Here is a 110,234-nt window from a genome sequence, read left to right as displayed (position 1 = left end):
TGTGGTCCTGCAAGAGACATTGAACTGCATGAGCACAAGCAAATGCAGCTTTAGGACCCTGAACTATTGCTCTTGTGCTTCTGCACAACCACAGTGCTTTGCTGTAGGTGGTACCAGATCTTCATGTTTGCTTCCCTGCATGTGGAATGACTCTACCAACCCATTTGAGACTCCTGTATGCATCATGGGTGTCCTCATGCCTGGATGATGGAAAGCTGGTCAGAGGCAACCACTAGCCCAATTAGGACGGGTGAAAAAAAGGGCAGGTTGGGAGGCAACAGCATCCAGTGGGATGTTCTGTGAGCATCCATCTGAGGCCTATCTTATTTTGGGAGAGGTGGCAGGGCTCGCTGCTGCATCACCCGGGAACTGAGTGAAAGTCATGCCAACAAACAAGGCTCTATTTTAATCACAGCCCTGACAACTGTCCCTCCTCTTCGGGGGTTTGAAATGTCACCTTAAAGACAGGGGGCTTGGTACATGCTGTACAGTTTAATGAAAGAAGCCACGTGGAGCCTCGTGGACGGAAGTTTGTTGGGTTATACCCGGAAAGTTAAACACGAGTCATGCCCCAGCTGGGTTTTATACCACCTCATTTATCACATTGAAGTCATTTTTCATGTGATGGTAGTGAAAGGCCAAATTCTGTCTTTGCATAGCCAAGCACATGTGCTGTTGTTGAACCAGGGCTGAGGACACCATGGACGGGTTCATTTACCTCTGCAGGAATCGCTGCTCCTCAGTTGCAGAGCACAGTTCTTTAAAACAAGCTGGATGTGCCCCACTGTGGAGCAGATTTTGGTCAGTGTCCCTTGCAGTTTTCTGTGGGTACTTTTAAATCTGGACATACTTAGCCTCCTAATTTCTCATGGAAATGGTGAATGTCTCAGTGGGTCTCATTATAGTCCTGATTTACAAGCCAGTCTTGGAAAAAACATTGTATTTAACAGGAAAAATTCCAGGTAGGATTACTGGTAGGAAACGTGCAATTCAGAGAGGCAATGAAGAGTTTTAAAACTCTTAAAGCATTTTAAAACTTGAATTCCTCTTGGTGTGCAGGTTTTTTCCTTGCATTATACCACATAGTGATAGGACAAGGGGTAACGGATTCAAACTTAAACAGGGGAAGTTTAGATTGGATATAAGGAAGTAATTCTTTACTGTGAGGGTGATGAGGCACTGGAATGGGTTGCCCAGGGAGGTTGTGAATGCTCCATCCCTGGCTGTGTTCAAGGCCAGGTTGGACAGAGCCTTGGGTGATATGGTTTAGTGTGAGGTGTCCCTGCCCATGGCAGGGGGGTTGGAACTTGATGGTCTTAAGGTCTTTTCCAACCCTAACTATTCTATGATTCTATATAACCCTTAGATAGCAAATGTTCACAGACAGAATTCAGTATAAAGTATTTACTTGTATAGGACACAGGTTCAGTCCAAGTAGTTGCTCATCAGAGTAAAGCTGCTTGCTTATACCCTCTTTTGGAGAACTAAGAAATGAAATCTCTTTAACTGAATAGCTCTGGCAATCTGATTTTCATTTCTCTGTAGCAAGACTTCACAAAAAGTTGACAACTGCTGAATATCAAAAGAACAATATATAGTAAGAATTAATGACATACAGCTACCATCTGCTCCCAGTAAAGCATTCGGAGAACAGGCAACTGGATAAAACAGGAGGACAGGGATTGCAGATAAGAATAGCACTTCTTAACAACTGACGACAATAGATGCTCTGTCTCCTGTAGTAGGAAAATGTACCAGTGTTTTGTTGCCATGTTTATTATTTAACCACAGGACAACTCACAGCCACTGAAAATATTCCACTGAAGTCCTAGCATGCTGCTGAGTCCAACAAAGATGTGTTTTAAAGGGAAGTAAAGCACAGAATCAGCTTCTCCTCCCCATCTGAAAGGGGTACAAGAAGGCCAACACCACTGGAGCCGGTGGGACCAGGATGGGGAACAGCTCAGTAACCCTCCCCTGTCTCTCCGCAGCAGTGAGCAATGAAAAGCGCACTCAGCGTGCACTGCTATCAATGCAGGGATTGTAATGTGACATTCCCTCCCTTCCCAAGGTCTGTCTGCTGCCTTCCCGGCACAGAACTGCCTTTTCAAATAGCCCCTGCTATTTTTGGTGCCTTTTAACCATCTTGTCGTGTGATCAGCTTTGCCTCAAAATGCCACAGGGGACATGGCCAGGACCTGCTCCAGGAGAGCAAAATGGGAGCTCTGGATCAACCTGGAAGACATGGGAAGCTTTGCACAAGGAATTACAAGCCATTACCTTATTATATGCTTGAAAAAAGGCACAGAGGAGTTGAGCTAGCCAGAACTCCCCCCCAGAGCACATACAGGAAAGATTTAATGGGAGCAGTGCACCGCTAAACTCCTACCTAGCCCACTTTTCTAACAGCGGGGCATTAACTTCTCTTCCCACCAAGCATTACTGCCTTGTCCAGCATTTAGCTCTTAAGCATCCCATTCGCCTGCAAAGGCTGCTTTCCCATGTGCACACCCTGAGCTAATTTATGCTTGGTGTTTATGCTGAAACATTAATTTGCTTAGCAACCACAGGCATTTTTTCCATGCTGGTTTACTGTTATTTATGTGTGTTCGCAGTGGCAGCTCTGTTATAGACATGGTTTATTAGGGCAGTTTTTGCTTGTTTTCCTCCATTCTGGCTCCTCTTGGGCAGCTCAGCCGAGTTCTGGTGCACTTATGGGAGCAGATGCAAATGTACAAACGAGCCAGAGAGAAAACTGCCTCTTTGCTCACTTTGCTTCTGCTCCACTTGGCACTTGCAGGTGAGTATTTTTAAAGCACGTTTCTCTCTCTATTGAATCATAGAATGATTTGGGTTTGAAAGGACATTGAGATCACCCAGTTCCAATCCCTCTGCCATGGGCAGGAACACCTTCCACTAGACCACATTGCCCAAGGCTCTGTCCAACCTGGCCTTGAACACTGCCAGGGATGGAGCATTTACCATTTCTTTGGGCTGGTCAGGTCTGCCTTTGTCTTTAGGTGCATCCCACAAAGGCACCAGAGACCTCTTCTGCAAGCAAGGTGTCCATTCAGTCACCTCTTTGCCCATCACAGAGCTAGGAGAGGTGTTAAGGAATGGTTTGGGACAGGACTGGTTGGCTTGGCCAAAACTGTTGGGGCTGTGCCAATGATTTACCCACAGGGGTGGTCAAGACCTTGCACTAGGAAAGGTGCCTGGGCCTCCCTGGCCATCTGTTCTGTGTATGTTAGTACATGCTAGTGTAAAAGCAGGCTGGGAGCCGAGGCTAGGGGCTTTGGACTTTTTACTTCTGGTATTTTGGGTCCAGAGTGGACTGACAGATGCTGGACCCAGACTCTATCTGCAATAAATCTGTGTTTCCTCCTGCAAACACAATTTGTTGCTGGGGGATCTGGCAGCCTACATCTCATCCCCTTGGGAAACATGAAGCTGCTGGAATATTTCTGTGGCTCTTTTTCTTAAGGCTTTTGTTAGACACAGCTTCTCAATCACCCTGTCCAAGCTGGGAACATGCATTTGAGGGGGGTTTTGGTAAAAGGAGCCAATTGGCAAAGAGCAGGTTGTAACCACACTCTTAAAGTCTCTTACCCAGAAGGATGCATGGAGACCTCATAGTAACCTTCCAGTATCTGAAGGGAGCCTATAGGATGCTGGGGAGGAACTCCTCATTAGGGACTGTAGTGATAGGATAAGAGGTAATGGGTTAAAACTTAAACAGGGGAAGTTTAGATTGGATATAAGGAAGAAGTTCTTTACTGTAAGGGTGGTGAGGCACTGGAATGGGTTGCCCAGGGAGGTTGTGAATGCTCCATCCCTGGTGGTGTTCAAGGCCAGGTTGGATGAAGCCTTGGGTGAGGTGTCCCTGCCCATGGCAGGGGGGTTGGAACTGGATGATCTTCAGGTCCTTTCCGACCCTAACCATTCTATGATTCCATGATTCTACCCTCAACCATGTCCAATCTGCCCAGGTCACCAGCCAAGCCATGGACTGGGAATGCTCTGTGATGAAATCACGGGTGATCCACACCCTGTGCTGCTGTCAGAATCATAGCAGAACTGCAGGATTTACAACTGGCAGATACAGCCCTGATAGTTTAACCACTGTTCACATGTTTTCTGGTTGCTAACCTGCTAGCTGTCTCTGGTTCTGATTTGGTGCAGAGGCTCCAAACCATCTCAGACTTCCTGAGCTCTGGAAGAGCTGGATCAGAAATAAGCAGGTAGGTCCTTATTTTGGGAGAAACCCCAAATCATGCTCTGAGGACCTCATGTGTGGATCTCAATTTGGATGGGAACTTTGCAGCTCTGGTGTTTATCTGACCTTGCAGCAGCAGTCTCTTGCACACTTCAGAGACTGATGTAGCTTCTGTCCTCTGTGTGGTGTAATCCATCAGCACAAGTACAACGGGGGAAGCTTTTCTGCTCTTCCCAAAAACACTGTGCTTCCCAGAGGACTGTAGCTGTGGCAAATATGGAGATCACAGCTCACACGCTGATGCACGAGGGCTGGCATTGAAACCCAAGCACGCTCCTGTTCATAGAGGAGCAGATCTGAGCTGGGGTCCAGCTCACCAGGGACAACCTTCACAGCAAGCTGCAGCATGTCTGGAAGTGCACCCTGCTCATGCTCCTAAGTGCTCCTCTTGCATCTGGGACAAGGGATGGGTGCAGGACTCTCTTCCTACTGGTCAAGATGAAGCAGAGAGGGAAGAGTCATTGCAGCTGAAAAGGATGGAGCTACCTGGGGGAAACAGAGAAGGAAAGAGAAGGAAAAAATATCATGGCAGAAGACAGTGGCTGGGGGAAAAGCAGTGGGAAATGTCTGCAGAGAGAAGTCCTAGAATGAAAGTGAGAGAACAGAGAAAGCAGGCAATGGCAAGTTACTGCAATGACCGCAGGAAGGTCTGTTCATGTGCTTTTTTTATATCAGCCATGATCAGGATGTGATCCAAAGTGTTTCAAGCTCCAGCTGTGCCAGTCTTTTGCCCCACTCTGCCTCCCTGTATCCTGGCACAGCATCTCCTCCAGATCAGACATTTAGACAGGTGAGGGCAGCAGGAAGGTTTCAGAACATGAAGAAGTCTTTATATCTTTTTACTTGTTTTAACATGAGATTGCAAGCCACGCAAACATGTGTTTTTCTTTATATCAGAAAATACTTGTATGCATACATACGCATATTTATTTATACACAAGCATCTCTTCCTCATGCAAAAAGAAGTTGCTTCTCAGTTCTTCATGCTACTTAACCCTAATTCCTCCTCAAAGAGGCATGGCAGCAATCCAAACTCCAGTTCCATTGATGGAGGGATCCATGCTGATCCCATCCCCTCCTCTAACACACTAGGTGTGAGGCTGCCACAGTGTTACCCCACAGCAAAACTTCCCATTGCAGGAGAAAGGTCCTTCCTAACATCTCTACTCTGCTGGTGATCAAAGGTGACCACAGAGGTTTTCTGCACTCCCCATTGCCCGAAGCGCTGGTGCTAGGGCAGGGCAGGATTCCTGGGCTGAAGGAGATGCAGTTGCAGCTTCCACCAGCCAGGGTCGAGCTGCTCTCCCGATACCGATACCACCAGCTGGACATACTGGTTTGGCTGGATTTTCATGTTCTTTCACATATCACAGATTACCTTTGAGCAGCAGCGCTGCCTCTGCACATGAGAGGGCTGATCTGCCCTGGGAAGTGAGTAGGAGGGAAACTGTAGTAGTTTGCCTTCTTTGTCTAAACTCCCCAGTGCTGGTACCCAGGACCCTGCAGAGCCTTCAGTGAATAGAGGTGTTGCTCCAGTGACTTCAGACCAATGACAATAGGCTGAGAAAGCTGGGGCTGTTGAGCCTGGAGAAGAGAAGGCTGCGTGGAGACCTCATAGCAGCCTTCCAGTATCTGAAGGAAGGCTATAATGATGCTGGTGAGGGACTATTCATTAGGGACTGTAGTGATAGGACAAGGGGTAATGGGTTCAAACTTAAACAGGGGAGGCTTAGATTGGATATAAGGAAGAAATTCTTTACTGTAAGGGTGGTGAGGCACTGGAATGGGTTATGCAGGGAAGTTGTGAATGCTTCATCCCTGGCAGTGTTCAAGGCCAGGCTGGACAGAGCCTTGGGTAACATGGTTTAGTGTGAGGTGTCCCTGCCCATGGCAGGGGGGTTGGAACTTGATGATCTTCAGGTCCTTTTCAACCTTAACTATTCTATGATTCCATGATTCTATGAGCTACCTCCCTCCCTCCCTGCCTGTCCCACAGGCTCAGGGAGCTGCTGGGGATGATGCGCCAAACTCACCAGCCCTTCCTGCATCATTTTACTCATGGGGAAACCTAACCCGCTGTCTGCACATATCTGCTGACTCAAAGCCATGATGGATGATGTTGTAATCCAAATGTCACTGCAGTGGTAACCTTACACCGGGTGACTGGGATCGCAGGTCTCATGACCATTGTCATATTTTTGGATCTGTGCTTAGGTCAGAGATAAGGCTTCCCCTTGCAACTTCCTTTCTATGCCAAGGTTACAGCCCTGTGTGTGGTCTTCCACCCTGGGATGCATCACTGGCAGCTTCTGGGAGGACCCTATTGATGGATATGGAGCAGCTGCCAGGCTGCTGAGCAGGCAGGGTCCTCTCTGGTTTGGGGAAGGTGGTTCTTCCCTGTTTGATGCAAGCACCTTGCTCCCAAATGGTCACCTCCAGGCTACAAGAACATGGTACATCCCTGGTGCTATTGGTTCAAAAGTTGTTCTATAGAGAATAGGCTGACATCTATTGCTTTGAGTTATTTTGAAACAACAAAGGAAGCTCTTTTCATTTCTCTGTATCATTAATACGGAAAAGTTGAGCTCTTCTCTTCAGGATTAAAAGGAGCTTAAAATGCACATAAAATTTAGGGAGCATCCAGCCATGGAAGTCCTGGCAGAATCGACCCAGAGAGGAGTTTTACTGACTTGTTAAGGTCTTATGATACCCCTAGAGGTACCCACAAATGGACTTGGCAAGTTTTTGTTCTGCTTTCATTGGATCAATACTAGTCATCTCTTTAGGTGATTGCCTGAATATATGTGTTTAATTTTTATCTGCTGTGAAAGACCTGACTCTCTGTGGCCAGAAAGATGCTTTCATCTCATCTGGGAGGAGATGGGGCCTTTGAGAGTCCCATCAGCCTCGGATGCTGGTGGTCTGTGATGCGTGCCGCTCTCTCCAAATGCAGACGGACTCATCCCATTTGCTCTAAGAGCACTTTACATCATCCAGGGGTATTTTAAGGCCAGGAGACAGCTTAGAGTGGCTTTTGTATTAAGGAGTATCAGGCCTAGAGATTTTATAACTCCACTTATTGCAGTCCTGATAATCAGCTTGAAGTCTGTAATTAGCTGCAGTAATGACTCAGCCCTGTAGACAAAGCCTGAAGGTGACATGCCAGATTTCCTCTCTTATCTGGGGAAAGGCTGAGAGGTGTTGTGCCTTTTTAAAACTGTTTTATAGGAGAGGCAAGCAGCAAAGAGGTTCCCCCCCCTCCCCAGGTTTCATTAGCGGCACTGAAAATCAATTTGATATGTCCAAAAGCCACATCCACCTCTCCTCTGACCAGATCAGGAGTCTCTCTAAATTAGCTTTAAAAGATCTAATTGCCAAGAGGCCAGGATCTCTGGATGCCACCTGTTACATCCCCCTTTGGGATGCTTCAGGTGAGACCTTGGTTTGCTGAGGATCGTGGCTTTCCCATAATCAGGGCCCAGTTGGTGATCCAGGCTCCCTGCCCAGCTGAACCCAGCTCCAGGCTGGTCCTTGGAGAAGTGGGAAGGAAAATATGCCCATCCTGGGCAAAGTGAATTAAAACCTGACAAGAGAAAGGAGGAAGTTCTTGACAAAGGGGACAATGCCATGAAGGGATGGCTGCTGTGCCAGCTCTCGTTGAGTGAATAACTACTGGAGTTTCTTGAGTCCCCATAAATGGCTATAATTTGCTTTTCAACAGCTTCTACTCATGGTTTTACAGAAGTATCTCATTAAATCTCATCAAAAAGGGGAGCTTCCAATCTTCTGGGCCTCTAAAAAAGGTGAAAGTTACCCTGTGCCTTCAGCTGAATTCATGAGCTGATCTCATCAGTTTCCTGTCTCCAGGAAAACAAGTCCTGTGCTTATTTCCTGACAAGCTGTTGTGTTCCCGGCTGTGTGAAGCTTTGTGTCCCCCCCTCCCAGCCACTTGGGTGAAATCTGCTGTTCCACAGGGCTGCAACCAACACATAGAGATGATGATGCTGGGAGAGACCCCAGAAGCTGGTAAAGTACAGCACAGTCCCCACGGTGTTGGTTGGTTGGGTATTTAGCATTTTAATGCCCATTGCAAGGTCCTCTGCTGCTGAGCCCTACAATAAGCAGGCAAAAAGTAGTTTGTTGCATCAAAGACATTGCTGTGCTCAGCCTTGCAGTGTGAACATTGCAGTGTTGGTCATGCAGCACCATGTAGAACATCCATGAGGGACTACACAGGGTTACAAGCTGCTTGTGGGTGCTGCGTGCTCTCACTTCTCATAAATAACATGCTTGCTGTAATAACTGCAGTCCTCATGGGTGAATTATAGAATCATATAATCACAGAATGGTTTGGGTTGGAAGGAACCTTAAAGATCATTCAGTTCCAGTCCCTCTGCACAGGCAGTGACCTCTTCCACTAGGCCAGGTTGCTCCAATCCCCTGTCAATCCCATTGGCCTTGAACACAGCCAGGGAAATGTTAGGAGACCAGTAAAAGAGGGACCCTGGCCAAACAGGAGCATGGGATAGTGCTCCAGAAGCCCTGCAGGCTGCTTTAGGAGGCTCTTGCTTTGCCCTGCTGGCTTATGGGACCTCTCTCCCCCAGGTGATGAGCTCTGACATGTGGATCCTTGTGTGGGGGGGACACCACAGCACCTCACTGCATTCCACATGGCTGGAGCTGGCAAAGGATAAACCCCCTGTGAGCAGGGAGCCAATGACTGTGACCAGGCAAAGTGATGGCTCTGCAGCCGGAGGCAGGGCTTGGCCATGCCATGGAGCTGCTGGAGCAGAGCAACCTTTGCAGTGCCATTGGGACAGAGGGCAAGGACAAGCTGGCACCTGCACTGGGCTGGGCAGAGGTGCCACCAGAAAGGTGCTGGTGGGTTGTGGAGCAGCGGCTGGAGCTCCAGGTTCAGAGGGAATAGCATCAAGCGCATCCTCTGGGGAGGCAGGGCCTGACAGTTTGATGTCTTGCATGGCCATGTGCCCTTCTGGTCTTGATTTTTTCCTGCCTATTTCCCCTTAAATTGATTTATTTTCTAATTCTTGTTTCCAGTCCCAAATTTCTCAAACAGTCAGAATGACAATGCCTGCCTTAGAGCCCAGTGTGGCAATGCAGGAGATGCCAAAGGTCAGGCTAGCTTGGTCATATACACATAGAGTCCATATAGAGCGCTTTCAGCTACTTCCTGGCCCAGCACCAGTCAAATCTGTGCTGCTGACAAAGACAACAGCACCATCCCCTCTCTGCTAACACAGAGATGTGGCCCAGAGCATTCACCATCACAGTAAATCAACTTGTTGCTTTCCTTATTTGAGGCTTCCAGCTGGCAGCCCCACAAGCCCTGTGGTTTGCCCTTCCTAACGAACTGGTTTCCAAGCTTTTTTAACTGAAAGCTGCAGGATTTGGCTCCTCTGTGCAATTTGCATTCAGTGGGAGCCCCTTGCTACTGCCGGCTCCTTGCTACCCTGTGATGCAGCGGTCCCATTGCAGTCTCTTGGTGGCACATAAGGTCATTTCCCACAGCTACAGATAAAGCCAGGAGGCTTAGGAGAGTGAAACTGCCTGTGTTATAAAGCTGGTCTTCCACTGGTATAGTCAAACTCCTGTAAAAGCTGCTTTACTTGAGCAGAGAACATTTATTGCCCTTCATAAGCTTGTAAAACATTTCTGGCTATTACTGGATTTCTCTGGTGAAGTCATGTAGTAGAAGATTAAACTTGCTCGTGTTTCACCCCATAGCTTAGGGAAATTAGGGAAAATACCAGGAAGTGCTCTTGGAGATATCAGATGTGGTTGAGGTGGGAAGCCTGGCTTTGAAGCTGCTGTTTTTGTATGACTAAAACCCAATTGCAGAATAGGAAATGCGGTTGGCTTCCAGCAGCTGTTGATGAGGCAACAGCTGTAACACATCCCACTATATGCTCCCAGTAATAAGCATAGCCCAAGGCAGCTTGAAGTCCTGTCCTTCAGGCTGCCTGGCCTCTCTGATGCCTGGCAGAGGTTGCTCACTCACACTCCTAACTAGCCCCATTTCATCCAGAAGTCACTCATTCAGAGACCTGCTTTGTCCCCTGCCCTCTATTTCTGAGGTGCCGAATGATGATACAATTGAGTTTGCTTGCTGGCCGCCCTGCAGCCCTTTCTGTGCTGGTGCTGTGTCCTACAGCCACTGCCTGCCCCACCAACACAGGCCATTCCTCAAGGAAGCCTCCAGGGTTGAAGAAATGGGTTGTGTTTTGGTCACCATCTCCTTGAAAATGGCTAAACCACAGGAATCATGATTTATCATCAACAGATTTATTGCCCAGCAAAGTTATCATCCAACATCTAAAGAACAATACTGTGGGCAAATCTTAACCCCCTCGACCGCAAGCTTGGGTGGAAAGGATGGTGGCTGGTGGTGTTCCAAGATGATTTGTGCTGGGACCAGCAAAGCCTGAGCAGCTCTGATGTGTCATCGAAATACAACTCTGGTTTTGCCACCAAAATGACATGGTAACAGTATGTGGTGGTGTGGGCACTGGAAATGAACGGTTTTCTGACATTTCTTCTGTCTTCTCCATGACTATTTAGTAGTGTTGAGAAAACATTTAAGCAGGGGTTCCAGCTGAAGTCTTTTGTCTCTCTGTAACTAAGGAAGGGAAGCAAACATGGCCTTAATTAAAAGGATTTACTAAGCGCTCATTTAAGGGAGAGTCTGTGAAAAAGAATTGTTTCAGCACAGCCAGAGCAGGGGAGTCCAGTGTGGACCAGGCAAGAACTCGAAGGACAAAATCCACTCATTTCCACTGGGGAAGGGGTAAAAGAGCACAGCAGGATTTGTAGGGAGTCACTGTCCTGCCACAAAAATCCTTGTGAGCATGTCCCAGGGGCTCCAGGGAGCTTGCCTGGCACTGGATGACTTAGCTAGAAATGAAAGACATGGCAGAGATGAGAAATATGCTCATATGCATCAATAAGTACGTTATTTCTATTACAGACTTAATCTTCAGAGAATGTGCCCAAAATGGGAAGATCTAAAATTAAACCAAAATGAAAGCAATGTCAACAATAACAATCCCATTATTAGAGATGGGTTAGCAGCTGGCGTTTCTTGCCTTCCTCCTACATCTCCTTAAACATAAGCACCTGAACCGACACTGAGGGCCCAAAGGGACCACAAGTTCTGTGCAGATCTCTCCCAGGGGCAGGACATCCTCACCGAGCCATGGCTGCAGGCTTGAGGCCACCCTGGCTCCTGCTCCAGCACAAGCCTGCCAGATTTCCATGGGGATGCCTCATTCCTCCTCCATGCAGTTACTGCAGTGTGACCTCACGAAGGTGGTATTTGCACCACGTGTTGTGTCTAGGAGAAGCAGCTGTGGAGAGGCATTGGGCTGTCGGGAAGCCTCACGTTGCCAATTAAGTTTTGGGATGCAGCAGCTTCGGTCATGTTGGATCTTCCCAATGCTGTCACTCCGACCTGCAGCCCACTGTATACAAAGCAAACCAGTGGGTCCAAAGGCAGCACCTGAGGACATGGCATGGCTGGTAACCCAGAGCTCGCCACTGGCCCTTTGTGCTGCTCCATCCCCTGGGTGCTTGGCAGCACTACCATCATGGGATATGCTTCCTCTAGTCAAATCACAGGGGCCCAGAAAAGATCAGGTGGTTTGGAGAATTTGTTATATGCTTGAGAATGGGTGATACTTGGTTCTTTGCCCCAGTAGTGGTATATGCAATCCTGCATATGCCAGGGAAGGAGTGATCTGTCAGTAAGGTACTGCTTGGCACAGCCAAGAAATAAAGAAATAAAATGCAAATTGATTTATTTTATGCAGTTCAGGGGAAAAAAGGGCCACTTGGGCACACTGGGGTTGGTCCTCTGGTTGGTTTTGCAGCACTGCAGGACTAGGAGTTGGCTGAAGAGCACCATTCCCTCACTGGGACAAACTCCATCATGCTGCTCCACATGGGCTTATGAACATGGCTTTGTTTTCCCTCAGAAACTTGGTGTTTGGGTAACCATGAAAAAAATTATAAATTTTAAAAATGTGCTGATTTGGAAAAAAAAGGTCACCTCTCTGGATGGGACATCTGGTGGGAAGCCAGTTGGTAGCACAGCTCTGTAATTTCCCATCCTGGATGAGTGCTGAGGTTTGTGCTTCTTGCTCCTGCACCCCTGGAATGGGTCTACTGGTGTGGAGGAAGAAGCTATAGCCATCAAGTGTGGACTCAGGGCAAAGAGGTTGCTGCCTCCTCTGCTCCTCCCCATCCTGATACTTGAAGGGATTGTGACATCCCTGTTTTGCTTCCCTGTCTTATCTGTCTTGCCAGCATGCAAATACCAACGGCCCAGTCATGGTGCCTCTTCAACAGAGCCTCCTCGCCTCGTGGCTTCACCTACAACCCTAAAGCAGGATGTTTTGATGTTAGCATCCCCAGACAACCTCAATGGGGCAGCTAGGGATCATTGGTGGGACTCACTGTGAAGCATTTTCCACCTGGGATCTGTAAGTGGACACACAGATGTACAACCACAGCCACCTTGTCTGAGCTAGGTCCTGGGTCCAGCCTCGAGCACACAGGGAAAAACAGGGAAGGCTCTCACCCTGCTGCGGCTGTAACAAGCTGTTTTCCTCCCATCTCCCCAGTGCTTGGCTTTCAGCCCTGAAAGGAAGAGCACCATGCCAGGAACTAATACGGCCGTGTCCAATGGGGTGAGCTGACACCTGATTTGCCCTTAATTACAGTGGTAGGAATAGAAGTGGGGCAAATGTGACAGGTTGATGACTGGGTGGTGGTGAGGACGAGATTCATCTGTCATTTGCCATACGGGCTTGTCCTTGATTCCTATGAAGAGTCAGAAGAAAGTCTTCTAGTGTGTGGAGAAGCAGCTCATGGGACAGGACATACAGAAACCCTGCCTTCTCCTCTGCCACACCAACATCTCCAGACCAGAAATGGCTTGGTTACTCCAAACAAAGCTCCCTCACTAGCTTTGCATCAGGAGTTATGTGCATGCTGTTTGCATGCCAACAGGCCATAAGGCACCAGGTAATACTGAATTACTCCAAGAAGGGAGTTAAAAATAGACGTTGAATTATTCCAGCCTGTTTGTGGACAAAATAACCCCCATTACCTTATGACTCCTGAGCAGCTCCAGCCATTCCCATCGCCACTAAACCCCCTCAAAACCAGGAGACCCTGCCCTTGCTGCCTCTGTTTCGTGCTGGTTTACTGCTTCACAAAAACGCTGTCCAAGAGTGCTCTGAGTGTCAGTGCCCAAAACCTCCAGACAGACCCTGCCAATACTAACAGGAGATTTTTGGGTGCAACCAGGCTTGTTTCTGATTCAGTGGCTTTCAGCTCTTGCCCCAAAGGTGTGCTGTGTGTCCTGGCTTTAAACATGTAAAAGAAAGAGAGACAAAGAATTTAAATATAAAATAGTATTTTATTTTATTTCATTTCATTACTTTTTATTTTATTTCATTTCATATAAAATTAAAAGGAAAAGCCTCCACAATGATCAGCTGAAGTGCTTCAACAGTTTTCACAGGATGCTCAGCCCTGTTTGCAGGCTTCTCCCTATCCACACCCTGCTCATACAGCTCTTGCTCAGCTCTATCTGCTTCACTGCTGGAGCAGCCTTACACTGCTGGCTGTAGATCATGGCTTTTTATGCCTTTTTAACCACTTGGGAAAGATTATGGAAGAATGTAGTTGCAGGTTCCTGTGCCCTGTGTTGGAGTCCTGAGGTACCACAGACTGCAGCCCAGGAAGGGTGTTTTATAATGATGTGATTCTAAAGCTTTGAACTGATTGGGCTATTAAATTTGTAATACAATTAAATTTGTAATACAATTAAATTTGTAATACAATTACATTTGTAATACAATGCTTTACATTGTATTACAAATTTGTAATTATTGGGAAAAAAATGGGAAGACCTGGGTTTGTGTTTTAACTTGCTGCTTCCCAGCCAGCATAGGCGGTTTGAAGGGGCAACTGGAGTGGGACCAGTGGTGCTCGCTGATGAGCCTCTTCTCATTTATGACACCCTGCAAATGGGTGTTGGCCACAGGAAACGATCCCAGGACATCCTGGAATCCATCAGGAGGTGTTTGTGCTCACTGGAGAGGCAGGAGGTGGTAGAGCTCAGGCCCAGAGTGCTCCATATGCAAGGGGGCCGGGAAGTGGGTTTTTCCTGTTTCACAGCCACTCACTGCCCCTTCTTGCCAAAAACCTGATTTAAAAGACTGCAAACAAACCAAACACTAAATATATATTAATATATTAACATACTAATATATTGCTATATATGACATGTATTCTATGCACCTCACAGGTATAGATATTAAATATGTGTTTATATACAGATATTTATATTGTACATATATTTATAGAATACACAAAATTATGCAAAATATATTGGACTATATACAATTATACATAGTAATATATGTTTATTTGATAATTATAAATATGTATGTTTATACAAATATGTATATATATATATACACACACGTCCTTGGGGATCCATGTGTGTAACATGTCTGCTTTGCTGGACACCTGGCTGCATCTCCTGAGATTATATGTATATAGTATAAATATACATTTATAATTAATTGGATTTATCTATCTACATTTATATTATATTAGAGATAAATATGTAAATATATATTTATATAACATAGAAAATATACCATACATATAATATATAGGTATGTATTTTTTATTATACACACATACCCATGGATATTAAAGGGTGCTTTACTAAGTGCAAGAGCTGGCAGGGCACAAAACTGGCAGTAGACCGTTTCAGAAGAAGGGCAGACCTATGAAATTAGGAAATATATTGAATTTTGCAAATTTCACCCCTATTTTCTTAGTCTCGGGTGCACATAAGGCCCTCACAAGGCAGCCAAGATACTCTCCTGGCAGAGCCAAACCCGCAGGCTATTCCAGCTCTACTCTTATACCATAAATTAGGCTCAAACCCCTGCTCTGAAATGGCCTTAGTGGGGGTCCTGGGGAGAAGGGCTTGGGCATGATGGGGAAAGGGTCTTCCCCCACCTGCTTGCTGGAGCTGGGGATACAGGGAAGAAAGAAACCTGGGACATCGCTGCTCAGCTTAAAGGAGATATGGCTGTAAAGCATCTGGTTGCTGTTGATCTGATTTGGAGAACCAAAAAACTAACTTTTTTCTATTATCCCTTGTCTTCACATCTTGGCTTTTTCCCAAGCACCTCCTGCCCGTGTTTCCCTGGCATTTGCTCTGTCTTTTCCCCCATAAACACTGATTTCCATTATCTGCTGATCCTGCTCAGCTCGGGTGAGCCAGTTAATTCACAATAAATGAAGTGGCTTAAAACCAGACAGACGATAGGGGAAAATAAATGTCCGTAGTGGGAAACTCAATAGGGAGAGATAAGGAAGAAATAAATGAGAGGGAGATGAAAGGAGAAAGCCAGAATGGCTTTTTTACCTCTCATGGCATCACCCACTTGCCTACCAGAAATGAGCCCATCCAAAAGCCAAAACCTGAGCCACAGGATGGGACCAGCTCTTCTGGCAGCATCTTGCATTGGTGTCAGCTTCCCTGTTGATGAAACCAAAGGAAATCACTATAATTGTATTTATTTTATTTATGAGGTGCATTTACAAAGCATTTTATTTATGAGGCACAAGAAACCAGGTGGTTGGTTTGTGTTCGGTGCCTGTCTCCCACTGCTGCTGTTACATTAGCGACATGTTCCAGCCCAATGTTCCTGTAAGATGCTGAACCCCTGGGTGAGACAGTGACATCAGGCCCAGGATTCATGGATTAAGCAAAAGCTTAATTTTTATTCGGGCCATTTCACCTCCTGTTGTTGTCATTTCTACGGCTGTTTAACCCAAAACGTCAGTAAAAATGAATGGGCTGCCAGCATGTCGCTCCCTGTGCATGCTGCGCTGGAGTTCTTGGGAGCAGTGACATCAGGAGGATGTATGCATCCGCTTGCATGTGTCCTTGAGAAAAGCCTCTCTCAGTTTATCTAGCTCTCAGGCAACTAGTTTATTAAACATAAGGCCATGGAACCATGCTGCACAGCCCAAGTGACCTGACCCACACCATTGTTTCTCACTCGTGATTTTTGCCTTACTTCCATAAATCTCGGTGAAGGAAGGAGGGTTTTTTTCTGGCTCCACCACACTGAGACAGGTTACTGGCATTAGTTCTATTGCAGGCAGATTAGAAGTTATCCCTGTTTATTACCCCGTAAGTTATGCCTGTAATTATCTTGTAAAAGGATGACTGTAAAAGAGTTGTTGCAGTGTGACTTGGAGATTATCTAGCTTGCATTTTTGACTTGCAGGTCCTGGTTGTGGGGCTGTTCATGCATTTAAAGTAACAGCAAGTTCCCACCATTGTCTGGAAAGAAAGATCAAGACTGTGCTGAAGTCCTGGATTGAATCAAAGACTTTCCCTGTGGTACATCTAGGGCAGAAGAGGAGCATCTTCCTTGACGGGAAGCATGCAGGGAGCTGCTGAACCTGTCCGACAGTGCAAAGTGCACAGGGATGCTCCCAGGTCAAGTGAATATAAAATTCATTCATCACTTTAAGTTTCTGGACTTTTTGTTTTGCTTTAAAGCTGAAAGAAATGGGCACATCCAGATGGGAACCATCATCCCAAACCAAACTGACTGCCTCAGCCGTCTCTTTGCCAGGCTGAACAACCCCAATCTCTCAGCCTGTCTTCACAGGAGAGGTGCTCCAGTCCCCTGATCATCTGGACTTGCTTCAACAGGTCCATGTACCTCTTGTGTTGGGGGCCCCAGAGCCAGATGCAGTACTGCAGCTGTGGTCTCATGTGGGCAGAGTAGAAGGGAAGAATCACCTCCACAACGTTAATCCACATAGAGCTGGCAGGAGGTAAGGAGCACCCCTGCATCCCCCAAAACACAGCAGAGCTGGGCATGCTGACCCACACCACCAGTGAAGGTGGGCTTGGACCAGGGTGTTGGGCTGCCGAGGAGCACCAGGGCACTTCCCTTGTGCAGGTGCTGCTGCAGGGCGATGCTCTGGCACTTGGACTTAGTGCACCTTAACCCTCATCAGCAAAGCTGCTGATCCCACATTCTCAGGTCCAGAGTTTGTATCTGCTCCCAGCCCTTTTGGACTCTGAACTCTGCTGTTGTTTAGTGTCCACTGATACAAAACCAGGGTGTTTCTATCTACCTGAGAGTGTTCATGGTGGGCAGGGGCACAGCTTTTCTGCCATCACTGGGTGTCAGAGCTTTGAAGGGCATCTTCAAGCAAAAATGGGCAAAACATTAAACCAAGAGGGAAATAACAGTGGGTCCAGAAGCAGTGCTTGGCCTCCAGCACCTTGCTCGCTACGGATGCTCCACCAGCGCGGTACCTCCATGCTGACAGCACCCAGAACTGAAAGCCCCAAGGCTTAACTTGATTAAATCAGAGCTATTACACATCGGGCACTACATTTCCTTTACTCTCGTCCACAAGCCCCATTTCTCGAAGCTCCCATCCCTGAACCGCAGATGTCGCGATAGAACAACCACCGCTATTCACATCCACGGGTCTCCCATGGGCTGGGAAGCCCCCGGAGGGTGGGGGGGAGCAGCACCGTGAAATACAACAGCACAGAACCGCGAACCGAGCCGAACCCGAACCGAGCCCGGGCCGAGCCAAAGCCGAGCCCGACCCGAGGCCGAACTGAGCCGAAACCAGCCGAACCCGAACCGAATCGAGCCCGAGCCGAGCCGAGCCGAGCCGAACCGAACCCGAACCCGAACCACCCCCTGCTCGGCCTTCCCCGCCACCGCCCCGCCCACTTCCGCCGCCGCGGCCGCGCGGGTCCCGCCGGGAAGGCTCCGGGACCCCGCCCTGGCCGGAGGGGGAGGGGGGAGGGAAAGGGGGGGTCTCCGCTCCGCCGCCCCGCCCCTCCCCGCCCCCGGTGCCGGCAGCGACGAGGTGGGTACAGGGGGACCGGCGCCCCCCCCCCCCCATCCCCATCTGCTCCCCGGTGTGCCGTGAGGGAGCGGCGGCGGCAGCGGCAGGCCCCTCATGGTCCCTCAGGGCCCTCCCGCTGCCTGAGGGAGAGGCGGGGCCGCCCTCAGGCCTAGCGGCCGCACGGGACACACGGCCCGGCCTGTCCCGTCCCGTCCCGTCTGGGAGCGGGGAGGAGCCGTGCGGGGAGCCCCGGGGAGGCGGGCGGCCCAGCCCGGCAGGGAGGAGAGAGGAGGGGAGGGTCGGGGGTGGTGAAACCCGGGGCGCGGCGGGTCCGCCTCTTTCATTGATGAAATTTAAATTCCTCGGGGGTTGCCTCCCGCCCGCCGGCCCGGGAGGGACAGCTCGGCGGAGGGGCAGTGCGGCGGGCGGGCTGCTGCCAGCACCGGGGATACCGTCTGTCCCGCTCCCCCGCCGGGCTCCGCAGGGAGGCAGCCCGCCCTCCCGCATCAGCCGTGGGGCAGCAGCCCCCTGAAACAGCACTCTGTATTTATAAGGGCAAAGTGTTTGTTTTACTAAAGAGCGAAAATGTCGGCTTTTGCGAAAGGTAAGCTGAGGCGCGTTGTGATGTATGTGTTTATTGACTCTTCAGCTGTGGGTACTTGGAGCTCTAGGTTTTTCCCCGCACTTATTTCCGTAGAGCTCAGGCAGCGATAGGTGTAGCGGCGCGATCGGCGGCCGAGCAGTGATGTGCAAGGGCTTGCTCCAAGTGTTATTTGCTGTTAGCAGCGGGGCCTCTGCTGGGCTCGGTTGGATGCCTGGCTCTCTGGTGCGGTAGAGGCACACGGTGCAACCGGGCGGTTGTAGCGGCGGGGCTGTTATCCAGTGCCGCTGCACCGGTGGGATCGGGGGCTGTCTTCCAAGCACAAATCGTCCCTCTCCACTAAGCGGTCTGTTAAACTTGAGGGTGAGAGAGTGCTGGGGTCGAACGGATTCACTTCTTTTCAGAGTGTATTTTGGCGTTTTCTGATCCCGGTGGGCTCCGGTGCTCTCCTTTACTCTGCCTGTGTGAGCGTGTGTGTACGTGGTCAGAGTTTCAGATTCCTTTATTGCGAAACGGGGAACCAGCCCACAGGAGGTCATTTTGGGAAGAAAACCGACTTTGGTGCATTGCTGTGGCAGTTTTCTTCCCCTGCTTTCCCGTGTTTCTGATGGTGCTTGTGTGCTTTTTGTAATGAAATCCGTGCCTGTAGGTTTCCCTAACAGAAATCCATGCAGGCCTATCAACAAATGTAAGTGTTGCCCATAGAAGGAACATGAGTAGGTCTTTTGCTATGCGAACTTGGACACTGCAGGCAACCAGGGGCCTTGGCAGGCTCTGGGAAATAGCTGTTTCTCTCCCAGTGGATGCCTAGGACAGTTCAGCACTGGTGTGTAAATGCATTGACTGTCTGCAAATGTCCTGTAGCACCTGGGCAAAATGCAGAGAGCCAAAGGGGGGAAGTGTTTGAGCCACGTTGCTCAACCGTCTGCTCTGAAAGTTACCAAGATAAGCCCCTTCTTGTAGTCAAACACATTAAGAAACTGCATTCTGACTTGTTCTTTCTAAATGGAGTTGGCTTATCTCAGCCTACTGCTGAAGGTGGCCATCTTGCAGGCAAGTGGTATCATTTATGAAACTGAAAGCTGGAGAGACCTATAAAAAGATCATCACTAGTTTTTAAAACATTGCCAGAGACGTGACAATCATAGAAGCTTTTTACGAAAGTGCTTGCCATTTAGATACTCTCTTTTCAGGCTCATGGTACTAAAACGTGTTGCCAGTGTCAAGTGATATATTTAGCATGAGGATCAGCTGCTAGACTGAGGAATCCAGCTGTGTCTGACTGCAGCACCTAAACTCTTCGTGTGTGCAGTTGGCAGGAGTGGCTTCCTAGGCTGTAGACTTCCAAGTTAGCCCAGGCTAACATGCTCATCTCTTAAGGAGAGAGCACGTTTAGGTTTTGTTTCATGTGTGCTTCAGTCCAACATATGTTGTCAAATGCTGCCTCTAGTAGTAGGAAAAGAAAAATGTTTGTAAAGGCTGAGTGGGTATGTTCAGTTCTACAAAATCAAACAAACTACTGTTTATCATTGCACATTATAGTGTGAGTAAGGAGATGTTTACTCTCATCAAGGATAAAAATTGCAATGGATTTTTCAGGGGAGTTGGAAGTGAAGGCATTCACTCTGTACCCTCAGCATGAAGTTCAGCTGAGTGTTATAATTTACTGGCCACCCTTCCTGATTTTTATACAAATAGTCTGGCTCCAAGGAGACCCAAGTCATATTCTGCTGCAGGGCTTTCTGTGTACTGACTTGGATTGCAAAAGTAATTATAATTGATAACCCTCAGTCCAAACGATTCCTGTTTTTTTCCATGAGAGAGGGGACTTCTTGCTTGACTTGTCCCATGACTCCCTCCTCTACTGGGTCTTTGTATACTGAGCACCAAGGCAGTGAACTTCTCTTCAGAGTGAATTAATGAACAAAACTAATGAATTTTAATGCATTCACTGCTTTTAATGTAGAATGAGAGGAGGAAATATGTGCAGGCCCTTAAGTAAGGGGTCACTTGCTTCTGTTCTTGTGCAGTTTTCCTGAGGACATCTGCCCCTTACTTTGTTTCTGACAGTGTACAAAGACTTCCTTTTTATTAGCTTGATCTGGTTTATCATATTTTGTCTTCTCGTATGTCAGTTCTGAAGTCCTGTATCATAAAGCATAAATCCTCAGCCATATGCTGTGAGGGCAGGGGCCAGGTTAGCAGTGAGAGCAGAGCACAAAAGCGGGCTAGAAATAACAGTGGGGGCAGGAGGGTTTGAGTGGAACTCTCCACGTGTCAGACACCGCTGTGAGCTTGGTGAAAGAGCTTCACTTTCTCTGCTACCCGAGGAAGCTGTTTCTACCAAAGACATTAAAATAAGATATCCTGGGTGGTCACTTCTGCACAGCTCAGTTTCTGAAGCATTGAGTATTCAGTTGTGCTCTTCTGTTCTGTGCTAATCACCTGCGTGGGCTGGTTCCCCAAGAGTCTTCCACTACCTTATCCCACCCTTTTCTTCCTTCTGATGAGTGTTCAAGAACACTGGTCCCTTAAAAGTGGGCTTAGGTTGAAATCTGAGGCATTGGTTGTGAAATATCTTGGAAGAATAATTTGTTTTTGAAAATAATTAGTGAGTTTGTTTGCATGTACCCTTGGAAATCTCTTCCTGCAATTACCCAACACTTCTGCCTCCCGCCTGACTTTTGGAGGCACAATAACTACTTTTCATTAAGCCTTAGGAAATTTTCCTTGCCTGTGGGAAATAACTGCTTTCAGATATGAGGTTGCACTGACCCTTCTACTTCCTCATTCCTGCTGGGGTGAATAGGGAAATCAACCTTTGCCCAGGCTGTTAAATTTAACAGTAGCTCATGTTGAAGGACAGAAGTTGTCATGCATAAATACCAGGTTCTTCCCAAAAAATCTGAGGGACAGCAACGTGGGAATAACCAGTACTGAGTTTGTTCATTTGGAGTGGATGTGCTAATGCTGCTGTTATGGTGTTGCTTTGTGGGGGCCTTTAGAGAGTGCCATAGATCACCATCCAGTCCAAATTTTGGTGGGCATCTCTTAAGGTAAATGCTGAAAATGCCTTGCAGAGGCACCTTAAAAGCAGAAACCTTTTGAGTTGCTGTTTCTCTTGGCTGCTTAGTTACAGTATCCAAATTCTTACTTAGGCAGAATAGATACTTTTCCTGCACCAGGCAAACACATGCTTTTATGGACTCCAGCCATGTATATACCTCTTTCTTTCTCCAAAATAATAATAATAGTACTCATAATGCTTTCCCCAAGCAACTGTGCTCTGGAATGTTGGATCTGGAGGAGATGAGTGGGTGCAGTAGTTGTTAAATGGTCAACATAAACCCTAAATATTCCCTGTTGTCAGTGCAGGGTGCAGCCGGCAGCTCTGGTAGCTTTGGCAGGCTGGGCTTTGGTAATAAATGTCTCATCTAGCAGGCTGCTCTGTTTGATGCTTGGAATGAGCAACAGGTTGGCTTTGCTTCTCTGAGGACATCAGTGATCAAATATGTTTAGCGTTTGCTCATTAAGCATATTTTATATATAAATAATATACATAAAAAGGCCCCAAGTGAACATTATCACACATTTACTTTTATGATCCTTTTTTCTTTTGATTTGTGATGTTACTTGATCTTTAAATGCTTTTATCTGGTAGATACAAGTCTTTTGGCAAATACAAGTGAACAGGATTTTCCTACTTGCCCAGGGAAGTTGCTAGCTGGCTCTGCCTTACTTAGCCTCAGTGTGTTTAACAGCATGAATGATGGTCCCTGTTGGATACTTGGTATTTGCAGAGTTTCTTTTGAGATGTGTTGCATCATACTGGGAGGTTCAGATGTTTTACAGACTGATGAACTGTGAGAAATGGCCACTGTTGTTGGTGTAGCAGAAACCATGTATTACAACATGTTGCCGGGAGGATTACAAACATATGAAAGCATCTCCTAGCAGTTATTTTTCTGGAAGTTTAAACCATGTTTCAGTGTGCATTAACCCAAAATGTGTGCATGAAAAGACCGTACTTGGAGCTGTTTGGTATGAACATACCAAGCTGGTGTAGACCTCCTAATTTTCCTGTAGGAGGAAGTGCTTCCTAATGAAGAGCTGTCCTGCCCCTGTTTTTACATGCTTGACCTGGAAAGATATGCCTAGCAGGCTTTCAACTATTACCTGCTTTTCTACTAAATGAATCATTTGAATAAAAAAAGAACCTATTGTTTGTTGCACTGTTCATCTTGAGCTGGTGTTTCCCCTGTGTTGCACCTCACACACTGTGTGCACTGCAGCACTTGTCTGTCTTTTTTTCTCCTCCCCTACCTGCAAAACAGTGCAGTCAGGAAAATGGCTTCTGTGGGCTTCAAAGCAAGGATTAGATACTGTCACTGAGGCTGAGGCTGTGGAATACTTTGCTTAAAAAAACCTAAAATAAAATCAAAATTGTAGTAAAATGATCTGCCTCTGGCTTCCTTACGTTCAACAGCCTTTTAATGCATGTTCTGAATCAGTAAACTTTAAATGCAGGTTCCCCTTCTAACAATATTTTCTGGCAGTATCGCTCTGATCACTTGCAAAGTTTCCTCCTGTCTCTTTTTGCACTAGTATTCAGGGTGTTTCTAAAATCCAGCTATATTCGGCAATACATGACTCTCCGTGTTGCCGAGAAGTGATTACTCAAGGGATTTGGCAGAAATTAAATTAACTGAGGTCTTTAGAGAACATACTCAGAATGTCTTTGGAGAACACGCTCACTTCAAACACTCTGTTGGAAAATAGTCATGTCCTCTCCCGTTTCTTTCTGTGATGTGGACTTCACCGTATAAAACATTTGTGTATTAACTCTTTTTCACTTCCATGGAGCTTATCACTTTCAAAAGCAAAACAAATGCTGAAGTGATAGACAGACTACTTTTCTGTGTTGCTTAGTAACTGAAACACACGCTGGAGTGTGAAAATGCTCACACGATAAAGTAACGGGGTTTTAGTGGAACAAACTGAAGATCGTGTGAAAGCGTGCTGTATAAATCATTAAAGCATATGTTTTTATTTGCTTGTGTGAGCAGAAGGATACTCTTGATCACAATGTTCTACATAAAAGAACTTTTTTAGTAAAAAGTTATTTCACACTTCTACTTGTTAAAGTGCGTTGAGGCAGTAGGATGTGAATTCCTTGCCTCTCTAGCAAAAAAAGTGCACTGCTATGGATTATGAACACTTCTTGAGATGGATCATCGGTCTTCCGAGAGTTTTTTGAGTTTTGAGACGAGAATTTTTGTTCTTTTGGCCCCAGTTTAAGGTCTGCTCTCAAAATTACCAAGAATAAAACCTAGATTGATGGAGTGCTAGCACAGTAATAAAATGAGGCTGGATTATACAAGTTTATTAATTTTTAAAAGAAAATTGAAGGCTGTTTGTAGTCTAAATAAGCTACTTTTAATCTTTTTCCCTTTAACCCTTTTATAATTTCTATTTAAGATTTCAGCAAAGCAATGTCTCAAGCTGGCACTTCACAGTTTCAGGAAGTCATTCGACAAGAGCTGGAGTATTCAATGAAAGTAGAACTTGATAAGATACTCGCAACTGCACCTTCAAATGAGCTAGAGGTAAGGAGCATGACATGGATACAGTTCAGAGCATGAGAAATTAGATGCAGGAGATAAAGGCAAACATTATGCAGGGAGACAAATCATAGAATATCATGATCCTTAATTTCAGAATGTAGTCTGGTCCTGTGTGGAAGAGTACCCTGGATGCAGTGTAAATAGACTTTAAGTTTTCATTAACTGGATGACAGTGTTACTAAGTGTTTAATTGCCTTTAGTTAGCAAAGGTTTTCTGTGTAATCTTTAATGGGTTACAGAAAGTGAGGGTAAAACTTTTACTGTGAAAATTGGGCCAAATTGTAGTGGTTATGATTTTACCTTGTCTTTTAGGTGTCCAGGTTGCTTCTGTACCTAGAGTCTTAGTGGAAATGAGCTTTTGGTACCTACTAGAATTTTTCTTAAATTTTAGCAAATCTGCTTCAGTGCTGATAAAATTACTCTTATGAACAGATTGTACATCAGGTTTATAGAAATGCTTCTGTGATTGAATAGATAAGCATCAAATACCAGCATTAACTAATGTATTTCTTCTTTGTAGCACACTAAAAACGACCTGGAAGGATTTAAGAAGCTGTTTCATAGATTCCTACAAGAAAAGGGACCATCTGTGGACTGGGGGAAGATTCAGAGACCTCCAGAAGATTCTGTAAGTTGCAATGAAGTGACAGTCTGTAAGGAACATAAAACTGATAATTGCTGCTTTAGTAAATTATGTAGTCACCCATAGAACGACTGTATCTGCCATGGTTCTGTAAAATCACATAGGACAACACTTTGGGTTCTAACTGAAAAATAATTACTTATTGGCATATGTTGTATGTGTTTATGAACATCAGGTTGTGCTTAACATATGTGTTGAGTACTTTGGTGTTATTTTGTTAGCTGTTCTTTGAGCAGAGGAACAAAATGGGATGGATGCCATCTTACCATTTGGTACTTTCTGTGGAGTAAATGGTAACTTGTGTTGGAAGGGAAGTAGGTAGGGCCCTGGTTGTTCCCTTCTCCCACCTGCCTGTGGAAGAAGGTTGAATGCCTTGGATGAAACTGTTTCCAGCAATCCATGCTGCTAAATAATTTGGATGGGACATATGGCAAGTGGGCTGGCTTATATAGCTCATTTAGCAACTGCTGTAACCTGCAGCAGCTCAGTAAAAGCGAGGAATCTGAAGCAAGCAGTTGACTGGGGCTTTCTGGAGTATAATTTTCTAATGTCATCTATGTTGTTATAACTTAAAACCTACCACTTGAGCTGCTGCTGAAAAAGCACTAAATAGTTGGGTTTTTTCCCAGCACTGTTTAGTACTGAAGTAAATACTTCCTATTAAACCTAACCATTTTATTGATTCATCTGCAGCCCTAAGGCTGTCTCTTGACTCTTGCATAGCTAATGGTGTAGTTGTGCTATGAATTCTTGCTTTTCCCAGTGTAGTGATCTTGGCATATTGCAGGACTTCTGTGTCCTCACACATTTGTGGTTTCTCTTAGCCTCTCTGTGGTGATTCAATTGAGGCTCTGTTTCCAACTGAAAGGCAGGCTGTCCAGTTACTTCCAGAACAGATGCAGTGCTGCTCTCTAAAGCGTTGAAGAATGATGCTGTTTTAGAGCAAGTCTAGGGTTTTTCCAAGGTTGAGTGTTTTCTCCTAACTTCAAAAACATGTGATGTCTCTGTCTTCTGTACTGTAACACTGAACCAAGTGTTACTTTGGGGAGAAAAATCCATCTTCAATGAAGAGGCCAAGGTGAGAAACTGGAGTTCTAGCTAATGTGACTTACAAGGAAGACTGAAGTAAAGGGGGTTACTTTTAGTCTAGAGAGGGTGAGAGACTGGGGTGTGATTAAGTCTCATATATGTAAAAAGGTAGTTGCAACAATGAAAGGAATAAACTGTTCCCTGGGTCAAGATAAGTCCTGGGATTAAATGACAGCAATTTGATGCGAGTGAATGGGCTGCTTTGTGAGAGGGAGAGCTATTGTCTATTTTAAAGCTTTGCACACCTTCAGTGGAAAAACTTTCAAGTTCTATAAAGGACTGAAAATTACTGGGTACAACACTGGGAGCAGATGTCAGACAGGAGGGTTATGATAAGATGCTGAAATAGACTGATAGGAGATTCCCAGGCATGGCAAGCTGCTTAAAAAAGAATTTAGACAAAGGTCTGAGGTCACAGAGGGCTGAAAGGAGGCAAGATTAGAAAAGAGTTATCTCTTTTCTCCTCTGTGGCCTGTACTGGCTCATTCTCAAATGTGTCCCTTAGCTGTTAGCAGCTTGTGACAGAGAGAAGGGTAAGAATCCTGCCAAATCAAGTCACTCTGGGTCAGGTGAGATGCACGTGTCATCTTAAATGAAATTTTGCTTCCTAGAATGACCTGCAGACCAAAGAGTCACACTTGGTAAATGTCACAGAAGAAAGCTAGGGAAAAATACCCACCAACAAACTTCCTTCTATGCATTCTTCACATTCATGATTTAGGATTACTTGGATAATATTTAGACTTCCTGATCTAACAGGATGTGGGTTGAGCACACTCAAAAAGTGAGAGCAAGCTTTTCTTTATTTGCTGACTACAGGAGTTCCATCTTCCTCCCTTCCTCAAACCCTGCATGGATTTATCCTGCCTCCACCTCCTTAACATGTCAGTCATGTAGGGAACATACTGTGAAAAGTGATAATGTGCCTTACATGAAACCCTTTTCAAGTGACCTGCAGCTTAACTTCTCTCAAATTATTCTTTGCTGAGGTGTGATGCCTTCTAGAATTAGATAAAAAGTGATTTCTGAGAGACCAGAATTCCAGAATTGTTAGCATACCTAGTAATGTAGCAGAACAGTAGTGTAATGTAGCTAAGAACAGTAATGTAATGTTCTTACTTATGTGGGTAAGAACAGTATATGAGCTTCTAAAAGGGATTAAGAGTGATTTAAGAGGGGCTTCAGAATTAAGACTGCAGTACTGCGTTCCTTGGGACATGTGAATCCATCTGTGAATATATGCAGATTTTCTCAGAGTGTTCAGTTCTACTTGAGGGTTTTTTTTCCCTAGCTATAAACCCTCACAGTTTGCTTTCCTTCTGGTCTTTCTAAAACAGCACAGAGACCGACAACAGCACACACAAGACTTTGCTTGGAAATTCATTGGTAATCTCACAAGTGATTTGTAATTGCCTGTATGGATGAGCTTGTTTTATGAGGTGATGTGTCAGGGTGCTGGCTGCTTTTGAGAATCTCTCACTAAAAGGATCAGGGCCCAGAAAGCATTGACATACTCTCCCCAGTGTGAATTTATTTGCCTGTGATTCATAGAATCATGGAATGTTTTGGATTGAAAAAGACATTAAGAATAATCAGTTAGAACTGCCCAAGGCTCTGTCCAGCCTGGCCAAGGGGTGGAGCATTTACCACTTCTTTGGGCAACTTGTTCCAGTGCCTCACCACTCTCACAGTAAAGAACTTCTTTATATCTGACCTGAATTTCCTGTGTTTTAGTTTGAACCCATTACCCTTTGTCTTATTACTACAGTCCCTGATGAAGAGTCCCTCTCTCCAGTATCCTTGTAGGCCCCCTTTGGATACTGGAAGGCTGTTATGAGGTTTCCACACAGCCTTTTCCAGGCTGAACAGCCCCAATTTTCTCAGCCTGTCTTCATATGGGAGGTGCTCCAGCCCCTTGATCATCCTCATGGCCCTCCTCTGCACTGGCTCCAAGAGTTCCATGTGTCTTTTATGTTGAGGATACCAGAAGATTGTTTTGGAGAATTGGTATGCTGCTTGAACAGTCCAAAGCACTGAGAATTCTGCTAAGTGCAGTCTTCAGCTGCTACCTAGTAGAGCTCAGAATATCTCTTTAGGCATATATGTGCATGTATGTGTGTATACATAGACATACATGTATGTGTATATAAAAAAATTAAAGCACCAAAAAATGTGCCGAAGTGTGGGGTTTGAGGGGGGTGAGGGGGAATTCGTGTTTATTTTTAACAGCGTAAGAAGTTCCTTAACAGTTGATTGCATTTATAGGCTTTGTCTTTTAATTTTCTGTGTTACATAAGTGACCTCTGACTTTCTGGTTAGCTTGGAAAGGTGTTTCAGGCTTTTTCCCAGTGCCAAAGGACTGTGCTATGCAGGGGCAGAATTTCTGATCAGACTTCCATGGGTCATGTAATGTGTTATCTGTTGTAATTTTTCTTTGAATGTAGCTCTCTGTTCTTTCCTGAAGCATCTGCTGATAAGTAAAGGCTCTTGCCAGTAAGTTGGAACAGAAGTGATTGTTTTGTAATATTCCTCCATTTTTACCTGCAATGGGAAATTTCATCCCTGACCTCCATGTTTTCCTTAATACTAAAGGACAAGCAACTTGTAAGCTCCACACAACAATAACAGAAGATTGAACCCGTTTCACACTGTATTGGTAAACGTGTGACTTGTTTTTTCCTTCCAGGTGCTTTGCTTCCATATGTCCAAATGCTTGGAGGGGTAGCTAGCATAGTTGAGACCCATTACTGTTGCAGTCTTCAGAGAAGTAGACTTGGTGAGAATGGCAGTTAACAAGGAGAAGGAGATAAAGAATGTGGACATGGCAAGTGTAATTTAATCCTGTTAAAGTAGATTGCAGCAATCTGTTTGTTTGAATTGGAAGCAATAGCAAAGTCCTGCTGGGAGGACTGAGAGCTGCAGTGATTGAGTAAACCTCAGAGTTGCAATGTAAAACATCATCTAGGATGTAAAGAGAGCATCCAAAGCAATGTGTGAAAGGAGCTTGTCTATCAGAGGCTTTTTTTTTCTAGCAGTTGGATTCTTGTCTGTAGGTTAAGTTGTCATCTCAATAAACTAAATTATCAAAGAAAAGAATGAATATCATGGTTTTACTCAAAACCTAAAGTATCTTCCTAATCTTAAACTCTGGAAACAGATTTTAAGGGTTCACTTGTTGCTATTTCTTAAACTGTCCGTTGGTGCTGAGTAAATACTTCCTTGTTGCTCTGTAAGTACATATTGACTAACATGGGTGTATTCCTTTCCAGTCTACCCACGAAGACAGCCCTGATGCTCATTTTGTCTGTCTCTGACAAACTCTTGCAAACCTCCTTGCAGTAGGAGTATGCTTCTGAAATCTGTTAGTCAAACTCCCAACGTTGTCTCATGCAAACTGTTCTGAAAATCACTTCTGTGACATTGTCTGGAAAACCAAAAGAAGCTACATATGTCATCTTAGAACAATCCCAAACCACAGTTTTGAGACATGTCTCAAATGAGTAATGCTGTAGTCACAGAATCAACTAGGTTGGAACCTAGGTTTAAGATCATCAGGTCCAACCATTACCCCAGGACTGCGAAGACCGGCACTAAACCATATCACTGATGCTATTGGCCTTTTTGGCTGACTGGGCACAAGCTGCTGATGTTCAGCTCTGTCAGTCAGCATCCCCAGGTCCTTTTCCATGAGCAGCTTTCCAGCCACTCTGCCCCAAGTCTGTAGCATTGCATGAGGTTGTTGTGGCCCAAATGCAGGACCTGGCACTTTCCTTTGTTGAACCTCATACCATTGGCTACAGGCTATCAACCCAGCTGGTCCTGATTGCCCTGCTGGGCTTCTGTACCCTGCAGCAGATCAACACTCCCACCCAACCTGGTATTGTCCACAAATTTACTGAGGGTGCACTTGATCCCCTCATCCAGACCACTGAAAAAGATACTAAAAAGCACTGGCCACATGCCCTGAGGCACACTACTAGTGACTGGTCACCAACTAGATATTTACCACCAGTTTACTACCAGTCTTTGGGCTTGGCCATCCAGCCAGTTTCCAACCCAGTGGAGGATACACCTTGTCCAGGCCATGAGCAGCTGATTTCTCCAGGGGAGTGCTGTGGAAAACTGTCAAATGCTTTACTGAAGTCCAAATAAACGATGTCCAGTCTTTCCCTCATCAACCAGCAGACATCTGGTAGATTGAAGTCCCCCACAAGAACAGGGGCAAATGATAGCGAAACTTCTCCCAGCTGTTTGAAGAACACTTCATGTGTAGCTTTGTCCTGGGTGGATGGTCTATAACAGATTCCTACTAGGATATCTATGTGGTTGGCCTTTGCCCTGATTGTCACCCACAAACATTCAGCCTTCTCACTCACAACATTGAGTTCAAAGCAGTCAATGCACTCCCTGACATACAACACAACCCCGCCACCTCTTTTTCCTTGCTTGTCCCTTCTGAAGTGCCTGTAGCCATCTGTTGCAGCACTCCAATCACGTGAATCATTCCACCACATTTGTGTGATGGTGGTTGTGTTGTGATTTCCCTGCTGCACAATGGCTTCCATGCTGTGGGCATTGGCATAGATGCATGTAAGTTGCCCTCAGTCTGGCTCCGACAGTGGTGTGCTACCCCATGGCTCCTGTCTGGCAAGCCTGGTGTTATACCCTTCCCCCTTCAAACCTAGTTTAAAGCTCTCTCTCTAAGCCCTGTTAGCTCCTGGGCGAGGATCCTTTTCCCCCTTTGGGACAGGCATAGCTTGTCTGCTGCCAGCAGACTTGGTGCTGCATGAACTTGACTGATGGTCAAAAACCCCAGAGTGCTGGCACTAATGCCAGTTACGGAGCCAGGAACGAGTGAGGTTTTTCTAATGTAACCATTGACATTGACTGAGACTGGCAGGAGGGATGAGAACACTGCCTGGGCTCCTGAACCCTGAAGTAGGCACTCCGAGGTGCTGAAGTCCTTCTTGAGTCCCCTTAGGCTTCCTGAAGAGATTTCCTCATTGCCTGTCTGAAAGACTAATAAAGCATTGTAGTCACAGGGCCATACCAGACGAGTGAGTTTTTTGGTGACGTCCCTTACCTTGGCACCAGGGAGCCAGCAGACTTCCCTATGAGTCTGATCAGGCTGACATATGGGCCCTCTGCTCCCCTTAGGGTGTAGTCAGCAGTCACCCCCACTCTTTCCTAGTAGAGGTGGTTGTAATATGAGATGTTCTGTGACTCTTCTATGGGAACTCTTCTGACCTGGATGATCCCTTATCTTCCTCACTTTTCTGATCGGGGTCTTGAATCTGTTTTAAAGGGAAATGCATGAGGCAAGTAAGATGTAAATAAGCCATGTCATTCCTGCCTGGTTTTGTTCCTGAAGTACTTCCCCATCAACACTTGCTTGGCAAGTCCACTGTTCCAGACCCTTAGAGCAAGAATTGATTTTCATTACTTCTTATCCTTGTGTATATACTAAGAGGTGATGAGTTAGTTCTGCATATTGGTGCCTACACATGACAGAAACAGCTAGGTCATGGCACTGGCATCCAGCAGTCCTGATACTGCAACAATCCTGCTTGAATAGGAGTTCTTGATGTTTGTTATTCTCTGAATTAAAGGCCCTTTAAGATCCAGGGCTTCTTTGCCAAGTTGTTATTTCCAATGCCTGTGCCAGAAGAACTGAAATATTTAGCAAGGCTGAGTTATAAATTGTGTGTTGTAGCTGATGCAATATCCAGTGAACTAAGTCCTTGATGGAGCCATTAACTTCATCAGGATTTTACTCTGAGCTTAATGCCTAAGTGATTTTCAGGCATGATAGCAAAGGCATGAAAAGGTAGTCGGTGCTTCAGCAAAGGCAGATGATTTGAGGCAGTCTGGCCCTGAACTGAGTGGCAGACTGCCTGCTTTTTGGAGAGCTATGTTGTGAATGTTGCAAGGAGAACGTAGTGAGACTTGAGATCATTTTTTTGGCTGTTCAGATGGTTTCTGAGCACTGTGGGTGTGACTCACATCCCACCCTGCAAAAGCTCAAACCACAGTGTTTTAAATGCAGTTGGAGTCTAATACGGAATGGTATTGGCCTTGGAGTGGATGGGAAATAGTAATCTTGAGTGTAAATGTCTGTAGGTCCTGCTGGTAAGGAGTTGTTCATTAAGCTTTCTAATGTTCCTTCAGTACATCAAAATCAATGTTCATCAGTACATTGAAATCAGTGTTTATCATCTTTTAGTGAGAAGAAAGGTTGTTTTGCAAGGTGTCTGCCCATCCTGAACACAGTCTCTCTTGTTGACAAAACACAGCAAAGTTCTGCTTTTTGCACACTTCTGTTCCTGAAAAGCTATAGGGGCTTTGGAAGGAAGCTCCTGCATGTGTCCTGTGTGAAATGGCAGTGGTTGTGTTGCTGCTTGCTGCCTGAGCTGTGCTAACTCCATTTGGAGTGATCTTATTTTTAAACATGCCATAAGCTTTCCAGATTCCATAAGGCAGAATTTCCCTAATGTGAGGGATCTGCTCTAATCTGCTGCCTGTGGCGTGCTGGAATGCTGGAATACACAAACTCTCCTCTCTACCCCCGCATATCCGGGTGAGAAATATGACTCTTGTTCCAGTGCAACATGATTTTCCATTCAAACCTCAGCCTGACTTGCCCAAAGCAAACAGTTCTGAAAGCTACTCTGTATGTATTTGTTTTTGGAAGTCAGTTGTGGATCTTACACACCCCTTACCAGAGCTAGAATAAATTCCTCGCTGCTAGAATACACACAGCACTGAAACACCAAGGCTTTTCTTCACAAGAAAATCTCTAGAAGGGCAGGCAGAAGGATAATTGTATTGATTTTGCTGTAACAGTTTTGGCACGATACTTATCACTGCATTGTTACCTTTGTTTCTTTGACTTAGGTGCTTTGGCTTAGGGGATAAAGAGTACCTAATACAAGGCAAACAGTCATTACAGACGTGATTTTGCTCTCCATTACTAGTCCCAAATGTAGCCCATACTCTGTAAATCTGTAGGACACAGCTGTCAGCAAGGTAGAAGACTTTCTGCAAGGTTTAATGTGACCTGGGTGATGTGGCCTGGGTGAACTCATCCTGAAAATAGCAGGATAAGAACTAGGAACTTTCTTCCACTTTGTAGCATACTGTTGGAAGAGATAAATTACTATATAGTACTAATAGTTGGAATAAAAATTGGTTTAAAGTGAGTCAAAGAGATAAATTACTATATAGTACTAATAGTTGGAATAAAAATTGGTTTAAAGTGAGTCGAAGAACCAACCTTTTGTCAAGAATATTGTCTTTGACAACCTCAAAGCAAAGTTTAAGCTGTTTGTGGAAGAAAAGTCTTATGTTCCGCATGCAAGGCCTGTGTTCCTGAATAGTGGCCTGACTGAAGGGGGTTGTCTTACGGGGGAAGTGAGTTAGATGGCTCACAGGAAGACCCCTCTCCTTCTGCAGGAGAAGAGGAGGGTTGTAAAAACTATAACTGACCTGACTTCTTCCTTACCCCTCTTCACTCTCAAGTCAGTCCCCTCTAGCTGGAAGAGCAGAGACATCGTTACATCTGGATGAAGCCCATTGTGACTGGTGTCACAAAATCTATGGAACCTCTCAAGAAGAGAGGTTATTGTAGCAACAGATCGGGTTATTTGTATTTTGTAACAAATCAGATTATTGCATACTCATTCTGCAAATATTCTTTAGTAAGTCCTGTAAATAAATGTGGATGTTATTGCCAAATCTGAAGTTCTGCAGGTTTTTAGCAGAAAGTAGTTCCCTTCCAAATACCTGACTGCTGAGGCTTGGTTGTTTGTTTTTACAGATCCAGCCCTATGAGAAGATAAAGGCCAGAGGACTGCCTGATAACATTGCTTCTGTCTTGAACAAGCTGGTGGTTGTGAAACTAAATGGAGGCTTGGGCACGAGCATGGGTTGTAAAGGCCCCAAAAGCCTCATTGGGGTGCGGAATGAGAACACCTTCTTGGATCTTACAGTTCAGCAGATTGAGGTAACTTCTGATGGGCTTTGCTTTCTGTGCTGGAGGAAGCAAGACACACTGAGCTTTGCTGCATGACCCTTGAAGAGAGATTGCAGTGGAGGCTTGCCAAAAGGAAGAGGAGAGGGACATTAGGTCTGGTCACAGTTGCTAGTGGTGAAGTGGGGAATTGCTTTAGAAAGAATAGGCATGAGAGGGACAGAGCAGCCAGCCATTGAACTCTGTTCACTCAATACATGTTAGCACAAGTGTAATTCAGCCTGTGCACACCAACCAGTGCTGATTGTCTCCAGAATCACCATTAATCAAACTGTAGAGCTGACCTGGTGTGGCTCACTCCTGTTTCTGACTCCTCCAGGTGCAAGTTTGAGTTTAGCGTTTTAAAAGCCTTTTTTATGTGTTAGAACAAAGCTCTTCAGAACAGCTCCAAGTTCCTTGTTGAATTAAAACTCTGGTGCTGGAAGAGATTGCTGGCATTTTTCTCTAAAGAAAGGGAAGTAAAAGAAAATAACAGCTGCTGGTGTTGAGAGGACATTTCAGCTTATGTTTTTAATGCAGAATATTCCTCACACAGCAGATGATTATGATGCTCATTAGAGTAGGAAATGGGACGTGCCTGTTCCATGGTTTCTGGAGCTCCACAGCTTTTGCCTCAGTGTGGTGTTTGTTTGGAGTGACTCTCCCATGTCTGTTAAGATGCTTCTACAGCAGACTTAAATTTATATCCAGCTAATGCAGCCCGAATCCTCTGCTGCTGCGGGTGCTTTCTCAAAAGGGTCCTGGTGGAAGCCTCTGACTGCACCAGAGGGTAATGATCCCAGCCACTCCCTAGCAGATGAGGACTGTCAGATAGATAAAGCTTCAAACTCACTGAAGTATCTGCTTTTCTCTGCACACTCTATTTTTGAGGAGTGCTGTTGTGTTTTTCGATTTTTGCCTGTGCGCATGGAAATGCTCTTCTGTATTTCAGCTCCATTCTATAGATTTCCAGGGTCATGTTCCATTATGGACTCTTGATACTCCTGTCCATCTCATAGCCTGCCAAGACAGCTCCAGAGTGAAACTTCACCCTGACGGATTGCAGTAATTGGAGGGAGAGAACATGCCTTTTGTAATCAACAGCAGCCTAAAATTTAAAATCATTCTTTTGTGGTTTTGTGCTTTTTGAATTTTAAATCTGAATGCAGATTTTAAACCAAAGATTAATTTTGTTAATTATTGCAGCCCTTATCTTTACTACTTACAAGGATTTGTTTTCCTTTACCTAATTTAGTATCCTTTCTGTCAGCATAAGCACATCTTGCTTTTATGTCATGCATTTATTATTTTCAGTCTGTTTTAAAAACCTTAGATGCCAGGAGTTAAAGCTAACAATACATGCTGAATTTACCATTTCTTTCCCATCTCAGCATTTAAACAAATCCTACAACACCGATGTTCCTCTTGTTCTCATGAATTCCTTCAACACTGATGATGACACGAAGAAAATCTTGCAGAAGTACAGTCACAGCCGGGTGAAGATCTATACTTTTAATCAGAGCAGGTATCACAAACCTTCTGCACTTGGGTTGAAAGGCAAAGCTGGTTTGCATTTCTTCACATTCCCAATGGTGTGGGGTTTTAGTTTGAGATGCTGAGGTAGCAAAATGTCTTCTGTACCCAGGTTTAATCTCCATTTTGGCCCTTTCTGAAAGACTGAAGCATCATGATGTTAAGGAGAGTTAAAGGCATTGTATTAAAATTAGGGAGGGGTGTGTGGGGATGACAGTTTCTAAGGAATGCATGGATAATGCTGCACTGGATGCTGGCCACTTGATTCCTGAACTTGCTTTTTTGGGTAGCTGGGCCCTGGAGGGAAAGAGAATATGGCTTCCGTATCAAGAACAACCTCTGATGTGAAGTGGCTGAGGATGTTAGAGGTGTGCTCAGCATGCTCTGTCAGAGGAAAGCTGTTCTAAAGCATGGTCTGGGAACCATGGCTTCAAATCCTTGAATAAGAGACTGAACTCTGCTGCTTCTCAGTGGCAGCCCAGTATTTGGATGGGTCTTTCAATCTGGTGTACTTAACACCCATCTAGAAACATGATACCTTCAAAAGCTGTATGGAAAAACCTATGTAATTGCACCTTTACTCTCCTATTTTGTTTTCTTTCATGTTAGTCTGATGTTGGTGAGAACTTAATACAGTCCATTGTCTCCCCAGGTATCCCAGAATTAACAAGGAAACTCTGCTGCCGATAGCCAAGGATGTATCTTACTCAGGAGAGAATACAGAGTGCTGGTATCCCCCAGGCCATGGGGATATCTATGCCAGTTTCTATAACTCTGGTCTGCTGGATAACCTCATTGCAGAGGGGAAGGAGTATATTTTTGTGTCCAATATAGATAACTTGGGTGCCACTGTGGACCTTTACATTCTTAACCATCTTATGAACCCACCCAATGGAAAACGCTGTGAATTTGTCATGGAGGTGACAAACAAAACCAGGGCGGATGTGAAGGTAAAGGGAGCTGGTTGTGCAAGTGTGTCTGAATGCTTGGCATGTTGGTGACAATCACAGCCTCTCTTCTCTTCTGTATGCATGAATTCAGACATATATTACATCTTCTTAGTGCTATTTCAGGCAGCATTTAACACATCAGCTGTGATCTAATTCAAGATGCACAAAATCAGCAAGTTTATGAAGTTCTCATCCATGCAACAAATTGGATCTAGGTTCTGGGCAGTAGCAGACAAGGACAAGCATGGACTTGGCTGATGCCTGAGAACACAAGTGACTTCTGCAGGGTGCTGGTCACAGCCTCCAGACTGTCAGATCCACAGGGGAGGAGTTTGAGGATGGTAAAAGCAGAGCACTGAGGGGTGGGATCCAGCAGTTTTATCTCCACTGACTCTAAACCACCTCAGCCACTTACCCAGCTGTCAGTGTGCATTGCACAGCTCTGCTTGGCTCTCAGCCTGCTACTGCCCAAACCCCTTGACTTTGTACAAAGTCAAGGTTTGACAGCTTGTGAGGTGTTTATGGCACATACCAAATACTTCCAGTGTGCAGTAGTTCATCCTGTAACTGTACTTTGCCTCTTTTTAAATGTGAGGATGGGGAGGAAACGTGATTTTCTCTGTATTCCTTAGAAATTAAAAAAGCTCTGGCTTAGTTCTGTGAAACCAGAGAAATGCACTGTAGGAATACAGTTCAGGTAACTGAAGTTGTTTCTCTGTAAGTTCCACAAGTACAGAACTGTTGCATTTCATTTAGCTTTTGCTCCATAATCTGGCAGAGGACTGCTCAAGGTGACTTTTTACAAGAGCAGCACTTGCAAATGATTCTCAGAAACTTCCCTTAGAAGAATTAACTGTCTTGGAGTGCTGAAACATGATCATTGGACAGTTCTGACTGTACTTTAAACATACTCTATAATTAGTAACCTGGTAGCTAACCACAAACAACATGTTTTCACCTAGGTTCAACTTTAAATGCCAACAAACCAGTGTGTCTCTTTGGGCTGAAGGGAAAGTTTCTAATGAACAAGACTTCAATCTTCTGTTCTTCTCCTTGCAGGGTGGCACACTCACGCAATACGAAAACAAGCTGAGGCTTGTGGAGATAGCTCAGGTCCCGAAAGCACACGTGGATGAATTCAAGTCCGTGTCCAAATTCAAAATCTTCAATACCAACAATTTGTGGATTGCTCTGTCTGCTATTAAAAGGCTGCAGGAGAAAAATGCTATTGACATGGAGATCATTGTTAACCCAAAGGTAATCTGCTAGGAAGATGTTAGAGGAAACAGATTCAGAAGTGTTTGTTTCTGGGTAACTGAACAGGAACTGCTGCTGTCAGAAAGGAGCTGCTCTGTCAGCTCTGACTTAGGCTCAGTGTTAGTTCTGGGTGCTGTTACCTGCTGGTTATGTTGACATGAGTCTTCTCTTCCAGACCCTGGATGGAGGCTTGAACATCATCCAGTTGGAGACTGCAGTTGGTGCTGCTATTAAGAGTTTTGAGAACTCTCTAGGGATAAACGTACCTCGTAGTCGTTTTCTGCCTGTTAAGACCACGTCAGATCTCTTGCTTGTGATGTCCAATTTGTATAGCCTTAATGCTGGCTCCCTAACCATGAGCGAGAAGCGAGAATTTCCAACAGTGCCTCTTGTCAAACTGGGGAGTTCATTCACAAAGGTAAACTCCTGTAATTACACTTTGGGCTTTATCGCTTTGAATAAAAACAGTCCATACCAATAACTTAACTGAAAAGTGAGGCTTAGTTTTATCAACCTCTGCCCATCATCTGAGCTTTCCCATGTGCATGCAGGATGTCATACTGCTGTCGGGTGCTCCTTTACCCTGTTCTTTGGGGAAACAGAAGGTGAACTGGGCTTTGGGTGCTCTCTAGAGCTTGTCCAACATAGGTTAGATGCTGCCCTTGCTGGTTCTCATAGTTACCTCTGACAAAAATGTCACAGAATCATAGAATAGTTAGGGTTGGAAAGGACCTTAAGATCATCCAGTTCCAACCCCCCTGCCATGGGCAGGGACACCTCACCCTAAACCATGTCACCCAAGGCTCTGTCCAACCTGGCCTTGAACACCATCAGGGATGGAGCATTCACAACCTCCCGGGGCAACCCATTCCAGTGCCTCACCACCCTAACAGGAAAGAACTTCTTCCTTATATCCAATCTAAACTTCTCCTGTTTAAGTTTCAACCCATTACCCCTTGTCCTAACATTACAGTCCCTAATGAAGAGTCCCTCACCAGCATTCCTGCAGGCCCCCTTCAGATACTGGAAGGCTGCTATGAGGTCTCCACGAAGCCTTCCCCAGGCTGAACAGCCCCAACTTTCTCAGCCTGTCTTCATACAGGAGGTGCTCCAGCCCCTGATCATCCTCGTGGCCTCCTCTGGACTTGTTCCAACAGTTCCATGTCCTTACTATGTTGAGGGCACCAGAACTGCACACAATGCTCCAGGTGAGGTCTCACGAGAGCAGAGTAGAGGGGCAGGATCACCTCCTTTGACCTGCTGGTCACGCTCTGTCAATAGCAGGTTGCTTTCAAAGTAGCAACTTCTGCATTAACTCAGATGTAGATAACTAGAAAGGTCCCTGACAGGAGTTCTCAGGAAGCTCCCACACTTGTCTTGATCCACAGGTGGATTTAAAACTGTCCCTATTCTTTCCTGTCTCCAAAAGGTTCAAGATTACCTGCGGAGGTTTGAAAGTATTCCAGATATGTTGGAGCTGGATCATCTCACAGTTTCAGGTGATGTTACATTTGGGAAGAATGTCTCATTAAAGGTGAGTGTGTAATTGGGATGCTCCTGCAATTAAACATGACTGTTCTCTGGTCCCTGGTAACTGATCCTGCTTCATCCAGGGGCTTTACACACAACCCATGGAAGTGATCCTAGGAATTAACTGCCTGCTACAGCTCCTTCCCTGTAGAGTCCTAGTGAGAGATGAGGCTTATCTGTGCACCTTGGAACACCACTGACCTCAGGATGCTGTGTTCAAACCAAGGCCCAGTTCTTTGTCCATTAGCACACATCAGCTTGCTGCCCTGACCCCTTTACAGCCACAGGCCCCTTCTTATCAGTTGGTGTTCTCAATCCATTGGTAGATGTTGAACAAGCTGCTTTCTCTCTCAAATGTTTCCTTAGGATCTGGCCAGTCCTAAGCAGAATTTTGTCATGGTCCTGTATCAGTCCAGGGCAGTTTACCTGCTGCCACAGATCAGTGGTGCAAGCACTCAAACTGAGGCTGTTACCAGTGTGTGCATGATCAGATGTGTGTCTCTTCCTAGTTCTTTCTGTGTATTTGCCTCTAATGGCAAGCTGTACTACAGCATACTCATGTGGGCAACATATTTTCACCTAAAAGCAAGCACGTGTCTTCAAAGAAGGCATCAGCTCTGCTTATACACTGATAGTATCTACTATGCTGGTAATTGTAGTGTTTCCAGTATTGCTTGTTTAAGACCTTTGTTGTGGGGAGAAAAAACAAACAGTCTACACAGAAACAATACAACTGGCTGCATCCAGGACCTGGCTGTGTTACAGCTGGCACCTCAAGTGTCCTCCAGACACAGCTTCACTTGCTTGGTCCAAATCAACAGGTACTATAAAGTTTCTAAACACTTTTCTTTCCTGTACGTCCAGGGAACAGTTATCATCATTGCAAATCACGGTGACAGAATTGACATCCCAGCTGGGGCTCTACTAGAGAACAAAATAGTCTCTGGCAACCTGCGGATCCTGGACCACTGAGTGGGTGAAAGAGCATGGTCAGTGCTGCAGACTGCTGTGCTAAACCAGCCTCCTGACGGAAGAACCTTTTAAGCATTAGAAGTATAAGTACACAGAGGGCCTACGCTTTTGTCATCTCCATAGTACCCTGCAGTATTAATTTCCAATTACTTTCTCGTGCTTATCTCGTTAAGCAGACACATAGCGCCATGGATGTGCGTGAGTAACGCTCCAGTCCTTCAAAGAGATTCTGTAACTCAGTTAATATAACCTTGAAGTGCAATACTGTTTGTCTTGCGGTAAGATGGACAGATCTTCTTTGATAAGAAAGAAGTGAAGAGGCTCGCCTCTGACATTTAGTAGTTTTGAATTGCTTGTAACTGCAGAAAGCAAGCTGTGAAGCAATACAGGTGGGACAACGTGGTTAGCTACGCGTGTGACTTTCATGAAGGCACAGTTGAAAACCAAACGTTTCACTACTGCTAAATGGGCTGTTAAAACCCCTGTAGTTCATGTGCTCACAACTCTCCCACCCCAGAGCCCTCTTCAGCCCCCCCACACTACAAGTGAGATGTCTCATCCCAGTTGTACGTTGCGATAGTTGGGGTGAGGCTGCCGATACCTCCATTTCTGTATTGTGAGAGTGGGAATCGTCGCTGTTCCAAACTCACCCAAAGAATCCAATACTTGAGAGAAATGCCTCAGTATCCACGTGTGGTGTTTGCTTTTTCACATCCCATTTAAGACTGGATCTCCTGTTCATATCCGAAGCCTCAATCTGCCCTCTTTCTTTTTCAACATATGGATCACGTTGACTACACCCATGTTCATATTGTCACAGCCATGTATGTTAATTTATCTTCTCTTGAGTCATTTCTAAATTTGTACAGGAATCGAAATCCCTGTCCCGATCACTATTGATTTCTTAATGTTTCTCTTGTATTTACATGCAGACAACTTTTATTTTATAAGCTTAGTATAACACTGGTATGTATCATTAAAGAAGTTGGTCTTTAAAAACAACTGTGATTTTAGAGCTTTATTTTAACCGACAATTAATGACATCTGTTCTGCTAACAGAGAAGCATGCCTGGCTGGAGAACCCGAGGCGCACACATACACACACACACTGTAGACCATTCCATCGTACATCAGCAGCACAGGGTTAGGCACTCGGACTAGGGGTCGGGAGAGAGGTGTGAGGTGAGATACACAGGCACTTTTCCTTAGTACTGGCAGCGTCCAGTCTTAAAAGGTAGTGTTAAAAACTCTTCAATAAATTAATCTCAGTTGCACCTTCCTCAGTGGTGCAACCTTGTATAAGCAGCCTAAAAACTTTAAGATCCTTCCTGCCCTGTTTTCTGTGTCCTCTTCGGATGTTATACCCATCACTTTGTGTCTATAGCACTGCAGAGCAATAAGCAAAGCCCTGAAGCACACTCCATGTCCTTCCCCTCTTGGCAGTGACCATGCCAAGGGCAGGAAGCCATCCCTACCCCTTTTACTACCTGTTCTGTCCTCGCTACTTCTTTGATGATGGCTTCAGCCAACTGCCTGTTAGAGTCCTTATCTTCAGGTGGCAGTTTGGAGCCCAGCTGTGAGAACCCCCCTGAAACAGGGCTGCTCCCTAACAAATCTGAATCCTATATGCAAGCAATCAAAAGACATTTATTTATATAAAGTTCTGTAAAAAAATAAATTTTAAACAGCATAGTTTTCATAGAGAAAAACATTTTTCTACAGAGTTCCAACTGCAGGATTTTCATCTTGTACCATCATTAAATAAGGTGGGACACTGTGAATTTCATTGCACTAGAAGAAATGCAAAGCATCTTTTTAATATAAAGATATACAGAGCATTCTAGACAACTACAGCTGTGTTACAGCTATGTGTTCTTTTGGATTTGGTCCAAAGAAACCTGAGTCTGTTTCCAGAGAGAATGAAAAAACATTGCACAGACAGCTGATCACTTGTTTCTTGCTGAAGGACACTGGAAAGATCACTCCCTGCAGCTCGCTCTGTGGCTAAGTTTCCCCGACTATCAATAGTGTCCTTTCTTGGACTCTGGTCTTAAGTATTCACCTCACAGTCGTCAGGCTGCTTAGAAGAAAGTCAGTCTGTTGTCAGCGCCAAGTGACTGCTCCCAGTGGATTATCACCTCTTCTGCTCCCAAATTTCAGCCATGTTTAGGTCTAAGTTGTTAAGGCCTTTCAGGGCTTGAAGGTTTCCAGTGTAAAAAGCTACATCTGAAGTAACCAGTCTGCAGTGAAACATAGAACAAGGTTAGCACCTGAACCTCTCACATCCACCATAGTCAGGAACAAGCAGGGTTTGTTCATGACTTGGGCAATTACAGCAACAGATGTTCAAACACTACGCCTGGATGAGATATTTTACCTATCAATTCAAACCTCACTGTTACAGATGTGGTTTAACAGCAGTGATTGTACATAGCAGGATTATCAGTAGGTGCAAAACTAACATTTCACTAGGTAAAGCTTTCCTAAAAAAGAAGTTCAAACATCCAAGTTCAGAAAATGCAGCAGGAATCTAAAATGTGGAACTTCTCTTGCTGCAATCCCTGTCTGATCTGGACTTAAACCTCCATTCCATCAACTGGGATATTAATTATTGCAACATTAACTTCTGTATCCTGGAAGGTTAATGTAAAAGCAACCAAACAGCAGAACAGCTACACTGCAGTAGTTATACAGACTGAATATCCCTCTTGCACACCAGGACATACGTATCATAAGCTTGATCATAATGTTTCTAGTTCAAAAGGAACAAGATGGAGGATTAAAAGTTGTATTTTCATAGTAAAAACACTCAACCAGGATTCACAGTCCTGCATTGTTACTATTACTACAGAAACAAGCAGTTTAAAATAGGACAAGGATCAGAAAAGCATGTTAAGAACTAGGTCAGTGAAGACTGCTGGAACAGCAGCAAAGAACAACAGCAGTGTTTGATGTTTCCCTTCTTCAACAGCCCTGACTCTGCATTCCCAGAGCTGTGTCCTGAAGTAAGAAACTGCTGTGGAACAAACAAGCTCAGGGGAAGGGCTGTTCCCAGTGCAGCAGGGACACCCTTCTGGCAGGGAGGATGAGTGTGCTGGGAAGTACACCCCCAGTACGTCACTGGAATGCCTGCCCCCAGCCCTCCCATCGCAAAGGGATCCTTTTAGGCCATCCGACTACAGGCATCAGAGAGCAGCATGAAGACAGCACAGTGCACTGTGAAACGCCCCCCCAACACGCTCTGGGTGCTCTCCTTTCTGCTGGGGCTGTGCCCTGACTGCCATGCAGTAAGCTTCTTGGCTTACAAATACTTTAGGAAGTATCAAAGGCAGCTGGGTGTTATCCTGCACATAACACCAGAAAGAAGTACAAAAACCCATTTCAGATAAGCTCTTTCACACAGTACAAGGATAAATGAGCTTAGAGCAGGACAGGCAAGAATAAATTGAATAGGAACAAAACTTCTGGCATCACAGAATGGTCTGGGCTGGAAGGGACCTTAAAGCTCATCCAGTTCCAAAACCCTGCCATAGGCACGGACACCTTCCACTAGAGCAGGTGCTCCAAGCCCCATCCAACCTGCCCTTGAACACTGCCAGGGATGGGGCAGTCACAACTCCTCTGGGCACCCTGTGCCAGGGCCTCACCACACAGTAAAGAATTTCTTTAATAACCCTTCTCTCATAGTAAAGAGTTTCTTCCTAATATCTCATATCTCAATCTCCCCTCTGTCAGTTTAAAGCCATTCCCCTTGTCCTGTCACTATGTGTCTTTGTAAAAAGCCCATCTCCTGATTTCTTGTAGCCTCTTTAAGGCACTGGAAGCTGCTCTAAGGTCTCCCCTGAGCCTTCTCCAAGCTGAACAATCCCAGCTCTCTCAGCCTGTCTTCAGAAGAGAGGTAACTCCATTCCTCTTTTTCATTGCAGCAATGTTTGAAATGTTTATAAGCTTCCCTCTCTGGCTTCTTCAACCTAAGCCAATGCTTTCTCACATGTGGGTACACCACTATCACCCTTACTACACTCCAAATAAACACCATCGGATCATTAAGAACAACTACAAACCTCACTGTACCAGGGGACAACCCAACTTACAGCAGAATTGAGGCTGCACGAGGCTGATGGCTCTCCTGGGAGGTGTGGGACACCAGGCACAGTGAGCCACCTCCTCCCAGGAGAGGCATCACTGACCAGTGTGGCAATGGAGGGCTGTGCTGGGCAATGAGAAGAGCTCTGTGAGCATCATCTGTTTCCAATGTAGTTCTACTGCAAAACCAGTTTCAGTGGAGAAGCTGCCCATGGCATGGATGAAATACCATTTCCTGTATTTGCTTTGCTAGTGCCGTGAGTCATCCTCCACGTTTCAAAACTGCTTCATGAATCATGCAATTCCTGCGAATTAAACTGTGGCTACAGCTGTCACAAGAGGAGAAAATGCAATCCACAAACGAGGAAACCTACAGCAGGTTTCCAGCAGGACAATGCCTAACTTTCAGTGAATCACAGAATCCCAAGGGTTGGAAGGGACCTCGAAAGATCATCCAGTCCAACCCCCCTGCAAGAGCAGGGTAACCTAGAGTACATCACACAGGAACTTGTCCAGGCCAGCCTTGAATATCTCCAATGTAGGAGATTCCACAACCTCCTTGGGCAACCTGTTCCAGTGCTCTGTCACTCTTACAGTAAAGAAGTTCTTCCTGATGTTAACATGGAACCTCTTATGCTCCAGTTTACACCCATTGCCCCTTGTCCTACCACTGGATATCACTGAAAAAAGCCTAGCTCCATCATCCTGACACCCACCCTTTACATATTTGTAAACACTGATGAGGTCACCCCTCAGTCTCCTCCAAGCTAAAGAGACCCAGCTCCCTCAGCCTCTCCTCAAGGGAGATGTTCCACTCCTTTAATCATCTTTGTGGCTCTGCGCTGGACTCTTTCAAGCAATTCCCTGTCCTTGAACTGGGGGGCCCAGAACTGGATGCAATATTCCAGATGTGGCCTCACCAAAGCAGAGTAGAGGGGGAGAAGAACCTCTCTTGCCCTACTAACCACACCCTTTCTAATGCACCCTAGGATGCCATTTGCCTTCTTGGCCACAAGGGCACATTACTGGCTCATGGTCATCCTCCTGTCCACCAGGACCCCCAGGTCCTTTTCCCCTTCAGTACTTTCCAGCAGGTCAACCCCCAACCTGCACTAGTACATGGGGTTGTTCTTCCCCAGATGTAATTACCAAGCTGTGTTCCTAGCTACAGAGGCACAAGTCACATCCTCTGCTGTAAGGAAGCTCTGCATGGGACATACCGAAACACAGAGCATGGCTGCATTCCGCAATCACAACTTCTTGCAGCAGACAAAGCCTGCTCACCTAAATTAAGCAATAAAACCCCAAATGCCCAAGCATACCCGTTCAGAGGTCCTCCATCATTGACCACATTGAGGTGGGCCAGCTGCCTCTTCAGGTGAAGTTTGTAGCTTGCGTTGATGCGTAAAAACAACATCTGGAAGAAACCACAGAGGCAGAGTGAGGAACCATCCCCACACCTGCACCACCGCCTAGAGAGGAGATACCCTGTGAACACTGAAGCACTGACCTTTGCTTTTGTTTTGCAATGCACATGATCTTCCCTTTGGCCTCCTAATCTTTGTAGCCATACACAGTTCGTACCACAGAGCACAGTGGACATCCTCACTTAATCGTTACATATTGCTCTTAGAGGCCACATTCTTCAGAACATGAATTTTCCTGTTTCCTGAAGTATCTAGTGACTTTTATTGAGGCTATAAAATAACAAGTCTCTTTCCTGTACTATAACTACTTAAAGTCCTTTTTCCCCCAAGAGAAAAACAGTTGGAAGGGACCATTTAATTTAGTGCAAAAAAGAAGCTCCAAGTCGGTGTATTCAGTGACTGGTTCAGTCCTTCCTGTCATTGGATTTACAGCTCTGCAGTAGAAATAACTGCAACAAAACAGCCAGAAAGCACACCTGGTACGATTTGCTGCATAATACATGTAGGGACCTTCTAAAGCCACCACGTCTGAGCAGCCTTTCAGAAGAATTCTCTAAAGGGGCTGGACTCAAGCCTCAAAGTGTTGCCATTTGTGTAGTTTCAGCACTAGTTCCTGGATTGATTCACCTCTCTAGGCACTAAAATGCCACTCAAATCGCTGGCATCAGTCAGTTCTTTTGCATGTCTTACCGTTCTCCCTGCACATCCAAACGTTTCCTTCAGCTCAGACCGAGCCGTCAGTGTGCCTGCTGCCAACCCCTCTAGTGTGTGGGCTTCATAAGGACTCAAAAAAGAATTCCCTTCCCCCTGTACAAAGCAGAAGTCTCTCCTGTTACCTACTTTATGTGCACTTGCATAGGAGGTGTTACATGGGTCTCAAAAATAACATTCACCTGAGTTTGCTCCTCGGGAAGGAGATCATATATAGCTTCATGCATCTTTGCCATTTGCTTGCAGATATTCCTGAAGCATGCTGAAGGAACAGGGGCTTTCACTTCATACTGGAAATAAAACCACAACCAGTTACTCCTTCGTACCACTTTAAAACAGTTTATATAGGAGAGCTCCCAACCTGAAGCCTGCGTTGCTAATGCCATCATAAATCAGGGTTCATTTAGGACATTACAAATTAAAGCTGGGCATGATCTGGTTCAGCCAAGGACTCACATCACAGTCTTTTAGCATTTCTTGCTTTATAAGCAAGCAGGAACACTTGAAACAGTGTGAAATCTGAGGATTTCATAACTGTTTATTCATCTTTGTTACCCTGAATTGCTTCTCTTTGCTCACTGCTTTTTGCTGGTTTCCACTACCCTGTGAAATACAGATACAGAGAGAATCATCACTGTGCCAGCTCCACAGATGCACACCATGTGGCCTGCTAGCTGGCCCACTCCTTCCTATTCGTGTGAGTCAGTGACAGACAAGCAGCTCTACCTCTGAGGAATGGGCCCCCCAAGGACTGGATGAGACAAACCTACTTCTCTGAGATCATAAACATCCCAATTTCTGAAGAAACAAAGTGTGAAGTAATGGAAGCTCCTGAAAACTCCGTATTTACCAAAGGAAAAACCCAAGCAACATCCCCCCCTTCAGTTCCTGGTGGAGAAGCTGTGCTGGCACAGGCCTGGGTTAAACACTGGTAGGTGAACCTTGGGTAGGGTGATTCTTCCCCACAGAGCCTTGCACAGTTCAGTGGAAGAACTGAATCACTGGAACTAAATTCTTTACAAACACATTGGAGGAGATGGTCTCCTTAGGCTGGGCTGGGCTGTGGAAGAGATCAAAGCTTGCCTGAGTGTGAGAGAATAAAAGAAATAGGGAGCTTTGAGAAAGTCTTTATGAAAGGCCAAGCCAAGGGCCTGGTTTTGACAGGAGAAGTAGCAGAAGAACAGAGCTTATTGCTCCAGGAGCCCTGTGTGGGACAACCACAAAGCACACTGGATTGTGCCTCAAGGCACGAGAGTTAGGCAACAGTCATTTAGTATTTACCAGTGCGTTGTAAAGCCAAGGGGGACTGGCAAGCTGCAGCCATGGCTCCTGCAAGGCTGCAGACACAAACTGCTCACCGTGATGGGGGAAAAGCAACAGCATCAGAGAGAAACATGAGCTCCGGCCCTGTGAGGCGCTGGCCATTTTTATCTCCAGCTAAGGTCAACAGCCTGTAATACCATGAGGGATCAGAGCAAAAATTACTGCTCTTCTGTCCAAGCAGTCACAAGACAGCAACCTCCAAGAGCGGCTCAGAATTCCCACTGGATTCTTTCCATGAACATTTATCCCTTTATAAAAACCTACGCCTTCTTCACATGTTAATTATAGCTGCAAATACCCTGTTCCTGCTTTATCTCCCTGCCACAGTTAATGGACAGATGCTGGGAACTGTCCATGCTGTTGTGAAATGCCTCACTGAGTGCACAGCCTCATCTTGTGGCAGTGTGAAGCCAGAACCTGTTCCATGGAGCTCCCAGAGGGAAGCACAGCCTGGAAATGGGAAAGTAACTTGCTCATGTTACCCAAGTGCCAGGTCAACATCCCATCTACTGGAACAAACTGCTGGTCTCCTAGGAAGCAGGTTTCTGGACTGTGCAATGCTGGTCTTCAAACCATGCTGGACATGCACTGCTGTGAAACTCCTTTGCTTAGCCATTCATATTCACACACTTCAAAGCAGGTGACCACTTTGTCCAGACAGCACTGAAATAGCCTCTCACAAGAACATACAAAGCAAAGGACACAGTGACATGGTTGCACTGCCATGTCCATTTGCACATTTCCTGGTTTTATGTTCCTCACAGCCTTCAGTGCCAAGACTTTATTATGTCAGGAACAAGATGAGCCAAATTATGGGGTAAGTTAGGAATGGAGGAAAATCAACATGTGGTCTCCTTTTCTCCTGTGCTGTGTGGGTTGCATTCATGTGAGCCAGGCACTCTCACTCAAGCCTTCCAGAACTCTAAAGGGTGGAAACATTCTCAGTTTATATCTCGTGCCAGCTCAGAAAGGGAGAATGGGCTGTAAAGATGGAAGGGCAGTAAGGGATGGATACTCACTACCATCAAGAACATAAGCAGTGTTACTGGTCTCTTGCGGGCTAACTCGTTCAGTATCAATAACCTAAATTCTTGCATTTGTCTCTTATTTGCAAGAGATAAGAAGTGATAAAAAAGTCAATTTACTTCATAGAACAGGTATTTTTATATGGGGAAAAAAACCCCAAATAAAATAACAACAAAAAAGCAGCAGATCACTACCTCATCTCTAGAAAAGGACATAAACATGGTTTTAAAAGTGCAAACACAAGAATCCTAATTGAAATGCTTTGGCTCTTTTTCCCCCCTGAGTTTCAGTAACACTATTTAATAGCCCAAAGAAATAGGTGAAAAGAGAAAGCACAATATAAAATAAACAATAAAATAACAGAAACAGCAAAGATGACAGAAATCCTGCCTCTTACAGCTGTCTCCCTGCAGGCTCCATCAGTCCGTTCCCAAGCTTATGCTTCTCATAAGCTCCTACAAGGAAGAGCTTGGTCCATGCCAATAAACCAAATCTGTGACTAAATAATTGATTTACTTCTCTCATGGAATGGCTTCCTTTTAAAGAGCATAAGATCCAAAGCAAAACACTCAGCTTTAAAAGCTCATGTTCTTTATCCATTAGATGTGTGGGTCCAGGAGGTCCTGCCTTGGGGCAGACTGTCAGCATATTGCACCTTGAGTGGATCCAGCTCAGGACCAACCTGTTCCACTGATGAGTGCTCAGAAAGCAAACCACCAGGAGCACTTCATGGGTCAGCTATTAACACTGCTACACAGCAGACACTGCTGTGCACAGACCTTTAGATCCCAGGCCCGCAGCCCAATAGATGGGCTGGTCCTTCCCCTCCATAAACTCATCCTCCTCAGCAGTTTTTGCTGTTTCCTCAGCTGCAGGAAATTACACCCTCCCCACTTCCAAAGACGCACCACTGGGAAGAGCAGGAAACGGGAACTGGCTCAGCCTGCCTGCAGATAAGAGCTGTCAGTGGATAAAACTGCTGAGGGTAGGAGAACACTTCAGTTTCTAAACACCAGAGCAAAGCACCAAGCAAAGCAGTTCTGAAGGTACTGCTGAAGGAGAAAACAAACAACTTTTTCTGGTGGGGGCAAATGACACCCAGGTGGCAAACGTCAAAGACAAAACACATTCACAAGCACAGCACAGAGCTCTGTGTTTACACGGTTTAAAGAAGCTTACACAAGTCCCGATTAGGAAGGTCTATGTCTCCATGTGAAATACCCAGACTGGATACAATGAGACCTCCAGTTGAAATTTAAGAGAGCATGTAATTATTTCCATAAATCATTACCTTGGATAACAGTTTGTCAAATAAGCTATCCATTATGGCAACGAGCTTTGCTGAAATCTCAGCTACGTGGTCGTGATAATCCTGTAATGGAAGAAAGCAGCATTTATTTACTACCTAATGGCATTCATATTCTTCAGAGCACACCTGAAGAGCAGAACTTTGTGTTTCATGAGGAAATGGCAGAAGGATTACCTTTGTAATGTGGTCAAAATGCCTGAGCATGCTATACTGCTTCGGCTGCAGACGAGCTTCAAAATGAGCCCTGATAATAGGAATGTAGTGTACGATTAGCTGTAGGCAACGTGAAGAAAGGGCTGTAAATCCAGAAGCGAGAGAGGGAAAGAAAAAGAACTTTGTTATTACACAGAAAGAGTCATTTTGCACAGACTGCATCCCCTTTAACATAAATAATGGATCTGACAATGTAACACGCCTTTATTCAGTTCTTAGAACAGGAGGTGTTTGTTTCCACTGAGAAACCTCCCCCAGTGAATGCACCAGACTAGTACCTGGCTGATCGCATCCAGCTTCTGTAAGATATGGGGTAAGGGACTCATTTTACAAGAGGCTTTAAGTGTCTACTTGACATTTTGAGCCCTGAGCACACACAGACATCGGAGAGATGTAAAAAGACCTGACTCATCAGCTACCTAACCTCGGCAGCAGCCACATTCTCAAGGCACCAACATTTCTTCTGCAGGAGAAGTACATGAACACCCGGCCCTGCCATTGCTGAGCTGCTCATAACCTGCTCCTGCCTGTGGCACCAGCAGGATTTCCAAAGCTGAGCTTCCCCTGTGCCATCCAACAGGGCCTGAGCCAGCAGAAGGACACATGGTGATGCCAGCATGGTCATCACACTGGCTAAGCCTTCTGGAGCAAAGACCTGAGCCAGCTTTTCTTTTTGTGTTGTCTGCTCAGACACTTTGGCTCGTGGTCCCTCTCAACTCATCCTCCTTGAGCTATTCCCTTTCTAAAAGGGAAAGGCAGATCGGTGATCAGGACATCCTGAAAGTTTAAACACCTGCTTCAACCATCAACTTAAAGGCTCTTAATATCAGGAGACAGTTTAAAACTGGGGGTCTCGAGTTAGCGTGTCAGACTTGTCTGGAGCATGGAACAGGGCACCCAGTTCTCCCCAGCTCCTCAAAGCAGCTAAGGCAGTCCAGGCAAGTAACTTGGAGCTGGCAATTCAGCTAAATAGCTGCACACTGAAAATGAGAAACTAATCTAACCCACATCATAATTTGGATTCAGCAAACAGCCGCAGAGTCCTTGAGCTACCTGACTGTGCCAGGACATTCAGCCACATAAAGACTGCTTGATCCAGAGCCACCCACAGAAATCCCTCTGTGCATTACTGACATGTGGTTATAACCCACAGGAGCTATGTGTGGACACAGCATGACAGAATACAGTACCATGGGGCAGAGAGCACAGCTCAGCAAAATGCACAGGGAGACAGGGGTTTGGTTGCATTCCTCTACCTATCCCCAGTCTCAAGATCTAAACACTAAGCAGCTCCCAAGCATGCCTATGTCACCACCAAAAAAGCAGCTATACCTTCCCACAGTCAAAACACTGTCATGGAAAACTTGTGTAAGCTTGTATGTTTGTTCCTGTTTCCCTCATGTAACACAGCAAAGCTTTACATTTACAGTGGTCCAGTAGACAGCAAAGGAACTGTATGGATTTTACTGCATCCCTTAACCAGACAATCAGCTTTTATATGTTTTACTGCCTAACCAGCAAGGGCTCACTACCCTGTGTTCCATGCACAGCACCACCAACCATAACTTAACACAAATGTTTAGGGTGTTTTTGAGATATTAAAATGTAGGAATTCATACCTAGGTTTTTTGTAGTGATTGTTTTCAACCCAACAACTTGTAACGCACCAGCCCCAAGCACTAGTTGGCAACTTCTAGAGTTGAAATACTGTGAGAAAGAAAAAACAAGCAGTGAAAACGCATGCTGGCTCTTTACACATAGCCACAGTTTAGAAATACCTTCAATAGAACTTTGCAAGATTAAATAGATTATTATGAAGGCCACTTCCAGAGTTTCATATTCTGTACTGCAGAGGAGTCCACAACTGTTAACTAGCAAGACAAAACTACTCTCCATAGTCAGTGGCCCACAGCATTTTTGACTCAGCTTATGCTAGAGCACTCAAGGCAGCATTTCAGCAAACAGAAATACCAGTATTAAAAACCAAAATGATTTCAATCCAGGGACTAATCTCTGCTTCTCTATGAGACCTCTGGGTGAGGTTTCAAGAGTATGAAAGAAAAGCAGCAAGTCAGACTTGCTGCAGACTATGTTCAGCCTTGCTTTGAAAGCAGCACACAAAACCAGCTTTGTATTAGGAATCTATAAAACCTGCTTCTCATACCAAGGCCTTGGATGGAGTGAAGGGTAAGGATCTCACTACTTCTGCTAAGTAGAGGAGACAAGTGCAATATCAGAATGGAAAATATGAAAAGAACAAGTTTCTGTTCTGGCTCTAGACGTTTCACAACTTCTATGTTAAAGAAAACCTGACAGCACTGAAACTTGCTGCTGCTGAGGTGGCTGAATCTGTGTTTGTAACACTATAAAATAGCAAGATTAAGAAATTATGCACAGATGATGTTAAGATGATGTCAAAACCCAATTCTGTAAGAATTCCAGATACAGTGGACAACTCATGACTTGATCTTCCTTAGTTCCAGGGAAAGCGTTATCACCATGCACACAGGCCAAAGTCTCTGGGCAGTAACACAGCTCCTGTTAGTATATTCTGTCTTCTTTTAGAACTCTGCTCCATCACCCAGCTTGAGACAACAGACAATCTAGAGTGACTTGGGTGATGCAGTAGAGACAGAGGAGCCATTGCTGTTGTCCCTGATCTCTCGCACTGAGGAAGTCCCAGGGCTCATGTTTGAACAGAACTGTCCTGTTGACACTGGGGTGGAAACTGGGAGACAAAAACCTACAGAGAGCTGACTCTTTCATGCACCTGAAGGAAGATTTCTGGGGGCACACAATCCTGCTTCATGATAATGCAAGAACAGACCCCAAAATTTCAACCCAGCTCAAGTAAAAACAGGAAGCAATTTTTCTGGCTATTGCTTGGAGTCAGTCCCAAAAGTGAGGATCACTGTGAACCCCACACACTTGCTCTGGGCTGCCAGAGTGGTGTATCCAGGGCCAGAAAAGCAACCCAGACCTAATGCCACAACTGAACCCGAAATATGTGTGGTCCCTGACCTGAGAGGCATAATCTACTCTGTTCTCAGACAGAAGTCAGGTTCTGAAACTGAGTCATTTCATCTCCTCCTGCAGAGCAAAACCTTTTCTTATGCCTCCTGGTGGACTTCAGTAGTAGATCCACTGAGCCAAAGACATGTATCCTACATAGCCTAAACTTCTCTGAAGTTATAGCACTATTTGACTGTGTGGCAGACCATTAAAAACATGCTTTATAAAGCATCATAGACACTCATCCTCTCGCCCTGTCTGTTGTGCATATTACTCAGCTATCGGACAGCCTGTTGCAGACAAAGCAGTGAGAGAGCAGCATGCCTGAACCGTTGAAAGAGCAATATCCCCTCCTTGTGACTGTTTGGAGGAAATCATTCCTGTGTTCTGGCACTGTGGCTGCAAGCCCTCATCTGCACCACCTAGACTACTCCAGGAACTATGATCATGTTTTTATCCATGATAAAATAGGCACCAGTTCACTCTGGTTGCAGCCACAGCTCAAAACAGCCAGGAATTCCATTAACTGAAAACTCTTTGCAGTTTCCATCATATCTTGCTACCTTCAAAGCTTGTAAGCTTTGACAGCTGTCAAAATGTGTGGTGACCTGCAAGGACAAATGAATGGCTCTTACTTTGTTCAAAGCAGTAGAAAATGAGCTTTTGTTTTTGCTAGCTTTTCTTGTCATCTTTCCAATTGATGGGACCTTGCTGCCAAATATGAAATACAGTATTTAAACTGCATATGACTACTGAGGAATAAAATAAAATACATAGAGCTGGAACAAGACACAGCAGGGAGAGAGAAGGAGATGCAAATCTGGCCATGTCTGAGGCATCTGCTGCTGTTCTACCTGCCTGCAAAAAGGCGCTGCCAGACTTGAGTGTAGCAGCAACTGGAGAACAAGAGGTGAAGAAAGGCATCCTCAGCTCCAGGCTGACTGACTTGCCTTGGACACTGCTTTTAAAGGGAAAGGTTCATGGATGAACCTGAATGATGACTACAGGGAGGAGTGTGTCTGCATCTGGTTATTCAGGTAAGAACTATCAACAGGAGGATTATTTAAAGATCCATTTGCCAGGGTGTGTTTCACCTTCCCTGCCCCTACCTTAAGTACAATATACTTCTGAAGAGTAGAATCAGTTAATCTTTTATTGATCGTGCTGACGGTTAGAACTCTCAATATCTGACACAACCTTTGTGGGCAAAGGCACAAGTGAAAGCCTTGAAATAAATTAACTGCTAGGTTTTGGAGCCTATATAAATATATGACCGTTTTAAGGTGCCTTCTTGTGCTCCTTTTATTATTGTTTACTTATATTACCTTGCTCTATATGTGCTTTACCAGCTTTTCTCTTCCCTAGTGAGAAGTAAATGACAAACAGACCCTGGACTTCCATCATCTTTACATTTTACAACAGAAGCTTCATCCCATACTATTTTTCATGCTTCTACTGACTATACCTCTACTGACTTGTAAAAACCCAGGGACTTGTTTCCACCCTGAATATAGATGTATCTCTGCGGCATCTGAGACCAAACTGCTTTTTCTTCAGCACCATTAATTCTACACCCAGCCTGAAGGAGCAGCTATGACAAGTACGACTAGGTGGGATTTCCAATTAAACAAGAGGAAAGGCAGCCTTCCCAAGTTAATTCACATAACCAATGTCATCTTTAATGCCTTTAGTTTAAAAGGCCACCTCATGGCACAGTAACAAACACAATCATTTATAGACAATTTGTATCATTTATATGAAATCATAAAAACATGTGAAGCATCACAGAATAAGACACATTCTCTGCCCTGATTAGCACAGATGGTACATCTGGAGCCATACCTTCAGTAAATCTGACAGGCGGGTAAGCATGTCAGTGGTGATGGACGGAATGTTATCCACACACTGGCAGTACTCAAGGATTATTCTTATTAATAGCAATACTGTCCTACAAGAGAGGAAACAGCCAAATGTCATCTCAGTGCACGGAAGATGTTGAAAAAAGTCAAACATGGGCCAGTCATGCTGACAGAGAGCTACCTAATGCTACACGTTATAGCATTAAATAAACCCACTAACTGAGCTGGCACAGAAGTAAAACATAAAAGAAGATACACATAATGATGGTTATAAAGAATACCCAACTCCATAGGGTTGCATCTGGAAAAGTATTTCATGTATGTGAGAGAAAATCTCTGAGGTTCCTTGATATAACCTTCTAATCTCCCAAAAAGCTACTAGTGGTTCTAGTGGAACTAGAAGTCTTCATGTAGATGTTGGCAGGGGAGAAATAATGCAAAGCTCCTGTCTTATTCAGCTGTATAATTCTGGCCAATTTTGAGCACGTATAAAAATCTAGAGAATGCAGAAACCAACCACCACTAAAAGGATGCAATGAATGCTACAGAGTCAGAAACAGAGAAAGCAGCTTTGAAGAAAAGGCACAAAATATTCAAAGATCCTCAACACCTTCAATTTCCCTTGAATTCAGCAGACTTTGGAGAATTTGGGAGCTACTGTATGGAATCCATAAGGCTCCACAAAGAGCAGGTATGCTCCTTTGAATTCAAATACACAGGGGGCAAGAAAACAAAGGCAAGATCAAATGTTCAGAGTAGATAGTCTAACATTTCAAAAAGTTAAATCTCTTTCTTCCTTGCAGCAGCAGAGTGCAGAAAGATGATGAACAATGAACTGGAATATAAATACCTGGAGAATTATTTGGGCTTCTTTTCATGAATGCATTTTATTTGATTAAATACAACGAAACTCTATGCAAAAATGTGTAGAACCGAAACAAATACATGCACCAACATGAAGCTGGCAATTGCTTCACAAAGCCAAATATATCAAGTTTCAAATAAGCAGAGATGGATTATCAAGCACATCATCCATTAAGTCAATTTTATCCTTTAAAGCACGTTCAAATGCTTCTACTCAACCTGAAATGATCTTTTACAATGATATCAGTTGGCTGGCACAGAAATTCTGAGCCATCAGCTTCTGCTTCTAATTGAACAATGATATCATCGTGAAGCAACTCATAAAATGACAGCTGGTCAAAGACATTATGTAAATCAGAACTTTTAAGTTTGGGGTAAACTGTTAAGACTCTGGGGAGTGAGACCTTGCAGGTTTTACTCCCTCCCCAAACACGCTCTCATGCATATTTAATGCTCAAGCCTCACAGCTGTTGGAAACACAGCGTGCTTTCAAAGGAAAGATGTACCATATTTTAAAATGACTTTGATGCAACCAGCTTTAAGAAACTACTTTCCAATCCAAAGCAACAGTGTATGCAGCTTCTGAGACACCTCAGATCTTATTTCTTATCCTGAGTAAGATAAGCAATCATTCACTAGTAGACTCATGTGTTTTGGGGCTGTTCAGTGTAGAGAAACCTTATTACAGCCTTTGAGTACTTAAAGGGGGCTTATCAGAAGGATGAGAACAGATATTTTAGGAGAGGGATGGGGACTAAATGACTTCTAAAGGTCCCTTTCAACCCAAACTATTATATGATTCTATGACTTTAACAGAGATTACCCATAGTGCAAGAAATAAGAAGTGTGGTATGAAGACAAACCTGTATTTCCATAACTATATGTTTTCATTAAATAATTGAGGGGTTGGGGAAATAAAAACTAATGAAACCATAAATTTCAGAGAAGAAACAGCATTTTAATGCACAGAAGAGCTTGCAATGTTTTAGAACTGTTTGGGAACTAAACAGAAACTAGTCTGTGGAAAGAGAAGGGTTTTTGTATCTTTAAAAGACTTAAAGCTGTTAGTATTCATCCCAGTTCTACTCAAAAGCTCTTGCCAACTAACACACTGATAACAGAAAAGAGTGCATCTTACCCAACTGTTGCATATTTTTGTCCTTCAACAATAAGGAATTCAGCTGGCTTTCTTTCTTCAGTAGCTAGATATGTTGGCAAGAAAGGAAAAGGGACAAGTTGAACTAAAAACAAGCACAAAAAATGCTAGTTTCTAAAAATCTAGTGTTCCCTTGCTAAGTCTTGGGAAAAAACACCATCAATCCTTGGAGCACTGCTCTCTTTTACAGTATTTATTATCCAGTTGGTCACCCATTCTAATTAGTACAACCTGTAAAGTTACTTTGTCATCTGATAGCATTTTAGACCAAAAATCCCCTAAAGCCCCACAGTTGTCATATACTTAGAAACTTCAAATACAAGGTTACAAATAGAAGAAGAAAAGCAGGAAAAGTCACTGGGTTTTCTACTATACAGTCTCAACTGACTTGCTGTGTACATTAATATTTTAGTTTCAAACACTTCTTCCTCAGGGTTCATAGCAGAAGCTCTTCCTGATGCAGTTTTTCACGCCACAAGTTTCCTATCTTCTTGAAGGAAGCTGCAAGAGCTTAGTTTAAGAGCAATGGTCGACAAACATATTTTGGTGTCGTGTTCAATAACTGGAGTGATTACTGCCTAATACACTCTGTATCTGCTATATACCTGTTGAAGGATCAGGGTTTCTCCACCGTGACATTACCTTATTTTCTATTCACTCGCTCATCTACTGCCATTTCCCTTCCTCTCTATGTATGGTTTCTTCTTCTTCTAGCTGTTCACACACATTAATCACTGCAATATTGGATGAGTATCCCCACAAGGTAAGAATGCATTATCCATTCCCACTTTGCACACAGGAAAATGGGGCATGAGGAGTAAAAAGTGACTTGTCTGAGTTCAAATGAGGTTTCTGTGGCAAGGTAAATAATTGAATGTACATGAGTTTTCACTTCCATGAGCAGCCACATAGCACGCTGCCTTTCATTTGAACAACTGGCAGATGAAGTAATGTGAAGGAGCAAGCTTTGTTTAACACAAGGGGGCTGAGCACACACTCGTACTCCTTGGTCCCTTGCAACACTTCAGTGGTACGTTCTGGGGAAAGACTAAATTTATGCAAAGAGCGTAAGTCTCTACACTGGGAATACTTGTATAAAAAAGTAGCTCTTTCCCTGTGCTAACACTTCAATGGGTTTCAATAAATAAATACTCTTTTAAGTTCAGCACAAGAAGTTTCAAAGACAGCGAGCAAACACAGATCAAGAGTGATATTGGATTAAATCCATCACCATTCTACAGCATAGCAACATTTGATGCTAATAACTCAGCTAACAGTAGGTCTGAAGATACACACCTGCTGGCTTTTTTTCAGGAAGAGATATTCTGCCATCTGACACTGAATCAACAAGATCCTGAAACTCGGCAGGAACTTCAGCTTGCTTCCAGCGCTCATTGTCCAAAAGCAGGCTAGTTAAAAACACAAAAGAGAGGAGGCTGAGAAAATGAAATGCCTTGTCTTGACACTTCTCCTGCCTGTAATACCTTGGAATCAAAGCTACAGTAACTTAAACAAAGCCACTTGCCCAAAATGTTATGCTATTCATCTTCATTAGGAAGAGGTGTCCAACAACCAGCAGGAGCAAACCAGAAAAACACAGTGTTGGCTTAGAGCTATCAGAGTTTGTTCACTCCATCTATCATAGAGGAGAAAAGACTTCACTAGGCAATAACGATTCTTATGAGATCACTGCCACTGAAGTGATGTGTAAATCATGGAATTTTAAGAGCTTTTGATGGATGAGAATGAACAGACTTGATGCGCGTTACTTAACCCCTAAGACAAAGCAATCCTGCCCTTCGATGTCAGTCCTGAGTACTTCCTGTAGCTAATTACTGTCCTCATTTAGGTAAGTATGATCCTAAGTGTAACAATCCAGTCTGAAGAAATTAAATTATGAAAACAGTGTAAGGCTAAGCCAACTAAAAATATTTGGTGTTTCATACATTTTTTTTCACCCCCTGCTCTTAAGTACCAGTGTTCTGGCTTACTAGTCTTTCAGGCAACAAGAGATTGTGTTTGCCTGGCATCCGACTGATAAAGTTATTCATGTAAGAACACAAAGATCTTCTGTCCAGATACCTTAGCTTTGTCTTCCTCTCCTCATGGAATCTGTTCACAAATCTATTGGCTTGACTCTGCAGTGCTCCTCGCAAGGACATACTTTTCCTGCCGCAGATCTGCTCAGTTTCTAAGATAAAGCCTTCCATCAAGCGAGAAAGAGTAACAAACTCACTGGAATTCAGCTTCTCTAGGAAGCCATCCTGTGTGTAAAGGAAACCATTGTAAGGAGGCAAATTCAGAAACATAAAGGAATAACTCAGCATGTCTTGTGGCTACTATAGTGTATTTTAAGAGGCAAATCACTTAACCCTATATAGGACAGAGAAGGCAGACTGCAGTGCAAGCTGCCACCTTGTCATACATTTGCATTCTCTGCACAGAGCTTCAAAAACAGCAAGTCAGTATATTTAAAAAAAGAAAGCAGCAGAAATCCACATTGCCTTACAATGACACAGTATGGTAATGCCTGTGTGCTCTGGGCATTCAGATCAAGTGCCTGAGGCAGCAGGAACAGTTCACAGAATGGTTAGGTTACTTCATCTCAATTGAGAATGCTATTTCAGAACTCTTACTCATTAAACCAGCAATTTAGGAGTAAATTCTCATTAAGGACGAGACACCAACAGCAGTCTGAGCCATGCTCCTTACCTTTGCTCTTGCCATGAGGAACTTGACTGAACGATCATGGCAGATATCAGAGGCATTATAAAGTAACTCTTGAATATTGTTCGCCAGCCTGACCAGCTCCAGGTCAGTCAGCTTCATGTCATCACTGATCCTATAAATGACAGAACCAATTGGCTGAGCATCAGTTTATCAGAAAAACAGTGTTTCTGCTCACAGGTTGAAAGAAGAAAGAGCCTTGCAGCAACTGTCTAATGCAGACAGTCAGTCACCAAAGTCACTTGGTACAGTTGGGAACTTTTAAGTTGCTGTCAGTGTCATGTCAGACCCTTTAAGAAGGAAATGCACAACTGCACATCCTGATATTTCATTTTAAATCCACACTCTAATTGCTATTAATGATCTAAGAGAAAACACAACATAGCCATTACTAATACAATATTAAATACAGTAATTATTTACTGAGCTAAAATTTACCCAGCTCCCGTAACACCTGAGCACTGCAAGCATGTGACAGATAAATCACATTTTTCTTCCTATGTAAGTGTAAGGCCTAAAACATACACTCTGCACTCCCCATGACTTTGATCTATAGATTATCATTCTATTAGCTCTTTACACTTCAGACTCCTAACTCAGTGCTTTTTAAAAACATATTTTATTATTGCTTGCTGTATAGAGGCCAGCCATTAGCACAACCCTGACATTCAGGTGATTAGTTAAGATCTTCTGGTCTGGTGTGGTTACTCAAGAGACTGTATGAGAGAACCTGAGAGGCTACAGAGCAGCAACTGGGCTAACATTGTTCTAACTGTGTGATTTTATCAGCCTGTTCCAAACACAGAGCAGAGGTGGAAAGAAAACCAGAAGAGGGATGAAGTGAGTTCATTTCAGAGCAAAGTTATGCAACCAGCCTCAGAAACAACTTTATTGCTCAAGAGCTCTAACTGCGTGGGGTATTTTTAGCAAACTTGGCGAAGTGCTCCAGACCAGTTCAGATCCAACCCCTTTCTCCTTCCCAGCTCCTCACTCTAGCCCTAAACTCCACATTGCATTTCTCTTCCAGCATACAACAGATGTTTTGACATACAGAAGCTTGAATTTTTATTTACATATTTATTTTAGATCTATCTCCTTCAGCAGCATTTTGATTTGAAGGAGAAGGTTTCTTTCAAAGCTGACAATTGGGTACAACAAAGTATAGACACTTGAGTATCAATCAGCTACAGGAAGCAGGCCACTTGCCACCTTCCATCTTTCAGCAGGGTAACAAGCGAGATGGATTTATTTAATTGTAGTTAAACAGTGACAATGAAGAGCAGGTTTTTCTCTAGAATGTATCTATTTATTTACTGAGATGGCTGCATGGAATTTATATTTGTTCCATAAAGCCAGCATACAAAAAAAACCCAGGGAAAAAATAGCCTCAATGAACAAAGATGCTTCTGCCTGTTAAAGGCATGACAAACCACATCTTTAATGTAGGCTAGGCTTGCATCTCTCCTGCTCTCTACAGAAGTGGGCTCCCCAGCACAGCAGATGGAGAGGGGTCCTTTTCTGTAAGAAGTGACATAATCAGTCCCCGTACTAATAGACACAGAAGTGAAAATAAGGCAAATAAATGAAACAAAGGTGACCTGGGGACAGTGCAATCTGATGGCAATCTTTAGGGGTGATGGTGGAGAGCCACTGCACTTATCTAGAAAAGTATCTGTATTTCTACTGTATCATTAGAAACAACTGCCTGCACCTAACACCTTGTTTCTGATACATCATAAAGTTGTGATTTTACTCACATCATCTCGACTGCCCCTGGAGTAACTGAGGACGAGGTTTGCTCTTTGCTGGATGAGGAATCAGTAGTGCACTCTGGTTCAGAAACCGAATCGCTGCTACACGGCTCACTGTTTGGAGAAGTGTTTCTTTGAGAGGTAGTGTCAGCTGCTACAGGTGGAAGGTCCCCTTCGCTGAATGCATCGCTTATGAACATGCCTTCATGAGTCAGGTAAGCCACTTCTGTGTCTACCGTACTATCCTTAGAGTTCTTTTGTAAGGTGTCCTCCAGGTCTCTGTTTTTTTGGTTCTTGTCTAGAACCAAGAAAACCACGCTACGGATAGTATTTAATGTTGCCTAGAAAGAAAGATGACATTTATTACAAAAAACAAATCCCCAAACTCTGTGCCACAGGCTTGTGCTAGAAAATGTTCTTTTATCTACAAAACAACACTAAATCCTGGCTTTATTTTCTGTTCTGTAATTAGCATTCAGAGGCAGACCCATCTGTCTAAGACCGTAACCAGTATCAGATGTTTCTGAGAACGGTGAAAGAAACCTCATTTGGAGCAATCTTACACACACAAAAGTTCTGTCCTAATCCCTAGCAGCCTGAAATGGATGTAATCACGCAACAAGAGGTATTATCTCCTTCCCATTGCTCTCTTTGTTAGCACTAATCATTTTTGTCCTGAACGCTGATATTCACATATCCTTCTTTCAATCAAAAGTTTGAAACTCCATACGCAAAACCAGCATCTTAAGACTTTGAATGAGAAGTAGCTTCATTCCATGTATGTGAAGCTCTTGGTAAATGAATGTCTTACCTTTATTCTCTTGAGGAAGATGGTAAACTTGGAAAAAATATCCTTCAGTAAATCAAACCACTGAGGAAAATTCATCATCCTCATTTGGTCTGCAAGCCTAAAAAAAGAGCAGTATTCAGTAAAGCAGAAATGCTGACTGGCCATGATGCCTACTGGCACATAATAAAAATACTGTAGATACAAGGAAAACAGTGTAGACTTTTATCTGGCAGAACAACAGACATCACCTGAACAGTCACTATCAACAGAATGTATGCAAGCAGAATGGAAAAGGAGATATATAAAAATAGATCACACTAACACAGTGAAAGCCTCACATTCATCATTAGGTTTTTTCCAGAGAATACTGTCCTTTTCCCTAGGATAGGCATGTATTACCAGCAAGGGAGGGGGTTAATAATGTTCTCACAAATCATGTGAGGAAAAGGAGGAAAAAAAATGGAAGAAAATACTCTGTGTTACAAAAGCTATGTTATTAAGCCCATTTTGTTGCTCTGCAATGAGACCACTTCTGCTATGAAAGTGCAAGTCAGCTGTTTGTGGCAGAGGGCAGAAAAGTCATTGACAGAACGAAATTTAAACCCAGTTAACACAGTTAGGATCCAACAGCAGAGCAGTAAACATTGGAGAATGGTGAGCAAATATCCAGTGTTTAAAAATTACCTGTGTCCAGTCTTTTCCCAATCGGGTATGAATCCCATGGAGGTCCTGTCACTCATTTTGCTTTATCAGCTGGTCTGTTTTTATTACCTTGGGGTAACCCTTTGCTCAGCAAAACAAACTGCAGAGCTCCAGCAAAACAGTAGCTGCAGGGGCCTCTGGAGCTGGGACCCCTTATCCAAACCCTGCTCAACGCATGGCCAACTAGACTGGGCTGCTCCGGGCCATGCCCAGTCAAAGGCCTGACTATGTCTCAGAACAGAGATCCCACAGATTCTCTGGGCCCCTGTTCCAGTGTTTGATCATCCTTATAAGGATCACATTTTTCCTAAGATTCAATTAGCATTTACCATATTTCATGTGCTCATCACCCCCTGTCCTTCCCCTGCACACCTCTGGGAGGAGCCTGGCTCTGTCTACAGGTCTGCTATAACCCTCCCATGGGGTAGCTGTGGACAGTTCTGCCCTGAGTTTTTCCCTCTCCAGGCTGCTCTTCCTACACTCCATGTTTCAGCCTCAACCCAGTGTCCTCTGCTGGACCTCAATGTCTTTCTTGTTCCTTGACTCACAGGCTATGCAAACATGGCCCAGGTTGTGGCTGCAAGGACATGCTGCTGGTCCATGGTCAAACAGTTCTCCACCACGTCATGCCCTGCAAAGCTGCTCTGAAGCCAGCCAGCTCTGCCCTCTCATCTTGCAAAGGGTTGCTCCTCTCCCAAGGCACAAGATGCCAAGAACTTGGCATTTGCCTTTCTTGGGCTTTGTGAGGTTCCTGCTGGACCAGTCTGAAGGCTGAATTTGCCTGGTCTCCTCTCTGGATGCCTCCTATTCTCATCTATGCAGGATGTAGCAAAACTACTGACACATTTTAGTACAAAATCCCAAGTCACGACAATATGAAATGCTTTCAAGTAGTTAAGAGATACATGAATAAATACAACAGTTTATGCTTCATACAATGAGATGCTCTGAATTCTAGAAAGGTAAGTTTAAGGTCACATTAGAATCTGAATAAGAAGGGGAACACACATTATCCTCACAGAGGCAAACAGAAGCAGAGGTTTAAACTGAAAGAAAAGGATAATCCTTACAGGGACATTTAACCATAAATTAGAATGTTAAGCTTACCTATGCTAAACAACATCCATCTCCTATCCCCACCCACCACCACCAAAAAACCAGATTTGGCTGTATACTTACTTAACAACCACTTCTGTATCTATTTCTTCTATCTGCGATACCGTATTAACCACACACTGTCAAAATTAAAGGGGGAAAAAACAAAACAAAAAAAGATCTTAGCTTCTTTCTAACCACTGCTGAGTTCAATAACACACAAAACTAAAATAATACAGATTTGTATCAGTTAACAACTTGTTTCTCTAAAAACAACAAAGCCCCCACAGAAACCACCCCCAAAAACATCTATTTTGAAAATACAGATGATCAAAATGTTCCCAAGTGTGTATTAAAGCTCCGGAGAGCACAATGGCTCCATCTTAAAGGTACCTGCTCTGCTGAGCATGGATGCTAAGCACTGTTTCAAAACCGTCTCTCAAGTCAGGTGCTTCAGAAGCCATATTCTTCCTCCTTCCAAAGTGATTGACTTTGGAACATGTTGGCTGACTTCCTTTTCAGCTTTAAATACAGGACTTTAGAACTAACCTACAACAGCACCAGAGAAGTGTGGAAGCACACACCTACAGTCTTGTGCTTTCAAATGTTAAGGCAGCCCCAGTTTCAACTGCTCTCCTAGCAGACATGGTATTTGCTGTCTGTCTGACCTCTTCACCACCTGCCTCTGTCTCTAGATTGCTCCACATCCTTATTGCTACTATCAATTTTCATTCCAAACACATCTACTGTTTTACAGCAATTTCACTGATCTCTTTTCACATTACTCACAAGCCCTAGGTACAAATCACCTCCATTCAGACTGAATTAGGCATTTTCTTCCAAATGCCAATCAATAAATAACCTCATCAAATGAGTCCGTAGCATTTGAACTCGCCTTTAAGTGAGAATGTACAATCTAGATGATGACTGGGGGCTGCCACCTCAAACTTCATGGATTCTACATGTGTTTTGAATAATGGTGGTCAGTACAGAAGCTTCTTAAAAACACACTTTGGTTCTCAACTATGCAGTGTGTTTGGTGCTTACAAACCTCTGCTCTTTCACCCCTCTGGCCTTAAAGTGCTACCAAATTACTAACAAGAGCCAGTGAAGCAATGCATTTGAACAGGAAACACATTTGAGACCTAGGAAGGAAACAGTTTCCTTATTAAAGAAATATATATCTAAGAGTTAAGACGATAGGCCACAATAAGTGTTGCACAAACCACACAAAAGTACTCCGATCCTATTTTCCCTATTCAATACAAACTTACACTGCAGGTTAATTAAACTTTGCCTATTTAATGAGCAGAGGTGACACCTGAAAAATCCAACATAAAGACAGATGTTCCCAGTAGAACAGCAAAAGCACTTCATGGCTGAGAATGAGCAGGAAAACCTACCCATTATGCAACTAAACAAAGAATTTAAAGGGGGAAAACAAAGTCTCCTTATGACTGCTGATACAGGCAAGTGAAAAGCCAATAGAGTCTGATGGGCAGATGAACAGTTTTATCCCAGTGTTAATAATTCATGTGTATTTTTCTTTGGTGTTCAGCCTTATATGAAGGCCCCCAGCACATCTGTATGCCTTTGTTTTTTCAGGCTTACAGTAACAGAGCATGACTAGAAAGCAGTGCTCACTCACACCCTCTGCTGATCTTTCAGGGAGGAGGGCAGTAACCTGGCCCAGCATTCCACTGCTTTCAGGCAGGGAGAGAACAAGGTACAGAAGTGCTTAACTCAGTTTAAATTGTATTGGAGTCAAGTGAGAAAGTACTCACATCATCACCAAGTCCTTTACAAGAAGTGGTGGCTGCATCCACACACATCACTGTCTGTCTTCTAATTCTGCCACAATGCTGGCAGTGTGGGCCCACATTACCTATGCCCACCCACAACCAGATCAACAGAATCTCTGGAGTGGATTGGGAGAGCTAATCTGTTGTCTTAAAACAAAAACATTAAAATAATAATTAAAAACGAAAATCCCAACTTTTAAAAGCTAGGCTCCCAATCTGGTTCATAAGACAGCTGTGAACACCATACTGTATTAGGAGAACAAGAGAGTATCTTCATCTGATGGCAAACCCACAACCTGATTATCCCCCAGCCTTTGTGATACAAATCAGAGGTAACTCATAACACATTAGAACATGACTCTTGAAATAATCACATACCTTTGGGGGAGAAAAACACACAACATCCTCACATACCCATACAAACAATTAAGATGAGTAAAATTAAAAGTACCAAACATAAGCTCAAATTTCAGTCTAAGTTTTTGTTTGCAAACAAAAGCCATCAGGTCACTGCCCAAACTAGTCCATGCGTTTTCCCCCACAGAAGTCATCTGAACTTTGTTTATTTGTTGGTTTTAGCTGGTCTGATCTACAAAGAGTTTGGTTTGAAAAGACAGATTCACCATCCTAAATGGCAAATAACCACACCAATGTGGACAAGACTTTTTTTCCAACCTTTTATCATGTGCCTATGCTTGGTCTGTGCTAACATTGAGGCAAGCAATATTTAACATAGCATTTGTTAGGAAACCCATTGTTTCAACTGACAAAATTTAAAATTCTCTTTTATGCACCTACATGAAGAACTTGGAGGTTTTGTTTTTCAGAGGATTTGGGGGATTTTTGGTGTGGTTTTGATTTTTGATTTTTTCTTTGTTGGGTGTCTTTGAAACAGTGCTACAACAACCAACTACACTATTCGGGAAAGCCAAATAACCAGGTAATACACAACAATGGTAACTGTACAGAGAAAGCTGTGATGTGCAGTACTCATGCTGCCTACTCCTTCCAGAAGGTCTTTTCTGCAAACAGACCTCTCTTTTTCAGGTATTCCTTAGTGTCTGCAAGCTCAGCTGCTCTAGATGAGAGACCATCCACCACCACAAAACTTTATTAGAGATGTTCTTTAACTACTTGAACAGTAATTTGTAAGGGGTTGAGGCAAGCTTGTCAGACATGTTGGAAGAGTTTGGCTTACCTGTTTAATTATGTTCTTTGCAGTAATAATCATTTCATCTCCATATATTTCATAAAAATTCAGCTTTCTTTGTTTTAGAAGTCCAAATACCAGTGATACAAGTCTCTCCTAGCAAGAAAGAAAAAAAATAATTAAAAAAACCAAAACAAACACACTAAAAAAATCAAGGTGAGGACAAAAAACAGTTTTAATAAATTGCACAGCAGTAAGTTCATCTATCAAACACTCCGTGAAGAGTATTTAGATCAGTCCAGGGCCTTGAGACTAATGCCATACTTCAACTGTACAAAGTCTCCTGTGGCAATGCCAGCTGAGTCCCTCACAACCCCTTTCATGCTTGTTCCTCAGTTGTGCTCATCCACTTGTGCTTAAGAACATGGGTATTTCTAGAGATTAGTGAGTTTCCTTACCCCGAGCAAGAATGGCACTAAATACAATTGCACAAGCACAAACAAGAGGTTATCATACTGCAGCACAAAGGTGGGGAGAAACTACAGGGCAGAAATGGGAATATTTAAGTGGTTTATGAAACCCATTGATGAAACAAGACCTAAGAGATAACAGGGTCTAGCAATCACTGAAGGCAAAATCCAGAAACATCTTTTCCTGGCTAGAAAGCAATCACAACAGCTTAATCTTCAGATGTTTATGATCTTCAGGAGAATGAGGAATATATATATATACTGCAAATGAAGCATGCATTCAGGGCACCCATATGCTTGATATAAGCACCCATAAATGCATAGGGAGACAGAATGAGAACAGCATGCAACTATGAGCTTTCATTGCAAAGCTAACATTTTACAGTCAAGTACATATGAGAGTCCATGTTCTTTTCCACTTACAGGCTGAGGTTCATGAAGAACTGAGTACATTTAATCAGAGAAAAGAGAACTGATTACTTTTAAAAAATAAAGTGGAACTGGATTGCAGCTCCATGAGGCTGGTTACAATTATTTACCAAGTACAAAAAAGGGGGCAGGGGGAGAAGCGGAATAGTATGAAATTATAATGTTGCTGCTAGGGAGCTGAGCACATTAGTTAGTGCTAATTAAGTGTGTTAAAGATGCAAACATATTCATCAGAGTTTATTTTGATAACAGACATACCTCTTCTAGAATTTGGCAATCATCTTCTAGGGGTCTATTTAAATCATTGCGCGCATACGTCGAAAACTCTGCAATCATCATTTTATCTATCAGCTTTTCCAGTTCACAAAGCTGTGAGCCAAGGTGCCTAAGAAAAACAGCCATGGAGATATGAGCTAAATAATCAACCTGCAAATGAATCATTAGCTCACAGTTGAAGAAAATAACCACCCAGCAGGTAATTTCCATGCAATCAATGCTGGCTTAATGGGGGGCTCAAATTTTCACTTCTTAGAGGAGTTGAAACCATGCATCTGTCAGAGGCACCACCATCTTGCAGTGAAACATATGGACTTGAATACTGATGGAGGATAAAAACTGGAATTAGGGCTTTATTTTTGGAAGGTGTTGCATACCTCTCTTCCCAGTGAAGCAAACCAGAACTGAGAATACTCAATGCTTGTCAGTATAGAGGTGTTAAAAAGAAGGAATACTTCTTTTGCTTGCCCATTTCCTCAGCTCATCAGTTCTTCCAGTTCAAACATTTGAGCTTTTAATGTGGTCACAGATTTAATCCACATGACTAAGATGCAGTAATAGCTTTAAATGATACAATGGCTCTCAGGGAACTCAGAACACTTTTCACATTTCCTATTTTTATGCTACTCTAAACTAAAAATACTATTCCCATGCATTGCAGATTTTAAAACATATTCTGCAGACTGTTGTCATACAGACCCACAAGGGAATTTCTCACATCAGAAATGTCGATCAGTCTTTAGAAGTTGTGCAGCTAGAGAAACTTTTAGCAGAGTAAAATTAAAAGTGAGAATTTCAGACATGCCAAACACTTTCAACCATGCTTTCCAACTTCTAGTGACAGTGCAAGCACCAAGGATCTGCAAAAATCAGACTGCTTCTTCTTTTAAGAAGGAAAAAAAAGAAATAGACACTTTTTCAATGAGTATTAACAAAAGCTGTGGTATTTTAGATTAACCTGAACACAAAATAGGGGTGATGAACACGCATGGCTCATTGGCTTTAATTTAGTGCTGATGTAAACTGGACCATTAGCTTGCACAGAGCAGCAAAAATGCCTTGGGACTCCCTGGTAGGAGCACTGCTGTACTAATGCAAAGCCCACATCACCCAGCTCTGCAGACCACCTAGGGCAAAGACAGCACTAGGGTGTGAGGAAGCATGATACCAGAGTTGCTCCTCCCTGCAGAAGCCCACATGGCCCAGCACTAATCTGAACTGAATGAATCTTGCTGGATCTGAGCAAAGCAGATTAATTTCTTTAATTTTAAGATGACCAGAGATGTGCCTGCTTTGGAAATCGTTGGTCTAGAACTGGCTGGGATAGACAAAATGAACACATATCAAATACCTAATTTAAGCAAAAACGCCCTCTAGGAAATCCAAGCCAGTTGCATCATGGATATGTCAAACCAAACAAAACAGAAACAAACCCTAAAGATTATTACTTGCAATGTAATGACTGGAGTTGCAAAACTTACTGCAAGATTAATATCTACAACACAAAGGCTTCTACTTAGGTAAGCACAAATTTCTCTTCAGTAAATTACTTCTGTAACTGTGCCTGCATACACTGAAGCACACCATAACCGACCCTCTCAAACCTCAGCTTATGGAAACATCCAGCAAGAGTCCCCAGCACTTTGCCCAAGATGTTCTACCTCCTAACAACAAAAAGAACTACTTCCACCCTCGAAGATGCAGGAACAAGTTAAACCCTAATTCATAGACCATCAAAACATTTTGGCCATTATCATCTAAGAGGTACCAACCACACATCGGGTCCTTTCAGTGACTGAATAACTACAATCCTCTGATGTCAAATTAGGAGTGCAGGGTAAAAGTTCTTTAAAAATACACAGATGAGAACTGTTTTTCCAAGTATCTGTGTTTTACTGTATTAAAAAAAGTGTAAACGTGTGGTTTGCCAGCATACCTGTGCGAAAAACTCACTGTAACTCCAACAACTCCACAAGGACTGAGAGAACAGTGTAAAAACTGGTAGTACACATTTGCAATTTAGTGAACATGGTAAGTTTTCTCAAATTGGCTTGTTTTTTTTTTGTAAAGATTGGTAAATTTAAAATTTGGTAAAACTAAAAAGATGAAACAGTTACAACTTTAATTCTATCTTATAGTAATAGCAAGCAAAAATCACAGTTCTGACTGATACATAAAATCACTGGGGATATTAACCTATATTAAAGACACCAATTTATAACCCCACAGCACCATTAAGGTGCTTTAACTTTCTGCTATAATTAGAAACAAATTACAGAAATAGAAAAGTTCTTGTATATGAATGAGAAGAGATATTAATTATTTAGAAAAATGAGTTAACCTCCTAAAACAAATCAGCCATTTAACTCACTTGACAACGGCAGCATTCTTGCCCAGAACAAAGCAAGAACGTCCATTTGGTGTTTCTTGGAAAAAGCTGAAGTATTTGTGTTTGCCATCAATTTAGATCTTTTTATAAATACTATTTATTTTTAGAAACACAGCATTCTACTGGGCAGTTTGATCAGGATCTCCGTCTCTCCACGGCACATTATCTCTCCAGACACTATACAGGCAGGCCACTGGGAGAACAGCTGTGCAGGGCTTCTCAACTGCACTTGCATCTCTTGTGGAGGTGAAGACTTAGGTTTTATGGGACTCACCTTCCTAAACCATTAATATCCAAAGAAGAAGGGACACTTCCCACTCACATCACTATTTTTAACTCTTCCAAAGTGCAGTTTTAAGATACTGGCACATTCTTGGGACATAATGCATACCAACCGCAGTAACAGCAGAATTGCACACTCTGCTGACACAGCACGTCGGTTACTTGATTGCAAAACACAACTAACTGATGTTGTCATGGGGTTTAGAAGTACATTCATTACCATCAAGGTAAATACAAATGTGACTCAGTTGAGAGATGTGCACCATAATCAAGTGGTTAAGAGTAGAAACAGTAAAGAGGAAAGAAACTGCACTGAGGTATCTGAAGACATCCCATCTAAGCTAAAAGAAAATGACTAACAGCTGCTAAGAACTTCCCTTCCAATAGTTTATAGTATATATATTTATAAAAATGTTTATATTTATATATTATATTCAGATATTTATAAAAATATTTTTATATATTTTATATATTCTATTTATATATTAGCTCTTCATAAATATATATAGGGAGTTTTTTATATTTTAAAATACTTTTTCTGAGATCTTTTCTACATAAAACTTGAGTCTTTTTCCCAACCAACTAGAAGGGATGTTAGAAAAGGAGCTCATGAAAACAGATGAAAAAGAGAAGTAACAGTATACAGTTTTGAACATTACTGAGCTACAACCATGTTTTTATTGTGCAAGCTTGGAACCACGGAGCTGTGGAACCACATAACCCCTGAACAAAACACAACCACCACCAGCATCAAGTTCTAAAACTAAGTATACAGCTTCTGAACAGGCTGATGCAAGCTTCAGAGCTGATTTAACATAGACTACTTCTGCTATCATCACACCATAGTGGCAGCTTTGTATACCCCACTTTTAAATTCTATATGATAGTTATGATAGCTTATTTTAAATCAGATAAAAGCATTCCACTGTATTAAAACTCTTGCCTATCACAGGGGGACCCTACCCAGTGCAGTGGCACCTCCCAGGTGGAGCTCTAAGCATCCACTGTTAACAGAAGCAGCCAGCACAGGACCTTGGACTCACTAACTCCCATCACGCTAGCAAACATGGGTAAAAAACAGTAGCAACAGCAGCTTAGGCAGCACCTTCCCACTGTTTCTCTCCTTCCCAACTTCAGCAGCTCACAGAACGGGATTCCTCAGCCAGATGAAGCAAAAGGAAGCTACCCCTGGCCATGGGGGTTGCTCTCTACAAGAGCAGACATGGCTGAAATCATCCCATCTGACCAGATGTCAATCTCAGGCCACACTTTGAGCCATGGTTTGATAGCTCAGCACTGGATTTTCCTGCCAAAGCTTCTTCCAGCACAAGCATAGGCTGGAGGCTGACCTATGTGACATATGCTCCATGCATGTTCCTGTAATATCACAAGCCTTGGTCAGTCACTAAAGACACCAGCCCATAGTATCTCTGGGGTGCTGCCTGCATGAGGACTGCAGATCTCTACCTGGAAGCCATGTCTCAGCTACAAGATTGTTCAGCCAGTGCCTGGCTCTACTCCTAAACCACCTGCAAACAAGAATGGAGTATAAAGAAAGCATTTAGATGTCAGAAGTTCACTCCACTCCTCAAAATGATTTCCAGCACATGCACGAGTCACAGTGCTTATGCCACACTTAGATTTTGTACCTTTTGTACTATGTTCTCCAAGAATGAACAAACGAAAGTAAAAGAAACCCTTCCAGCCAACATAATGTGCTCAACATATTACAGCTCTACTTGCATTTTAGTGATTTCCTAGATGATTACCTACCGGAAACTGTGAATGCCTTGAAGCTCCTGCTGTAACACCTCCTGTGTGGTTGCTATTAAGTCCAAAGCTCCAACAAACTCAGAAGTGGATAGCAGCAACTGTACCGTGGGCTGTGTTTGGTGTACAGTAGCCATTAACTTCAGTTTATTGTATACTTTTATACAGTTATTTCTGGTGAGTGACAGTCTTAAAACTCGAAGTGATCCTTCACACATTACTTTGTCAATCTGGGCGATTTTCTCTCTAAGTAATTTTACAGCCTGGGAGGTTTTCCTGAGGTAGTCCTGCAACTCATGCTGAGAGGTCATTGCATGAAAAAATGCTTCTGAGCGCAGAGAAATCTGATGTGCAATATTGACTTCCACAATGTCCAGATAATGGCTCAGCTAGAAAGAAGAGGGAGGAGGAAAAACAAACAGTGCTGTCATGACTTGGCAAGTTTATGACCATGCAAATACACTTCCAGGGTATTTGTCTTATTATATCATGAGAAAATTTTGCTAATAAGAATTAAAGCCGTTTGATAGATTAGCAAGCAAATAGCTACCTGCTGTGGTTTGATCCTTTGTTTCTAAATGAGTTCAAAATCACTTTGGGAATGCTGACTCGATGTCTCCTCTGCTTGAATATTATAAGGTAGAAGAGCAAATAATTTTAAAATACTCAAGCTTTTGTACCACATGGATGCACACTGACCCTGTTAGAATATGGCCATTGACCAGGAGACAACTCTGGATATTGGCTTGCAAGTAAGAACAGCATACACATGCAAATACACTATGTACTTCGGATCATTGAAGCTGCTAAAGATGCAGCCTGACTATACTCAATGGAATAGCTCTGTTCATTTATAAGGCTGTAGCATCTTCTTTGTAGAGAAATCCTCAGGATGTATCTGGCTGCAGGGGTTTTTTGCCAGCCAGCTGGAGTTCCTATTAAGCATATTTCATGTGCACTGGCACTGTGGGATTCCCAGACACAGAGTATGCCTACATGTTTAGAAGCTAAAATTCAAAATCTCTATGTCAAACAATTACCAGAATACTGGGTTGGCCCTGACTATTTGAGCTGTAAAATCTCTGTGTTCTGGCTTATGCTGAATATGCAAACTCAAAGGACTGAGGCATTAGGATGCTCATCTGAATGCTAATACTCAGATGACCTGGTTTCTAAGAGGTGCCAAGCACTCAAACCTCATGCTGAATTTCAAAAGGCCCATCCAGAGATGGAAAGAAAATCAGCTGGAGAATGTTTCCTTCTTACAATTAATTTCATCCTGCATGTATTTAACACCAGGGATTTATTCAATATGCAAACCCATCTCTTTTGTAGTAAGTTTAATCAAAAACATCCTAGACCAAGCAGCTGTGACACACCTAGCCCACAGGAAAAGCTGAGACAGACTGTGACACAGGGATCAGAGGAAAGGTTATGATGATTATTTATTTGATTATACCAACTAGATGCCCCAGGTCCCTCCACTATGCTAAGTGAGGTAGAACAAACAGAACAAAATTATAGTACCTGCCTCATAGAGCTTACAATCCCAATGTAGGGCAAGACATGGAAGGAGGTAAGGAAGAGAAGAATGTCAGGGAGAAATTGTTCAAGTAGATCAGCAGCAGTCAAAAAGCAGTCAAAAAGTCAAAATAGCTGAAGTATGTATGCTTATAGCAGGGTTTTCCAAACCCTGTTGAAAACCAGTGCCTGGAGCTAAGGCTAATTATGGCAGCAGGGTGCCTATTTATACATGGTTAAGTGGAAACCTCATGCAGTTCAGAGCCTTCAAAAAGTAAAACAAAAAATTTTGGCCCATTTCAGCAATATGAAGCAGTGCAATAATTTGTCTGTCAGGTATGTGGCTTTGGAGGCAACAGAACTGCTATTGATATATTTGTTATCACCTCTCCAAAGCAGCATGGCTCATGGCTATTCAAAGCCTTATTTTCACTCCACTACATCAGAGGCCTCTGGGTCTCCTCTGCTTTAAGTACATGTTGTGTGTCCATCCTTGCTGCTGCCAAGCACTTTTTGAGGTTAAACTATATGTCAGGCACTGTTTTTTCATCTTCAGACAGCAACTGCCCCAAGAAACCCCAAAGAAGTATTCCTCCAAATTTAGGTGTGGAGGACAACCCAACAAATGGTAAGTTAGCCTCCCGCAGAGCCTGCCTCTTCCTCCAGGCCTGGCAAGAGAGCAGGAAGGATAACTCCTGGAAATGTGGAAACACCTTCTGGAGGATCTCATGTTACTATTCCTTAAGACACTTCACTACTATTTCTTTTTCTTTCAGCCTCCTTGCTCCCAGAAGCTTTAGTAGGTAACACAGGAGGGAAAACTGAAGTTAGAAAACACTCCAAAACTGCATAGATTTTCTATAAGCATTTTATAGATATTTGTTTCATTAAAATGATTCATTGTGAGATTTTTCTATAGTGTGACTACTTAACAAAACATTAAAAAAAAAGATCAAGATTGCTGTTTCCAATATGAAACTCCTCTGCTTTCACACTCTCCAATGCACTCAAGTCCTTTGTGAAATACAAAAATGGATCAGTGCAAATAACATGACAAAAGTGACAGGAAGTGCCTGACATACAAAAACCTTAGGATTTAATATTTCTTTCAGCACAAAACCACAGTGCCTTGAATCTGGTTTTCCTGAGATGTGAGAAAGCAATGGTCTTAAACAGTGTACAACCTCTAGCTTTCCCTTCTCGGAGAATTGCTCTTCCTCCCTAACAAACAGCTCCATACCTCTGAAGTTTCTCAGTATATGCCTGCTTCACTAAGTTTCAGTAGCCACAAAAAGCTAGTTCTTGTGTTGTATACAGATTCTTTTTTATCAGATTTGATAGATTTATTCAGCAGGGGAAAACCAGTTCTCTTTCAGTAAGATGCTTCCTGCATTGTTTACTAACAATCTGCAGCCTGGTGTAAAATGAGCGATAACAAAGCCCACAACAGTGATACCTCAACAAACAGTACAGAACAGCAGCAACGTTTCTTTGTAGTAACTAACAGCTGCGATGGATAATGACATTTTGTTTGACAGTTGTACCTTTTCTTGAAGTAACTTGGAGGAAGCTGCATCACGATTTCCTTTCCCACCAGCAGTACTAAAATGAGACCATGGTAAAACGGCATTAAAGGTTAAGGAATCTTCCAATGCAAAATCTGGTTTCATAAAAATCTGAAACAGAAAAACAAAAGAAATAAATGCGCCTCCCTCACCCCTACAATTTCCTCCCCAGTTAAACATACCTCCCATCTCATGAAGCCAAAAGGGACCTCATTTGTTAACGTCAAAAAACAAGCTATCATTTATCCAGGCAAACAAACTCATTCCAGACCTTCCAACCAATTTTCTTCACACCTTAAAAACTTGTGTGATCTGACAAAGTCTTATCTTCCTAGAAGTGGTAGGCACAGCTCCAAAATTACACAGCCTATCAAGCATCCAAGATGATCTAAACATCCTGAGTGTGAAAGCGTAGGCAGCATTGAACTTCAGGTGCATCCTCTAAAGGATCAGAGCAAACAGAGGCATCCTACAGCTGATCTGCTCATTTCTGGGGCTATAGCTTCTACCAGGGTGAGGATCCAACCAGCTGTCAGGATGGACCAAGTGTTGCCTGAGAGGGAACAGCTGATCTCCTTTAGCACAATGCAGCAAACATGCTTGTCATGGAAAAAGAGTCAGTAACACGTAACATTAACTACACATCTTGGAGAACTATTAATCCAAATCTCTCCCTGATTATGTATGTTACTTTTACTTGACAAAACTGGTACAAATGTTAAGCTTCCAGGCAGACAGTAGCACCCTTTCCCCGTATTTATGAAGTGTAATTTTAAAAGGTTTAACATAGACTATAGCATCAAACGAAACTCAAAACATTCTTGTTTCAAGGACTCTAAACATTGCAGTGACAGCTATTCAAGTAACAGCCTACACGGCTGGCACAGACATGCTGACCCATACTAACACTGACTTCTTAATGTACATAGAAAAAATTATTCAGCCTGAAATGGAATCTGGAGTTGTGTCTTTTGTTAACCTGTCACAAAAAAAGCCCACATCATATACACAGCAAGCATATATACAAGAGGGCTTTGCTCAAGGATCCAAGGAGCTAAATCTAATGTTAAGCTGTACACTGCAATATTCAAGCTTCTATCAAGCTCTTCACTTCTCATTTCCTCCTAGGATACAGAGTGGCTAATTGTTCCCAGCTCTGATGTTTTAACTATTAAAGATGAAAAAAATAATGGCAGTTGCATTCTACTTAAAGAGAAAAGTCAAGACCACAGAAAACAGCAGCAACAAACAAAAAAGGGAAAGAAAAAGCAAATTGTTCTCAGTCTTTTAAATTCTGAGCACTGCAGATGCTCTTGAGAATCAGCTCAAGTAATCAGCTTGCACAAAATTTCTGCAAAGAAGAGAGTACATTCTTACATTCGTGACCACATGCAAGAAATCCTTATAAAAGCTTAGCGTGCACAGGGACCATACCTTAGGTACTTGTTCCAGATCTGTCCTGGATTTATCTAAAATTAAGCAAAATAGGAGTAGTCATTCATGAGCAAACAGTTACCATGAATACTGTTAAACCCTATGAAGAAGTTTTCAAGACAAGAATGCCAAGTTCCACACAGGGGACACACAGGGTGGGTGGACAAGGTTAAAACTGAAATGAAACGTTCTGACTGAACATGAGGAAAACCTTTGTCACCATGAGGACAATCAAGCACTGGAGCAGGCTGCCCAGAGGGGTTGGGTATGCTCCAACCTTGGGGGTTTTCAAGGCCCAACTAGATAAAGTCCTGAGCAGCTTGGCTTGACCTCCCAGCCAAACAGGCTTTGAGACGGCACCTGCAGTAAAGACCTTCTGAATTCCCTTCCAAACTGAAATACTCAGATTCTTCAAAACACTCTTTGGTTCTTATTTGGTTTGTTCCTTACTTTATTTGGTTTGAAATACATAAGACAACCTAGGAATCATTTTGCTGTCCTCAGTCTCTGGACAGACCAACTGCAATGGAAGTGAAAGGCCAAGTCTTGTGGGCTAGAGTCAGAGAAAAACAGGTAATTCCAACAACAGAAATTAGAGAAAATAAAGAGTTTCAGTTTACCAAACGATGCTTCTACCAGGAACTGCCCATCTACCCTAGAAGCTCCCTGCTACTTTTGTGACACAGTAATTTTCTCTTGTGTAAAAACAAAGGACTCTTTCAAAATGGATTAAGCTAAGCCTGAAGAAGGAACTCTTATTTTTGCAGTATGCACCACAGACAGACTCATTCAGGAATAGCTATTCCAAAGTAACAGCAATCACAGAGCAACCCTACAGAAGGACTTCCTTTTGCATGGAAACAGAGGAAGAAAGCCGACAGAAAAAACTTGATCAAAAGGAGTACACTACTGAATGCTTCTTGCTGTGTTACCTGTAGACATGGATATAGACAAGCCTGATCAAACACTGACTGGCAAATGAACCCTTTTATGGTAATATTTTTGAGAAAATAAAATAAACATTAAAAGCTTGCTCCAGGATGTGATTGTTTATTTTCCTTTTTCTTGTCATTTCTTTTTCATTTTGCCTCTCAACTTCCTTTGTCCAGTTTCACATTAGCTGAGCTATGTCTCTAAAATCTTGTAATTCAGCCTTGCTACAGCTGCAGACACCAAAAGAAGTTTGTCAGGTAATCTTGGCTAACACTAAACAGAGGAATACTAAGCAGAAAACTGGCCATAAGCAGAAAACTGTCCAGAGTGGAACTGCATGAAACACAGGAAAAGGCAAAATCCTGCACCTGGACAGAAATAACTCCAGGCACCATTAGAGGCAAGTGGTCTAGTAGCCAGAAAGCACCACTGCAGAGGGACCTGGGATTCTCAACTGACCATGATGCAGCAGTGCACTCCTGCCTATGGCAAAGCATCCTGAGTCGCATTAGACAGAGCACTGTCAGCAGGTTGAGGGAAGGTAATCCCCCCTCTCTCCACTCAGCACTGGTGAGACATCTGTGCCCAATTCTGAGCTCCGCAGTACAAGACAGACCTACACATATTGGAGTGAGTCCAGTGAAGGGTCACAAAGATGATTAAGAGACCAGGAGTGGTTGAGAGAGCTGAGACTGCTTAGCCTCAAAAAGATCGGGGTATCTTAATGTTTTCAATTACCTAATGGGAATGTGTAAGGAAGACAGAGCAGGCTCTTCTCAGTGGTGCCCAGTGACAGGACAAGAGGCAATGGGCAGAAACTGATAAATTAAAAAAGCCATCTGAACATAAGGAAAATACTTTTACAGTGAGGGTGGTCAAACATTGAAAGAGTGTTTACACAGCTAGAGAGCGTGTGTAAACTTATCCGTCCACGGATAAACTCAAAACGCAGCTGGATGCTGTCCTCCTGTGGGTCACCCTGTTTGAGCATGGTTTGGAGGAGACCATTTTGAGATGTCACCTCCCACCTCTGCCATTCTGTGATCCTCAGGGCAGAGAGACAGGAATGGCCCAGCACCATTCATCACTGCAAAGTCAACAGCTGCTGACACAACAGTTTCCACAGATCTTAAATAAAAGGAAGTTAAAGAAAACACTGGCAGGCACATAATGACTTGCCATGAATGCAAACATGACAAGGAAAAGTTTAAGAGCACGTATAATAAGCATTCTGACCTATAAAATATCAGCAGTGGTCATGAATACATCTAAGTCACCCATATTTGGGTTTTCAATTATTGTTACAAAGAAATCATCATCAGTGTTATCGCACATGAAGCCTTCAAGCAAGTAAAAGAGATTATCAGTATGCTATAGTATTCGGTTTTGAACGCTGTAACATACTGATAATAAAAAGAAATTACTTTTTAAAGACTAGGGAAAAACTCTGACTGTACCGTGGGTGTGTAATAGAGTCCCGTCGAAGGTATCTTGAGGAGTAGAAATGTTTTTGCATCTTTCATGAACTTTCTCTCTCTGTAGAAGAGAAAATACAGAAAAGAATTATTCTGAAGCTTAAACAACAGATTTTTTTTCCTTTGAAACAGAATATTATGCATATTTTCAGTGAAATCAAATAATTCTGACAAGTTCTTAACACAACAGTATTTTTGCCTCTTAAAAGCTCAGATGATGTTTGTCCAGGTGACATGTACCAAAAATTGCAGCCTGTAGTTGATATGCTGTTTTCCTCTGTATCTTTACATCTCAAGAGAGAAGGGACACAGAAGTTCTTCAAGAGGTATAACTTCTCTACATGATGAGACAGACCCGTAACTCAATTGTGTTACATATCCAAACATTTGATTTCTAATCCAGAAAGCACACTAACACACAGTGAACGATTTTTCATCATTAAACTAAACTGGATCAAAGTAGAAATTGGCTCCACATCTAACGAGTGCCTTGCTGAAACCACACATCTTGTTTTGTCATGCTGAGTTTCAAATTATATCTACAGGTGTAAAAACCACCAGAGACCACAGCGGTGAGAAACTGCATTTCTAAAGAACACTGATGCTAGCTAGATCTCTGCTAGAAGCTACATCACAGGCCAGCTCCCTCTTCCCAAAATCTTCTTTCATTTAGCAGGCGCTCCATTACATGCTCATTTCAATGGATTAGCTCTTAGACGTTTTAAATGTTGAATGTGTGAACTAATGGCAATAGTTCAGTTACAGACAATTCACTTTGACATTCTTTAACTATGATGTATACAAGTAACACTTCCTGCAGCCAATTCTGTACCAGCAAGTAAAAAAAAAAGGCAAAACAAAGTTACAAACCAAGGAAGCAGAAAACAGTGGGAGACTTCTACATATTCTTTCAGTCAGAAAATAAGAAAAAAGAATACTACATACTTACTGACACCTCTATTTTAAGAGTTTGTAGAAGTCTCCTACTGGTCCTGGTGTCCTTAGATGTAGCTTAAACTTCCCTGTTACAAAAGAAATCATTGAGATAATAGGCCTATTTATAGTTTAAGAACTCCAGGTATAAATGTTTAAATTAGAGACTTAAAAAAACCAAACCTCCAATCCTTGCAGTACATAGTTATGTTTTATATTTGATCCAAAGGTCTGAAAATGCTATGTTGCACTGTAAAGCCCAATCATTAAACAATCTTTAAAGAAAAAGGATTAATAATCAGAAAGAATAAATATGAACTGTAAGCACTGCTGCAGAGCTCAGTATTCAGAAATACAAATGAAAAAACCCCATGAAATTGCCTGGAGAGAGCTTAGACTTCATTTTCCACACTACTAATAGTGAGATTACAAAACAAGAAATGCCTAATGAAGACTCAACAAGCACTGAAGAGCAAATTAATTATCAGCTAACTGTGTAAGGGACCACTAACAGGAACAATCTCCAATTAAAAGCAGGATCTCAAATCTCTCCTAGTACTGTGTGTATCAAAGTTTGGTTCTTACCAGAGCGATTTCCTGTTGGTATAATGCAAAATGTTCCTTGGTGATCTGTGGGAGGTAGAATGAAGGCGTGACTTCAGTGTCCACAAAGTCCACTCCCCATGTTTTTGTAAAGAAATCAGATTCCCTTTTTGCTAACCTAGGATCATTTAGTGCTGCTGGGAGATTGACTTTGGAATGATAAATAGTCCATCTATGCTGATCCGCAACTAGAGATGGGCTGTCACATAAATTATGGGGATCGCCTGCAGGACAGAAGACAAGACAGTTTGTTAAGGTAAGAAACTGAAAATTGTATTTCTGCTAAAGTCTGCCTCTTAAGCAAACCATGTTTTCACAATTACACAGTGGATTGCAATTAGCTATGCAAAAGTCTCCTTCTGCAACACTAACTTGCATTTCTTCTATCAGATTAACCAACACAAGTTTTGAACAGTGGTGTATTCATACTCATTAAATATATTTAGCTCAACAACATCAGCTTTTGCTGAAGAGAAAGAAATTCCAAACACATTTTGAAAAATTGGAGCTCAATCCGAACAGTTGAAATTCATTCGCATTACATAATTCTTAAGACCCCACCTACTCCATTTTATAAACGAAGATTTAGCATAGCACTGCAGCTGAAACTGTGACCAAAACCTGGTTTTTCAATAGTACTAAAGACTTACGATAGTGCTAGAGATAGATCTTGGTCTCTTGCTTCCTACTGCAAGAGGACTGGGCTGTTTCACAGAAGTAATGCAGCTAGATTCCAAGCACACTGGACAGGTCTGCTACAGGCTCTGACAGAATATACCCTCTTCCTGCATGTAGTATGGATCATAGTTATAATGTGAAATCACGTAAGCAAGATCCCATCTATAATGTGAACATCTAAAAGCAAGCTGCAACGAGGAAGGCTCTCCCATTGCTACAAAAGGACATTGGGTGGTACAAAGCAGAATTACAGTATACTTTTAAATGAGACTGGTTTAATACACTATACCCTGTACAAAGGAACTGAACAGTTGTCAATGGATTAGCAAGTTTAACTCCATTTTCACTCTCCTTGCACACCAACATTACCTGTAGGTTCCTTGGGACACACATCAGGCAGTGACTGCACAGGTCGAAAGCGTTTCGTGGCATCCGTTTCCTTTTTAAAGAAAGCATCACTGCTGTTTGACTGAGGCACTGGTGAAGAACTGTGGCTTGATGCCATTGCATAAAATCACCACTTGATAAAAGCTAAATAGGAAACAATAAATATCAAGGCTTTAATATAAAGATGGAGTTACAGACTGTATCAAAACAATGACTGCACAGTAATTTTTTAACTGCAACACTAACTGACATTTCAACAGCAACGGGGGAAATATTATTTTAAAGGTGAAAATTAAAAGCAGAATATAACTTCACAGCCTGTTGTCCCCCACATTTTAAGGTTTGGACAGTAGCTTGTTATTGCATGCAGGACCAACAGAATTGTGCATTTAAAAAGTAGACTTTCAGGCAATTCTTCCTTTCTGTTGCTGTAACTACTGCAGCCATACTGCATACATTCACAGTAGTACTGCCTCACTGGTAGCAGAAAGCTTGGGTAGACAAATGTAGAGCCCTCCGCATCACACAGCCCTCCTATCTACTATGCTCAGTGACTGCAGGGAGCACATCACCTTTTGCATCTGGTTGCCATCATGCTTTTGATATTTTCGGGGCTGCGCTCCGCAACAACCACAACAGCCCAGGCAGGGCAAGGGGAAAGACACAAATGATGTCAGTCTTCAGAAAACTGCTTTGCACACCAGCAACTACTGGCAGTTAAGACAAACCTCAGAAAAACTAACCCATCTGCAGTACGGGCTTAGGCCAGGACTAAAAGCCCACATAACCACAGCTGAGGGAGCTCACAAGCCCATGCCCACCTCAAAGAGGCTTCCTGCAACTGCTCTACTCAAGAGATGGGCAGAGCATCCTGTGAGAGGTCTCACATGCCACTCTCAGTGAGATTTAACCACAGCGAGATACATGCTTCAGTGAGAAAGGCAACAGATGAAGGTGTGGTATTGTGTCCTCACTGTTGCACTGCCTTAACACTAGGACCCCAGCCAAAGGAGGTTCGCTCTTTTTTCCCAAAGGAGGAGGGGCTGCAACCTATATTCCTGGTTCTGACAAGCAACAGCTACCCACAGATACCATATATTATTCATGATTTCTAGTAATTGAAATAATTGGGTTTCAGACAAATCAGAATCTGAAGAATACAAGCACAGCAGAAAAGCATGAGCAGATACTACCCATACAAAACATACATATTTCATAACCTGCATCAGGAAAATTGACAATTCAACTTTTCATGGCTTCCTAGTAAAACAAACTATAGTTTATTTCAGCATAAAAAAGTATTTGCAGAGAGTAGACAATTAAAAAATAATTCAAAAAGCTCTGGAGTAAGGAACATCCCACTAATTTTCAGCTTTCAGGATTTTAAGCTCCCAGTTTGAAAATAAGCAGCCTTACAAATTTCACAACAGGGCTGAACAATGTAATGAGTTCTTTCCATCTGTAAACAAAGCTGAATTTCCATCAAAGTATGGGTTGAGTCAGTAGTAAACTGCAGAACTATTAGAGGTTTGAGAGTTTATTAAAACACCCCCCAATGAACAGCTCAAAGAGTGCCCATTCAAAGGGACTGATATGATTCCTCATCTTCAAAGAGAAATAAACACAGCTAGCAACATCTTAGCGTTGAACTATCAATCCTTAATGGACACCTAAATTACTCACTACCCTGTGAAGGAGCACAAAAAGATAAAAGGGCTATTTTATCTTCAGTCGCTGAAGTGGGCACCAAAGGATGAGCGTACGTCACCGTGTCAGCTTCTAACAGCACCACAAATCTCATTTGGAACAGAAAACATAAAAGTTCTGCTTTCTAAATGAGATTGCAAGTGTCCTACAGAACAACTAGAGAAGAGTTGACACGTACAGATGTAAAAGAGCATCCTAATGAATGGGCCCATAATGACTAACAAACATGTATTCTGGTCAAAATGCTGTCCACAGGGTACCATTCCTGATGTTCACTTTCTTCTCTCCCCTTCCCCGTGACAACACAGCAAGACAAGGAGGATAATGTGCTTCTACTGTTACTGTTAAAGGTGACTTTTCGAAAGTCAACTAAAGTTGAAAACAGAGCAGCAGAACCCTTTCTAAAAATGCTGCACAAGGACTGAAAATCCATCTCCCAGGTTCTCTTGGAAAGGGATTCCCTTCTTCCTTATACCACAGAAAAACTTACTAGTTGAGATAAAGAATGGCAGCACTAATGGAAATCTGGAAGTAGTCAGAAAGGGGAAAATCCTTTCCAGACATCTGACAGACCTTCCTTAAATATCATAAAGCATCAGTTCCTCTCCCCAAAAAGTTCCAAAGAAACATTTTGCTCTCCTACTGCTGTTGCATGTTCATGTTCTTAGGTTCTTCCCTCAACATTTCCAAAACAACTTCTTTCTTCATGAAGCTTTTCTCTAATGTTTTTGGGTGCTTTTGTGAAAAAAATCTAGTATAAGTTAATGACAAAACACCATCATTATCACATTCTTAAAAAAACACAGCCAGTGCCGAGTTACAATGATCAAGTCTCCTAAAGGCATACAGTAAATTTATCTGCACTTGGAACTGCTTCAAAGTTCTGCATCTGCAGCTTTTCTCCTGAAAAAGCCTCTGTAATATGAGACACAGCCTGCTCTAGCCAGATGTATGAGCAACTAAGGCAATTTGTAGAAAGCACTGAAATCTCGTACTCTTGCTAGCAAGTCTTTCATTAAGCCTCACTTTTTTCCCCATAATGAAGCATATTCTAAGACATGAATTGTCTCAACTACATAAATCTCAGTGGAGAAAACCAACTGCATTATGCCAGTCCAAGATTTAAAATAAAGACAACACTGAAGACTAGCTCAGTACCTCAGCTTTTCAAAAACAATCTGTGCCTACTCTTGCACAGATTACTTATTGCCATAAATTATTCACATGGCCATTGTACAGACAAAACTTAAAATAGAATGAAAAGAGTACAATAAAATATCAAGCAGTAACCTTCATACCGTTGAGTGAATTTCAACGAGATATAAGGATTCACAGGCAGAGGCCTTCTTAAGTGGCAAGCAATATGATGCTGTACTAAATTATTCATAGTTAGCAGCTATTCTAGTAGCCTCATAAGTCAGAACCTTATGGATAATTAACCTCAATGAACAGCCACATTTGCACAGGAATAAACCCATCTGTACTGCCCCAAACCAGGCATTCCTCAACCTGCAGTCCTTAAATTAGCCTAATAAATAACACTGCAGAGAAAGAAAACTGAACAATATTATCTGAATTAAAATTAAATTACAAAGGAATCTGTGACAAGCCTATATGAAGACAAAAATCCTGCCCGACACCTGAGCCCTTCTGTGTACACTAACCTTGCACACAACTGAAGAAGTTTAATTTGTTCACCAAGAGAACAGCTATTCTTTGTGCTACACTACTAAACATTTTATAGACAAACAAATCCATAACCAACCTTCTGAATCAGCATTTTAAAATATGCAACTATATATGAATCTGCTGATTTGAACATAAAAACCCTATCAAACAACTCAGCATTAACACAGAACAAAACTGCTGCAGAATATTTTCACTCACTCAAGTTTCAATGCAAGTGCAATGCAGGTAAATGTAGTTAACTGCACAAGCTGTGCAGAATGAATTATGAAATGGTGAGTCCCCTGAGCCTCCTACAGAAGAGCATATGTGCAGCAATAAGAATATGCAACTGTGTAACTTAATGACATCAATATTTAAACTATATATGGATAAAATTGGGTTAGATTAGCTCTGTTGTCTCCAGTAATCACCATAATTTACTGACATTTTATCTAGCAATGTGTATTACTAACACAATAAAAAAAACCTTTAGGGGTTAGATACAAGAGTAATGATGAAAGCTGGAACATGATAATGGCTGTATCTGCAACATGCCTTCAATATATTATTTTGCACACCGTATTACTTTTCTTAGTTTAAAAAATGACATTAACTGAAATGTTAAAACACATTTTTACAAAAAATAAAAAAAAAATAAAAAAATCAACCACTGCAACAACAAACACAGTTTTGATTATCTGTATTTATGGTATTTTTACAGCCCCAACACATGAAGATTAACATTTCATCCTCAAAAATCTTACAGCTTTCTCTTAAAAAAAACAACCTTGCTCAATAACTTAATGAACTTAATAACTCAATAACCCTTGCTCAATGCTTAGCAACTGTGATATGACATAGCTGTACAATGTACAGCATGGAATAAAATGACTGTGAAGACAAATATAATAACCACATGCTTGGATACTGTATAGTCAGCAAAGTAGAAAATCTGTGCAGTCAGTAAAGTATTAACCACATGAATTTTAAGAAGCTAGTTCTGTGATGACTACACTATGACTCTTGAGTTTCACACCTGAGGTTTCAGCAGTTAGAAGAAAAACACAACAACAAAGTGTATTACTCAGAATTAATTACACAGGATGGTTATAACTCTTGAGCATGTGCTTGTTTCTGTAACTATTAAGATTTTCAGGAAGTTCTTGAGAAACTGCCTTTCCACATTGTGCCATCTGCACACTTTGTTTTTCAGATGGTCTTTGCTACCCAAATGTCCAGTGTTTGCTCTACATAAACACAGTATTAGAGAAGGTGCAAACCAAACCTCAACTATTCATGGACATTAACTTCGTACTTCTTCATTTCTGGGTAGTTTCCCATTAGCACTGTCAAACAATTTTCTATTTCTTAAGGTTACAGCTTTCCATGAGCTAGTAATTTTTACTGGGAATTTTCATATGCACACCCTTAGGTTTGTAAAGCTGTAATTTGCATTAATAACACAAATTAGAACTTACGATCCAGCACAACCCCTGCAAAGTGCCTGAAGTAAGTCTCAATTTATGCACAGAAGAAACCTGTATTTCTCCCTTCTCTGTGCTCTCCCTCCCAAATGAAAATAAATCTACAACCTAGTAATAATACCTTCAACTTAAATTGGTAGTTTTGATAAGTTAACTGTTATTACAAGGGACAACCAAGAACATGCTGCTTATTAGCTCCAGCCCTTTATACAATTCATAGAATGCGCTCTCCGAACTCGATTCTGGCTTCAAAAATAGCAACATCTGAGAAGAGAAGCTAAGTATCCAGGGGAGACAGCCCAGAGCCTCCACAGACCACACAACACTAGGCAAGTTCTTCTCCTTTGAGTAATCCATATTGTTCACAATAAGCCGCACTTGGACACTACTAGGTACTTTCCAAGAGGTACCCTCTGCATTTCAAATGTAAAGCAAGGAGAAGTTTCTCTATGAATATGAACGGCATCCTAAAATCCCTGCTGCTTTTCATGGCTTTGGCAACAAGAGTGAAATCAAAACATTTTGAAGTACTGCTCTGATTACCCAACACCATTTGGAATACAAAACCATCAGAAGCCACCCACAAGTCACCCTAAAGCAAAATACTTTACCATTTCTAGAAATGATAAATATCAAGGATACTTAAAAGGAAAAGGATACCTGAAATCTAACTACAAGAGAAAAATGCACATGGGATTCCTTCCAGGACCTCGACAACTTACAACATGCCTGTTATTGGTCTAATATATTTACTCTGTCCTCAAAGGTTAGCTTTCCCACGCTGTTATTATACAGCTCATTCTGCTAAATCAGCAGGATTTAACTCTGTAACAAGGAAACCATGATATGAGCAAAGTATGCACCACCTTTGGAAGACTGTGAACCAGCCTGGACTAACACAAGCTTTCCATTTCTTTCAACCAGCTGAAATTCCTCAGGCTGAAATTTCCACACTTGTCCTTGTGCCCCAAGACAGACATCTCTCTTTCAGTGGAAGAGCCAAAAAGGTTAGCTTTCAGCAGAAATGTTTAAGCAGTTTCAGAGAATAAGGTTAAGGCTGCGGAAGCTGTTCTGCTAACGCAAGCTCTTTCTGAACACCTATTTCCATCCTGGGGCTTTACAGTAAGAAGCAGATGATTGTCAGGTAGGACAAGGCTAGAGACAGAGTGACTGTGACTTGTTCCCATGACAAGCCATCTGCATTTGGTGCATGCTTCACCATCAAACCTCCTTACACAACTTGGAGAGAAGCCTGTGTCAGTCCAACCTTTCTGAAAGCCTAATAAATATATATATATTTATATTAATGTATTTTAGTGCATTCCACACATCTTTTAAGAAAATCCCAGACTACATGTTCCCACACTGTATGCCTTCTCTGCAGAGTTGGCATGAGTGATGACCCTCTACATTAGCCTTTATGGTACGAAAGCAGACTGACAATGAAGCTATCTATGAGTTATGTGCATTTCTCATCGGGCCTGCTCAGCCACATGTGCTGTTACGATCCTGCTCATTCTGCAGTTCCTTGGACAGTGCCGAGCTGAGCCAGACTGTGCAACTTTCTCAGCAAACTGCATAATAGGAACTGTGGAAAAGCAAAAGCACTTGAATAGCTTAAAGAGTAATGGCACCACCACCATCCCCTTAATCATCTCTTTCATAATGCCATCTCAAAATGCTCCCCTCAAACAGGGAAACAGGCAAGAAAAAAAGTGATCTGAATACAAAGAAAGAACAGGACAGCTGCATCTCCCCTGCAAAGCACTGTGCATAGCCTGCAAGGCCAGGGTCAAACAGCATCTCACTTTCATGGTTTTATATTTTGTATCAGTTTCTTTTGCCCTCTCCAGCTGAAGCCACTTCAGTTGAGCTTCACTTCTTTAAATCCAACAAGATCCTTTGAAAAAAAATCATCTCAAAAAGCCCCACCACTGAATAACATAGTTATTTGAATGCATGTCTGCACAGGTTATTTAGAATAATACACAAGTGTAAATATTCTGTCAAAAATTGGAAAGCAATTCATCTCCCTATAGACAAACTATCTTAAAAGCAGTATTTCACTTTTATTCAGGTACTAAATAAAACAACTAAATGAAACATCTGTGATATACCCAATGTACTACTACTCATCCGGAAACCTAACTTGAAATTGGAAGGCAATTTCTATGCTGAAGAAACAGACCTCTCTACAGCTATTTAGGTCATTATGTGTCAGGCTCTTCCATGCCAGGGGTGCTAGAATCACTCAGTGACAATTAACAAAGCAGTAGAAATATGCGGGTAAAGTAAAAGCCCTGTGGTTAGTTGCCCACACTATCACACAAGATGAGAGTGAAATCCCTTTGTACTCCTTTTTTTGCAGGCATCTCATCATTACAGTGTGCATTATCTTCTCAGAAAAGGGTGAAATATGAGCAGCTCATATAGCTCCTCAGAGGTACATGCAGCTTGAAGAAAGATCAAGGAGCCCCGGCAGGCATTCCAACCTAGAAGTCTGTCAAAGGCAGGGACCACAGAGCAGTGACATTTTGAGGAAAGGCAGAAGAACTGCACAAGCCCAAGAAAAAATCCGAACACTAATGTCCTGACTTCACACAAGGAGTCTGACAGAAGCTGATGCAATCTGCACCAACATTAAGTTTCCCTGTGCAGGCTCTCCACTTGCTACTTTAAGCAGGATTAGGATCGGTTTGTTAATCTGAAACCAATTTTCTAAAAATGCGACTTCTTATGAGAATCACATCTTTCCAAAGCCTTACCAAAGCCCTGAACAAGTGCAAGTAGCTATGAAAGAGCCAAATGAAAATATGTAATAGTTTTGACATTATGCAAAAAGCCAAGAGTAGGAATTATCCAAAAGCAGGCACAGCAGAGCTCATAGCAAATCTTATTGAGTGGTCTTGACACAGATGCCAGTCAACTTGCAGGGAGAAGAAAGTCACTCTGTAGGGCAAGTACTCGGCAAACAACATCATCCAAATTTTACCTTGCGTGAGCAACAGAAAGTGCAGCCAATGTCTGTTGATAGTTCCTGTGGTGTTCATACCAACCCAACAGCAGATCAAATTAAACAGACCACTTGTACTCACACCACTTCCTTTTCATCCCTCAAATAGCTTCTATTCACAATAAGAATATTTCTATAAATGTGAAAACCAGTACAGTTATGCTACATTTAGTTTTATACAATAGTAAGGGTTGGAAAGAACCTTAAAATCATCTAGTTCCAACCCCCCTGCCATGAATGCCAACAAATAAAAGGAAGATCTTCCACCACTGCTTACTGTAACTGTGTAAAACTGATGAGAACTCACTGCCATATTGCAAAGCACCAGACATGCTACTCCAACTGCAATACTCTGTCTTAAACACACATGCCTCCAAAGTGGCTCCCTTTTTTTGTTTTAAGAACCAGATTAATAGTTTAAATATCCTAGCTTTTTCTCTATCCAAATATGAGCACTTTGGAACATCTGATCAGTAAATGAATCTACCATTTCTGACCACGAGGGAAATACATTAAGGATTCCTTACCTTTTGAAAGAATACTCAGATCTTTTTATAAAACCCAGTTCCTAGGTGAAGTGGGTGCAAAAAGTTAAAAACACGGGGAAGACAATTATCAGATGTGCTCGTAAAGACTTCTTTCTACTTCTTCATACAAGACCACAGAAATATATATGTAGAACAGTCATCCAGGCTCACCCTTTCTTTTTTCACACTACATTCATAAAATGAGGAATAAGAAAATAAAGTGTAATAAAAAAATAAACCAAAAGGAAACTGAGCCTCCCAACTGGAATGAGGGTTAGATGTTTGTGACCCTTCACTCCTCTTCTTAAGACACTTTCAGCTCCTTATTTCCCCAGATGTCTGAAGAAGAAAAGCAGAAGTGGCTTTTACATGGAGTTGCTGCCCCAAAAGGAGAAACAATACCTACATGATTCAATTTCCCAACTTCTTCCTGCTCAAACTGCCAAGGAGTAAGTCTGTGGTCTGCTTTCTCCACTCTCTCTAATGGCTCCTGACACTCCTCAGGCAAACAATATTCCCATTCAACCTTTGAAATGCACATCCCCTACTCCTCCTGTGAAGCTTATGCTGTCAACACAGAGGCAAAATTCCTCCACACCTGCACCAGACTCCTACTACAGAGAAGACAGTGCTGAAGGCACAGGGACGTCAAATGGTATGGAAGAGTTAGAGCCACTTCCTAGAGTGCAGCCTTCAGACCTCACTGGCGAGGCTGCCCACATGATGTACAGCAGCTTTGGCTTAGACAACTGTAGATCTCCTGTCAATTAATGCATTTTAGGCATTGTTTTCCTACCCAACAGAAGCACCATCCTTTGCCCAGAGGATTTCAAGGGAACTATAGCTTTTGTCTATGCAGTTTGGCAAAGAGTCACGCTGGCTCTCATGCTAAAGTAGTAATTACTGCAGCCTCTACAACAATTAATGCACTGCAGTCAGGTTTTTTTTAGTAAGAGCATTTGTTTACAGGCCTGCAAAGCAGCTGTGGCTACAGAGGGCCACAGCTGTGCAGAAGTCTGTAGGCCTTTCTCTCACTCAGGACTCCATCAGATAGGGTACAGCAAGACAGTAAGGTCAATATAACACCTGCACTTGAAAACTCTCAAAACCAACACACATGCAAATATGCTGTCAAATAATATTTTTATGTACTATAAATAGGTACTTTACACTTTTGGGATCGCTTCACATGCTTGGGATCACAAGGAAAGGCTGGACAAAGCTTTGAGCAACCTGGTATAGTGGGAAGTACACCTGCCCATGGGAGGGGAGTTGAAACTAGATGATTTAAGGACTTTTCCAACCCAAACCATTCTATGATTCTATGAAGTTCTGTAACAGAAACACTAAGTATTTAGAGAATATAAGAAAAAGAGAGAAAGAAAAGAGAATCAATACAATACTAAGGCCAAAACTGGTCAGTCAAAGAGAAAGTTAATTTTTTGTTGAGAGTGCAGGAAGTTGGTATTTTACCAACACGTAGGGGTATTTCTGTCAATAGTACCTACTGTGTTTGAAAATTACAGTAAGGAAAGCCAAGAAATGATGTTTGTCTATCAACTCAGGAACCACTGTGAGCCTAAATGGCTTTTGGAACCAACAAATCCTTTAGCGCTCCACCTCCCAGTCCATCCCGGTTGCCATTAACACGGGTGCCAGCATTACAGATTAAAACCCCCAGCACTTGCTCCGAACACCACTTCCCCGCACCAACCGCTTACAACAGCCGTGCCTGACGAGGAGCCGGCCGCACCTTAGCGAGAACACGCCGGCAGGATCTCGGGGAGGCCGTCGTCATATCTCTCCCCGTCGCATCCTATGGAAAACTGCCCGGTGGTCCCAGAGCTTGGGGGTGGCGTGAGGGAGACCTGCGGGGAGAGAACCCACATGAGGGAGGCCCGCGATGGCCGCGCTCGGGGCGGCCCAGCTCTGACACCGCCACACACGCTCCGTGCCCCCCTGCCAGGCACGGGCACCGCTTCCAGACACCGCCCGCTCCCCACCGGGGGGTTACCATGGAAATACACAACCCCAATTCGCAGAGAAACGGCCCCCCCCGCGCCTCGAAGCTGGCGCCGCTCCCCTCACGCCCTCCTCCCCTCCACACGGCCCAGGCCGCCCCCGGCCCGCAAAGACAAAGGGCACCCGGGGAAACTCAACTTTCCCGGCCGCTCCCCGGGAGAGCCCCGCGGCCGCAGGCAGGGGCACCTGCACCGCGGCCTAGCGCCGGCAGCTCCCCGCTGCCTACCTGCGGCCCCGGGCCTAGCGCGGCGCTCCAAGGCGACACGTCGCTCCCCGCCGCGCAGGGCAGGGCGGCGCAGGAAGGGCCCGGCCGGCGGCGGCGGCAACAGCGGCGACGGCGGCTGCGGGAGGGGCCGAGGCACCGCCTCTCCCCGCCGGCCGGGGGAGGAGCCGCCCGGCGGAAGGGGCTGCGGCTGCCCGGGTGAGCTGAGCTGGAGGCTGTGGCTGTGCGGAATCGGGTCTGGGTCTTGGTGCTGGGCCCGCTGCAGAGTTGAGGGGGCGAGAGGCTCCGCAGTGCCCCACGGCTGGGGCGCCGCCATTTGAGGGCCTCACAAGTGCCCCATGGCCAACGCACCATCGTTGGAGAGGCCCCATGGACAAGGTGCTGCCGTTTGAGGGGCATAGAATCATGGACTAGTTAGTGTTGGAAAGGACCTTAAGATCATCAAGTTCCAACCACACTACCATGTGCAGGAACACTTCACACTAAACCATATCACCCAAGGCTTCATCCAACCTGGCCTTGAACACTGCCAGGGATGGAGCATTCACAACTTCCGTGGGCAACCCATTCCAGTGCCTCACCACCCTAAGAGGAAAGAATTTCTTCCTTAGATCCAATCTAAACCTCTGCTGTTTAAGTTTCAACCCATTACCCCTTGTCCTATCACTACAGTCCCTAATGACGAGTCCCTCACCAGCATCCCTGTAGGCCCCCTAAAGATACTGCAAGGCTGCTATGAGGTCTCCACATACCAAGGTGCTGCCACACCAGAGTGTGAGGGGTGCCACAGATGTGCCCCAGCAATGGCCCTGGTGGGAGAGCAGGGTCTCCTCAGGGCCATGGAGGCCTTGTGGGCTCCCTCCGTGCCAGCAGTGAGCCGCAGCAGCCAGCTCTGTGGTGGCAGCTGCTCCTCCATGGGTTTTGGTCGCTGCCACCACATAGTGCAGTGGTGGGGGAGTTGTGCCAAGTGGCCATGGTCTTGCTCAGAGACTAATCAGGGGGGCAGTCCCTGGCTGGTAACTTGTTATTCAGGCTTACATTTTAGGCTCAATTCTCCATCAGGCTACAGAAGATGCTGAAACAAACGGACAATTAGGTCCCCAGTAAGCAAAACAGCCTTATACCTGATTGTACCTTTAATGCTTTTAAATCCTCAGCCATAGTGCTGTGTTAGTCAACAAAAGGTATCACAAGACAGGGCAGCTCTGATTAATTAACAGCAATAATTACATTTGTGTTGATGACCAGAGACATGTGAGTACGTGGGTATGGGCTGTGTAAGTGCACATATGTGGAAATCCATGGGTTCACACCCTGGCTTGCGTCCTGCTAACTCATCTCTGTGCCTGCCCCTGTGCTGACACCAGGCAGACTGGTATCACCCCAGCTGGGCTGCAGATGGCTTTTTGCTCCTCGGTAGCTGATGCTGACAGACATTTGTTGGGTACAACTTGTTTTGCAGACTTTGGACTGTCACCAGGATCAGGTGCTTGGGAGTCACAGGGATCCTACAACAGCCTCCTTGGAGGTGTGTCTGACCTGACCCATGTTCACCCTTTGGCTTGGGACACTCATTTGTCAGATAACAGGCTCCTGTCTTAAGTTTGTCTCTTGTCACTAATGTACTAATAGCAACAGCAAGCTGCTGTCACCTATACTGACCCCATGCCAGTCACTGGTGCAGCAGGCTGGGCTGTTTGCAAGAGAAGGAATGAATTGTAGATGCAGAAGAAATAGATGTTTGCACACATGAGATAAACGATTACCAGGAAGAAAGTACGAGAGAATTGTGGAGACACTTTGTTTCCCCATACAACCCTGCATTAAGGACATATTTGCTTTGTTCCAGACACTGTCTTGGGGAGGCTGCATATTGTGGTTGCCGTATCCTATTTCATTGCTCCCGTCAGACACAGTTTGCAGCATGCCAAAAGGCTGCATCAGGCTAAAGATATGCACTAACATCCTTACCACAGGCTGTGGAAGGTTGATCCCAAGGGATAACCAGGTTTGGCCCATTCAAAGCACAGACCCATCAGCAAGCAAGCTGTTGTATGTCCCGCAGTAGAGGCTGTGGTTTCAGGTGTGCGGATGTTGTGCTCACAGGCTAAACTGTGTGGCCTCTGTGTTGCTTCAAGGCTCTGTTTTGCTACTGCTTTGCCTCCAGCTGCAAGACTGACACAGGTAGTCACACCAGTGTATTGCTGCTGCTATATATCCCGTTTCCAGTGGGACCACTCTCCCACCTCACATTCCCATGGACTTGAGAGTAGGCTGTCACAGCTTTTGGACCCAGACATGGGACCTCCTGGGTCACAGCTGTTTGTAGGAGCTGCTGTTCTACCCACCACGCAGTTATCTTCCTGTGGGGTTGTGGAGCTCAAGTCAGATGTTAGCTCTGCAGACCTTAAGACACTGCAGAAAGGAACACTGCAAAGTAGGTTGAAGGATTTCATTATCGTTTGCCAATGGGAATTTCTGGCTGCTTTTTTCCTGCTTTCACGGCTTAATTTCACTTTCTCAGGCCACCACACGTCTGGATGAACCTATGGGCCCCATGTTTCAGAGTGTGAAATATTGAGGAATGGCACGGGACACAAATAAGGATCTTAAGATGCCTACCATGCAATTACTTCCCTCTCTCTTGCCTATTGGCAAGGCCCAGAAGGCCTGATACTACAAAGCCAAAAAAACTCACCCACAACCCACATGGAACCCAGTGGGGATCAGCCCAGGACACTTCCCTGAGATAATCACAGCCTCAGCCTGCACGTCTTGCAACCTTAGTTGTGCAACATCACCATTTATTGAGGGCACAGGGAGTACCTTCAAATCCCTTTTATTTACAGCATAAGGACAGCTGTTTTCCAATAGCCAGAACATTCCAGCCCTGTCTGCAAGTGGACATTTCATGCCCAGATGGAGGTTTGGGTGTTTTTGTTGTTGTTGCTATTGTTGATTCATGTTAACGCCCTAAAACCACAACTGGAGAGGGAAAACTGCTGCTGCGCATCCCAAGCTTTTTGCATCAGGATATTATCCTGGCTGTTTTCACAATGGCTGTGGCTCGCAGCTCATGCAGCACCACATGTTTCATTGCAAAGCTTATTGAAGACACAGCTTAACATGCTCTTGTGTGGACTGAAGGCTACCTAGCCTGGCCAGCTGACTGCCACTCACATGTGTGTGATGGTCTGGGAGACACTGAGGTGAGCTGAAATAGCTCCATTTGCTGCTTTGCATGTGAAATTGCAATGAAACCTGATCTCATCTTACCCAGCAAGAGGTAACTGTTCTATACAATGAGCTTAAAGAGCAGAAAATGTGGCACTACCAGAAAGAAATACTAGTTGAATATTGCTGTTACTTCATAACTGGTGGCTTTAACATCATTGATCATCACCACCACCTCTTTACATCCATTGTACCTTTCCTAGACAGCTTTAGAAAATAAAGATATACCTTCTCATGCTTTGAAATACTGTCCTTGGCTTTCTGAGGTGCTGGAATTAATAACAGCTCAGCACAGCTCTAACAGGCTTTACTGAAAGCTGGAACAGCAAAGGAGTAAAAAAGCCCACGTTAAATATGAAATGCTTGTTAGGAAGCCAATGGGAATTTCTCTGCAGCAACCTGCAAATGTCACTCACGATTTTTCATAGCATCTTTCCCACTACCTGGCAGAAACCTCTTTGTCCATAAATCTTAACTGTGTTCAGACTGCAGACACACAATGAGCATGGTTCTCATGGGGAAAGTGGGATGGGTTTGGGGTTTTTTTTTGCTTGGGGGTCACGTTAGTTGCAGTCTGTCTTCTAACCCCTAGAACAAGGCACAGCTGCAATAAAGTGAGAGATCATGGGCATAACATAAAGCTGATCACTGTGTATAGATCCAGACTGCAGAAAGACTGAGATTGCAGAATATTCTCACATGGATAAAGTCAATGAAATCACAGAGGCTGTGGGAGGGATGGAGTCTGTGTCAGCCCTGTCCTCCACCACGTTTCTGCTTTGTGTTACTTACTGTTGTGTCAGACGAATGTCCTCAGCCATGTGGGCAGAGGATGGTGTTCCTGCCCTGCTTCCTCATCCTTGCTGCCAGCTGGGTGGGGGTGTCCCCACGGATCCTGCAAGCACTCGCCAGTGAGATGGAAAGTTTGGGTTTGCCCAAATCACACTCATTGTTTGCTTTCAGCAGCCTGACTTTGGAAAGGGACCTGGGAGTATCTGCATAACCACTTTCCACTGGCACAGAGACAGATGGGAGGGGATGGGAAGGGAGGGGAAAGGGGAAAGAAAGGGAATCCCCAGAAGAGGAGCAGCTATGGGTGGTTATTAACTACAGATGCTAGTTGTGAAGGGAAAACAATTCCCGCAGCCTCAGTGGTCAATCAGGTTTCCCCTCTCCAGCCCCATGGGTCAGCTTGAGGCTGAAGGTGAGTTCTTCATTGTGGATACTATATTCTGTGCCTCGCTTGGATGAATCATAGGCTGACACACTTGACACTGCAGTGTGTCTAGTCCTGGTTTACAAATGGAGCTGGGGCCAAGTCCAGCTGTAGAGGACTGACCTCAGTGCTCAGCTGCTGAGGTTCAGAACTCTGATCTTGAGCCATCTTCACCCAAGTCGAGGAGACATCCTGCCAGGTTAATCTCGATTGATTACTCAGAGCAGCTTTAAAAAGAAATTCTGTATCACTCACTTAGCATGAAATGACCTTTATGTAGAGCTGGACTTAGCCCTCAGTTGACATTTACCCAGGAAGTACTGATCTGGCTGAAAACCTCAGGTCTGTGCTTCTCTTTCACCAAAGAGGTATGTTCAAAACTGCAGTGATTAATTTTGCCAGAGACACAGGGGAAAGCCATATGCTCAAAGTGACCTTCTAGCCATGCCCCCTCCCATGACCTTTAATATTTCTCAGTTGCAATGAAGAGAGCCTTGTTACCTGCTCATACAGGGAAAGTAACAAACTGTTTGATTTCGTGTTTGATTTTCTACCTTGTGCTTCATTCACATCATCTCTGAATTAATGTTATTGTCTTGTTGCATTTTGTATTAACAGCAAAGCTCTCTGTTCCTTTGGGGAAGAATAAACTAAAGCTGTGTAATACTTGTGGACAGAAGGGAAGGGTGACAGAGGTGCAGTTACCTCCCACTGCTTGCTTTTCTGACTGTCATCTTTTGGCTAAACACTACAGTGGCAGTAACAACGCCAGTCCAGCCCGAGATACCTCCTCCCCCTGGATCTGTAGGACACTCAGTTCTTGATTTCTAGCGGCTTTAAGAAGAAAGGCTGGTTTAAACTCCCCCAAGACACACAGCCTGTCTGCTCTTGTGAACTCTCCTATTTGCAGCCTGAATGTACTGACGGTTCTTTGCAGATAAGAAAGGCCATTGGTTTACCAGCAGAGTTGGGTGAGAAAACTGTGAGTCACTCAATCATAGTTCACTTGATGGGTTGTCTGTCTACCTCTTCAAGTACAACTGATTTCCATGAAGTATGCTTTTATGGTAATCTTCTGACTGCAGCGTTTCAGTTACCTCTGCTTCCTTCTTATTGCCAAGGGCCACGTTGGCTTTGCAGGGAAGCGTGACTCAGCGCTGCCAGCGTGGTACAGTGCCCCGGTGATATGAAATGACAAACATCCTTATTCCTGCGCATGTGGGACATAGTCCTGCAAAGTCTCTCCTAAGTAAACAAGCCCAATCCCCAGCAGTTTCAGCCAGGAAAAATTTTCTACTGCTACTTTTTCAGCTCTGTGAGTTAAATTGGCATTCTTGAAGAACAACAGAAACATGACAGTGTTTTTTCCTACACTCACTCTGGTTCAGAAGTCTTCCTGGAAAAGAAAGAAGGGAAACAGTGGGTTTTGTGATGTAGAAAATAAGCAGTAAAAAGAACAAAGTAGCTCAATGTTTTCCCAGATACGAGAGAAGGCAAGAGACAATAAAAAGTAAGGAAATGCGTATTATTGCTCAGTGGCAGAACTAGTAGCCAGCTATTGTAAAAGCTGGGTTATCTCTAGTAATATCTGGGCTCCTTTCCTGGGATGCTGTGGTATTTTTAGAAGGTCCTTGCTTGCAGGGTTCTGCTATCACGAGCCTTCAGAAGCTTTCACAGAAAACCTTTGCTCAGCTCGAACTGAAAGGAAAAAAATGAACAAGGTATTTGCATCCGTAGGGAATATGAGGGAAAATAATGATTAAATGTAATTAGAGGGGCAGGTCCCTCAGGAGCACTGCGTGTAGTGGGTAATCTTGTCTCTAAAAGAGCAGCATTAAACAACGACAGGAACAACCAAAGATCAAGGAAAAGCTCTCCTTGGAGGAAGCAAAGGGTATAAAAGAAATGTATAAAAAAACACTGCAGAGAGAGCAGATGGAGAGTTTCTGCTCTTCTTGTCTTCAGTGATGTGAAGGGATATTCAGACTGAATTTTTCATGCCAATAGCATGTGTAAGTGGAGCATGGTGCTCAAAGCCACAAGAAACCTTTCAAGACAGGGGCTTAGAAAGATGTACAACAGGTTGGCATTTTCATAGAGCAACATTAGGGGCTTTCAAAATTAACACACATGACAATTTTGAGTCAAATGCTAGCTATTAGAGCTCAGGATCAGACCCAAGTAGAGAAGACAGATGGCTGGCCCACCTCTGTGCTCACAGGCCACCACCTGACATGCTGCATCCTTCCTAGAAGCAAGATACAGGGCAGGATGTTTGCCTGGTCTGACACTGGAGAACAATATCCACACTTTCCTTCAGGGATGAGAATGAGCTGGGCCACTACTGCGTGCCAGAGCATACAAAGTGTGAGAAGAAGGGGAGTGCAGGAAGGAAAAGTGGCTGTAGACAGTGGAGGTTAGTAGCTTTGTCTAGGATAGTTTCTTAACAAACACCACCAAGACACTGTCACAACGTGAAGGCAGCCCGTAAAGCAGGGATGCTAAATCTCTCCCACTGTACCTAAATGCTACAACATTTATTCCTCCATATCTGCAATGGCAGCAGAGCTCCTCCTGGCTCTAAGACATTCCTCAGCACATTAGAAGTGCTGCAGATGTATCTGCGTTTAACCCAGTTTCTTCTTGGCACTGTCAGTCTCCAGTAGAGAGGCTGCATAAAATTAAAAGCTCTTGCTTCTGTATCTGGAGTGAGCACAGTTTATCAGATGCCAGCTTATTCTGATGAAGTGGAGTACATTAATACCTGAGTCATCAGGGCCTCTGGCTTTTTTATGTCAGCTTTCCAGGCTAGCTTTGTTATGTGCAGCACTCCCTTTGAATTCGGCCACTGCCACCCCAACACTACAAAAGGAGGGATTCTAGTGGGATGCTTTCAGGGAAGTGTAATGGGAAACAGTCTGGTCCAAGCAGCAGCTCCAATATCATCAAACATGGACTCTGAGCTTCCCTTTTAAATTAAACAGCAACATGGGAAGTTACTGAAAAACACAAGAGATTCCCCTGTTGGGTAACAAGGAATCACTGTGTAGAGACCAGGTATATCTGACGCATATGAAATTCACCATTAGCATTTACTTGAATCATCCACAGGGATTCAGATGCCCTATCAAGCTGTCCAACTTTGCTGGATCTATGTAAGTCTTCTCCTTTTGCAGCCTGTAGACTCATTCTCTAATCCTGCTGCTCTTTGAGATACTGCTGAAGAATTTTCTTTCTCTCACATCTTTATTCTGTCTACATCACATCCTGGGTGTTTTCACCAGTGTTATCCACACCTTTGTACAGCTGACACTTACCTCTCTTTTACTGGCCTCTCTCCATCCACCACCACCATGTAGGCTTGAGTACCTACCATGTTGAGCTGACCATCTCTTCAGCAATATATGATAGGCTTCCCGACCACTGTAACAAAAAACAGCCAAAAATCAGTGATTTTCCTTGGCAGACCTCACTGTTTCCAACCATCCTGGTATCCCAGAAGCAGCGAAACATCCTGACTTTGGTGGGTTTTAGTGTATTTGGCACCACTTGGCAGAGGGATGGACAGGTGCCTGCAAGCAGACAATACACAACCCAAATGTTGTAAAAACTGCATCTCCTCTGTGCATCCTTTACAGCTGAGCATGGGTGAGAGGTGTTTGATAGAGGACTCCAGGAACACGTCCCTGCTGGAGTTGCCATGCCATAGCCATGCAGTGAGTTTCACTTTACAAAACGAGCAGGGTGTCAGGAGCTCCTGTCCCTTATTCCCACCTTTTCCCATGCTAACTTGTTTGTTTGGTACAATTCTTTCTGACCCCTCTGTCTATCCTTACTCAGGCAAACTAAAAACTCTTCTTTCTGAGATCCCTTGCAAGTCAGTATGTGCAGTTTCAAAGTAAGTGATGATGTGGTGTGAGAAAAAATAAGTAGTGCAGAAAAAGCAGACCAAGTTGGTTATGCCTAAAGAAGGTACCAAGCAAGCAAGGCTGAGTTCATAGGGACTTTCAGAGATATGAATTAGGTTCTAGTTTTACCACAGGGTTCAGTACAGATTTTGGTTTAAAGATCAGAGATAAAGGCCCTATATTATAGATGGTTTTCTCAACTTGATGCTCCTCTGGGTTGGAAGGTCCACTGATAGAGGATACAGCTGTAGAATTCCAACCAAGAAATGCAGAAGTGGCCAAGCTAACTTGTTACTCTCTTAGGTATCACACACATACCACTGAGAAGAAAGACACACACCTATATGAATTACATAACTGTGCAGCTGAAAGGCTTTACAGCACAGAAGTACCTGGGTGCCCAGACTGACCTGAGGGAGCAGCACACTGTCCCCCTGCAGCAGACTACTCCCCTATCTCTGACCTTGACTGGAAATCCCAGGGATTAAAGCAGGTGAGGACCACAAGAGTAATTCCTTTCCTCTAAGGGCATGATTTTGTAGGGATAGGCAATAGCCATTATTAGGAGAGTGATCTGCAGGGAAAGCATCAACAGGCGTTTTAAGCACACAGTTTGTCTTTGCTTGCCTTAACCTTGCTTCTACCCTAAGCTCGCCACAGCTTCAACGTGACTACTATGATTTGATTTAGGTCGGATGTATTTCCAGCAACCGCTCTGTGTTACAGCAGATGGCAGCCTTTCCCCGGATTTCCAGAGATGAAGGGTACCCGCATTTCAGACAATGCATGTCTTTTCCTGTCTCGTGTTGGCTTGCTCCCAGCAGAAGCCTCTGTAGGAACTGAGTAACAGGATCGAAGAAGCCAGAGACTGAAACAAGACCGAAATCACCTCCTCGCATTTGAAGGGCTCGGCTCCTCGCCAGAGGCCTGATCAGCTGTTGCACCATCTCTTTATTCATCTAGGACAACGTTTCCCTTACAGCTTGTATCACAGCTCGAGATCAAAGTCATTAAAACCCCACGTTAGTGCGTTTCTTCACCTTGACAACAGCACACAACAGAAAACACATCATACTTTGTGGGGAGCATGTCAAAATCAAAGTGATATTTTTCAGTGCTTGACTTAGTGCGATGTTTGTGCATATTAAAAAGCATCTCTGTTAGAAGACCTACAGCAGCTGGCTGAATATACTGTGGTGTGGGTGAGGCCTCCAATTACTTCATCTGCTGGTGACTGTTCAAAAGAGCCTCACATAACACTCTGTGGATTCACCCAGCCCTGAAAAGCAAGGAGAAAAGTGATCAGAACTCTTCTGCCCTTCCCCTTGTTACCCCTGCTGGCAGAGCCAGAACAGGAATGCTTATAGGGACACGTCTTACAGGTGACCACAGGCACACTAAGCTCTTCCTAACACCCCCTGGATCCTGTGGAAGGATTTGTTACTACCACATGGTAACTCCCTTGTCCGTACTGTGTTTTTACACCTACCTTATTGTATTAATGAGCGCTAGTGGTCTGTTTCACAAGCATGAGAAGGGTGCAAGATGCTTTCCTCTGGGAGGTTGCTCCTGGTGCAAACACAAAAGAACACAGATTTACTTCTGCATAGGTTCTGTCTGCAATTTCCACTTTATCCTGCTTCTGTTCTCACAGAATATGCTAATGGCATCCAGATGCTTATTAACACGTTTCATAGTAACAACCAGAGACAGGAAATACAGGCCAGATGAGGAAGAGAGCAGTTTAAACAATAGTTAAGAGAGATGAGAGGAATTCAGAATCAGCAGGGACAAGTAAAATTTACTCTGGAGCCTTCAAGAAACCAATCAAATGGTTGTCAGTGGGCGACTTTATAAACTGCAGGGGACAGGAGAGGTCCCATAGGGCCAGAGAACCCATTACCAATATCTAGGGAGACCTCCAAATACAGCATTAATTAATCTTAAAGGCCCATGTGATCCTAAAGCAGTACAGGCTTACGAAAACAAGCTGTGTCTATCCAACTCCATTTCTCCCTTTGATAAGGCAGCTGGCCTGGCAGCTAGGAAAGAGAAGTCACAGATGTGTTGCATCTTCATTTGAGTAACCCTGCTTCATGCAGCCACCAAAGGAAACGGTCTAGACAACATTACTACAAGGTGAACAGGTTAGTGAGCTGTTTATGCTCAAGGTGTACCGTTCATCACAACCCCAGCTCTGCATGTCCCTGACAGCCACCACCATGGCTCCCAAAATCTGGCCCAAGAGGCAGGAGGCTGTATTTCTGTGCATATACCACAAGGGATGGGAGATACAGGGTTAATTTCACACAGGAAATCACCATCGGTGAGGAAACGACCCAAATTCCCTACATTACACTCAAGGTCTTGGCATTCACAAGCATCTTGTCCTTACAAGACATGTGCAACACCCACTCCCATTTCAGCCTTTAATGAAAGAAACACTTAAAATACTCTTCCACCAATCTACCCAGCCCGCTGCTCACATGTGTCCCTCTGAGGAGCCTTTTCATCCCTTTTGAAAGCTGCCCTCCTCTTTCCCAGCTCTGTACAGGAATCTGGCTAACTACAAATCTTGAGGCCATTCTACTGCAGTTCTCCCATCGTCCTGCCTCCATTCATTATTAACAGCTCATCATTAAACTTTAATAAATTGAGTGGCAGAGGTTTAAGGCTTGTTAGGCACCTTTCCTCCCTTTTTTAGTTCCAGGTCCATTTGTTGGATGAGTTCATTCAGTGTCAGGCAGAGGAAGCTCTTGGTCAATAACAGGCATACCCGAAAGTTGTAACATCTTTATTTCCACACCCTGCAGAAGTGCTTGAACACAACAGCTTTGGCTTTGAGCTGTTTTGGGGGTTTTGATATAAGAAAACAAAGCAAAGCCCCAAGCAGTAGGTAAGTCTTTGGTCTCAACTTGCTCTTCAGTTTACTTTATTAGAGGGGGAGTTGATGAGTTCTACCTTTGTTCATTAGTGAGCTGGTTTCACAAGGAAGAGGCTTGGTTGTCAAAGACTGTTGGTGTGTGAAGGACTGATCCTAATACAGGGTCTGTCCTCCAAAAGCAGCAAATTGGGGGTGCTCTAGGAGAAGCACAGAAGCCCATGGGAAGGAGGGAGCATCTCTATCCTGGTTTTCCTGGTCGAATTTGCTCTACACCCATCCCAGGGGTGCAGCAGCAACACTGTCAGCAGCACTAATATTTGCTTGTGTAGAGTTGTTTTGGTTTGGATCATCCCCTTCACCTTGTGGTTAAAACCTGGAAGGACTCTGCAGAAGAACCAAATTGCTCCATGTTCTATGCTCAGGCACCCAAACTTGAAATGCTTTCCAATGGGCAGAAGTATACTGAAATGAAGAACCATCAAGGGTGTCTTTCACCAGTGGAGGAGGTGGGGAAGAGTCTTTGGAGGACACACAGCATTCAGGACACCAGCAAGGACCTTCTCACTTCACTTGGCAAGTGGAGGGCCTTGGGGAGGACATAGAGAAGTTGAACGCAGCATTCAGGATACAGAAGTAAGAACCCCGGCAGCCTGGCAAACACAGCCTATGAAGATCAAAAGGAGAAGAAAAGCATGAGGAGAAATATGCTCATTGCCTTCAACTATGTAAAAGGCTGTTAGAAGGAGGGAGAAAAACCTATTGACTCCACATTCTAGGGGGGGAACAAGCAGTAATGTGCTAGAAGCTTTCCTTCTGGGGCTTCAGGTTGAAGATGGGGAGCAATTTCTCCCTAGGAGGATAGTTGAACTGAGGAACAGGCTGCCTGGAGAAGCTGTGGAGCTCCAGTACTGCAGATTTTCAAAGGGTAAGTGAAATGAACACTTGTAAGCAGGATTTGAGTAGAACCGACCGTGCCATGGAGCAGACTAATGCAGGAGAGGACCTTCCATGGCTCCATGAGTACATTATGAACACAATGTGTTTTTAAATCAGCTGATGAAAAGAAGCTCGTATTTAAAACCAGTGAAAAGGTTTTTTGATGGAACTTGGGGACTCTCAGTGTTGGGTTTTTCCCCTTTGAAATAGTAGGGAAATTCCAGAGACACTGAGATCTGCTACTCAGAAGAGAGCCAGAACTACCATTTCAGACTAACTCATCTGACATCCCTACTGAGCAAAATAAAGAGAAAGCTGATCAGTGCTCACACATAAAGGAAAACAACATAATGCAAATCAATGTGGCTTTTTCCTGAAGAAAAACCTCTAGCAAACCTGCTTTCCTCCTTTAAGGTAAGAAGTTTGGCAGACATAAGGCAGTCACAATGGAGTTCTGTACGACATCTGACTTGATATGGAGCGACAATGTGAGTAAAACATTAGCACTGTCCCCTATCACAAAAGCCCATATTTAATGGATGTAATGGACAGCTTTCCTGGTGGAGGTTCTGCCATGGATGGGACAGACCCACCTGGGAGGTGCTTGGACCCAACACTGCTTCACATTGGCACTCTGGGAGCAAACATAAGGTGGTTGCTGACTGAATGTGTGCAGGATGGAGCACTTCTCCTCTGAGGAGAGGCTGGGAGCGCTGGGGTTGTTCAACCCGGAGAAGAGAAGGCTTCACAGAGACCTTATGGCTGCTTTTCAGTTCTTAAAAGAGGCTTATAAGAAAGGTGGGGAGAGACTTTTCAGCAGCGCCTCTTGTGACAGGACAAGGGGTGATGGTTTTAAACTAAAGGGAGATTCAGGCTAGACGTGAGAGAAAATCCTTTACAGTGATGCTGGTAAAACACTGGCACAGGTTGCCCAGAGAGGTGGTGGATGCACCATCCCTGGAGACATTCAGAGCCAGGCTGAATGTGGTTCTGGGCAACCTGATCTAGATGAAGATGCCCCTGCTCATTGCAGGGTGGGTGAAATGGATGAGCTTTGAAGGTCCCTTCCAACCCAAACCGTTCTGTGACTCTGGGATATAAGGATCTGCCAGGTGGCAAGCTGGGATGAGAAAGGTGATTCAGAGACTGCTGCTACACAGAGCATCCTGTGCAGCATTGAGGACCTAGAGCAAAGGTTCGTTAAATACCCCCACCCTGGGGGCTCCCACAGCTGCTCTTCTCCTCCTCTGCTCTGTCCTGGGGAAGCCAACCTGCAACATCCCACCTTTATGCTCCTGGAGTGCGAATCAAGGCCAGGTTGGATGGAACTTTGAGCAACCTGATCCCATGGCAGGGGGGTTACAACTAAATGAGCTTTAAGGTCCCTCTCAACCAAACCATTCTATGATTTAGTCACTAAATTACATTCTGAAAGACTGTTTGGGGCCAGCAGAACCTAAGCCTCTTGCGTGTGATACCATTCAACACATTTTTACTGCAGGAACATAAATACAGCCCTGGCTTTATTAACCATTAGCCTATAAAGATCAAAATATAACAAAAAGCAGGCACACATGGTCTATAAATACATTTACGCTGTTGTGAGGAACACTAATCCCAGCATTCCACAGGATGAAAACCACTCCACTGGTTAACTACAGTGCATTTGGCAATGTTGTTTTAAAGACTGAGGGATGGAGGGATTTTTCCCTTAGGGCTGGCACAGGCTCTACCCGAGGTCCCATTTGCAAAGGCCCTTTCCCAGTGCTCTGGCAATGGCTTTCCCTGGCAGGCAGTTGCCAAGGAGTGCGTGAGGGACACGAGCACTGATTCATCGGTGCCCAAAGGCGCTTCCACACACACCTTCTGCTGCTGCTGCTGCTGGAGAGCAGGCGGAGTGAGACTTCCAAGTGATAAAGAGTGACGCTGGCAGAAACCCTGAGTAACAGAGAGCACCCGGAGCAACGGTGGAGCTGAGGTCGGGGCATTGCTCACCCTGCCGCTATGGAAAGCTGCTCTCAAGCCACTTTGAAAGCATCCAGTACCCATGCTCTGCACTGTTATGGGGCATTTCAGAGACCTTCTGCTGTAGCTCCCCTTCCAAAGTGAAGCAAGCAGTGGTAGAGGATGGCACCACAGGCTCATCCCACAGTGAGACCCATGGATGTGTCCCCATGCACTCCACAGAATGGCAAGCTGGGCAAGTGACAGCAAGACCTCTCAATCCACCACAGCCTGGAGCCTTTCATCCCCTTTGAAGTCCCATTTTGGGTGACTGTCCAGGCAAAATGAAAGCATGCACACCAACATCCCAGACCTATGGAGACGTGAGAGTGCCAACTGGAAGCACAGGCCAGAGAGAGAGAGAGAAAGAGGCCAGTTAAAAAGCCAGGTTGGCTCTGTGCTGCTCAGGGCTAACAGAACAGATGATGGCATCGCTGGAAGCTGCGCTTGCTTTTAATTGTCCTCGTTCCACTGAATAACTAATTCTCTCCTCCTCCCACACGGCAGGGAAAAAAAAGACAGCAGCATGGGCTTTTGGAAAGGAGGAGTTGACTCAATTCCTCTCCTACAGCGCATGACAGCGAGCTGCAGTTTTTAGCCTTGCATCCAGGCAAGTTTAGAATATCACTGCATGCATTTGTTTTGTTTCGAGTCTTCTGGGATCAGCTAAAAATACTGTTTCGGAGAGAAGAGGATATGGAAGCACTAAAGGTTTTGTGTTCACTCGGCTCCTAAATTGTTGCCAACCAAAGGGAGTAGTGAAGGTAGATCCCATTTGTAAAGTGATTGCATTGAAGTGTTATTTTCCAGGTATGAGGGGGCTGGGTTGTGGGAGGTGCTGGGGATCTAATCCAGGGAAAGCCCAGAGATGAAATACTGTGCTTACCGCAAGACTCATCCAGGATCCCAGGAAAGCCACTCCTTAAGCTCTTCCCTTATCCTTGACCAGCTCACATTTACAGCATTCTCCAGTTTAATGCATTAAAAGTCACATATTTCAATAGAAAACACTATGAAAAGTAATTGTAACCACAATGAACGTGAGTGAGAAACTGTCAAGTGAGCTGCAAAGTGAATCTGATTTAACTTTTGGGGGGGGCTGAAGCAGAAACAAAATAAAGGGACAAAAGAACATGAGCTATTAACAAACAGACAGAATGATCTTGGGTGCTGGTAGTAAAGAACATGTATAAGGAAGCTTCCTCCCCAAGTGAGTTAACAGTGTACTGCACTTCTCATCTGCTCTGTGCCTCGTGCTTTGTGTGGCACACTCATGGGGAATCCTTAGGAGTCCATCGTGTGCTGCAGAAGGGAAGCCTTTTAATGAGATGCTTTCAATATGCAGAGATAAAATAGACAATCCTGGCACGAATTATCACTCCAAAGGACTCTGTACCCTCACCATGTTTCTGAAAGGCACCGCATCTCCAGTAGCGATCTCAGTACAGAGCTGTTGTTATGTATGTAGACAGTGTAAAGGAAGGAAGTCAAAGCAGATTAATAATTCACTGCTGCCTCAGAGCTGTTTAGTGACACTAAATCAGCAAAAGCCTTCAAAATGAAAACATCACGATACTGCAGGCGCTGCCAAATTACAAAGGAGATGCCTCTGCCAGCAGGAAAGTGTTTCTCCGCTTGATCCATAAGGTCACTGGTGCCCACGCAGAGGATGCAAGATGCCTCAGCCCCCTGCATGATAGTGATGGGTCCTCATCAGGGGCAGCAGAACTGGGTATCTGCTGGTGCCTTCGCTGCTGCCACAAGTGCACCCCTAGCAGCAGAGCCAGGCAAGCATCACAGGCCAGAGAACAGGGTGATGCCGATGCTGGCTCCCATTCCAGCCCTGCAAGAGGGGCAGTAGGACAGGGATGGAGAGTGCTGGCAGCCAAATTAAGAGTGCCAGGGAGCTCCTGTCTGCCAGAGCTGTTACTTTGTCTCCGGTTGTTCATCTCCTCCCAGGTTCAGCCTCAGGGGATGCAGCCCCAGCCAATGCCCAACCTGATCCCACACAACGTTCTCCCAGGGGCTGCTTCTGCAAAGTCCCCTGCTCACTGTGGCTATGGAAGGGGCATTACCTGCCGGGGCAGGAGGGAGGAGGATGTGCAGCAGCTTGCAGAGAGACCAAGGCAGCATGTAAAGATTCAGGAACTGAAGCTTATGGCTGAAATGTAAAGCCTCAGGCACATGTGGAGCCACCGCAGGCTCTGCAGTCCCCAGGGCTGTGTTGGGTATGGCTGCTTGCACAGGGCACCAGCTTGAGGAAATCAAAGCACTTTTCTTCTGCTCTTTAAACCTGTCCCACCTTTTTCTTTCAGGAGGGAGACAGGACCAGATCAACAACCGGCAGCTCCCAGCACAGCTGAAGCAGGCTGCTTCTCATGCGTTACCATGGGATACCGCATCCAACAGCAGGGTTTGACACAGTGCTGCTCTCTGCAAGGAAACCGGGGCCTCAGCTCTTGCTGCTGCCCATGCAGAGGCCACACTTGCCACAGAGCTGCTGACACAAGTCACTGGAATCACTGCAGCTCCCACAGAGATGCTTTCCCAGGTCTTTCTCACAGGATGCACAACGGCGCATGTACAAGTGATCTGTAGCCACGAAAGAGCTTCAGAAGCTGCATTTCCAGGATGATCACAGCCTTTATGTGTAAGCCAAGTGCTGCAATTAAAAATAGACAAGCTTTGCCAATGATTTTATAGGAAAGGAAACGGGGATCACACAAGCCAAGAGCAGAACCAGGAAACCTGGTGTAAATCAACAGCAACCAGTCCTAATCCAGGCTGAAGGACAGTGTGCAGGTAGGTAGCTGTAGTCATTGTGATGGACTTA

The 110,234-nt window shown here is 43.9% G+C and overlaps 2 protein-coding genes across 6 annotated transcripts; one reads left to right on the top strand and one right to left on the bottom strand.

Moving 5' to 3' along the window:
- The first annotated feature begins 18,584 nt into the window (after window positions 1-18,584).
- On the top strand, window positions 18,585-41,429 carry UGP2 (UDP-glucose pyrophosphorylase 2). The gene is made up of 10 exons (XM_005147436.3): window positions 18,585-18,824; window positions 24,300-24,427; window positions 24,966-25,073; window positions 33,994-34,179; window positions 35,577-35,710; window positions 36,371-36,668; window positions 37,728-37,925; window positions 38,101-38,343; window positions 39,355-39,459; window positions 40,320-41,429. The coding sequence occupies exons 1-10, from the start codon at window positions 18,806-18,808 to the stop codon at window positions 40,425-40,427; spliced, it is 1,527 nt and encodes a 508-aa protein (XP_005147493.2). The 5' UTR covers window positions 18,585-18,805; the 3' UTR covers window positions 40,428-41,429.
- A 1-nt stretch (window position 41,430) lies between these two features.
- Window positions 41,431-93,336, bottom strand: VPS54 (VPS54 subunit of GARP complex). Of its 5 annotated transcripts, none has more exons than XM_034061025.1 (24): window positions 93,223-93,336; window positions 92,689-92,842; window positions 82,558-82,719; window positions 81,493-81,734; window positions 79,957-80,035; window positions 77,567-77,601; window positions 76,112-76,243; window positions 73,050-73,435; window positions 68,588-68,714; window positions 67,479-67,586; window positions 64,563-64,618; window positions 62,703-62,799; window positions 61,898-62,232; window positions 60,126-60,255; window positions 59,496-59,677; window positions 58,710-58,822; window positions 57,396-57,459; window positions 55,377-55,482; window positions 52,142-52,229; window positions 50,484-50,605; window positions 50,292-50,372; window positions 46,834-46,941; window positions 45,836-45,930; window positions 41,431-42,667 (listed from the first exon to the last, which is right to left on the bottom strand). In XM_034061025.1, exons 3-24 carry the CDS (start codon window positions 82,691-82,693, stop codon window positions 42,562-42,564), a joined length of 2,928 nt encoding a protein of 975 aa, XP_033916916.1. In that variant the 5' UTR covers window positions 82,694-82,719; window positions 92,689-92,842; window positions 93,223-93,336; the 3' UTR covers window positions 41,431-42,561. The 5 variants fall into 5 exon arrangements, with proteins under 5 accessions (XP_033916916.1, XP_033916917.1, XP_033916915.1 ...); XM_034061026.1 differs by having other exon boundaries at window positions 92,696-92,842; XM_034061024.1 differs by having other exon boundaries at window positions 92,728-92,842.
- Between the last annotated feature and the right edge of the window lie 16,898 nt (window positions 93,337-110,234).

Source organism: Melopsittacus undulatus, chromosome 3, assembly GCF_012275295.1.
Source record: "Melopsittacus undulatus isolate bMelUnd1 chromosome 3, bMelUnd1.mat.Z, whole genome shotgun sequence".
Lineage (NCBI taxonomy): Eukaryota > Metazoa > Chordata > Aves > Psittaciformes > Psittaculidae > Melopsittacus > Melopsittacus undulatus.
The sequence above is the reverse complement of the archived record's forward strand: the minus strand, read 5'-3'. Positions and strand labels throughout refer to the sequence as shown.

Coding starts and splice junctions, on each gene's coding strand:
- UGP2 (XM_005147436.3), top strand. Junction 25,074..33,993: donor AGAGACCTCCAGAAGATTCT/GTAAGTTGCAAT, acceptor TTGTTTTTACAG/ATCCAGCCCTATGAGAAGAT. Junction 37,926..38,100: donor AGATCATTGTTAACCCAAAG/GTAATCTGCTAG, acceptor CTTCTCTTCCAG/ACCCTGGATGGAGGCTTGAA.
- VPS54 (XM_034061025.1), bottom strand. CDS start 82,693: ATGGCATCAAGCCACAGTTCTTCACCAGTGCCTCAGTCAAACAGCAGT. Junction 62,233..62,702: donor TCTTCCTCAAGAGAATAAAG/GTAAGACATTCA, acceptor CTTTCTTTCTAG/GCAACATTAAATACTATCCG. Junction 42,668..45,835: donor GATGGAGGACCTCTGAACGG/GTATGCTTGGGC, acceptor GTTTCACTGCAG/ACTGGTTACTTCAGATGTAG.